Source organism: Triticum urartu, chromosome 7A (genome assembly GCF_056163025.1).
Source record: "Triticum urartu cultivar PI428250 chromosome 7A, HENAU_Tu73, whole genome shotgun sequence".
NCBI classification, from domain to species: domain Eukaryota; kingdom Viridiplantae; phylum Streptophyta; class Magnoliopsida; order Poales; family Poaceae; genus Triticum; species Triticum urartu.
This window is the reverse complement of record NC_141879.1, coordinates 86,144,193-86,266,088: the sequence shown is the minus strand read 5'-3', so window position 1 is coordinate 86,266,088 and position 121,896 is coordinate 86,144,193. Positions and strand designations below refer to the sequence as shown.

Here is a 121,896-nt window from a genome sequence, read left to right as displayed (position 1 = left end):
TCGTTGATCAATAGATGGTTATGGTTTCCTAACCATGGACATTGGATGTCGTTGATAACGGGATCACATCATTAGGAGAATGATGTGATGGACAAGACCCAATCCTAAGCATAGCACTAGATCGTGTAGTTCGTATGCTGAAGCTTTTCTAATGTCAAGTATCATTTCCTTAGACCATGAGATTGTGCAACTCCCGGATGCCGTAGGAGTGCTTTGGGTGTACCAAACGTCACAACGTAACTGGGTGACTATAAAGGTGCACTACAGGTATCTCCGAAAGTGTCTGTTGGGTTGGCACGAATCGAGACTGGGATTTGTCACTCCGTGTGACGGAGAGGTATCTCTGGGCCCACTCGGTAGGACATCATCATAATGTGCACAATGTGACCAAGGAGTTGATCACGGGATGATGTGTTACGGAACGAGTAAAAGAGACTTGCCGGTAACGAGATTGAACAAGGTATCTGGATACCGACGATCGAATCTCGGGCAAGTATCGTACCGCTAGACAAAGGGAATTGAATACGGGATTGATTAAGTCCTTGACATCGTGGTTCATCCGATGAGATCATCGTGGAACATGTGGGAGCCAACATGGGTATCCAGATCCCGCTGTTGGTTATTGACCGGAGAACGTCTCGGTCATGTCTGCATGTCTCCCGAACCCGTAGGGTCTACACACTTAAGGTTCGATGACGCTAGGGTTGTAAAGGAAGTTTGTATGTGGTTACCGAATGTTGTTCGGAGTCCCGGATGAGATCCCGGACGTCACGAGGAGTTCCGGAATGGTCCGGAGGTAAAGATTTATATATGGGAAGTCCTGTTTTGGTCACCGGAAGAGTTTCGGGGTTTATCGGTAATGTACCGGGACCACCGGGAGGGTCCCGGGGGTCCACCAAGTGGGGCCACCAGCTCCGGGGGGCCACATGGGCTGTAGGGAGTGTTCCTTGGCCTACATGGGCCAAGGTCACCAGCCCCACTAAGGCCCATGCGCCTAAGAGATGGAGAGGGGGCAAACCCTAATGGGATATGGGCCTTAGGGCCCATATTGGTGCGCCTCCCTCTCCCATCCCATCTTGGCCGCCCCCTTTGCTCCCCATCTAGGGCTGCCGCCCCCCCTAGGGGTGGGAACCCTAGAGGGGGCGCAGCCCCTCCCCTTCCCTATATATATTGAGGCATTGGGCTGCCCAGAAGACACGTGATTCGATCTCTCGTTGGTGCAGCCCTGCATCTCTTCTTCCTCCTCTTCTGTGGTGCTTGGCGAAGCCCTGCAGGATTGCCACGCTCCTCCATCACCACCACGCCGTTGTGCTGCTGTTGGATGGAGTCTTCCTCAACCTCTCCCTATCTCCTTGCTGGATCAAGGCATGGGAGACGTCTTCGGGCTGTACGTGTGTTGAACGCGGAGGTGCCGTGCGTTCGGCACTTGGTCATCGGTGATTTGAATCACGACGAGTACGACTCCATCAACCCCGTTCACTTGAACGCTTCCGCTTAGCGATCTACAAGGGTATGTAGATGCACTCTCCTTCCCCTCGTTGCTGGTCTCTCCATAGATAGATCTTGGTGACACGTAGGAAAATTTTGAATTTCTGCTACGTTCCCCAACAACTAGTACTGCTACTAGAGGTATCGTAACTAACATTCTTAATTTTTTTTATTTAGTACCAATGCATATGATCACCATTGTCGACGTTCATATTATTTCATGCAGCTCTATTTTCGAACAATAATGTGCCAGAGGTTGTGGCAGATGAGTTGACACCGGAAATAATTGATGTAGCTGTTTCATTTGTCGAGTTAGCTGCTAGCACTGAGAAGAACAAGAACAAAAAAAATTACTACAGTGAAGGGCGTGGCATAACTCTGACTTCCAAAAGGATTCTACCAGTACTAGCTCATAGATGGCTGTCGGGCGATGTAAGTAGTACTTGCATGTCCTGTTTTTTAAATGCTCAATAATCTATGTCTCAACTTTCAACATGTAATGCGCTGATATTCTATGCAGGTTATTGATGCTTATATGGGACATTTGGAGCTGCGTGTTGGTCATGATCCTTACCTCTGTCCAGCGTGGAGGTCCAAATTCCTTGTAGATCGTGCTATCGCACATGACGATCCATTGCCATCGAGCTGCAACATGGATAGTGCTCTGACCAAAGCTGGAGCAGTTAATAGAGTCACGAAAGAGTATACTGTGCGTGATAAGGTACGTAATGTTTGTGATTCATCACTACAGGATAGTTCATCAAGTATTTCTTTTGATCCATAATGGTTTTTTGCACTGTAGACGTATATCGCGTTGAATATCGACAATAGCCACTGGATGACCGTGGTCATGCACATGATCAAGAAAGAATTCCAAGTTCTCGATTCGCTCTATCCTCTGGAGCTGACTGAGAGGACTGTTAAAGCACTGGTAATGTAACCAACATTTGTACCATTGCTCTTACATATTGTTTATGATTGTTCTTTAACACTATCCTCTTTATAGCGAATGGCTATATCACACGATATGCGTGAGGCAAATCTTATTACAACAGGGAAATATTCGGACGTAAGTAAGTGACCTATCAAGGAGTATGACATACCCCAGCAAGAGGATGGGTGAGTTAATAGGACATCATGCACAATCAAACAACAACACACATGTTCGTATTGCCCACCGCTAATGTTTGCATATGTACCAGGAACTCTTGTGGCCTTTTTGTCACAGAATGTCTAGAAAATTGGGATGGGGACCGAATCACCCGCACTTTTACACAGGTATGCTGTTATTTACGTTTGTAGACTAGCTACTATGGTGGTGTAGCAACTTCGGTTCATGTAACCTTTATGTCATTTTTTGCAGCCGCCGTTGACGCAAGGAGAAGACGTTTCGTCGCAGAGTTGATTATGTCACCTTCAAACTCGATGGAGTGTGTGAAGAATAAAATTCGCGAAATCGCAAAGAAAAGGCGCGCCTGAAGAATTCATGCGGCATGCAAGATTGAAGTTTTAGTAGTTTGGATTTAGTCTGGTCGAAGGTTTCGACGACATGATTATCTTAGGGGTTCTATCATTTTTATGTAATAAACAGGGCATCTCGAATATTGTGACACATGCATGTGTATGTGTCTATCAGACAATTCGCTCGTACAAGACAATTCGGTCATAACATTCGCTCGGAGAAGACAATTTGGTCGTACCAATAAAGTTTTGGCTTCATTTATCAATTATTCTTGCTTAATATTTTTCTCGTTTCCAATTTTTTATAATTGTATTTTTCACGGCTTCACTTATCAAGTGTTCTTGCTTAATATTTTTCTCGTTCTTCATTTTTTTATAATAGTCTATTTTTCTCTTCAACTGCTCTCGTAAGTTTCATATTATAATTTTCACAATCTTAACTATTTTTAAAACTCTACCAAGCTTAGCCTTCTGCCTTAGCTATCTGCATGTCATCATCTTGCATAATCTCCTAGTAATTCCCCCTCATCACATGATTATGAAAAGTAGTCATGGTAGATAAGTAAATATATCGAGCCAAAATGTAATATTACACTGATCAAAATTAGTCATGTCAGCTCGTTGGCTCTATCGCGTGTTATCAGCCATCATGTTTTTATATTTTGTTTTACAAACCCTTCGTTTTTTAATTATATGTATAATTAACTTTTTCTGTACCCACCATAATGCCAGGCACGGCCCATCTAACCACATGAGGGGCCCCACAGGCGGGCTATCTTCTCGGCAGCGCTACACCAGCCCATTTTGCCAGGTTCACATCGATCTTTCCCCTTTTCTCGTTTCCCTTTCCAAATTCCTAGCCCTCCCTCTCTATTTGCGCCTCCAAATCTCGACGGCGAAAGCATGACAGCGAGCTGGCACTAGTAGAAAACAGGGCTATGGTCCAGGCCGGCTCAGCCCATTAGTCCCGGTTCAGTCTAGAACCGGGACTAATGTGAGCATTGGTCCCGGTTCGTGCGGCTAAGGCATTAGTCCCGGTTCACTCGGGCCCTTTAGTCCCGGTTTAAGACATGAACCGGGACTAAAGGGTGCGATGACCTTTAGTCCCAGTTCGTGCCTCAAACCGGGACTAAAGATTAGACCTTTAGTCCCGGTTTGAGGCACGAACCGGGACTAATGGGGTTGAGACCTTTAGTCCTGGTTCGTGCCACGAACCGGTACTAAAGGTCCCATTTTCAAACTCTACCCCCCCCCCCCCCCGTGGATCGCCTTTTCAGTTTTAAAAAAAATAAAAGAAAATAATGGAAATGTCAAAAAAAAGAAAATAAGTTTCTCATATGATATGTGGTCTAGTTGTTGGAAAAATTTGCAAATGTGAATTTTGACTTTATTTGCAAAATCTCTCTGAAATTTGTAAAAATGGGCATAACTTTTGCATACTAACTCGGATGAAAAAGTTTTTTATATGAAAAATCATCTACTCGAAAAGTTACATCCAAATTTAACCGGGGGAACCCCGTTAAACATTTTCAAAATCCTCAAAAACCTAATAGAAAAAAGTTACGGGGCTTTTAAGATCTAGAGTGGAAAAAATCGAAAAAAAATTCAAACAGTGGGCAAACTGTGGTCAAACAATGGTCAAACTAATTATTCTAGAATATTAGTGTTACTAAATAATTATTTTAGTTATTTCAATTTTGGTCAAATCTGGTCAAACTGTGGTCAAACAATGGTCAAACTAATTATTCAAGAAATATTAGTGTTACTAAATAATTATTGTTTTTTAAAACAATAGTTTCAAACTCAAACAGTGAAATGTGTCACTTCATGCTCAAGCAAAATTCCTGAAGGTTAATAGGATTGACATCTTACTATTGTCAGGAAAATAACAAATGCAGACTTGGAAACGAAGGAGAATAGAACCCGAAAGTTAAGCGTGCTCGGGTTGGAGTAGTGAGAGGGATGGGTGACCGTTCGGGAAGTTAGATGATTTGGAATGATGAGGGGTGATTAGAGGATAAATTGAGAAGTGATGAGGGGTGGTGATTACAGACTAGTGGTTAAAATAATTCAGAAGTTTGAAAATAAAAAAAATTCAAAAAAGAATTTCAAAAAAAAAATCATAAAATTTCCTTTAGTCCCGGTTGGTGTTACCAACCGGGACTAAAGGTGGAGCTCACGTGGCCGCGCCCTTTAGTCCCGGTTCTGGATTGAACCGGGACTAAAGGGTCAGGGCATTAGTACCGACACTTTAGTCCCGGTTCAGGAACCGGGACTAAAGGCCCTTACGAACCGGGACTATAGGCCCTTTTTCTACCAGTGTGGGCGTCGGGCGGCTGCGGCTGCGGCGAGAAGAGCGGTGGCGACCGCAAGTTAGGTCGAACCCTGGGTCCTGCAAGCAGGTGGGGCGGATTCAGTGGCACAGGAGGCAGCGACAGCGGATCTAGTGGAACAGGGGACGGGGGTTTCGTGGGCGGCGGCGGGCCGGGAGAACCCAATGCTAGGGTTTCTTCAGTGCTACACTTTGGTGGCAAAAAGGTAAGTTCTTTACCGTTGTTCTTTACATCCCAGCATTATCGCCCATAATTCATCACCTGTGGCCATGACAAGCTCCATCTATGTGGTCATCAGGAAACTCCTAGTGGTCGTGTCTGCGTAGATGCAGACAACTTTGGCAGCGCACACTCGGGGGATGTGTGTTTGAGGTTAGTCTACTGAGCATGATCTTCAAATTAGTATTGCTATTGCGGTCAAGCTGCAAAAAAGTTCAGTGTTTAACGCTTGGAGCGACAAGTTCAGTTATAAAATGACTTGAATTGCTCATGATTTAATTAGGATGATATCACTTCTGAGTATGTTGAATGGGTTGATGGGGAGTGGGATAGCAAAGCAAAGTCAGTCATTATGTATCTTGCCATGAAGAACAAGAAACTGGAGACTAAGATTACAGAATATGAAGCTGAAATTAAAAGGAATGAGAAAGAAAAGAGGGCAATGGTTAAGATGCACAAGGAGATATTGCTCTATAGGGATAGGATTTTAGCATTTGGAGGTCTTCTGTATCTTGGCCTGCTTGCCATTATGATTGTTGTCATAGTTAGCAAGTAGATTCATAAAGTTATTGACATCATTGTAATTGACATGATGAAATGCTGCTGAATTATTTGCTATTCAATTTATGGGCAAAGTGTAACAGAGATTGCAGCATAAATAACATGGGGCCATCATGATTGGTAGACAATGCACTTTTGGCATGTCCTATATTTGACAGACAATGCACTGTTGGCATGTTCTATATTTGGTATGTGATGCACATGGGCACATCACCTAGCAACACTACTGATTTATGCAGCAGCCCAGTTCATTGTCTTGTTGCAACATAGGAGCAACATCTAGCAGCTTCCATGCAACACTGAAGCAAAGCAACAGTACATATGCAATATTCAGAAATTTAACTGAACTTGGCACTTAGGGTGAGCAGTAGATATTCAGTTCTTCAGCCACAAAGAACCCAATCAAACCGTACGAATTGCATAACTTACATGCTTACATATAAAAGCATACCTAACCAACATCAAACCCAAAATAATGTTAACTTATATGCTGAAACATATAACAACATACCTAATTTAAGATAACCAGCAGCTTCCTCCTCCTTCAGCAACTGTGCCCATCTTCACTTCTTCAGAATTTTGAGGCGGCGTGAGCGGCGCACCACACACGGAGAAGCCTTCTTCTTGACCGCCGTTCTGTTCGACAGTTGCGCCACCTGGTCCTGAGCCACCTCCTCTTCTTCCACCTTCACTATGTCAGGGAGGAGGGGAAGGAGCTCGACGTCGATGGGCATTGTCTTGCCACCCTCGACGGCGACCGGTGCTACCATCTGCACAGCGTCCTCCTCGCCCTCCTCATGGTCATCAGGGATGACCAGTACCTCCTCCACGTCGTCCTCCACGACGTCACAGCCCAACGGCAGCACTGGCTTCGACACGTGGCGGACGGGCTGACGGGCGCAGGGAGAGCGAGCTCGACGTCGACGCGGTCCGCCCTCGGCGCGACGCATGCTGAATCTGGCCGCAACGTCATGGTGGTGGAGCGTCTGCACAGCGTCCTCCTCGCCCTCCTCATGGTCATCAGGGATGACCAGTACCTCCTCCACGTCGTCCTCCACGACGTCACAGCCCAACGGCAGCACTGGCTTCGACACGTGGCGGACCTTGTAGTCCGGGCTGACGGGCGCAGGGAGAGCGAGCTCGACGTCGACGCGGTCCGCCCTCGGCGCGACGCATGCTGAATCTGGCCGCAACGTCATGGTGGTGGAGCGGTACATCCACCACCTTGCGCGCTGAACGGGGGACTCGCTCAGCATGGCCTCTCGCATTGCCCACACGAGTAGGACAGCCGGTGGGACGCCGCGGCCGTAGGGGAAGGCGCGCTTCCTCTCGGCGTCGGTGAGGACTTTGACGAGGCCACGCGCATGGTTGACCAACATCTCCGTGCTGGGGAACCAGCCGCACACCTCTGTCAACTGCGCGCGCCACCCCTCGTCATCGCCTGCGAGGTCCATCATCGCGGATATGTCCCCTAGCCTCACGTTTTGTAGTGGCCTGCAGTGACCCGGTTCTTGGTGTTCTCATGCCGGAGATGGCGGAGGCTATAGCTCTTATACGAGCTGTTCATGAGGCATTGCAAAAGCAAGTACATGATGTTATCTTTGCTACAGATTGCCTATCTTTGGTGCACATAATTCATTCTTCAGGAATTGATCGTTCTGCTATTGGCACGGTGGTTTCTGACAGTAAAAATGCGGCCGCTGCCTTCAATTCGGTGATCTTCAAGCTCGCACGTCGGCATTTGAGTATTGTTGCTCATTTGTTAGCTACAACTTGTATGTATTCAGCTAGTCCATGTGTTTTCTTTTCTGTTCCGGACTACATCCGGGAAACTCTGCATAATGTTGTCGAGTAATCAATAAAATTGGTGGTCTCTCAGAAAAAAAATATGGGGATGTTTGGTTTGTGACCCGGCTACCTTAGGTTTTACACTATATGTGGGACAATATGCGGGACAATATGCTCAGAACAGTGATATCCCAAGTTCGAATCTTGGTGCTCGCATTTATCCTGAATTTATTTTAGAATTTTTAGGATACGTATTCAGTGGAAGGAGACGTTTCCGTCAATTATGTAAAAATCTCATGATGACACCCGCGTCTGTAGTCCATACTGTGTTAAATAAAATAATCCACGGAGAGTTATCGGATGTAGAGCCGTTTGAGCCGCCGGCCGTCCGCGGCGAATCCAACGGACGGCGGCGACGCCGTATCCCACCCGAGCGCCGAAACCGCCGCGTCGTCCGCACGCGCGTCAGCCCCTCGTCGGCCGCCGCATTCCCTCGATTCGCGAGCGTCGGCGGCGATAACTTCCGCTTACGCGCGCGCGGGATGGCGTCCACGCTTTGCTCTCCCCGCCACCACGACCGCTCACATCTCTGCCGCCGCCTGCGCCCCCGCCCCTCCCCTCCCGGCCACGCTCGTCCCCGGAGCGGCGCCGCCGGCCCATCAGGTACGTTCTGCTCCCAGGATCCGTTTCACCAAAGTCCCTGCCGTAGCTTCTTTACCGCTCCGTTGAAGAAAAATCTATGGCGTTGGTTCGGGATCGAACCGGGGGGGAATATGAGAGATTTTCGAAATTTGGGGTCGCGGGTGGGGTGTGCCGGATCATTTCGTAGCTGCGGTGCTAAGATTCGGTAGTTCTTCAAGTGCCCAAGCGACTGGTGGTCTGGTCTGATGGGATTCGTTTCGGTAGTTTGTTCCCCACGAGCGCAGAGATTCTTGGATCCAACCCAAGGTGCGAACTTCGTTTCAGTTTCTCTGAATGAGTGAAGCCGATGCCCGGGGCAAATTAATGGGGGGTGAAGTCTTTCGCCGAAACTCTACTGTCAAAAAAGAAAAGGTGTGCTGAAACTCTGACATTACTCTGTGTTATGCAGGATTGAACACCACGAAATACCTTTGTTCCCACCCTATGTCCACCGGCAGGGGTTCTCCCGTATCGTGTTCATCCGCGGAAGCATCCAAAAGCAAGCAAGGACCAGAACATCTCATTGTTCTGGTTCATGGTATCATGGCAAGGTAACAGCCTAGTCCTACCTTACTACCCCAGTAGTTTATAAAAATAGGATAAGCTGCATCTCTTTCTCGAGAACTTAATTTCGTTGTTACTGGCTACAAATTTCCTTTCTACCTGGCCTAGATTTTAGCCTGATTGGTATGACATTACGATTCAGGATTTTGAGATGCACCATAATTTTTCATAGTGTAAATGTGAACTTTGATGAGTAAATCACATGACATACATCTGTACTTAACTGTCAGAACTCAAAGTACACACCTGTATTTGTAAAGTCCATATAAGCAATAGTAAAAGCTTTGCAAAATGATAGAGGTATATTTACATTTGGCACAATTTACTCAATAATGTTTAAGTTGTACTTATTGGTGGTTTCTACTGATAGTTTTTCTTCATTCTCTGTTGATTATAGCCCCAGTGACTGGACATATGGGGAAGCAGTGCTGAAAAAGAGGCTTGGTGATAATTTCTTCATCTATGGTATGTGTGCATTTTAACTCTTCATCTATATAGAGAAAGGACATTGTAGTTAAGCGATGAAATTAGCATCCACTGCTTTACTGCAGCACATAAAATTGTTAGCCATAAAATAGCAAACTATTTCCTTGCAGCTAGTTCATCAAACATCTACGCCAAATCTTTTGACGGAATCAATGTAGCTGGAAGGAGGTTAGCGAAAGAAGTATGTGGTAGAGACTGTCCTCTGCTGTTGATGTATTGATTGCTTAGAAGCTTGCATAATATTGCCCTATGGAAGCAGGTCTTGGACGTGGTTCAGAAGATGGCCGGCTTGAAAAAGATTTCCTTCATAGCACATTCTTTGGGTGGTTTGTTTGCTAGATATGCTATTTCTACACTATATTCACAGCAAGCAAAAGAAACTGGAAGTGGTGCTGGTGTCATGCTGACAAGTGGAGGATCTGAAATATCACGCACTTCAGGATTAGGTGCCATTGCTGGGTTGGAGCCAACTAATTTTATTACATTGGCAACCCCACATCTTGGTGTTAGAGGAAAAAATCAGGTGGGTGTCCAACACACATTAAATTATATTTGTCAACCTTTTTTAACTTCCCATCTAATCTTGGTTGCCTTGGAAGCAAACGCTTTGTTTTGGGGCTTGAGCAATTTTTAACAATGTATTAAGGATTTTGTGAGGTAGACCCAACACATCGTGGTATACAGGTATATCATTAATTGGTGCCAAAGCCATCTAAGTAAACTTCTGGTGAAACATACAAGCAATTGCTCACTGAGAAAATAGTGATATTACTCAGGCTTTTTAATATCGAGAATGCATTGATTTCATGCGAATTTACCCCCTTTGGCGATTATCAGCTTCCATTTCTTCAAGGGCTGTCAATTCTAGAGAAACTTGCAGCACCTTTGGCACCCTTCATTGTCGGACGCACTGGTGCTCAACTCTTTCTCACTGATGGCGAACCTAGCAAGCCACCTCTCCTTCTACTAATGACATCTGACCACGAGGACAAAAAGTTCATGTAGGTGAGGAGGACAGATCCTTTAGAGGCTAACTTATTCTAGTAGAAAATAATGTTTCTTCATCTCAACAGATCTGCACTAGCAGCTTTTAAGAACCGCATTCTGTATGCTAATGTTTCATATGACCGTATCCTCCATATGAAATTATTTCTTGATTTTGATCTGTAACATATGTGCAAAGGGAATATTTCTGTTTTCTTGTTTTCCTGAGCCTCGGATGCCAGATATGGTTGGTTGGAAAACATCCTCAATAAGGAGAGAATTGGACCTTAGAAAGGTACCTTACTTCCAGTGCGATTTAGTGGCAGCTGCTAAACTGGGTTCGGGGTGTCATATTTTGAGTAACTCCTTACTTGCTTCCTGTATGCAGCCCTTGCGTCGTTCAGTTGATGGCTACAAGTACATTGTGAATGTGGAATACTGTTCGCCTGTGTCGTCCGACGGTCCCCATTTTCCTTTGCGGGCAGCCAGAGCTAAAGAAGCTGCACAAAGTACACCGAACATGGAAAATACCCAGGAATATCACCAGATGATGGAGGGTAAGGAATTTTGTGCTACCTGTATGTACTACATTTCTTCCCTTTTGTACATATGAAAATCAACTCTTTGTTCGAAAACAGAGGAGATGATTCGTGGGTTGCAGAGAGTGGGTTGGAAGAAAGTAGATGTGAACTTCCATGCATCAATGTGGCCTTACTCTGCTCACAACAACATGCATGTATGTATATGTGCACACCCAAGAGTCCCCTGAGGACATACATTTTTCTGCTCGAATACATCATCTTCAAAATACATGGTATGTATCAATGCAGGTTAAGAATGAGTGGCTTCACAATGCGGGTGCCGGTGTGATCGCCCACGTCGCAGACAGCTTGAAACAGACATGTCTGCCCTCCAGCCTGTGAGATTCACACCTGGGATGCTGACTTTCGCCACGGTTAGGTAAGTACTCTATTGGTAAACTTTTGAGCAACTTGTGCTTCCCAGCTTTTCCTAACCAACACAAAGGTTGTTTTGCCAATATTCGAAGATACCGTAAGCCATAAATTCATTGCTAAATGTTGATTGCTTGCCAGCTTGTTGCTTCGATGCCTGTATATGTTTTCATCTCACACGAAGTAATATATTTGTGTCGCAGGTCTACAAGGAATTAGTGATACATCTTGTTGTAGACGGTTCGCAAGTCAGTTGCAGAGGCAGGTGCCGGCACAAACTGGAAATGAAAAAAGAAGAACGGGATGATATTTCTCATTCGGAAGATGATTGCCACGACTCGTGCTGGAAGCAAATGGTATTTTAGATGATATTACGCCGCAGATAGGTGTGAAGTGTTCGTAGCTATGGTGGATTATGCTAATATTGAGAGAGGCCGTACTGGGAATGTAACACCGCGGTTGACCTGGAAAACCCAGGCATTTTAACACTGAGGCCTGTTTTTGCTGGTGTCCCGTCCAACAAGAATGAACATATGGAGGTGGTACTGAGAGTTGACGGATGCTGAAGCAATGTAAGCATTCTTGTTACTAGTCAGGTTGCTGCATTGACCGTTCCATACTGAACTTGAAGCATTTCTGTTAGAGCAGCACTGCAGCAGCAGTGCTCACATGCAGCAGGGGAGTGAGTGCAATCTGAATTCAGAGCTAGCTGGCTGCTGTGAGTCAATGCAATGGTCCGGAAAGAAGGGATGACCAGGGAAAGTATCTGGTGCTCCCAAACCTTGGGTACTCCCGGTACTCCAATGTCAAAAAACATATTTTGAATGTTTCAGAAAAATTCTGAGAAAAATTATGAATGTTCACAATGAATGTGACTACAAGCCATAAAATTTTCAGATCCAAACTCGAAACACATATTGAGAAACAAAAACGTGAAATCTAGCATGAATAGTGTAAAGAAGAGACAAAAGCAACATTGACACTATTTAGATCTGGATTTCTTTTTTTTGTTTCTCAATGTACATTTTGAGTTTGGATCTGAAATTTTTAGGGCTTGTAGTCACATCCATTGTGAACATTCACAATTTTTTTCAAATTTTTTAGAACATTCAAAATATGTTTTTTAAAATTGGAGTACTGGAAGTACCCGAAGGCGGGGAGCATTGGATACTTTCCCGGGATGACCACATGTTGTAATTAACAGCAAAAATAATTAGGAACCAAAGTTTAAATTATGGAAAATGTTTATTTTTGGGAAAAAGAATATGTATGTGAGAAAAATCAGGAAAATTATTAAATGGTAAAAATACAGATTTAAAGTCGACCATTCTAGAGAAGAGTAGGAACCACAGATGGCATGCATATTGTAGAACTAATAGGGGAAGCGAGGAGTTGTAAGGAAATAAACATGGGGATGGATTGTCGGCTTGAAAATGCAGTTCGGTTATTCTTTGTTGTATTCCGTACATTGTAAAACATGCGTCCTTTTCTTGGTTTTCCCTTTATTTTATTTTTCAGAACAATGCTTCTCATCTGCCCCTTCTCCAAATCTTGTGTATTATGGAGGCGTCTAGGGAGCAGCCGGGTGCTCCCTAGCGTTTCCTGGCAGCCACCCAGAAAAGGTAATTTTCTGTCCCCACTGTCCAGGATAGGAAAGTACCTGGCCCCCGCTCCCGATTCCCGCAGCCACCCATCGAGCGGTCAAAACACCTGGTCCTCCCCTTTGCCCGATCCCTCCCCCACCCCTGCGCATCTCCTTCCTCCTTTGTCCTCACCAGCCCCATCTTCTTCTCTCTCAAGCAAAGAAGGACAGCACGCCCCTTCCCCTCATCACTTCCAGATCCAAAGCAAACCTTCACAGCCCACCAATGGCGGCTTCATTGATGTTTCTTCTCTAGGAGCCTGGTTCCTGATTGCCCTGTAAAAAGGCAAAAAAAACAAGACAAAAAGGTCAGACTTGGCTCATCTTCCAGATCCCCCTCCTCTTTCCCCACGATTTGCCTCTTCTGTAAGGCTTCAGATGTGCAAAACATTGTGTAAAAAAGCTGTGATGTTAAGCATGTTTAGACTGCTGTTTGGGCAAGTTTCAGCTCCCTGATTTGGGCAAATTTAGTCTGATATTAAGCATCATATTTCTTCCCAGGCTTCAAAATCTATTTCCAAATCTGTTGCATATGAACACATTTATAAATCTGTAGGCAAGTGCTGATACTAAATGCTGACAAAAAAATTAGGAAAATATAATGGCTTGAGCAAGAAAAACAACTGAGCAAAACAGTGCTTATAAGAGGATGAGAAAAAACAGATCATGATCTTTCTGACGTGTTCCGGTTCTATTAATTGCTTAAAACAGTGAAAAAATAAACATTCTGTTTGAGCAAAAACAGTGCTATAATGAGGCAACTAAGTATATGTCTGCACAAAACTTTGAAAACTTATGCCATGGCAAAAACATGAACACTTTTGAAACTTATAAGACAATGAATACTGACATCAATGTGGCTTATTGGAGCAACTTACAAATATAGGATTAAGCAAAAAAGCATAATGATGTCGAGGCAACTCTTGAAGAAACTAGAAAAAAGATTCCTCTTGGACATTTGTTTCCATTATTCCTTGGTTACGATAGTGAAAACACACTAGAAGAAATAAATGTAACTGAAATTGCAACTAAAAAACAAGAGACAGTTGCGTAGTACAAATTACCTTTGTTGTATCATATCCTTCACCATGATCCAAAAAAAGTTGGAAAAGTTGCCAGTATACAGTTGCAAAATTATTAGTATTTCATCCTGCAAAAGAAGGAAAAAGCCAACAAAAAAATACATATACCAACAACTATCTCAGCTACGAAACATTACTTCAAAAGCATACTGAGCATATCCAAAGACACACAAACTTGCTGCTATAAAAGATGAAACCTAAAAATGTCAACTTAAGTTCTTTCTAACACACTAACATGCCCATAATTCTAGCTTAAGTTTTTCCTAACACTAAACATGCTCTGGTCTCTCTGAATTGGGAGTGAATTCCATCCTGAAGACACTTCAAAAGTAGCACTTCTATGGCGGTATGCTTGCTTCCCCAAAAATCAAATGTTGCCTGCATTTAAAGAAAAACAAAAAAAGAAAATATATTATGAAACACAAAAAACAAAAAGCCTATGTTATGTTTATATGTACAAACATGGTTCATTCAGGCAAGCTCTATGCATATCCTGCAAATAATATATTGCCTGACATATATAGTTTGACTTGCCTGATTATATGGTTTGGGTTGCCTGATAGTGCACTTTGAATTGCCTGGTTATGTTCAACTGTTATCTTGTGAATCTGGTGTGCTTGCGTTGCTGTGTTGTTTGCTTGCCTGATTTTAGTGTGGTACTAGCTTGCCTCAACAACGTAAAAATTGCTTTGGTTGGTGGTGTGAGCTATTGGCTTGCCTGTATTTACTGTGCTACTTGCTTCCATCCCTCTGCTGACTTGCTTTACTTTTTCCCATATTCTCAATGAATAAAACAGGTTGACAATGATTGATCTGAATGAAGTACCAGCTGAAAATAATGATGATCCATTGTACTGTACACAACATGGTGCTGGAAATGCAGAATTTGTGGCGGAATCACCTAATCCCCCTATCATCCAAAGAGTCGATGGTGCTGCTACAGAAGCAATGGAGGAAGATGGGCAGTCAAGTCATGGGGGTCGTGCTCCGGGCAGTACACAAGTACCTGCAGCTATAGCAACTGGGAGTGATGCTCATACCCTTGATGGCATAGGTGCTGCAGGTGATACCGGTGGCACTGTTGGTAATGGTTTGGGTGCTGAAAATGATGATGAAGCTTGGTCACAGCCCAAGGAGCCTTACGTGGGCATGAGGTTCGACACTTTGGAAGATGCCAAGGTGCATTACAATGCATATTCCTTGCAAATGGGGTTTTCAATCAAAATGAATAGTTCAAGGAAGGATCTCAAAACAGGGGAGTTGATAAAACAACAGTTTGTTTGCAACGAGTTTCGGAAGCCTGATGTTGATGACGGAGGGGCAGAAAAGATTCCCGTGCTAGATGACATTGTTGAGCAAGAAAAAAATGATAATGAAGATGAGGCTATTGTCTTTCTTGATGATGATAGTAAAGGCAAAAAGAGGAGCAAGAAACGAAAAAAAGATAAAATTGTGCAAACTGGTTGCAAAGCTAAGATGATTGTGAAGGTAATAGATGGCAGATGGGAAGTGATCTACTTTGTTAGCGAGCACAACCACCTGTTGGTTGACAAGCCATGTTTGACTAAATATTTGCGATCACACCAAGGGATCCCGCCGGAAGAAAGGGCCTTCCTTACTCATCTTCATAACTGCAATTTAACTACAGGTATTGAACCACACCCACCTCCCCCCCATCTTCTAACTTTAAGAACCTGCACATGCCTACTGGTTGTGTGTTTCTTAGCCTATCAACAAGTGCCTGTTTTTGCTTGAACCATGTCACTGATTTGCTTCAAACAAATGCCTTAGTTGCTTGATAGTGCCAATAAATTGCTTACAACAGTAGAAAAAAGAAATAAATTGCCTGATTTGTTTCTGGATAGTTTCTTGCTTGCCTAGTTTTTTTGTAGCTAATGTTTACCTGTTTGTTGCTCAATGCAAAGTTTCTTGCTTGCCTAGTTTTTTTATAAAAAAAATTTGGTGTTGAATGTGAACTTGCCTATGGTTAGCCTCTTTGTAGCTAAAATGTACAATAGTACTTGTTTCTGGATAGGGTCAACTTGCCTATGATTGAAATTTGTATTGCTCGCTAAATGCATAGTTACCCCCCTGGTTTGTTTTGTGTATTTTGCTCATGTGTTGCCTGGGGCATATGGTTGTAGTTGCTTGTATAGCTTCATGAATTGCCCAAACTTTGCATTTGAGTTGCCTTGCTGAAAACAGAAAAGAAACTATTTTTGGCACTGTTTTTGTGTAGAAGAAGGATTGACCACCATTGTGACTTCATGTCAACAGGTCGTATGATGCACATCATGTCAGATTTCTATGGGACAGAACTCATTGTACCTTATGGCACTAAACACATTACAAACCTCAAGACGCTCTTGAACAAGGATGATACAAAAGAAGGGGATATGATAGAGACAGTTGCTTACTTTAAAGATCAGCAGAGAGAGGATCCAAATTTTTTTTACAAGATAAAATATGATGAGGAAGACAGGGTTGAGAATATTTTCTGGGTCGATGGTGCAGCAAGGAAGGCGTACGTGGAATCTTATCATGATTGTATCTCCTTTGACACAACGTATATGACTAACATGTACAACATGCCCTTTGCACCATTCATTGGGATTAACAGGCATGGGCGGTCATTCATGTTGGGTTGTGGCTTTGTTAGGCAAGAGTTAGCATCGAGCTTTGATTGGCTATTCCAGACCTTCCTTGAGGCAATGCATAATGTAGCACCCACCAACATCATAACCGACCAAGACATCGCAATGGCACAGTCAATTAAAAAGATCTTTCCTACAAGTGTGCACTGCTGTTGCCGCTGGCATATTATGAAAAAAGCACAAGAAAAGCTTGGAGCATTGCTGGGGCGAAACCCTGGCTTGTCCAAAGATTTCAAAGCTGTGTTGACTTCAGCTTGACGCCGGAAGAATTTGAGGCAAGGTGGTGTGAGCTGATGATGAAGTATGAGGCTATGACTGACTCCCACTTCGAGAATCTATACAAGTACAGAGAGACATGGGTGCCCTGCTACTTCAAGCACCAATTCTTCCCTTTCTTGCAGTCAACTCAATGCAGCGAGGGGTTCAACGCTGTCCTTAAGCGATATGTGAACCCACACAAGTCCATTTTGAACTTTATGAAGCAATATCAGAAAATCCAAACACACATACTAGTCCGGGAGGGTTCAAAAGACTACAGGACAGGACATTTACAGACTGAAATGTGGTCATCTTACCCAATAGAGAAGCAGGCGTACGGTTCGTATACTAGGGACTTGTACGAGAAGTTTCGTGATGAGTTTCAGTTGACTACAAGGTACAATGTGCGACCACATGGTGAAAACTTGTATAAGGTTTACCCCAATCAAGAGTGGGTTGCCAAATATGGTTCTATGGGCTGTCACGATGGAAGCTAGTGCTGGAGACTACAGATGTGACTGCTGCAAGGTTGAGAGGGACGGCATGCTTTGCTGCCATATCTTGAAAGTTTTCAACCACCTTGGTGTTGATGAAATCCCAGCGCAGTACATACTTAAAAGGTGGACACCTATGGCAATTCCCAACGCACCCTGCTGTCGAAGAGCAACCTGATGAGATGCCACCACAATCGAAAAAGGAACTCAGGCATGCAAATTTGATGATGGATTTCGGTAGTCTTGCCCGGGTTGCTAGTGCGTCAGATGCTGCGACGGATATTGTAAAGAAACATATGCATGGTGCGCGTCATGAAATCAAAAATCTCAACATGTCAAAGAAGAAGAAACCGGCAGCACCAACAAGTGGGCCCTCTGGTGGTCCTCCACCATCAGCTGATGGTTCTGCACCACAAGCGAGTAACTCTCAGGCAACTGGTGGCCCTGCGGTGCGTCCTGGATGGCCTTCACAAGCCCCTTCTGGACCTGGGCAGCACAGACCTGCTTCTGCGCCACCACCAAGAAACACTCAGGCAACTAGTGGCCCTGCGGTGCGTCCTGATGAACATGCACAAACCTCTTCTGGACCTAGGCAGCAGCGACCTACTTCTGCAACGCGGAGAAAAAACGCACCAAACCTAACTGGCAACTCTATGAGTGAGGATAGACACCAACAGACAGCATTCGGGGGTGCAGCGATGCAAAAAAGGGCTGTACCACTACCCACACAAGGCTACTGGCCTGTACAGCAACTGTCAGGATATGTGCCACTGAACAGTGGAGCAGCGCCGCAACTTTCAAGGGGATCAACAATGACAAGGCCTGTGCAAGCGCTAAGAGGAGCTGCGCCACAACTTTTGATGGATACGGCACTAGAAAGAGGGCCTGCGCGACCTCCTATGGGTCCTAGACCAGCAATTTGGCCTGCACCACAGACTATGGTGGCTATACAACCACCGCGGGGGCCTAACGCAGCAAACACAACCTATGTGGCTGGTCCTGGACTGGCACCATTGCCTGCATCAACAACAACGCTGGATGGCTGGATTGGGCAGCATCCAGAGTCTTCAACAACACAGGAAGAAAATGCCAATGCAATTTCATCTCCTACTGCGCAAGCTCTTGGTGGATATGCGCACCAGCCGCTCAGTATGGCATCTCTACATGCAGCTGTTGCAGCCGCACAAGGTACTACGATGGTTGAACCACAGTTTGGAAGACCTGCTACCACACTTGGCCCTACAATTCCTAGAGACCCTCCAAAATCAACAACAAAAGGGAGGGCAAAGTCAAAAAGAATTCAATCAGCACTTGAGCTGCATCCGAAAAGAAAGAACAAGTGCAGCTATTGTGGTTCTTTTAACCACAATGGTGCAAGCTGCCCGACCAGATTGGTGTAATGGTCACACAGTGACCAGATGGCTGAAAAAGATGTGTCGAATGACATTGACGAGTTAAACTATTTGTTGGTCTGTATGTTTGAACATCCTAAACTATTATTTATGGTTTATGGTTTCTTGTGGCTGACTTGCCTGGTTATAAGTTTTGAGTTGCCTGGTTATAAGTTTTGAGTTGCCTGTTGTGAGATTTGAATTGCCCCGCAAACACCCTTGCCCCACCCCCCCCCATAATATTCGAAAACTTACATACATAAGATTCTGCAATTCTATAAAATGCAACAATTCCCTGGTTATGTAATGATCATACTATTTGTCTTTCATTTGTCTTTTATGGGTTCTTCTGAATAACTTGCCTCAAAATAAAGCTTAAATTGCCTGTTTATGCAATAGAATTGCCTGGTCCAAGTTGTTATACAGGCAACTCCTCCCCCGGCACTCCAAAATTCACAAAAGAGCAAAAAAGAAACAACACGTGCATTTTACATGGATGTAGCGCGCGTGGGGGGAGAAAAAACTGACCTATGCTAACTTGAGTATGGTTTTCCATGGAGCAGTGTTGTTGGCGTTGTCAACCCACATGTTAGTCAAATGTTTCCTGATGCTTGGAATGTCATCAGCTGTGAAATTTGGAACAACCCTTGCCTCCCAACCGTTTGCTATCGTCAGAGCAAAAACACCACAGTCGAACCTAAACAAAAAATTGAAAAAAGAACCGGATGCTTACTCTATGTAGTATTGTGTCGCTTGTAAAAAACTGAACAAGACCATAGTTAATATGTGAAAAAGAAGTGGATGCTTACTCATTATTTTGTTTTGGAACGTCGATGTTGGTAAGCCCAAACTCATCCAGCGAGACGCGGGAACTGGCGTAATGCTCTTCCCATAGAGACTGAAAACTTGCAACCATCTTCCTTGCGCAAACATCTAAAGACTTGTTTTTGAGCGTCCTCCAAGAATCAAGAGTTTCAAAATGTCGATCCCTTATGTTCACATTAAAAATCCAGTAATGATTGCCTGTTTTAGGTTTTGTCTTGTCGATGTTCTCTAACACTGGGAACATAATCTGTTAGAAAAAACAAAAATTGGGTTAGTAGAAAAAAATACAAATACTAGAAACTGGACTGAAGAAGCAAACAATGCACATGCCAGTTTTGTGCTAGTGTGAGTAACTTGACAAAAACAGAAAATGCATTATCTGCTTGTGTGAGCAACCAGCCAAAAATGCACAGGCAATTTGTGCAAAAAATGTAAGCAACTTGCCACATAAAAAAGCAATTAAGAAGATGCAAAAATGCACATGCCAGTTTTGTACTAGTGTGAGTAATTTGCCAAAAACAGAAGATGCATAGGCAACTTATCTACTTGTGTAAGCAAAACCAGCCAAAAATGCGCAGGCAAGTTGTGCAAAAAATGTAAGCAAACTTGGCACATAGAAGCAAATTTTCATGAGTGTAGTCAACTAGCCCACCACACAACACACCACCCACCCCCCCCCACCCCCCACCTTAAGAAATATTTACATTTGTGTGAGCAAAAGTTTTAGCATAAAAAGTCATATATAAAAAATGCATTGGTAAAAAGTAAAGGAACCATTAACTTACCATGTCTTTACGGTCCAAGCGATTCGACTTCTTGAACCGAGAAATGAGCTCCTTGTCGTTCAATTCCATGTTTAGCATCTGAACCTGATGTAAAAAAAATACAGACATGAACATGACCTTTTATGAAAAAAAGAAAAAGAAAAAACGCAAAACTACACTATTAGTTGCTTCGCGTTTTCTTACCGAGAACCTGACGGGCATCACGAGCTTCTTTGAGTCTGGTGACAAGTTCATCATTATATTCTGTATACCAACTTCCATTACATGGCTCAAGACAAAACCTTCTTTCTTCATTGAGTTTGCGAGCTCCCTCACCGTAACAAAGTATTTGCCATGTTCAATTACCCTTGCGCTGCATGGGAAGAAAAAAGAGGCATTCAGTTCACAAAATCATTCCATGAATTGCCTACCACCATATCAACTCAGGGGAAACACATAGGGGCATTGGCATATCAAAAGGATAAACTACTTCAAAAAAATAAGAATTTCACAACTAAGCCAAGTTGCCTGATTCTATAAATGGCTTGCTTGTAAAAACAGTTTGAATTGCCTGGATAACATGACAGACCTTGCCTGGGGGAAAAATGTGATATACTGTCATACCTGGTATCCACATCTGGTGACTCTTCTTCATTAATTCTTCCATGCAAAATAACCGATGCATACAATCTATTTGCTTCGGGTTTGGACATGTAGACTTTCTTCTCATTATAGTCAATGAAAGGTGACCTCTTGCAAGGAGGTCGCTTGATAATCCTTCTTTCAAATTGATGTGGATGCATCTCTCCTGAACTACTACTGCTGTAAACCTTGCTGCCTGACCTCACTTCTCCTTGGTTGCAACTTTTTTCAGGTGTTTGGTACGCATTTCCTTCTGCTTGAACACACGGTTCGTCCATGCCTTCAACCTCCAACAGATAATCATCATCGGTTATATCGATGATTGGCTGGTTATGTACTGGGAGTTCCGTGAACTCATGCTCTGTAAATGTGCTTGACCCAACATGTTGATGTGTTGTGTTGTCTGCAGATCTTGTGTGCAAATCATCTATGCCTAGATCGAAACTTGGTGCTGGGCAGTACTCTCTGAAAAATTCATTTGATCTTTCGGTGTCCCTTTGCTCAAAATGTTGTTTATCTTTATTCGCTGAGCTGTGATTTGTGGAGTTGGATTGGGCATTCTTGTTGTTTGGATCAACACACCTTGCAAACAGCTCACTCACATCTAGAACATTGATTTCTAGTGCATTGGTTGTCTTCCCACTAACACGCATGAATTCATGGTACATCTTCTCCACATGAGAGAAATGGGAAGTGTTCCCCTGGCCAGTTGCTTCTACTGCTTTTGGAACACTTGTGGCCTCAGGTTGGGCAAGTACAGTTGAGCAGACAGGCAATTTCCCTAGGGCTCTTAGCAACTTTTGTTCCGGACTTTTTTCCATGGTTACAGCTTCGGGCAGGTCTTGTATCATATTCATCTCCGTACATGACACCGGAGGGATGTTCTCTTTCTCCTTTTTGTGTCCTGCATGATTTAATGGAGCAGCCTCGGGTGATGCGTTGAAATCTTGCACCTTGGCCCTCTGGATACCATTGGCTGACTGCATCACATTCCCCCGAGACAGAGGAGGCACTTGACCATTTAAGTCACCTAGTGGTTGTGTTCTGCTGTTGTTTCCTGTGCTTACTAGCACTGTGGGTCCCTTCTTGAGTTGAACTGGCCTTACTTTTGTGGGGTCCAGTGTTTCCTCTGCAGAACTTGCCAGAAAAACAGCTGGCCTTGCTTCCTCCTTAGACTGAGTTGCCAGAATATGTGATCCACTTGCTTGACATTGGGAATGAAAATTACCCGACTGCTTTGAATCTACTCCTGTAGGTACTGCCTCATCTCCAACTTTGCTGCACGGGGGTGCTGCCGAGCTTGATGGTGTACTCTTTACCACATGTGTTTTGGCATTCCCATGGATTGCCTCTTTTGTTTTAGAAAATGCCTCTTGTTGCTGCTGGGGAGGACCGGATTTTTTCATGGCTGACTGCCTTGACTTCCCCCCTTGGCCGTAACCGGGATTTTCGGCACGATATGCCTGCAGATGAATTGCTGTTTCATTCATCACAGATGGCTCCAATACAAAACTAACAGTTTTCTTCATCTTCTTTGATGGCGGGAGTGGTGGTAGTTGGTTTCGACAAGCAGTCTTCTGTTCTGTAGCTTCATTTAGAGCACCAAGTTCTCTCATTATTTTCTGCCGAGTCGCCTTTGGGCATATTTGCTTGGGATTGAATGTGAAGACCATATCCAAATCTTCCCCCCTCAACAACTCTTTGAACACCCTCCTCGCTTCGGTTGCCATGGATATGTCATCAATATCCAACATTTCTTTCACTTCAAAAACAGGGAAGCGTGGTTTTAGGGAAACAGCAGTCTTGAATTCTGTCATCACAAGATCTCTGATAGATATCCTATCTGCCTCATCCAATCCTTTTGCCTTTCTGTCCCTCTTCTTTTCAATCAGAAATTGCAGCGTGCATTGTTCATCATCATCGCTGCTTGCATTTTCAGCTGTGGGATCCCCGTCCCGATCGGAGCCACCATTGGTACCTGAACCACCGTTGCCACCTCCGCTGTCATCCTCATCATCTTCATCCTGCTTCCCCTACCCATCATCTTCCTTGTCTTTGTCATCCCCATCACCTTCTTCATCATCATCGTCCTCCTTTCCTTCATCATCTAATTTTTCGTCGTCCTCTTCTTCTTCATCATCATCATTGTCCTCGTTCCCCTCAGTTCCGTCTTTACCTCCCATCTCAGCACTTGCCCCCTGGTGGTGATCAACCGTTTGTCGTGCTCCCTGGCTACTTGATTTCTCCTGAACTCCACTTGATCCATCATGACCGTCATCGCTGTCTGAACTGCCATCGGTGTCGCTTTCATCACTACCTTCATCCCTGCCATCTCCCTCACTTTCACTGTCGGCTGCCTCGCTGTCGTCGCTGTCAGAATTAAACGACTCCTCCTCACTTGGTAAGCTGTCTCTTCTGGCTGGTACTCGCTTGCCCCTTCTGTTAGACTGCCGCCTGCTTGTCTCCGCAGTAGTAGGATCTGCCTCCTTTGTCCCCCATTCATCATCATCTATCTTCCCAACCCCAGTTACGAGCTTCCCAACTGCATGTGAAATTACAGAACACATGTCGTGCACCAACCCTGTGAGCTTCTTTTGCTTCTGTAAAACATAAAAGTGGATGGTAGAGAACATGATAAGTACATATCTTCTATTGAAGATTCTGAAAAAATGGTTGAATGTACAAATGGCGATAAAAAGGGGAACAACAGTGAGAGGAAAAAACAAAGTGCTAGATAAACTTACTGATTTGTCATATGACTCGGGCAATCTTGCTGCAACAAATTTGGTGATGTGGTCCATACTGCCAAACAAGCTATCATCCGCACACCGAGAAAACTCCGTCTTGAGCTGGTGGTTTTATAGCCAAAAGAAGATTAAAAAAACTATGAGTGACAACAATTCTGGCACTCCCATACCAAAAAAGACCTGAGAAAAATGAAGGAAAATAGTACTACTAATAGTCTGAAAATTCCTGCAACCATTATGCCACTTCCCCCTGTTGCCTACTATTAGTTGATACTGTAATCAACAAAAAATGAGGAACTAGTATGCAAGTTGCCAGTTTCCAGAACATAAGTTGCTTGTGTTGTTGTGTAAATTTGCTACTTTTCAACATGTAAATTGCTCAGACAGAAAAAAGAGCTAAAAAATGTACTACAGAAGCTACTATTAAATACAAGAACAAAACAAATCCTTCCTGTGAACATTATCCAACTTGTGTGCATGGCAAACGATATAAAGTTCGATTAAGTCTGATAACTACTTGGGCATACTTGAAAATATATGTATGTCGCTTGCCCAAAAAGATACATTGCCTTGCTTGCTCTTTGAAAGTGAATTACCTACTCTAAAAAAATGGTAGTGTTTCCTAAAAACAATATGACAATGATATGTATACTAAAACAGAAAAATTCAGTTACCCGCAATTGGCCATATTCTCCTGGAGCCTTCCTGTCCTTCTTGATAACTCTGAAGATTAAATCTAAATTCCAAACTGAGACCCTTGGTACCAAGTTCGGGATTGGCTCATCAACATCCAGAGAGTCTAGGTACAACAGCTGCATAGAGACACGGAGAAAGATCAAAAAGTTTAAGTTAACTAATGAATGCAAAAAGAAAGGAGAAGGTAACTAAACAAAAAGGATGCTTGAAAAAACAAAACAGCTTGAAGCACTTACAACAAGGTGGAAAACACAACAACAAACAGCCTTCTTGTTGGCACGCCCCGAAGTGAACGCAAGCTTTAATTGATCAACAACAAATTGGCATATATTGGTTTCCGTTATTCCATTGACATCCATGACCGCCGGAAAGCTCTTTGGGGAAATATTCAAACTAGTTGAAGGGGCAAGGAAGCATGAAAAAACAAGAGCTAGCCAAGCGCGGACAAAATCATCATCATGAGATCCTCCCATGTCAACGATCATCTTGCACCATTCTGTGAGGGTTGGGGAGTTCTTGGATGTGATGTTGTAAATACTATACATTGCCTTTGTGATTTCAGGCCGATTCTCGAAGCACACCTTCCTGCCCCTGTTGGGCAAACCCCATATCCTACGGACACTTGCAGCATCTACAGGAATCTTCCCCCTTTCTGGAATGACTATCTGCGAAATCTCCGGGTCGTAATGCTTCATTATCCACTGGCTGAGATCTCCGGGCATGCTACTCGCTGCAAGGTCCAGAATGCCACCAAATTCTTTTCCGATGATGACACCCTTTTGGTCAGGAACCAAGTCCTTGTTCAACTTGAAGAGCCTTGCAGGGGATGCCCTGTTCCTACGACCCTATTGTGCATAAGGAAAAAACATAAACAGGGGATTAGCAAAAAAAGAAAAAAGGTTCATCACAACATAGGCAACTTAGGCAGCATTGCTGGGCAACTGCTCAGTGAAACTGAGGCAACTATGCAAAATACCTCAGTTCCTCCCGTCTTCTGGCGTTTTGCTTTTGGAGGCTGCTCGACGTCTGCACCTTCAACATTTTTATTCCCCGCATCTGCCGCTTGGCTCTCATTACTATTCTCAGTACTAATGATATCATCAGGTCGCTTCCCCCGATGGACAACTGCCTTAGTTCTCATACGCTTGTGCCCAGTTATTGGTGCACTGCTCCGTGGCTGAGAGATGGAAACCACATAAATCAATAAAAAAATGAAAAAAAAACAAACTCTGTTATGTACAGGAAGAACATAAAACTTCCTGAGCATGTGCACACCTGTGCTTGATGCTCTTCATTCCCATGAGATGCAAGGTCGTCATGACTTGATCCAGCAGGTCCATCCTGTTTAGACTTATGACTTGTCCCAGCCATCTATTTTCTGCTGCATATTTAAAAGACAAAACAGTGAGATTCATCATAAAAAGCACATTAGAAAAATGATTCTGAAAGAACTCTATATCATCCAACGAATTTCGTTTTACTAAATTCTTACTGAACTTAACAAACAGCAACTTACAAAAAATGGGCAGTGAAAAGGGTTGTAAACTATCTGATTTTCACTATATTACAACTAGGACTATCCTATAATTGGCCCTATTACCCTCCCTCTACATGTCCTACAAAATCTGAAACAAATAAAGGCGCATAGAACAGAAAATCACAAAATGAATCCTCGTGAAATGCTTAAAACTGTCCTACAAATAGCCCTATTAACCTCCCTCTACTGGATTACTTCCTACGTCACACACACACACAACAAAGTCACATGTGCATTTTCCATTGCTAAATCATTACTTTCCTGCACTGAAAATCAAAACACACCGTCAAACCCACCTTCGTAGGCAACACACGGTCCATATCAGGCAAGTCACTCACAAAAACAAGGGCAACATTAACATGAGACAGACATTGCTGTCCTACAATAAACCAAAAACACACTTTCAAAACACCTTCGTAGGCGACACATGAAACATGTCAGGCAAGTCACTCACAATACAGGGGCAACATTGACATGAGAGAAGCATTACTGTCCTACGCTAAATGAAAACACACTGTCAAAAACACCTGCGCAGGCAACATATCAACCATATCAGGCAAGTCACTCACAAAACAAAGGCAACATTGACATGAGAGAAGCATTATTCTCGTACACTAAATCAAAAACACTGTCAAAACACTCCTGCGCAGGCAACACATGAACCATATTCAGGCAAGTCAGTCGTTAATCAGGATCGACCTCCACATCTACAACACCAGAAAACTACAGCCCCAAGGCTTGCCTTCGAAACCTACGAATCCCAGTTCACCAGTAGCCTAGGAACACGAAATGCCCCGTGTCGTCGTCCATCTCCAAATTAACAAGTGCTCCAAACAATTTCTACCATCTGCTACTCGATTTCATCAACTTAGTGGAGGGGCGCGTCGACCCGCCGCGATTCGGCACCGCGGAGACCCGTCAACGCGCGCCGTTCCTCCTCTGTCCGCGGCGGAGCGGCAGAGCACATCGATTTGGTGTTCCTAAATGCGGATGACCGAAGAGATCGATAGGCATGGAGGCATACCAGGGATTCGCCGCGATTTTGCCCTTCTGCGCCAACAGAACAACGGCCGCGCACGCCGTTCCTCCTCTGCCGAGTGGACTGCCGAGTCTCCGGTGCTGCTCCTTCTGACGCGGCCTGCAGCGCGTCGTCTCTCCTCGGTCGCGTCTCCGCCGCTGCACCGCCTTCCTTCACGCCGCGCCCTCTGTCCCGCCCTAGCTCCGGTGGAAGACAAGCGCCGAATCGCCGAATCGCCGACACGCCGCCGGCTGCTCTCGCGCTGGATTTGGGGGAGGAGTTGGGGGGCGAGATCTGTCGCTGGGCTCGGGGCAGTTCCGAATGGGAGGGGGAGTGGAGAGGAACAGGAGAGGGGATGAGAGAAGCAACGCACTCGAGAACCAACGGGTCTCGACCACCACGACCAGGGGACACCTGGCGCGCGCATCGACGGTTTCCCCTGAGCCCACTGGAAAACGCGCGTGACCGCAAGATCTCGATCGGACGTCGCACGAGCCCGAGTGCTCTTTAAGACAAAGTAGCACTCGACCACTTTTTAGGATTTAGGATTTAGGATGTATATATATATATATATATATATATATATATATATATATATATATATATATATATATATATATATCTCGCACGTTCGCGGAGGCTGCTGCCGCTGACGCGCAGACACACGAGACGAGATGAGACGACCGCGAGTCGTTGATTCCAGGTCCACGAAATAGTATCCACTACTTCGTGTCTGCTTCTTTGCTTGGTCTCTCTGGCTGTCTGCTGTCTGCGGCGACTAGACTACAGTGGGTCTCCTCCCAATCTGCGACGGCGACAGCGCCGAAGGTAGTCTTCCTTCTACTCGTCTCTGGCTCCTCCCCTCCTCTCTTCGATCTAGTTAGCGCACACCTCTCTTCCTTTTCCCATTCCTTTTGGTTTTGAAGTTGCAGAGTTCTATCTGTGCAGCATTCGCTCAGCAGAGGTGGAGAGTTGCTGTTCGGTGTTCTTCAGGATGCTCTTCTTCAGCTCCTGCTCTTGATTGACCCAAGCCAGGTGATGCTTTCTTTTGTGCCGTCCGCCACAGGTTCAGCTTTTGCTCATCCTGAAACCGATTGTGTTCCTATTACAGCCGTCCGTGTGTGTGTCGATCCAGAGCAAGGGGAGGGTCAGATCTTGCTCGATCTGTTTCTCCCCTCCTGATTAATCTCTTGTTTGCTATGCTATTTTTATTTCTGTGACGCACAAACAGCAAATTCTGGTTCCTGGATATTTCTACTTTTACTCTGTAATTATATTATTGTGAAAATGTTAGTAGATATGTACATCAGGAAAAGAAAAAGGAATAGTAATAATAAGATTAAATAAAGTAAAGAGAAAAAATGGTCAGTGGTCAGAGCTTAGCATCTATCCAAGCTCGGAGGGATGCTGCATTTTTTTTCTTGCTTTTCACTCTTTCCAGCTTTTCCAAACAAACTCAGATGATGCTTTACAAAAGAAATTAATACTGGGAGCTGTTACTTTCAGGAACCAAAACATGTCCAGCGTTTGCTCATCCAGTGGTCCTCTGAAAACAACTAGTAGGATTTTTGGTCATTCTGATGTGAATTTATGATGTGCAGAACTGGATCTGTTCTTCACTAGTTCACCTTGGGTTACTGTTGCAAAGGACTCTGCAGATTGGATTTGAAGGAGCTGTTATTCAAGGTACTCTTCTACTACTTCTGCTTTGGAATGAAGCAATGCATATGCGCATAGCGTACTGTTGCTTTCACCGACCAATCAGGTTCAGGTTTTCCTCATTCTGACTTCTGAAAAACATAATGTTTTCATTCCAGAATTTCACGTCAAGGACAGTGCTATAGCCGTGCAAAGACAAAAAAAAATCGAGATATGGAGGCCGCTGCTGGGGCGTTGAGCCCTGTCCTCCGTAAGCTCGGTGAGCTGCTCGCTGGAGAATACAACCTGGCGAAGCGAGTAAAGAAAGGTGTACAATCACTTCGTACAGAACTGGAGATGATGCACGCCGTACTTCGTGAGGTTGGCAAGGTGCCGCCGGATCAGCTCCAGGAGCCGGTCCGGATTTGGGCTGGCAAGGTGAGAGACCTCTCTTGCGACATGGAAGACGCTGTTGACGACTTTCTGGTGCGTGTGGATGAGGGTCCATGCAGCAAGCCAACGAACATGAGGAATCGTGTCAATAAGTTCCTCAAGAAGACCACCAAATTGTTTGGTAATGGCAAAGCACTTCATCAAATCTCTAGTGCCATCAAAGAAGCTCAGGACCTTGCCACGGAGTTGGTGGGGCTGCGTAAAAAGTATGAGCTTGACATGCGTAGCACTAGCAATGGTGCTACCATTGACCCTCGTGTGTTGGCTCTGCACAAAGATGTAGGGGAGCTTGTTGGCGTTGACTGCACAAGGGATGAGCTTATCAAAACACTGATTTGTGAGGACGGGAGTTCCAAGGAGCAATTGAAGACCATCTCTATTGTTGGTGTTGGTGGGCTAGGCAAGACAACGCTCACCAAAGCAGTCTATGAGAAGATCAAAGCCCAATTTGATTGTGTGGCTTTTGTCCCAGTGGGTCAGAACCCAGATATCAAAAAAGTTTTCAAGGACTTACTCTATGAACTTAACAAGGCAAAGTTCACTGACATTCATAATACATCGAAGGATGAAAATCTACTCATCAAGGAAATCAGAGAATTCCTTGTAGATAAGAGGTATGCATCACATAGTGCTTGTCCTTCTGTATACATTTCAGAAATCTGTGAAGTAGTGAGATATATACTGAATTTCATATCTTCATTTCCTTGTTTGTTATACTTTTATATCTGTAGTATTCCATTTCTTTTTAAGCAAATTCGGTTTCTTTCTTTTTTGCACAGTTGCCTTATTTTTGTCAGTCCTGTATACTTTTAAGCAATTTCTGTTGCATTTCTTAATATTTTTGCATGCATATCCTTAGTGGTTATATAATCCTGTGGTTTGCTTTAGTACCTTATAGTTTATCCTTGTTACAAACTTCAGTTGTATATAGATGACTTTCCAACTAATCATATTAAAATATTTGTCATAGGTACCTCATCGTAATCGATGATATATGGGAAGAAGAAGTATGGAGATTTATAAATTGTGCTTTGTATAAAAACAACCTCCATAGTCGGGTAATCACAACAACCCGCAATGTGAGCGTGTCTGAAGCATGTCTCTCTTCTAGTGATGACATGATTCACAAAATGAAACCTCTTTCTGATGAAGACTCGCAGATACTCTTCCATAGAAGAATATTTCAAAGCGAAGAGAAATGTCCAGAAGATTTGCAAGCAGTATCAAGAGAGATATTGAAGAAATGTGGTGGTGTGCCATTAGCCATCATTACAATAGCTAGCCTTCTAGTCAGTAACCAAAGGATAAAGCAGAAAGAAGAATGGATGCACGTGCACAGTTCGATGGGCCGTGGAGTTACAGAAGGTGGTATTGTGAAGGACATGAAGAGGATATTATCACTCAGCTATTTTGATTTGCCTTCGCATCTAAAGACTTGCTTGTTATACCTAAGCATCTTTCCTGAAGACTTTGAGATTAAGAGAGATTGGCTGATATGGAGGTGGCTTGCTGAAGGGTTTATCCAATGTGACAAAGATGAAACCAGGCTGTTTGAGATCGGAAAGAGCTACTTCAACGAGCTTATGAACAGGAGCTTGATCCAGCCAGCAGAAATCAATGAGGAAGGCACGGTAGTAACTTGCCGTATACATGATATGGTGCTTGACCTTATCTGCTCATTGTCAAGTGAAGAGAATTTTATCTCCATACTGGATAATGATGAGTGGCATGCACCTAATCTGCAAAGAAAATTCCGCAGGTTATCACTTCATAATATCAAGGCAAAGGTTCAGAACCATCAGTTTGATAGCACTAGCCTGTCAAAAGTGAGGACCTTTGCTGTTTTTTCTCCTGTTACTTGTGATTGGTTGCCATCTCTCTCAAGCTTTCAATTTTTGCGTGTGCTGGATCTTGGAAATTGTGGCAGCCATAAAAGTAGCTCTGGTATCAGCCTCAAGTATGTAGGGAATTTAATTCACCTAAGGTACCTTGGGCTAAGGAATGCAGATGTTGATGAACTCCCAACGGACATAGGCAAGTTACAGCTTTTGCAGACACTGGATGTAAGAGACACTAGTATAGAAGAATTACCTGCAAGTGTTGTTCAGCTCACAAATTTGATATGCCTATGTGTCGACAGGGACTTGATGCTACCAAAAGAAATGGGGAAGTTGAAGTCCCTCGAAGTACTGAATGAAGTAGACTTATCCTCATCTCCACATATTGTGAAAGAGCTGAGCCATCTGACAGAGATTAGGATACTCAGTGTTGACTGTCGTAACATGGACGAGGATCTGATTGATATATTAATCAAGTCTCTAGGCAACCTGCACAAACTGCAAATTCTGTGTATTCATAGTGGTGGCAGATTGATAGATCGCATGCGTGAAAGCTGGGTGCCCCCTCCAAACCTCCGTTGTTTTGATTCACATGGCGTCTTTTCTCCTGCGTGGTTCTCGCGACTTCCAAAGTGGGTTAATTCGAGTTCGCTTCCCCACCTCTCCACCCTGAAAATAGTTGTGGAAGAACTGCAAGGGGATGACATTCAGATCATTGGGATGCTGCCTGCTCTTCGGTTTCTGCGGCTGCGTGCAAGACGCGTGATGGGAAGGTTGGTTGTGAGGGCCGATGCATTCCCATCTGCGAGATGCTGCATGTTCTACGGGTTTCCGACGGCGCCGTGCCTTTTCCCACCTGGAGCTATGCCAAGGGTTCAGCGGTTTGAGTTCCGGGTCTCTGCACGATCGATCGCAAGTCGTGAGGTTGACTGCGGCATGGGCCACCTCCCTTCTCTCGAGCATGTCCAGGTTTCTCTGCAGCGTGAGAATTCCAGCTATGAAGAGATGAAGACAGCCAAGGCTTGGCTGAGGCGCGCAGCAGAAGCCCATCCAAAACGTCCCACCATTCACATCCTTGACTGTTGAGTGCTGACATGCCTTTGCCGCCAGTAAGGTATGGTATTCTCATCTGAGCAACCATGAATTGTCTTTTCCTGAATATGCTCATTACCACATTGTTTAATTTATCCCTCTTACTTCCCCAATTTCAGGGCTTCAACAAGATCCTCGAGTCAGGTACTAGTAATTCCATCAGTTGATGCCGTGGATGCTGTTCCAACATTTTGATAGGCCACAAACAATTCACTGTGCCGTCGCAGTCACCAACAATTCACTGTGCCGTCCAAGTCACCAACAATTCACTGTACCGCCGCAACTCCCAATAAACCAAGGCTCATTCCCTCCAACGTATGCTCAGATTCTGCCCTTTCACATGATTGTTCATGATGAACTATTTATTTCTCCTGCATTTGCTTTCAGAAACGCAGCACCTCATTTCCTTTATTAAGTCAAGACTCTGTACAATAAAAGTTTGCATTCAGTTGGCACTATTTGTAGCAGTAATGCCTCTACGTGTATTTGATTGTTCACATACAACATTGTTATGTTTTACTGGCTTATATTAATTAAGAGTTGATTGAACTCCTGCTGGCTTGTTTTGCTTGCTTGGCACTTATTCAGTCAAGACTCGTACCCGTACAACAACGAAAGGCAATTGTAGCTCCAGATTTACCTCTTCTTGCTGCAACTCCTGTTTTCGAGCTCGTGAGATGTGAGTTACATATCAAAAAAATATCACTGTTAACTTCTAACGCATATGAACTCAATGTGACATAATACATATTTCAATCAAACTAGCGATCTAGAAATGCACAAGAGCCTTATAAACCCAGAGAATAGGGCCACAACTCCAAAATAGGGCCACAACTTCAAATATCAACCACTAAATCATGGTCAGTCCATGTTCAAACACAATAGTCCAATCACAGTCAGTCAGAGTTCATTAACCAGGACAACATTACATAATCCATAATCGACCACAATGTTCACAACAACCCGCAATGTGAGTTTGTCTGAAGCATGTCTCTCTTCCAGTGATGACACGATTCATAGAATGAAACCTCTTTCTGATGAAGACTCGCGAATACTCTTCCATAGAAGAATATTTCAAAGCGAGGACAAATGTCCAGAAGATTTGCAGGTAGTATCAAGAGACATCTTGAAGAAATGTGGTGGTGTACCATTAGCCATCATTACAATAGCTAGCCTACTTGCTAGTAATCAACGAGTAAAGCAAAAATATGAGTGGATGCATTTGCACAATTCGATTGGCCGTGGAGTTACACAAGGTGATATTGTGAAGGACATGAACATGATATTATCACTCAGCTATTATGATTTGCCATCCCATCTGAAGCCTTGTTTATTATATCTAAGCATCTTTCCTGAAGACTTTGAGATTAAGAGAGATTGGCTGATATGGAGGTGGCTTGCTGAAGGGTTTATCCAATGTGACAAAGAAGAAACCAGGCTGTTTGAGATCGGAGAGCGCTACTTCAACGAGCTCATGAATAGGAGCTTGATCCAGCCAGCGAAAATCAATGACGAAGGAACGGTAGTAACTTGCCGTATACATGATGTGGTGCTTGACCTTATATGCTCACTGTCAAGTGCGGAAAATTTTATCTTCATATTGAATAATGCTGAGTGCCATGCACCTAATCTGCAAAGGAAGTTTCGCAGATTATCACTTCATAATATCAAGGCAAAGGTTCAGAATCATCAGTTTGATAGCACCAGCCTGTCAAAAGTGAGGACCTTTGCTGTTTTTTCTCCCGTTGCTTGTGATTGGTTGCCATCTCTCTCAAGCTTCCATTTTTTACGTGTGCTGGATCTTATTGTGGCAGCCGTGAAAGTAGCTCTGGTCTCAACCTCAAGTATGTTCGGAATTTAATTCACCTAAGATACTTAGGGCTCAAGGGTGCAGATGTTCACGAACTCCCAGTGGACATAAGCAAGCTGCAGCTTTTGCAGATACTGGACATACAAGGAACTAGAATAAATGAGTTACCTGCAAGTATTGTTCAACTAAGAAATTTGATATGCCTATCTGTCGATAGTGGCTTGAGGCTGCCAAAAGGAATGGGGAACTTGATGTCCCTTGAAGTGCTGGAACGAGTAGGCTTATCCTCATCTTCTCATATTGTGGAAGAGTTGAGGCATCTGACAGAGGTTATGACACTCAGTATTAACTGTGATAACATGGACGAGGATCTGATTGATATATTAATCAAGTCTCTAGGCAACCTGCACAAATTGCAAAATCTGCATATTGATGATGGTGGCAGATTGATAGATCGCATGTGTGAAAGCTGGGTGCCCCCTCCAAACCTTCGTAGTTTTGATTCATGGGACCCCTTCTTTTTCTTTTCGTCGTTATGCAGACTTCCAAAGTGGGTCAATTCAAGGTCGCTTCCCCACCTCTCCAGCCTGGCCATAGATGTGGAAGAACTGCAAGGGGATGACGTTCAGATAATTGGGATGCTGCCTGCTCTTCGGTCTCTGCGACTTGCTGCAAGACGCGTGATGGGAAGGTTGGTTGTGAGGGCCGATGCATTCCCATCTGCGAGATGCTGCAAGTTCTACGGGTTTCTGACTTGGCCATGCCTTTTTCCACCTGGAGCTATGCCAAGGGTTCAACACCTTGATTTCTGGGCATCTTATTGGTCGATCGCGATTGGTGAGGTTGACTGTGGCATGAACCACCTCCTTTCTCTCGAGCATGTCAAGGTTACTCTGCAGCGTGATAGGTTCACTGTTAACGGGGTCGATGAAGAGGTGGATATAGCCAAGGCTTTGCTGAGGCGCGCAACAGAAGCCCATCCAAAACGTCCCACCATTGAAATCTATTCGACATAAGTGCTCACATTCCTTGCCGCCGGTAAGTCACGTTTACTCATCTGAGGAACCATGAATAAATCTCTTTCCCTGAATATGCTCGTTATCATACTTGTTTGATTTGTCCCTCTTACTTTCTCAATTTCAGGCCTTGAATAAAATCTTGGGAGCCAAATACTAGTAATCCAACCAGTCGCCTTTCGATAGGCAACAAACAATTCATTGCGCCGAGGCAGGCACCGGCATCTCGTTTGATTCGTGTACCGCTGCAGCTCCCGATAAGCAAGGATCATTCTCTCCAACGTATGTTCAGGCTCTGTCTTCCGCGTGTTGTTCTTGTTCAGGATGAACTATTTATTTTTTCTGCATATGCTTTCAGAAATGCAGCACCTCATTTCCTTCATTCAGTCAAGATTCGGTACAACGTAGGGTTCATTCAGTTGGCACTGTTTGTAACAATACTACCTCTACGTTTTAGTCTCTTCATTTGCAGCTTATTGTTTTGTTTTTATCGTCTTATTAGTGAAGAGTTAATTGAACTCGGCTTGTTGGCTTGTTTTGCTTTTCTCGTCACTTATTCAGTCCAGACTCGTACAATAAAAGGCAGTTGATTCAACTCCTGTTGTTGCTCCAGATTCGCTTCATGTTCGTCATGTTTTCTCTTCTTGCTGCAAGTCTTGTTTTTGGAGGTCGTGATAGAGAGCCACAAACGCTTGTCACTGGGGTTCCTTTGCAGTTGATTCAGTTTTGGGTTGCCACTTATCATAGCAGTAGCTCAGTCTACCTCCTTTGGAGTTGATTCAGTTCTGGAGCCACTGGTAGTGGAGACGCCTCGCCAGTTTGGATTTCTCAACCGCTGGGAGAGAAACAGACATGTCTGCCTGCCAACATGTAAGGTCTGGACTTGGATGCTGGCATTCGCCACGGTTAGTACTCTATCAGTGAACCTTTGAGCTTGCCAGTTTTCCTCCTAAGCAACACAGAGGTTTTACCAGTGTTCGAAGATACAGAAAACAATAAATTGACTGCTGAAGGTTAATTGCTTGTCAGCTTGTTGTTTCGATGCCTGAATATGTTCTTCATCTCTCACGAAGAAATGTATTTGTGCTGCAGATCTACCGGAATCAGTGATACATTTCGTTGCATACGATTCGCAAATCAGATGCAGAGGCGGGTGCCTGCAGAAACTGTAACTGAAAAAACAAAGCAAAACAGGGTGATATTTTTGTTTTCAGATGATTGCCTTGTCTTGTGTTGGAAGCAGATGGTATTAGATGATATTACGCCGTATTGTTGAGAGGTCATACTGGAAATGTACCGCTCACGTACCCTCAAGGCTACACGTGGTACTGAAAATTGAATCTGTGCGTACTCTTTATGGGTCTTCATGTGCATGAAAAAACAGAACACCGATGCCTGGAATCAGTCAACAGGTTATTGGTCTGTATGTTGCTTGCTTTGTGCTTAGCGTGTTGACAGCCTGAAGTAAGGCGCGTACAATTTACAGTTTTATAGCCCATGCGTGTGAACATGTTAGTAATCTTGAAAACTTGGGGCATTTTTAACACTGGAACATGTTCATTTTTGTCCTGCTTCTCGACCCGTTGGCTGGGCAGCTGAGGTTGCTGCCAGTCCACCCGAGTTCGAGTCCCGACACGGATGCGCGGTGCTCACGGAGTTTCTCCTATAAAGAAAAGCCAATGAGGGTTAACTCTTGGGTTGGTCTCATTTTTTTTTCTCTGGTTGACCCAATAAGAATGAATGAATGCTGAAACGTTCCAGACTGAACTTGAAGCATCGTGTGAGAAAGGAGGGAGCAGCACTCCGGTACAGTAGCGAACACGAAGGGGAGTGAATGCAATCTCAAGTCTTTAATTTTTCAAACAATTTCTTAAAATCTCATCATTTTTCAAAAAAAGAAATGTTTTGAAAATAAAAATAAAGAAATAAAAATTGATGAAACCTAGTGAGAAGAAACAGCAGAAAAAAAAAACTAGCAAAATGGACCAGAACCTTCCCAAAAATTCCTAAAACTAAAGAAGGGCCAAAAGATACCTTCTAGAAGGTTTACAACACCGATGTGCACGCTAGCTAAAATGGACAACCATGTGTGAAACCCCGCCAACTTGACGCTACGCTTGATGCGTCGAATAGGTTTTGCCAGACAGATGTTCCTTTTGCTGCGGGCGATATATAGACAGGGCGGTCTTTTTAGTGGAAAGAGAGAGAAGGAGACGAAGCTTCTTCACACGAAACTGTCCGAGACGGGACTTCCTAATCAGCGCCTTTTGCGCCAGTTCGGAGAAGTGACGCTCACACACATGCTCGGTCAAGCCGGCCCATTAAAGCTAGCTCGTGTCGGCTGACGGTTTGACCTTTTAACCTCTGATGATAGTTTGACCTGTTGACTTCTCAGAGAATTGGAAAAGGTTATCAAATTTGCAAAAAGATATCATGAATTATAAAAAACCATGAATTAGAAAAAGTCCTCCATTTTGAAAAAAAAACTCTCAAATTTGAAAAAAAAATGTCCGTGAATATAAATAAATGCTCATGAATTTGCAAAAAGTTCATAGAATTTTAAAAAGTTCACAAATTTTTAAATAATTTGCGAATTTGAAGAGTAAAATTCCATGTTTTCTTTTAAAATTAGCTAACAAAAACCGGCCAAAAAACGGACAGAAACAAAACACAAAGAACCGGCCACCAGAAAAAAAAACGCAGAAGAACCATATTACCACTACAGTCTAAGTGGGCCGGCCCGTTGGGTCGGGGTGAGTATCTATCCTTTTACAAGTCGGGCGCGCACGCACCCGGCCCAATCCCTCTACAAGCAGGCCCGCAGGCCCGCGACCAGGCCTCTCTTCATCTTCTTAGGCCGCAAGAAAAGGAAGAGAGAGAGAGAGGGGGGGAGACCGAAGAAGAGGAAAATCCCGAGAGGCCAAAGAGAAAAAAGCTCACTTCATCGCCTCAGCCCCGCCGCACCCCCACACCCGCCGACGACGCGATGATTCCCAACCTCTCCGCCCTCGAGAACCACTTCGGCGCCGCCGCCGCCGGCAGCGACGACCTCGGCGGCCTCTTCTCCGCCGACGCCGCTGGCCAGCTCGCCCTCGAGTTCCCCACCTGCAACGACGTGCGTGAGCCCCTCCCCCGATCCCCTTCTCCCTCGCCCCGATCCGCCGCCGTCTGATCCCGTTTGTTGTTTTCTCCCCGGTGGCAGTTCGATGGGTTCCAGAAGGCGACCAAGGAGATGGTGAACAACAAGAAGGGGACCACCACGCTCTCCTTCATCTTCGACAAGGGCGTCATCGTCGCCGCCGACTCCCGGGCCAGCATGGGCGGCTACATATGTGAGTCCCCCTCCTCCTTCTTTCCCCTGGGCCCGCGTCCCGGTGCTAGTGCTAGGGTTTGGTCGCGCGGGGGCTCGATTCGCGGCCTGGATGCGTGATTTAGGGTCCGGGAGTTTTAGATCTCCTCGCCGAATCTGGCCCCTTTGTCGGGCGATTTTGTTTGGGATGGCACGTTTGTGATTAGCAATGTTGGGGATGTGTTTGCTTACTCTTGTGCACTAGGGTGTGGGTCTTCGTATCTAGTAAGTAATTCAGGGCAGTGATTCATATTTTTGTAAAATCTCAAATCAACCTGAGTAGGATGTGAAGAACTTCTGCTTAGGTTTAGTGGGCAGCAGAGAAAAACAGGCACAATCTCACAACAGTTGAGCTGCAAAGTGCAGTGCCATAGCCACACAACAGTTGTGGTGACTCTGCTTGGCTATGGCGATTCATTTGGATCATGTGATGAATACAAAGACACAGATTGAGGTTGGATGCTAACGATCTGCTGTAGCTAAGAAGAGATGTACTCTGTAGACTAGTAGAATTGCTAATGATAGAGTTAGTTTTGCTAATGCTTACCAGTGAGTTCAGTCTGCTTATTTGAAGGTCCAACATTTGTGCATACTGATTTGTGTCCTTTGTGGTTTGGAGAAAGAAAATAGAAGGCTGTGGTTATTGTATAATGTCTATTTTTCTGCAAGCTCTAATCCTTCTGCAAAATTGCCCTTGCGTGTTTGTTATCATTGAGAAGACTTTCTGAAAGAACTATTTGTTGTTGTAGAAGGCTTTTGTCTGATGCAAGGATTATCACTTAAACATTCATCAGATTTTATCTCTGTTCTTTACATGACCGCTTATTTCTTTTCCTGCAGCCTCGCAAACTGTGAGGAAAATCATCGAGATTAATCCCTACATGCTGGGAACCATGGCTGGAGGTGCTGCTGATTGTCAGTTTTGGCATAGAAACTTGGGGGTCAAGGTAAAACGACACCTGCTTGTCTACTTGCATCTCATCTCTGCATAGTAAGACTAACAATAGATTCTTCTTTCAGTGCCGGCTCCATGAGCTTGCGAACAAGCGAAGGATCTCTATTGCTGGTTCTTCAAAGACGTTAGCTAATATCCTTTACTCGTACCGCGGGATGGGACTTTCAATCGGTACAATGATTGCTGGATTTGATGAAACTGTGAGTCGCCCTTTGACATATATATTAGTCTCTTTAACCTGTACGGTCTATGCTTATGTCTTAACTGTTTTGCTCTTGATGTAGGGTCCGGGCTTGTACTATGTTGATAGCGAGGGTGCAAGGCTCAAGGGAAGCCGATTCTCTGTTGGTTCTGGCTCTCTATATGCTTACGGTATCTTGGATGAGGGGTAGGTTTTTTTGTAATACCTCTAGTATGTTGCTTTGCTCGCTGCTCATATTATCTGGAAGTTGCATCCCCTTATATTTGTGCTTTACATTTCAGTTACAAATTCAACATGTCAGTTGAGGAAGCTGCTGAGTTAGCTCGGCGGGCTATTTACCATGCAACATTCCGTGACGGAGCTAGTGGTGGCTGTGTTAGTGGTATGCATTCTGTTTCTTGGAATTTGTCCTGATATTTGTTTTAGAAATTTTGTACATAACCCTGTTTTACATTACTGTCTACTTATGCCATTATGAAGCAAACAGTAATAACAGCAAACAGCCTTTACCAATGTATTCTGGACATACTGTTATCATTACAGTTTTAAACCAAGCTGCCTTTGTTGATATGTTTATGTTGCATCCATGATCTAATAAAGCATTGAACAAGTAATGCTGAAGCCCTGATCCATTCTTGAATCTTGATAGGCCTGTAGGACAGCGGGACTTGTGTGATCTTCTTGAACATCTGCTCCTGCCTGAGTTCACGTATTCTGCCTGACAATTACCTCTTTTGCTTCGATTTCAGTCTACTACGTTGGCCCTGACGGCTGGAAGAAGCTGTCCGGAGATGATGTCGGAGAGCTGCACTACCACTACTACCCAGTCCAGGCGGCTCCCGTCGAGCAAGAGATGGCCGAGGCCCCCTCTGCGTCAACCTGATTGATGTCGTACGAAATTCCGTGAACTGTGCTGAAGCACCTTGTTTTATGGACTGGGGGCTTGTTTGTCTCCTCCTCGACATTAGAGTGTTCTCTTCTGAGACCTGCTGATGTTCGACTTACACATCTGTTATGGAAGTGTGGTTGTAGACTGATGAATGTTATAGATGTTTCCATTGAAGTTTCATTTGAATTCGCTTGCTTGCCTGTTGTTATGAGTTTGTGTTGCTGCTGGATAGTCTGGGCCTAGGGTGGGCAAATGAAGATGCTTTTTAAATCAACGGCCGGTGAGGTGACTACGAACTGAGAAGTGAACTGATGGTCCGATAGATGCTGAACAATCGTGCTGTAAACATTAGGCGAAAAAGTCTCATATTCAAACCTCACTTTTTGCACGCAGAGGTAAAAAGATGGACTGGTTCGTTTCCTACAGAACCGGCGGCACTGCAGATTTCAAGCATTTCGTTCCTCTCTGAATTTTACTGCTCTGATGCTTATCGGAGTAGTAAAAATATCTTTCTTTAGGCAATGTAAGACATCTTCTCAAATGGTAAGTGTCACACAATGTGGCATGAAGTAACAACCCCCCGACGTTTTTATAACTAAAATTGTCATAAAGAAAGAAAATCTAAAAAAAGATATAACTAAAATTGTTGTAAAGAAAGAAAATCTAAAAAAAGACCGAAACTAGCCATCCAAACAAAATATTGTCATACTTCATAACTAAAGTTGCCATCCTCAGTTAACTAAAATTGTCATCAAAAAAAGTCAGGGCGGAATTGCTTCGTGCCACACTCATGGCACTTGTCAGGGTCCAATATCTTTTCGTGAGATATTCTCTTGATGATTTTTTCTTTGGTACTACAGTATTTCCGCAACCAAAATAGAAACGCATGCACCGCCGCCCCTTTCTCTTCTTCCCTTTCCCATAGCGCAACCGTCGACCCAAATCTTCCGCTCGCCAGGAGGAACCGCCGCCTGCGATGACGCGACGAAGCCGGGAACGCCGCGTGGCCGCCGACGAGGGAAACTAGGCGGCAGCGCGTGCCGCCGCCAGCCCCCTGCATCCGACGCCAACGAGGAGCGCCGCCACGCCGAGGAGGTGCTCTACCTCCACTCCCTCTGGCGCATCGGGCCGCCCGCCCCTGCCCCCGCCAGAGACTCCCGCCCCACCCGTGCCGCCTCACTGAGGAGGATGTGGCTATGAGGATGGGCGTGTGGAAGACTCAGGTCCCAGCTAGTCTGGCAACTACCAACAGCAGCAGTCCTACACCAGACGGTCACGCAACAGTCCTACACCCAGACCAGCGTGGGCGCACAGCAAGAGCAGCATTGGGCCACTGGACAAGAGCAGAAGGAGGGGAAGGAGGAGGAGGAGGAGGAGGAGGGTGAGGACGGCGAGGACGATGATATCCGGATGATACAACCGGCGATCCGAAGAATAAGGGTAGAGGGAGAAAGCTTCAACATGCGGGAAGGCGAGTTGTCGTGTGATGCATGATTAGCCACTAGCCTTGATCTGATCCATGGCATGGAGCAAAAGGGCACACCATTTTGGAAAAAAAACATTCACATTTGGTTCCACGAACACAAACATTTCAGCACTTACTCCGACGCGGCCATCCGCAACCGTGAATCAAAGTCCCTCAACCATAGATGGTACACCATCAAGAGGACGTGTCCAAGTATTGCGGGCACATGAAGCATCTCATCGCACGGTGGCCTAGCGGTGCACAAATTACCAAGCAAGTAAGCTGATCGCTAGCCGGATGTGCTTAGTTTTGTTGCTCACTAGACGGATATGCATTGTTCACAATGTGTCACTTTGTAGCCTTCTCGTGCTTGTTTGGTGTACAAGAAGTTGGAGAAGAACTTCACCGTCACGCATTGTTGGTTGAAGTTGAATGGACAACCAAAATGGAACCTTTTCATAGCCACGACCGCCGCCCAAGCCACAGAGGAGAAACCGGTGACCCTACCGACCCAACCCAAGAACCGCCAAAAAAGGTAGAAGATTTTTACGGGGAAAGAAGTTGCAGGAGGAAAGAGTGAAGCGAGAAGGTGCGGTGGCAAGCTGATGGAGAGGCTCGAGGACATCTTGTCAAAGAAGGAGGCATGCGTGAAGCGCTCAGACCTCAAGGAGGAGAAAAATGCGGAGAGGTTCAAATTGTTGATGGAGGCGACAGACAAAAAGTTCAAGCTCGAAGAGAGGAGGACCATGATCGAAGAGAGGAAAGCCGCGCTCAAGGAAAAGAAGTTGAAGATTTACAGCCAATGCGGATGATACCAATATGTTGACCTTGAATTTGGATGCTTGGATGCCACGCAAGAATGATCGTGCAATCTGTCTGCTATCAGATGTTGCAGTGGCAGAAAAATGAGTTGATAGCGGCGGATAATGAGGCGGAGGTGGACGCGGACGCGGAGGTTGCCTACGCGCCGACGACGACACCTTGATCGGTGAGCAGATGACTGGGATTGCCGGTCCGGCAGGGCATAAATTTGCACGGACTGCCGAACAGATGTTCTTTTGGATTCAGGCATGTAAAAACTAAGCATACTTGCCTCCTTTTAGTTGTGATTGGGCATGCGATCCAGCGCTGGTGTGACCCGGCACGCTGTATGGATCAGACTATATTTAAATTTTAAATTGACCTTGACTGACGGCATTGGATGGCCGGCTCCGCATCCTTATTCGGAGGAATGTCGGAGAAAATCTACGTGTTGCTGTCGAAGATGCCATAAGATATTTTTTAGCCATAGGAGTGTCGTAGTAAATATTTTTTTAATCTAGGACGCCGCTAACTGCCACACGTGTGGCAGGAAGGGAGACACACCACACGTCTCTAATGCAAACAAATTGCCACGTCATTGCATGCATGCATGTAGGAATCTTTTTGAATTTTCAGCTTTTAAAATGTTTTATCTCTTAAACGAAAAATCCGATTGAAAATCCGTTTCACCATTAAATCCCTCGCGATGAGATCTTCGAAACTAGATCCCATGTTGATATGTTTTGATAAAAAAATTGGATTAAAAGTTGCCATGTCTATTGCATATGAATTGCCATGATATTTACACTGAAGTTGCCATGATATTTTTCAGCTATTTTCTTCTACATTTAAAAGTAAATTTTGACATTTATAAAACGGGGAATTAAGAAACTAGAGTTGCCATGAACCATAAACTAAAATTACCATGATACATGCACGTAAAATTGCCATGGTTCATACAAAAAATAATTTTCATGGTCAAAGTACTGGAGTTGCCATCATCAAAATACTAAAATTGCCATGATCTACAAACTAAAATTGCCACATGGCAACTTTAGTTTAAGCCGTATGGCAACTGCAGTGTAAACATCATGGCAACTTCTGTGCAAAAAAAATAAATTCGTCGAAACATATCAACATGGGGTCTAGTTTTGAAGATCTCGTCGAGACGAATTTAATGGTGAAAGCGGATTTTTAGTTCGCCTTTTTATTTAGGAGATACAACATCTTTAAGCCGAAAACCAAAAAATTTTCTACTGATGTCATCTATTCATACATGGTAAAATGAGTGGTGATGGAGGCGTGTGGGCGATGTGCAAACGCCCACACGTGTGGCCGTTAACATTTTCGTTAATCTAAGTAATATCTTTTTGTGAGATATTCTTTTGATGATTTTTCGGCGGCCCAAGCGGCTGGGCTCCTCCCGCAACCAAAAATAGAAACTCAGCCGCCGCCGCGGCGCCGCCCCTTTCTCTTCTTCTCCCTCCCTGAGCGCAACCGCCCACCCAAATCCCCCGCTCGCCACGAGGAACCGCCGCCTGCGATGACGCGCCGAAGCCGGGAACGCCGCGCGGCCGCCGGCGACGGAGACCCCGCCGGCCCCCCGCATTACGCCCCCGACGAGGAGCGCCGCCTCGCCGAGGAGGTGCTCTACCTCCACTCCCTCTGGCGCAGCGGCCCGCCCGCCCCCGCCGGTCCTCCCGCGCGACCCGCCGGGGGCTCCCGCGCCACCCGCGCCAGCGCCGGAGGCTCCCGCCCCGCCCGCGCCCGCCCCAACCAGCGGAAGCGCCGCAGGACCGAGCGCCCCGCCGCGGATTCCGAGGAGCCCGGCGCCGACTGGCCCCTCGCGCCCTCCCCGCCCGCCTCCCCATCCCCCGCCTCCTGGCCCGACGCCGCCCCCTCCTCCCCCGCGCCCAGGCCGCAGCCGCAGCAGCAGCCTTCCCCCGCCTCGCTCGCGCAGCGGGACGCGCTCCGCGCCGCCGAGGAGTTCTTCTCCGCGCGCGGCGCCGATGGCGACGACGAGTCAGAGGGGTCCGAGTCGGAGGACGGCGGCGACGCGGCGGCCGAGTTCTTCCTGGGGCTGTTCGAGCGGGACGCCGGGCTGCGGGGGTACTACGAGCGGAGCCACGAGGAGGGGGAGTTCCGGTGCATGGGGTGCGTGGGGAGGAAGAGGAAGGGCAGGGGCCAGGCCAGGAGGTTCCGGGACTGCGTCAGCCTCGTGCACCACGCGCGCGACGCCACGCGCTGCGGCAGGCCGCTTGCGCACCGCGCGCTCGCCGCCGCCGTCTGCCGTGTGCTCGGCTGGGACGTCAAGCGGCTGCCCAGCATCGTCATCGACCCCTGCGGCACGCTCGGCCAGGCGCTGCTCGCCAGGGAGGGGGCGAGTGCCGCCGCTTCCACCGCCCAGGAGGCAAAGGTTCTCAGCCCATTCGTTGCTGCAGGTCGCTCACCGACGAGACTTTGTGCTGTAACTTAATTTGATTTAATTGTTGATCGCAGGAGAATGTTGATAGCGTGCACAATGATGGCGTGGATGCAGTGAAGGTGTGCGCCTTGTTACGTTAAAATGGTGGTTATTGGTGGTTGGTGAGATTGCTGGTCAGCTGATCTGGTTTTGTTATTGATTTCAGGAGGATGTTGGTTCGGAGAAGAAGGGCTCCTTGAATGATGACAGGAAGGTAACGCTGGCGTGCAAAGTTGATCACTGACGAGATCACGATACTACTGCTTGTTATTCTGATTTGGTTGTTGATTGCAGGAGGATGTTGATAGTAGAATGAATGAGGCCGCATTAAGTGATGGGGATGGAGCAAAGGTCTGCAACATACAACATAAATGATTACTGATCGATCATGAGATTGTTGCTTGGTTATGTTCTGATTTGGTTGTGACTTTCAGGACGGTGTTGATACAGGGAAGATTGGCCCTCCAAGTAATAACAATGATGGAGAGGTTCATGAGCAAGGGAGTGGTGCAGGAACTGCTGAAAAGGTCTGTATCGATGATAATTAGCCATATAAAGGTTAAAACTCCAATATGATGTACAATAGTATTTTCATGATTTTGGTTGTTCAGTATTTTCTTATCACATGCGGTTTACTGCTTTCTTACACTATCTGACATAACTGTTGTTTGGCATGCAGGAAGGTGCTATTGGCACTAAACAGGAGCATCCTAAGAGTGCAGATGATATGAGGGGCACTTGTAATGTCAGACTAGAAAACAATTCATCAAAGGTGCATCTCTAACCTTCACATTTGCATAATGTGATTGTTTTTTATTGCTTATTGTTATTTTGGCACGCAGGAAGAAGCTGCTACAGAGAATAAGGAGGAGCATACTGACGGTGTTGTTGACTCTCGAGATGATATTGGTAACTTGGGAAACAATTTAATGGACTCATCAAAGGTATTGTCTCTCTCTCTCTCTCTCTCTTAACTCGTCGCATATCAGCATGCTTGAAATCAATCTGTTTTAACTTGATGTGTTGTGTGCAATCACTACCTTAGGTGTACTCGTGCACTCATGACATCTGGACATCGCGATAGGAGATTCTAGATTGACAAGCCACTCACTGAACGTGTTATCCTCCACCTGCCCATCCTAGCCTCGCCAGTTTACAGCCCTCTCACCCAACCAAAAACCTTAACCCATGACTGGGCAGGGCCAACGATGAACGGGCGTAATGCCACAACAATAACGGCGGCCCATTTCTGCCTGCCAACCCAAGCCTTGCCTGCAACTGTCTTTGGCCATCCAACCTCTGCTCCCATGTCTCCTGCCTCCCTGACCAACCTTACCGGATCAGGACCTTGTCCCATCCTGATCCGGTCACATGACTCGTGCCACCGATGGGGCCATCATCATGGGTAGTTGGTACTCCCACCGACTTCACAGCTTGCACAATGTTGTCAGATCTGCTGCATCTGCATTTCAAAGATTACACGCATTACCAGACGTCATGTATATTTTTGTTATGCATTTTTGGGACACTTTTTAGGTAAATGGAAGCAAACACTGTTCCGACCTCCTTCATCAAAAGATACACATGTTTGGTGCATTATCTTATATTTTTCTGTTTTGTATTTTTGTACTGGTTGGTAATAGTATATTTTGTTGAAAAAGTAGCATGTCAAACATTATATTTGTGGGTTGCATTTGCGTACATAGATATTTTTTCTAATGCATTTTTGTGATAGGCAAACATATTTGTCATACATTTTTTTTATTCATTCAAATTATAAAATTGGATGTGAGGAAGTGAGTCTCAGCCAAATGTGTGGAGGGTTGACGTGAAGACATACTAAGTGGCATGATATTTGATGTCCACCAGTCCTGATTTGGATTCTCAACCACATGTTCTTGTCGAACTATCCAGATCTCTTTTTTGTAGCATGATATCCAGATCTCAGTAGTGCTGGAGTACACCAAAAATGGTAATTGAACAACAAGATACTCCACACATGCATTTCGAAACTCAGTTTTGACAATTAATTTGACTAACCAGAAGTGGGTTATGTTCTACAAAAATTGTTTTATCGGATTCGTGTTTGAACAAAGTTTCCAATGGTATAATTCTTTATGACATAGGATTATAAGACATAATCAAATTAGTGGTCAAAGTTAAATCATGCAAAACAAGGACGCCATGTAAAAGGGGACAGAGGGAGTATGCCTTTTCTCATGCATTTGGCCCAAAATCAGTTGAAATGTGTGCTGTGATGATAAACTATTGTGATGGTGTGGATTTTCTGGCCCAGATGAAGATTAGGTAAAATAATACTCCCTCTGTCCCAAATTACTTGTCTTAGATTTGTCAGATACAAATCTAAGGCAAGTAATTCGGGACGGAGGTAATAGAAAGGTAGACTTAAAAGGTTCTTAAGAGAATCTGCTCGGTTGACTAGCTAGCTATGTTACGAACAAACAATAGAAGTTTCTGAATAGAAATCCTGAATGTATATAATTGGATGAAGTATGTATAAATTTGAAGGAGCAAATATCATCCCACAATGTACATCCAGTAATTTATTTGACTTCTTTTAGGGAGTGTTTGTGTGTGTGGAGTTTGCAGATGTGAACCGAGATCATCCGAACATTCTCCTAGCTGGCTGTTGTGATGGCACCCACATATTTATGGATGACACCAGTATTTGGCTGTTGTGACCCACATACTTCCTGATGACATCACTATTTGGCTACTTGCTGATGCTAAGTTCATGTTTTCTGGAATGCAGAGTTGAAAGTTGAGATTGTGCTGTGTACACACGAACTGAAGGAGCACATCCTGGCATCTATCCAATTCGACCATGTGGAGAATGCGGGCGACCATTTCCTATTTTGTTTCGTGAATTCTACCTGAGCATTTCTTGATTTTGCAGTTGTGTAGTTAATCAACTGTTCTTCCGTGGCCCAACTGAGCATAGCTCGTTCTCTCACTGGAGCACTCATGTTAAAGAGAGAAGTTTCTCTTGTGGCCAGTCAGATTCAGTTGCAATTTCTTGAAATGAATGAAGCGATGTGGTCCTTCTTTCCCTCCAAATCGAAAGGTTTCTGAGCTTTGTTGTGATATTGCTTACAATTTTGACAAAATATGGTTGGAGTAAAGAATCCCTTCCTTCTCCAACAGGCGAGTCTTTGACCAATTTTTCTATCAAGGAATTCAAACACCCTACTCTGTCCGTTTTAAAATACTCGGCAGCCCTATTCAAACTTTTGTAAGTTTGGCCATGTAATATATAGAAAAATATATTAGCAGCTGCAAGACTACAACATCAAATAACTCTCTTTAAAAGACACGCCGATTGCCAAGATTAAACGGAGTCTCGAGGTAGGAAGAGCCTGGGGAGACCTTATTCCAACATACCATGGCCACCACCACATTTTCATGTTGCCACAGAAACAAAAATCTAAGGAAAAGAAAACGAGATGTGTGTGTCCCCACTCCTCTCACCATTGACAAGGCCGCCGATCGAGGAAGAGGAGGGATACCGAGGCAGTGGCATGTAGAAAAGCTTTGGTGGCAGCAGCTAGGTTGGGAACCCCAGACGGATACTTTGAGGCCTTGTGTTAGGCACGTTGATAATTGGAAGGCGGTAGATCTGTAGTTAGATTGCAACCCTTATATTGATATGTATAACTAGAGGAATTTACACTATATTATGGTGTGTTGCTCACAACCGCATGATAGGTAAAATGTGATTGGTAGTTTGATATCTGAAAACTAGTTTAATTTACACTATATCAATTCCAGTACCAAGTGTTTGTTTGGCCAGAATGAGGAAAGGGAATGGGAGTTTACACGTTGGAGTCTAATAGGGGATTAGGCACGAGAAGTTGAATTTTAGTCTCAATGCCATGTTTGATGTGTGGTGGGAATTAGTAAAGGAAATTAGAGAGAAAATAACTTTTCACGCGAATTAACAGGGGATGCCGGGAAGAGATATGTGGGAATTGACCTCCTTAATTTCCTTTCCCGTCCCACCTCAATTCTCTTACCCTACAACCAAACAATGGATTATATAGGTCATATACCCCTTAAATTCCCATTCCCTACTTCTAACAGTGCATATAAATAAATCAAACAAATAAGTAAGATCGTATTTAAGATCGAAGCTCATTTGTTGAATGTCATGCATTACCACAAAACATAAATGTGATGTTCGTTGTTGGCCGTTGTTTTCCATACAACTGATACGTTCTGCTATCCTTCTATTCTAAACCCAAAAAATTATACGACTTAATGAAGACATATTTGAACCGCTCGCTTATGCAATTTGCTGCAAAACCATCTCTAATGAAATGCAATTTGCCATATTTTCTAAAGTAGGGAAATTATTTCGCTCAGACAGTTGTAACTGAACAGGCCATCCCCCACCCCGCTCACTCTCAACCATCAATCTTATCACAAAAACCACTAACTCGTGTTAAGTGAGCCAGTGATCGATGCCACCATGGCAGACCAGTAGCAAGGGAAAAGGGCGACAACCACCTTCAGATGTTAGGCCTATAACAAATATTTCTAGATAGAAAGATGTGGCTACCTCAACATGCACTCAATAAAAATGATTTACAGAACAACAAAAATCGAAAGAGACATTGCTCAAAACATCATTGAAATTTACAACTTGTACATTGCACAACTTAAGTGTGTGTTGAAGTAAAAAAAATATTTTTACAATAAAGACAATCGAGGTGACCCACGATCAAACTCTAAGTGAACATATTTATCATCATGATTGAATATGAAAAAGGCTAACCTGACGCTAGCATGCATGCATGTCATGATAAATTCTTGCTCGGCCATGGCAAAATTGGTCACTTGCCTCAAGTTGATCATACAAAATTTAAATAACAAATTAATTTGAAATTTTAGTTATATAATTACAACTTGGGAAAAAGAAGTTCCAACTCTTTCAGGCAATATTTATATCCAGCAAAGCAAGATTTTATTGTAGAAGAAATGGAAACAATGGTACCAAATGAAGTACTCGATCTTATGACCTAATTTATTTAATTAATGGACAAACCACCCATTTAATGAAAAAGGAGCATGGTCTTATTCAAATTGAAAGTGCTTCGCATTCTTTAACCAGCTATGTGCTTCCAGAGTAAGCGCTATAGTTTGTCTCCAATACTCAGAAACTTGATCAAATCATCTTGAACCAATTATGTGCTTTAATACAATTTCCGAAGTAAGAGTTTTAGTTTTTCCAATATTCAGCAACTTGATCGAATCATGCTTTCACAATTTTTTAATCGCCCTGTCGAATGGCATGTTCTCCTCAGCAGGAATAGGCAGCTCCTTCCCTCAAAACCACCCTCGAGAGTTTTCTACCTCATACGTCTCAGAAATTTGCTATCCTAATTTTTCCTATCTTAAATGAATCCATTTTATAAATAGTCGATCCATCTTGTTTTGGGGTTGAGCAGAAGAAATTAGTTATCTAAGTTTCAAACCATAGTTATTGGCATACTTTTCATGAAGTCTCCTTACCATGAGAAAGTGGTCCCTAAAAGGAAGATGCGATGATTACCATGAGAAGTTAGTCCCTACAAAAGGTAGGGTTAAAAAAATGAACTTATATGATGAAAAGGAATGCTCATTTCTAGCAGTGAACGGGTACATTCGATCAGTGGATGCTACAAAATCAATGGAACGGCCAGATCTCATCTCCAGGCTCATTTGAGACGTAAGAGGTAATTTGTCAGCATCAAATCCATTTCTCAGCATCAAATCCAGGGCATATCCTACAAATAGCATTCAGGTCAGAAACAAATGTTCCCTGCCTTGCCTTGCCACTTGCACGGAAACATATATATGCTTGTGTGACTTCTTACTTTCTGTGATCTTCGATTTTGAGGTTCTACATCCACAAAGTGAAGAGAATAACTTGGTTTCATGTTTTTAATTGGGAGTTCATAACCATATAAAGATGTTCCGAGGATCACGCAACCAATTCATACATAATCTGGTCCTTGAATGCCATTCAGAACTCTTAACTCAATCTGCAGTAAACACATACAGATAAGCAACTGATCATTGTCAAATAGATTTTCATGGCATGATGGATTTTTCTTAATTAAGATTTGAGTTCCTAAGTAATATGGTGTGTCGCAGATTTTGCAGCGTACTAATTTTATAGCGACCATTGTTGGCTTTGCTTTCTTCTACTCAGCACATGAAGGATTTTTCTGTAGATGTTAAATACAGGTTTCACGACAATTAATAAGGCACCATACGCACATTTGTCTGTGACACAAATTAAAGGTTGTCTAAATGCAGATTTTGCAGAGTCCTGAATTGTTTTTTACATAGTACTTACATAACAGAGAAGCAAGACTGTAAGGGATTCATCCTACCTGCTCGGAGGAGGTCGAGCCACAACATACTCTAGCTATTTAGGACATTGCTGCTAGTTAACTGCGCGTGTGTTGCTACTGGTGAAGTACACGAAAATGAATCAAACTAATGATTTAAGTGACATGAGTGAAGTCATTTGAATATATATCACCTTTTATCAAATTCTTTAGTACATACCATGAGAGCAAATATGCACCAGTCGCCTGTTTTTTTCGATGGTAAAATTATGTGCTCATCGTCGTCTTCTTCCTCTTTCTGTCCCCACCTCTTCTTCCTCTTCCCGTACCCACGGACACTGGTCACGGCTAGTGCCAATGTCGTGCACCTCCCTACACAAGCTGCCTTCTCCATTGGTTCACCGTTTCCCCCAACCCACCCTCCAATAAGACGCTCTGACACTGGTCGCGGACGATTCGATGTCGCCCTGCCCGAGCCACCTTCTCTGTCGGTCCACCATTGCCCCCGAGCCATCCTTCGACAATGGGCGCGACCTGTGCCGATCCCGCGTGTTGTCCTGCCCGGGCCACCTTCTTCGTAGGTCCACCGTTGCCCTCGACCATTCCTCTACCCACCCCACCCCTTCTTCTAAAATTCCATGCTCGTTGTCGACTTCTTCCTCCTTCCGTTCCCATCACGCACCTTTCGACGGCGCTAGTGAGCATCCGCACCGCATGATTGGTAAGGCTACATTTTTGTTGCCAAATTGGATATAACTAAAAAAAGGTCTGGAAAGGTACTACCTCCGTTTCAGTTTACAAGTCCTACGCGTATACCTAGATTGCCAATTTTATCATCTTAATATAAACTATATAACACAAAAATTATACCTTCTGGAAGTAGAAACTCCGAAGTTTATGTTGATATATTTTTGTAATATATGACTTGTATTAGGTTGGTCAAATTGACGACCTAGGGGTACGCGCACGCCCTGTAAACTAAGAGAGAGGTAGTATTGATTTCACTACAGAAAGAAGGTCTGGACAGGTAGCTGCTATCATTTTTCAGTTTATACAGCGATTTTTGTAGCATGAACAACTTTCATAAAATGGATTATACTTCCCCTAATTAAAGTTGACTTATTGCTGTGTCTGCGCTGATGCATACTGTCTGTAAGCTTTTTCAATCAAGATTTTATTTCCTAATTAATATGATGTGTTGCAAATTTTGTAGCGTACTAATAATTAATAATTAATATGATGTGTTGCAGATTTTGCAATCAAGATACTGACTTACTGTTGCATGTCTACCATTCATGCAATACAATCGAACCTATGAGGGAGTTGGACGTAATGGATTTTTTTCCTAGACGGTCAATTAGTAAGCATCTAGCCTCACTTAGAGAATTGTTATTGATGATGTAGTGATCACAATCAAGCTTCAACAAGTACTACCCATTAGTAAGGACAGCTGATGCACAAACCTGTAGAAAACATTCAACTTCGATTACATCTGGATAATCAAAGTATATATGCCAACTTTCTATTTCAGTGACATGTAATTACTCACAAATGCAGGCATGACACTATCAAGGCCTCCCCGACTGTCACTATCAAGGCCTCCACTCGCATATCCGGATATATAGATCTTAATAAAGTAACCATTGCTAGAAGATGAGGTACACCTGAATCATTCGAGGATGCATGGACCCTAGCCAAGGTGTGACATCTTGCATGGTCCGTGATTTTCATGCAAATAAAAAAAAATGACAGCCAGGACTTCAGCTGCACACTAGTAGAAAAAGGGGCTTTCGTTCGGGCCTGGCCAGCCCATTAGTTTCGGTTCTGCCACGAACCGGGACCAATGAAGGCATTTGTCCCGGTTCGTGAGCCCAGGGGTCGGCCGGGGCCTCGCAGGCATTGGTCCCGATTTGTCTGGGCCCATTTGGCTCGGCTCTTGGCACGAACCGGGATCAATGGGCCTCGCTCCTGACCCACAATCATTGGTTCCGATTCGTGGCAGGAACCGGGACAGAAGGATGACCTTTAGTCCCGGTTCCAGCCACGAACCGGAACAAATGAGTTGCCTATATATACCCCATCGCCGACGAGCAGAGCACTCCACAGTGCTCTGTTTTTTGCTGGCCGGCGAGGAAGGGCATTTGGGTGCTCTAGCTCACCTCTTATGCATGTGAGGTGTTTGATGAAATGCCCGGGCCACACTAGTTAAGCTTTCTCCTCTCGAAGCTCGACCTCCGAGCTTCATTTTTTCCGAGATTTGTCTAGGTTTAGTGGTCCGTCATGCCCCGTCCTCGTCTTCACACCGTCGATCGCCCGCGCCGATCTCGTCGCCGGCACCACCGTGGTGAGCCTCTTGTTCTTATCTTCTTTCTGAAAGAAACAAAATCTTACTTTAGATAGATACTTGTCTAATTTTCTTACTTTTGACACACATAATTATATATAATGCACGCAGATGAACTGGCAATGGATGTACGGTGACAGACACACCTCTGAGTACATTAAGGGCGTGCATAATTTTCTCGAAGTGGCTGAGGCAAACAAGCAGAATGGTTTTATGTGTTGTCCATGCCCTAATTGTGGGAATACGAGGTCTTACTCTGACAAGAAAATCCTTCACACCCACCTGCTTATAAGGGTTTCATGCCAGACTATAATGTTTGGACGAAGCACGAAGAAATATGGGTTATGATGGAAGACAGCGAAGAAGAAGAGGACGATGACAACAATGTGCCCCTTGAATACGGTGATGCTGCAACGGGGGAAGCTGAAGATCAAGAGGAAGCTGAAGATCCAGAGGAACCAGACGATGTGCCCGATGATGATCTCCGCCGGGTCATTGTTGATGCAAGGGAAAAGTGCGAAAGTGAAAAGGAGAAGCTGAAGTTCGATCGCATGTTAGATGCTCACAAAAAAGGGTTGTACCCCAATTGCGAAGATGGCAACACAAAGCTCTGTACCGTACTGGAATTGCTGCAGTGAAAGGCAGAGAATGCTGTGCCTGACAAAGGATTTAAGAAGCTACTGAAAATATTGAAGAAGAAGCTTCCAAAGGATAACGAATTGCCCGACAGTACGTACGCAACAAAGAAGGTCGTATGTGATAACCCACAAGTATAGGGGATCGCAACAGTTTTCGAGGATAGAGTATTCAACCCAAATTTATTGATTCGACACAAGGGGAGCCAAAGAATATTCTCAAGTATTAGCAGTTGAGTTGTCAATTCAACCACACCTGGATAACTTAATATCTGCAGCAAAGTATTTAGTAGCAAAGTAATATGATAGTAGTGGTAACGGTAACAAAAGTAACGGTGGCAAAAGTAATATTTTTGGTGTTTTGTAGTGATTGTAACAGTAGCAACGATAAAGTAAATAAGCGAAGAACAATATATGGAAAGCTCGTAGGCATTGGATCGATGATGGAGAATTATGCCGGATGCGGTTCATCATGTAACAATCATAACATAGGGTGACACAGAACTAGCTCCAATTCATCAATGTAATGTAGGCATGCATTCCGAATATAGTCATACGTGCTTATGGAAAAGAACTTGCATGACATCTTTTGTCCTACCCTCCCGTGGCAGCGGGGTCCTAATGGAAACTAAGGGATATTAAGGCCTCCTTTTAATAGAGTACCAGAACAAAGCATTAGCACATAGTGAATACATGAACTCCTTAAACTATGGTCATCACTGGGAGTGGTCCCGATTATTGTCACTTCGGGGTTGCCGGATCATAACACATAGTAGGTGACTATAGACTTGCAAGATAGGATCAAAAACTCACATATATTCATGAAAACATAATAGGTTCAGATCTGAAATCATGGCACTCGGGCCCTAGTGACAAGCATTAAGCATAGCAAGGTCATAGCAACATCAATCTCAGAACATAGTGGATACTAGGGATCAAACCCTAACAAAACTAACTCGATTACATGATAGATCTCATCCAACCCATCACCATCCAGCAAGCCTATGATGGAATTACTGATGCACGGCGGTGAGCATCATGAAATTGGTGATGGAGGATGGTTGATGATGACGACGGCGATGAATCCCCCTCTCCGGAGCCCCGAACGGACTCCAGATCAGCCCTCCCGAGAGGTTTTAGGGCTTGGCGGCGGCTCCGTATCGTAAAACGCGATGAATCCTTCTCTCTGATTTTTTCTCCCCGAAAGCAAATATATAGAGTTGGAGTTGAGGTCGGAGGAGCTCCAGGGGGCCCACGAGGTAGGGGGCGCGCCCTAGGGGGGCAGGCGCGCCCCCACCCTCTTGCCTAGGGTGTGGGCCCCCTGGTCTTCATCTTTTGCAAGGATTTTTTATTATTTCCAAATAGACATTTCGTGGAGTTTCAGGTCATTCCGAGAACTTTTGTTTCTGTACATAAATAACACCATGGAAAGTCTGCTGAAAACAGCGTCAGTCCGGGTTAGTTCCATTCAAATCATGCAAGTTAGAGTCCAAAACAAGGGCAAAAGTGTTTGGAAAAGTAGATACGATGGAGACGTATCAACTCCCCCAAGCTTAAACCTTTGCTTGCCATCAAGCAATTCAGTTGATAAACTGAAAGTGATAAAGAAAAACTTTTACAAACTCTGTTTGCTCTTGTTGTTGTAAATATGTAAAGAGACCTTTGGTCCCGGTTGGTGGCACCAACCGGGACCATAGGCCTCAGTTTCCCGCCCTTTGGGCTGCCGAAAAGAGACCTTTGGTCCCGGTTGGTGGCACCAACCGGGACCATAGGTGGGCATTGGTACCGGTTGGTGCCACGAACCGGTATCATTGGTTTTGCTATATAGGGTAGCACTTGTGAAAATTTCGCCAACTGCTCCCATTCCCCCCGACGCCGCCAGGCCGTTCCTCGTCGTCGTCGCCCCGAGCCCCGGCCCCGACGCCGTCGCCGCGCCCCTGACCAGCCATCGACGTCGTCCTCGCCGTCGCCGTCGCCGTCGCCGCCCCCGAGCCGCTCCTCCCCGAGGCATCGCCGCACGCGCGCGTAACCCTTCCCCCCACGAGCCCCCCGTCCTTGTCGCCGTCATTGTCGCCGGCCTCGTCGTCGTCCTCATCACCGGCCTCGTCGCCACTACAAGGATTCCGGTCTATTGCAACAAAATTTATTGCTACAACTACGTTTTGTTACAATAAAACGCAATATTACCACAAATTCTCCGGTTGTGGTAATAGGCCGCACTTATTGCCATAACTTAGTTTTGTCACGATAAATACTAGATTTGTTGCAATAGAGTGCTCATATTGCAACGAATTGTGTCGGCGTTGCGATATGGTAACGGTATTGCGACAAAAAAAATCCGTTGCACGAGGGCAGCCATTTTGTTGTAATAGAGACTAGGTATTTCAACAGAATAACTATTTGTTGCATTAGTTACACATATTGTTGCAAAAAAAGTGGCTACCTATTGCAACAAACTGCATCGGCGTTGCAATATAGTAGCGATATTGCAACAAACAGATTCCGTTGCGTGAGGCAGTCATTTTCTTGTAATTGAGACTAGGTATTTCAACAGAATAACTTTGTGGTAATATTTAGTTACAAGTAAAACAGTGGGATGATATATTATTTGAACTTATAGATATTAAGTTGTGATTTTTGCAAGCTTTAATAAGTAATTAAATATTTTTAATTGCACCAATTTCAATTAACCAAACACTACAACAAAACATAGATTAACTAACACATTGATGTAGCATATGGAAAAATGTGTCACGGAGAAAAAATATCTGTAACACATGCACGGAGAGTAACACATGGTTGATAAGATTTGAAAATGTGTCAACGGCACATTACCACATTAACATATAACTTTTGTGCTGCTCCTGGTGTGTTACACGTATTGATACTGTAACTAATATCATGTGTTGATGCATACTATTACAAGCTATATAACTTTAGAAAGAAAAAGGAATAGCGTAAACTATAAAAAGGAATGGTGCCACAATGCTTACAAACATAAGTTCAAATTTTCACTCAATTGATTTTATCAACAATCATTGTCTTTGACATAAGCTTGTACATAGGTCTTGAACTTTTTTCTGTATTACTTGAACCTTAATTGAGATACATATATTACTCAAACTGGAATTACTTCCGATATGTTACGCATAAATTCATTCACTTAACCTATTGAAAATAGAGAATAAATTTAAAACATTGTTCTCAAAATTATACGGGGAACAAGTATTGTGGTACAAACGGAGTAGATATTAGCATGAGAGCATATTATATATACATATTCTTCCTAAAAAATAGAACATGCAGGCCCGTGAACAAAATAAAGTGACCAACAATTGGGGCATGCATGAAGGAAAAAATGATCCATATAAAGAATGGAACATACTACCTCGTACCTAGGGAAAGAAGTGATTACCAACGGACTAACACCATTTGTACGCTTATTGTTAATAAATAAACTTATTCTCAAACATAATAAACGGCTGGGATAAGGCCCATTAAAAAGAAAGGTGTTCAGCTGGCCGGCGAGGAGTTAAATTGGGCTGCCATTCCGTGACTTAGGCCTGGTTTTGCTTCTGGAAACTTCCGCATAGTTTTTCTTTTGTCTAAAAAAAGCCAGTTTTTCTTCTTTTTCAGCTAGGTTTATCCTCAGCAGCTTTTTGTTTGTTTTTCTTCCAGTTTACTATTTGGTTTTTATTCTCCTTTTCCTATTTCCTTTTACTTTTTAGTTTCCATTTTTCCATTTTTATTTTTAAATTTCAGTAACTTTTTCCTTGAAATTTGTGTATTTTTTAAAAAATTAGCAACAATTTTAAAATTGACCAACTTATTCAAATTCATGGATGTTTTTTGATAAATTGGGGAACTATTTAAAATTTGTGACTTTTTTGGAAACGTGATTTTTTTCCAAATTTACAAACTTTTTTTGAGTGGCTGAACATTTTCATTTTCGCCAATATTTTTTCATGCCACGATTTTTTCAAATTCGTGTTGCTTTTTCAAATACGTAAACTTATTTTGACTTTGGTAACTTCTTTCGAGATCGCAATTTTTTTAGAATGGACAACCTTTTTCTGAAATACATTAAAAATTCAAATTCGTGATTCTTTTTTGAGTCCGTGATTTTTTTTTAAATTAGTGATCTTTTTTAGAATTGAGAAATATTTCTTTCGAATTCTTTGAACATTTCGAAATTCATTAACATTTTTTGAAGCCACAAACTTTTTTCAAACTTGAAAAACTTTTCAAATTCTAAACTTTATATAGATGTGTACGGTCAACTATGCCATGGGTCAACAGTCGACCTGTCAACATGGTGAACCGGTGGAAACAGCCGAGCGAGCGAGCTGGGCAAAGCGACCTCGCTTAGCTGGGTCAGCCCAGGGCACGCGGCGGGTGATTGTCAATTAGCGTTGCTTGCGGCACTAGCGATGTATAGGTGCTCTTTATATTTTAATATGCAATAACACGAAAAATTAAACACATCCAAATCAAACAATGCACAAATTCAAATTCATACATACTCGAATACTCTCAAACAATAATTTCGCTATTAGTTTTGCATGCAAATTCAAATTGTCTAAAAATATATGTTTTTTCTCACGACGAGATATAAATATTTCTTGTATGTGATGTTTCGTTAGATATGAGATGTGAGAGTAGGTAGCTTACTGAGAAGAAGGAGCCTTTAAATAGGTAACCATGAAAGTAACGGCTATGAGGGCAACCCATAGGTTATCCCTTGTATATCCGACTAAGAGCAACTCTAACAGATCCCACATATTGGTCTGATCCACAAAAATCGGACCGATATGCGATTTATGGGCCAAAAAATGACTAGTAGATCCCGTATCTTGGCCCAGCCAGCATATTTTTTTAGTGGAAACCTAAAGTCGTCCCCCTTGGAGCGGTATTTGTACGGGATTTGGGGGCACATTTCTAGGACCCTAAAAAATCCATTTTGGTAGAAGAATGGGGAGGCACTGAAGAGCGAGAGAGAGAGATCTTACCAGCATCGACCAAGCATCCTGGTCCAAAGAAAAGGGAGGTCTGAAGGTGACTATCAGGCGTCCGAGTCGTCCTTCTTCGCTGCCCCTGGACTGGTCAGCCGAAGGGAGTTATGGTCGGCGTTGTACTAGAGTGAAGGAAAGTCGGAGTTGAACCAGGCCAGATAGCATACCAAAGATGCTAGATCTCGCAAGGTAGAGAAGCATACTGCATTTGGCTGTCGGGATAGCAGATCAAGGACGCAAATGGTTCCAGCGACTCGTCTGCAACCTTAATGCTTTTTTAATATTAACTAGTAGATCGTAATCTCAATGTATAGTAATCCCTTGCTTGCTAGTGTACTCAATTATAGTGTGCTTGGGACACCCCATTTCCCATGTCACAGATAGTAGCCAGTAGCCCCTGTCCTTATCGTTTGACGTGGGTTATAAATACTGTTCCATCAATCTACTTTGAGCTAGAGTACATGCCAAGATCCTCTAGAATGACCCCGCTTTGATGAAGCCTCGACACGATCTCTTGTATAGGTAGGCATGACTTGGTAGTTTCCTATTTCTAGGGGATACAATACGATCAGATTTACCCCCCCCCCCCCCCCCCCCAGCTCCCCGCTTTGATGACCCCATTATGGAAAAAATTAAAAAAAACAATACAAATTCAGTAAATGCAATCCTTTTGCATCGAGTCCTCTTGTGTGTACTAGTTGCGAGAAAAATATACTAAACTTGCAATATGATCATTTTGAAGAAAAGAATCTTCACAAAGCAAGCTATCATGTATGAACATTCATGACTTTCCAAGGTGATGGCCATATTCATTGCATAGTTTATGATAATGTGCCCAAATTGAGCACATAGGTGCATCTTGCCATTACAAAAAATATTGACAAACATCAAAACAAAAAACAATGTTGACAAATAGAGTTTCTAAACTTTTTTATTTTTTTTCTAGTTTTATAGTGTAAAAATGGGTATTTTTTGTGAAGCAAGTACGGAAATAGGTTTGAAATGGCACCACTTAAATTTACACAGAAAGTAGACCATATTTGAGTGACAATTCCCAAGTTTCATGGGTTCTTTCGTACATTTAATGCATTTATAGTCATTTATTGCACAGAATTCAAATTTAAATCACAAGTGCATAAAAATGTTGGTGTTAAAGAAAATCCTATTTATATCCTTTAATATGCCTTATATAAAAAAAGTAAGAAAAAGAGAAGGGAAGAAAAAAGAAAAATATTAAAATTTTACCGAGTGCAAAAATATCCCACTAAAAAATACATACACCGTGTTTTGATTAGTCAAGATGGCCCTCTCATGGATCACCCATCGGAACTGTTGGATTTGCTTAGATCGAACGGCTGCGGCCCTGCGGGTGCCCTATCCTATTATCTCCTCTCTCTCCTGATCCTTCATACGCACGCCTACCCATCGAAGCCACCGCATACCACGCCGCAGGTCGCCACCGCAAGTCACCTCATGTCGCCGCCGCTCGCCCCTTTCTCTGTAGGTCGCCAACGCAACCCTGGGCCCCAGGATCGTTCCCTCCTCCCCACCAGGCTCGAGGAGGCGGCCATGAGGAGCGCGCAGCCGCCGCAATCCTGGGCAGATCTAGCCGGGGCCGTCGGCAGCCATCCCTCCCTCCGGGCGGCCATGAAGAATTGAAGCGGCTTGCGCAGAACTAGCGCATGGACCATGCGCGCCTCCCGCGCTAGGAGCCACCGGTCCTCGTCATCTGCTAACATCCACGAGGAATCGATCCATATGTAAGCTATCTTCCACAATAATCCATCCAACAGGCTGCTTGCTTGTTTGTGTACTAGTGCCAAGGGGAGCAAGATGCAAGGACGACATCGAGGGTACATGCCCACTGCTAATTGATTCTCCTGGTAATAATAGTAATACGTACGTGTTCCTGCCCATGGTGGAGATGCATATACCCGAATACCCGTAACATATCCATACATACTCGAATACTCTCAAACTGGCACGTATACATACATACCCGAATACCTGTGCGATTTTTTAATTCAGCTGAATAGGTCTACTGATTGTCAAATTGGGTAGTAGAAATTGTGAAGAGCAACACGGACATGTACTTTACTGATAGGGAATGTAGGTGTAATACATAGTGCTTTTCATGGTAAGGGTTCTAGTACATGTATGATCATTTTAGTGTAGTATATCCCAACTTCACTATGAAAATACAGCAGAAACTTGTCTGTTTATTTCACTTCAGTTATTATATTTCTCGTATCTCAATCTCATATGCTTGTTTGATATAATCCAATGGGTGATAGCATCACTTTTTACAACTACCCATCAGGGTTACCTTTTTATTTAGGTAAATGTAAGACTTCATCACCTTTTACCAAGTATCCATCCTGGTTACATTATGCGCAAAATAGGTTCCACATTTAATTCCAGGGCGACTGCACAGGGCCCCCCAAAATTAGGGTTCTTGTCTGATGCTTTATCTCATATTCGGTTTGTCTTGATGTTTTATCTCTGGTGGTTCTTGTCTGATGCACACTGTTTTTTGCAGGGCCGTTGACGAGGATGTGCGAGGTGGGCGACTACACAGGGCCCCCCAAAATTAGGGGGCTTCAAATCCTGTATATGTGTTCTTCATCGCCATGGATCTGAGAATGCCCGAACTGCTCGTTTTTGTTGGAGAAGAGAGGACATGAAGAAGAGGGACCTGGGTTGTGGGCCCCTTTGGCGAAGGGGTAAGTGCCTACTGCAGGTCTGGTTCAACCAGCTGGACTTGTGCGACTCAGCCACTTCTTCAGGGAGCCACAAAAATCCAGTCAGTACACCTGATCGAAATACGAGAGGGGAAACCCCTAGATGGATGACGTGGTCATGACTGACGGCCGCACCGATACGAGCGCCATCCTTGGTTCCTTTGTGTGTCCTAGGGCGGCGAGGCCCATGATCGCGTCCATGGAGCACTGTAGAATCATTGTTGTGCCTCTGCTATCATCCGTCGCCAGAACAAGCAGTCATGTATGTTTCCCTTGCCTGGCGCATTCCCATAGTCAATGTGAGTATTTTGTTCATATTGACATCACCACATGGCTATTTCTATTTTCCATGTTCCTCTTTTGTATGATTGGGAATTCCTTCTGTCATGTTTATTTGTTGCCCATCTCATGGCTGGAATCGTTCCTAATTAGAGGCACTTTTCTTGAATTGGTCAGTACTAGGAGGCACTAACATGCCAATTGAGACAAGCATGGAAAATAACTTGTACAGTCAATGCTGTACTAGACCACTACAATAGAATAGATGCATTATTTTAGTTTAATTTCCAACGCAACTTGCCCCTAACAGCTACTCCTAGTTAGATTTGGAGTATATATGCAGAGTTAGATTTGAATGAAACTGGCTACTTCTGTCAATGTCAGAACTTTAAGTTTTGGGTATATATGTTATTCCTAATATGCTTGCTTCCCCTTATAATTTCAGTCATTTTGGCTACTTAGATCTTGGTTTAATTTGATTATGTGGCATGTAGTTCATTTGTTGTTAGCCACAGTCCATAGATAAATAGCGTCCAGTTACCTTAATTCAAGTCTTAAACATTTTTACTCTATTTTTTGTTCTTCCTAGTTCCAGCTTCACATTGCTGGTGTTTCATGCCATATTCATCAGATCCTGCTTACATGCCTTATGATTAACTTGATTAGTATTTCTGCCACTGTCCAACTGATTCTGAAAGGTATTGAATCCAGATTGAAGAGCAAACTCTATTTGCAGGTGCCAACAAAGAGGATTGACAAATAAGATAGTAGTCCAAACTTGCAAAATACTTTTTTCAGAGATCTAGTCCTAATAAGACTCCAGGTGCAAGGCTAACTGTTATTTCTTCAAGTGCGCTCTAACTGTTATTTCTTCAAGTGCGCTCATACAAGGTGAACAAGGAATTCTCAAATGTTTAAAGCAATGGTAGGTCACGACCTTGCTTTCTCTTAATGTTCACCTGCATTTTATATGTATGGCCTTCATAATTAGCTAGCTGCTTCTTCTCTTTCACCATGTGTTGTTGCTGCATCGAGTCACAACTTTGAAAAAACGAATATGTGCTAGCTAGGGACATGAACTTCACTGAAACTACAGATTGAGTCACAACTTAAATCAACAATGGATGCTTTTAGTACATGTACTTGTGCTTATGCTTTAGACATTTACACTTGTAAAACTGTTCTGATCCCTCAGTTACATGCTTGTTGACACAATATTACTCCAAATAGTCTCGTGATGGTTATTTTTAACAAGGGCTGGAATAATTGTATGGTGTATCTTATGTTGGACTCATTAACTAGAACTATTTTTTTTGATTTCTTGATTGCAGGATCCAAAGATCTAGCTCGACTGGACTCCAGATCACGGACAGTTAGTCTTGGCCTTAATTAGGATGGCTAAATTACATTTGATGGATATTTGCTATGATAATTATGAATTTTATGAATCTATATATTATACTTATGGTTTTGAATATTGTAATTGAATGCCTGTTTTTTTTATGGTTGCAATAGGCTATTACCACAACCCACTTTCGGTTGCCACATGTTAGCACCACGAAAAGTTTAAATTGTCGCAATAGTTTCTCGCAACAAACATTTCACCTGTTGTGTTACCTATTTATCACCACCAAAACTAGTATGTTGCAATTTCCTGTTACTACGATTGGAATATTTGTTGCCATAAGTTAATGCCATAAGTGTAGTGGTTCGTGGCAAAATGCCTAATACCACGAAATCAAGGATTGTTGCCATAGTTTATTGCCACAATGGACTATTGCCATGGAAGAGCATGCGCCACAAAACGAGCGTCGTTGGCATAGGTTGTTGCCACAAATGTCTATCGCCACGAGCTATCAGTTGCCATGATTTGTTACATGTTGCATTAAAGCTATCTCCACAAAGCAAATTGTGGCATTTGGTGAGTGTTGCCACGGGAAAATATGCGGCAACTTCTCACATGGTTGTTGCAATAGCAGACTTTATTGGCATGATTGTTTTTTTGTGGCAATAACCTATTACCATGTGTCCAGTCGCAACGGCTGCCAACGAATGTTGTTTCGTGGCAATAGGTACTTGTCGCCACAAATCGACATGTATTGTGACGACCAATTTTGTTGCAATAGACCCGGATCCTTGTAGTGCGCCGTCTTGCCTCGAGCCCCCAGTGAGCCCCTTCCCATCACGATCCGTTAGTGCATTTTTAGCATTTTTTTCATAGTTTTTTGTTCATAGCATTTTTAGGCTGTATAGTTTTTATTTGTTCATAGTTTTTGGTTCATAGCATTTTTAGGCTGTATAGTTTTATTTTAGGTTATTAGTTCTACTGTTAGTGCATTTAAAGTTAGTTTATTTTTAGTTGAACTAGTTGATTAATTAATAAAACTACTTTATTTTACTATATATAGTAGTAGTTTATTTATAGTAAGTGCTTAATTAGTAGTTGAAGTAGTTGATTTAATAAAACTACTTTATTTTACTATAGAAGTAGTTTATTTTTATCAAGGAAATTAATAGAACTAGTTTATTTTTTTAGTTAAAGCAATTATTCCCGCATCAACGTCGACGATGCCTATCCCGCATCCTCGTCATCGACTTGGCGGAGGAGGCCGGCTTGATCAGAGGGGCCATGTTCGGGACTGGGCTCTGCCGGGCTGGTTTTGGGAGGTGCTACCTTCCGGGGGCGTAGGTTGGTGAGGAGCCAGCCCGTCGTTGACCCGATCCTTGTTTGGTGGCGGTCGCGTGGGCCAGTGACGGTGCCGAGGCTTCCGGACACCGCGGAGGTGGTACGTCACCGTGTCAGCGAGGAGGACGAGCACGTCCGTCGCTACATGGTTACGTTGGAGGGCAGGTTCGACAATACCTGACAGGTTCTTCAGGGATCTCACTGGAGCGATCCTGTGATGGTTCCTTCTCTTTGGGTGTCCACCGCCCGCGCCGATACCCGTCGGGCGCTACGGTTCTAGCTGTACTGGCGATGCTATATGTATGATAGTATTCGAGGTGTATTAGTGATAATATTCGACGATGTACGGACGTATGGAGATGATGTAGTTTTGCTTATAATTGAATGCATCCTTATTTCAATACTACTTTATTTTGTGATTTGATTTTGCTTATTGAATGCTCAAATTGGAAAACTACTCCTACTTTGAATGCTAAAATTGGAGAGCACTATGCAAGGCGTGTGCATATGATTAGTTGATAGCTTATAGGGTTTTTGTTTTCGCAGAAATCTAGGAGCCCCCGGCCCCTCCATCATCCCCGCCGTCGTCCCCGTCACCGACCCCCTCCGACCTCAAGGTGAGACCAGCCAAATCCTCTTTTAGAAAGATAATTAAATGATATTTCGGGTCGACTTTAAGTCTGTCGAGTCTCCACCATATATGAGAGGACGAAGAATCCCGACTGTTGTCGTGGGGGTAGCTTCTCCTTCGTTCCCGTGTGCTAGACAATTTGGTGTAATGCACCCAGGAACGAAAGGAAGAGCTACCATCACCGACAGTCGCAAATGTCAGAGAGGAATCAGTGAGGGAGAGTTCCACCATATATATATGAGAGGACGAAGAATCCCGACTGTTGTCGTGGGGGTCGCTTCTCCTTCGTTCCCGTGTGCTAGACATTTTGGTGTAATGCACTCGGGGACAAATGGAGGAGCGACCATCATCAACGGTCGAATGTATACACCGCGTGAGCTGAGAGTTTTTAAGAAAAGACTCGACAAACCGATAGTTAACCCGTGATGAATAATAATGATCTAATTTAGTTTTTGTAGTACACATATTTAATTGCACAAGTTTAATCTTTGAATTATAAACGTATGAAATGTCGTCATCGGACAATGAAAGTCTCCCGGGGGAGTGCGGCTGGTGCCACGACGATCGAGGTTTGTGCGACAGGCCTCACCTGGACGATGATCGGTGCTTTAGCATTAAGCTCGAGGAAACCTTCGATGTTAAAACGATACGCAACGGTGACAAGTGTTTTTTTCGTAATTAAGAATGACTTCAACTATTTCAACGTGTAATTTTCATCTTTTACAATTCGAGTATAGCTTATCCCATGCCATGCAAGACGCTATGTCTTGGAGAGGATGGATTTTGAAGACCATGAAAATTTTGAAATGAAGAAAATTCACCTAAGGACCCATCATGATGTGGATCTTGAAGTAAATCTGTATAATGCTGAAGAGCGTAACCCATTTTGGTTGCAAAAATTGGGAAGCATTTTGCAAGTTGTATGGTTTTGATGAGGGTATGCTTGTCACCATGGATCTTGGTGATCCTGACATCGACCAAGACAATATGGACATTTTGGTCCTTGTTGATACACCTCCAGTTCTACCGCTATGTGAGTTTCTCAAATATAGTTAATTATTAACTAATTTATATTGTTTATTTCAAAATAGTTGACAGCTTATTTCCATTGACAGCTTATTTTGATTGTTCAAACAATGTGCGGAACATGGTAGACAAAACCCACTACACCGATGGCTCCGAGTTAACTTATCAGGAGAAAAATCATCTGGTCGGATTTTGTATTGATCTTGAGAATTACAATATCTACAATCAAACTCCTCAACATTATGGTCAATACGTGCCACTAGTGCACGTGTTGAACTACGGTAACTACCATGGAGATACCCTGGTAACATTTTTTACTATTACGACATCCGTGCATCTTTTGCATACTTCTAAAACTAGTACATCATTACTAACTATGAAGTTATTACTATGTTTTTCAACAAAGAATCCCAGAGGATTGTGTGCCTCATTTGATGTATCAGAATGGCAGCCTTTCTGTTTTGAACATATATCCAGGTCATCCTACGAATCTCAACTGTCCATACCGGATTTCTAAAAGAAGTGGAGACATGCTAATCAGAGAATGGAAAAAATGTATGGACAGTCGTAAGGAGGTTCTTGGAAGCAAAAGGAAGCACCGCGCAAGAATTGGAGACAGGACGATCTCCATTCTCCATAATGGAGAGTCAGGGTCTATATTGTTTTATGCTATTTTACCTTAAATAGGGTATTTAGGTCCTGCATAATACTGATGATCATGTGCTAAGAACAATTTAGTAGGGTTGGTTCGATGACTATCAGGATGATGATCGTATGACTTGTTATTAATAACGAGTAGAAGTTGTATGATGATGATTAGTAGGACTTGTTATTATGATGATGCATGATGCGAGCATGAATAATTATTATATATCTGTGGGTGAAATGAACATGGATTGGATTGAAGCGAAGCCAACATGCATGTGGTGCATGTCGAAAGTAGTACAATCCAAACTTGATCAAGTTAGGATTAGTATTACTTTCGACATGCACCACATGTTGCCTCACTTCAATCTAAGTCATGTTTAGAAATAGCAGTATAGCAGTAGCACGGAGATAAGAGAGGACACATATCTCTATTAGCTACCTATAACAACCTAAATTAACCCCCAAAACCCCTAAACCATCTCCTTTCAAAAAAAAACCAGCCCCTGAAATGCTGACGCGTGGAAGCTTATTGGTCCCGGTTGGTGCTACCAACCGGGACCAAAGACCCTCCTGTCTGGGCTCGTCGGAGCGGCCACGTGGAGACTCATCTGTCCCGGTTGGTATAAGAACTGAGACTAAAGGCCTAGGGCATTAGTAACGACCCTTTAGTCCCGGTTCCACAACCGGGACAGATGGGCCTTATGAACCGGGACAAATGGCCCTTTTTCTACTAGTGGCAGCATCCTAACAATGAAAATTTTATCTGATGCATCATCCTAGTTAGTGAAGACGAAATTAGGAGCACACATGTGGCATAACTTTGTAATAATCTCTGCTTGGAAATAACACAAACAACTCAACTATAGTAAATAGAAGCAATTGTTAACTAATACAGAGGATGACAAGGACCTTCTTTAGGTGTTCAACTTGCAATAAGTAGCCCGGTTTGTCGTCAGCATCTGGGGTGTGCCATGGGATCTGCAAGCTGCAGCTGCTAGGTCGGTGATATCATCGTTGAAGAGAACTATCCGATCCTCACTATTGGAGCAACCATGAAACACCTATCAACTCGATCATCAACATTATCTTACAATCATCATTGCGCTACTTCCACCTCTTGGGGATAAATGTTCACTGGGCTGGCGAAGTTGATGGACCGGGCACCCAGTGATATATATGATATGGAAATTTAGGTGTTAGCAACCAGGGGCACCTGAAACAACAAGGATAGCCACATCAGGGTTTGACAATAATCTATTCAGCCCTGCTATCATCAAGCACAAGAAAATAAACCTCGAAATTGCACAAAAACCTACTATCAACAAGCACAAGAAAACAAAGCTTGAAGCTGCATAAATATCAAGTACCATCATTTGGAACAGCGGCCAGAAAAAAATTATCTATTCAATTCATCAAGCAAGCGCACAAGGAAAATAGTACTCACTTCCAGAGTTAGGTACCTCAACAACGTCAAGCTACCCACAATAAAGAGCCTAAGCTCAACTGTCCTTGTCGTTAAAGAAAAGAGTGGATCAGAAAATTGCATCCTCGAATCATGTCCCATGAAAGTAAATCCATCCCCCAAGATTAATTCCCCAGTCTGGAGTTCATACAAAAAATCGTAGGGGCGAACATCAAACTGTACACTGTCCAAACCAGGGAATGAATGGGAAGTTGGGAACACATATGGCATCAAATGGAGAGGGAAGCTCACCTGAGGGAACCCATAGATAACTCTGTTTTGGTGCTTTACATAGAACCACAATTTGAGCCGAAACCCGACTCAGGTAATGCACTGTCTGTATACGGGCAAGGTAATGATGATGGCAGCTATGATCGCAGACACACAGGAAATATAAGTATGTTGATGAAAAGACAGAACTGAATTTAGCTAGTCACAGACACACAGTAACCTCGATTATCTTAAACCCAATGGAGTACAACTGCGTCGTAAACTCTGAAATGTCTGCCTTCTTGTTCTTTCCCAACTTCTTCACCTGTAGATAAGAAAAAAAAGGTAGTCTGAAGGCAGTAACTCCCTGGTCTAGACTCACATTCCAATTGCATACTACTACGTCACAAAAAATAGTCCCACAATTTACAGACCATGAGTCAGAAAGAATCATGCTGCTTGAACTACTTGACAAGGCATGAAACACTTCTCGCGCAACCAACAGTAACCAGTGGGATTTTGATGTGGGGAAGACACGTACCTCCTGTCGGCGTGGGGAAATGAAAACAGTACGTGAACATGCATGCTTGACAAGCTGAGGCTGTATAGGTATTTTGCTGTGTTCCCTCTTTCTACATTGCGGCCGTAGAAGAGAGGTAGTTACTGTCAACCACATCATCTGAAAGGCACAACATCATATATAGCCACACTCTTGGTGACGTGCCATAACAGTCAAACCAGTTCATTTAAAGATTACAAATTTAGATTTCTTGAGACTCCGGTTACTCACAAAATGTCAATTGGTTAAATATTTTCACAACAAACAGAACATCTATAGTTCAGTAAGCAAAAATACTATACAGACTTCACCCAAGGAAAAATATATTTCAATTTGCCACAGAAAAATATATGTCTGCACAGAATTTCGCTTCTGAACCCTTAGTTTCCTGGCTTCTAACTCCATGCAGGAGGAAGCTGTTTTGTGCCTAAATAGTATCTCACTGACGGACTCTCTTTGAATGCATCATAAGGAAAACAGAGATAAACTTCTACTAATGTAGTTTGAGAGGATGAGTTTGAGGATGGGCAAGTCAGAGTAATCTAGAGTGACTATCCCTGCTATAAATTGTTTAGTACACCACACTATATACCCTTGTCACCTAAAGTTTGACAGCCGAGAATCCCCACCAACTCGTCAAAATCCCACATCACTTCCCGTACTATGTTGTTTCATAAAAAAAATCCTAGAAGACGAAAGTTGAAACTACCATAAAGATCGGATCCGATAAAATTGAGAGTAGGATCCTTTACCCTGGTGAGAGGTTATCGATGTAGCTGATGAGCATCTTGTGCTTTTGTGTGGATGTCTCTGCGCAGGCTGCAATCCAGCTCAAGGAGCGCTCCGGAGATGTTCTGATGGCATGCCGAACGTCCCCTCCACCTCCTCAACCATCGCCGTCGCCTTCGTTAGAAGTAATGGGACCACACTTGCAGTACATGCCAAGAAGAGAGGTGTAAACCATGACGTCTTGCTCTAGCCAATACCCTTGCATCAACGCCTGTTTGAGGAAGCAAGCGTCAAGGGCGGCGGATAATCCCAAATCTGGCATGCCGCACCTCGTACATCACCCTAAAGCAGTACAGGCCATTGCCCTGAGAGCTCTACTTGTACTGAATGGTAGAGCAAACAAATTTAAGCAAGCATGCCTGAACCAAATAGAGGTGGACTCCATCAATCGACCAGACAATTATCGCAATGGTCGGATGGATTGACTGCAGAGATGGATGGATGGACGCAAAATGCACCTCGAGCATGCGCCAGATGGAGGGATCGACGGCCTTGACGACACCGTTGATCCACTCGGAGCGGCGCTCCTTGACGTCGAGGAACTTCACGCGCACTTGCACGCCGGGCGCCCAGGCGCCGACCAGCGCGTCCTCCACCTTCTGCTTGGGCACGACGAACTCCCCGGCGCCCTGGCGCGGGTAGTAGGTGACGGTGAAGGGCGCGCCCTCTGCCACGAGCCGCACGGCCTCGTCCACCTCCTCGGGCGGGACCCGCCCGCGCGTTGCGTGGCCGGCGCACGGCGCCCTCGGACACCTGCTGGGAGACGGCGGGGTACCTGGGCGCACGGCGGATCCCGGTGAGCAGCTCCCCGTCGGTGCGGCCCATGAAGAAGACGGCGTCCCTGGTGACGAGCAGCTTGGCGTTGACTAAAATGGCATGATTTGGAACGAGCCGCGCTGGGTTTTTCCTTACTTTGACGGCGGCTCGAGGGGATCGTGCGAGAGGATGAAACAAGGTACGTTTGGTGGGAGGGGGCATCGATGGGGCATCAACGAGGGGTAAGAATGCATGCATTAGGAAAATTAGGATTTAGGGCATGTACAATAGTATCTACTCAGCCGTCTGCAACTCAGGACACGTAAGATTTTTGCCTGCGTGGAGGAAAGAGATTAACCTAAAGGAGACAGCCCGTCTGTTGAATTAACGATCGTCTATTCCCATAAAAATCGCCGCTTAACGTCGTGCATTTTCCCGTTGTACAAGGGGAGTCTGTAACAAACCGTTTCTTTCTCTCTGGAGAATCTTTTTTCTGTTTTTTTATTCGCTCGCTTCGGCCGGCCGGCACGGGTCAGCCACCACCTATATCGGTTTGTTACAGACAACTAGACAAACTGTGCGTTGTAACCTGCGTCGATAGTACAACCTATATATGATGTGGCATGGTATTACAGACAGATCTTGTCTAAACAATTGTACATGCCCTTAGAATTGATTGTCACTAAACTGAATTTTATGGGCAAATAGTTCCTATGCGACGTCGTTGGTGTGAATTGTCTCTCATGCGACGTCGTTGGCTGTAATAGCTCTCATGCGACATCTGCGTTGGAAAAAATAGCTCCCATGTGACACACCATTTACGCGGCTAGTTGGCTGTTAGTTAGGCTGAGGTTTGGTTAGGACACTGGGGGTTATGTGCTCTGACTGGTGGGGTCCACCTATGGCCACGTAGTCAAGAGTCAACCGTCCACGACTTGATCGGTGACTGTGTGACCGTGCTCGACTCGCCCGTGCTGGACTGGGCGAGCGGCGCCGCCGTAAGCATCTTCTCCGGCAGCGGTTTCTTCTCCGCGGTGGTGGAGCGCATTTCTCGGCAGCGGCAGAGCTATTGCGAGGTGAGCCCGAAACCCTAGTCCCACTCCCAAGAATTTTGGGGGATCTGTGGCCTCATGCTGCCCTCTGTTTCTTGGCGATTTAGAATCAGGCTCCATTGGACCCGGGGGTTGTTTCTTCTCCGCGGCCCGGTGGTGGAGCGCCTATCTCTGCAGCGGCTATTGCGAGTGAGTATTTTCCAAACACTACTCCCATTCCACTGAATTTTGGATAAATCTGTGGCCTCATGCTACCCCTGTTTCTTGGCGTTTTAGAATCTCGATTGCATAGGAGATGGAGCGAGGGCTGGATGAGATGGAGCGAGGAGACAGTGCTTCAAATTGGTAATGCCACCCTCTTTTCTTGGTGATTTAGAATCGAACTCGATTTGGTAGTGACTGCCGCCGCTGCCTGCCATTGACAAAACAGGGGAGGTTCAGGTTCTGCCACCACATTCGCAATTATAGTGGAATTTTTCCCCTGTAAAGCCAAGCTCAGTGATGGCAGTGTCCAAGACATTGATAGAGATACCACCGTGAGGTTGGATGTCGAATTTGCAGATGTTGATCCCCAGGAATTGGAGAGCATGAAGGAGAAGGGCGTGAGCAATTTGGTGGAGAGAATTGGGGAGAGTATTGTTTGGGGTCCAGAACAAGAGGTATCTCTGCAACGAATCGATAACTATAATGGTGAATATGTGAGAATTGAAGATGGAGAATCCATGGTTGCTGAAATTGATCAGCAAGAAGGGTGGGCAAGCAAACAAGTAACATTTTATGTAGAGCTAATTGATCTGCAAACTCATTCCGGAGTTGGTTATGTGCCATCAAAGATGGCTGCACAGATGGAAGATGATGAGTGGGTTTCACAAAAGAAGATGTTGGCATTGTTGACTGAACCGACTGTAGTAGCTGAAGATACAGGGATTGATGCAGATGGAGAGGAGGGAACCCATGGTGCTAGGAAAATTGTTGTTGACTGGAATGTAGTAGAGTTGGATGAAAAAACAGATTTGGTCATTACACCAATATCTGACATTGATATGGCCGAAATGTTTGGCATTCAAGTTGATGACAAAGATAAGGAGAAGGATGATAGTTCTTTGCCTGCTGAAGGTAACACAGGCCCTAGAAATGCAAATGAGGATGAAGAACAACTGATGAGAGAGGCTGCAGATGATGTGGATGATGCAGATGATAATGAGATGGTTTGTTTGTATGACAAAGAGAACCCAGTTATTGAGGTGGGAAAGTTATGGCCAAGCATGAAGGAGTTTAGGATGTCTTTCAGGACCTATGCAGTGAAAAAAGAGTTTGATGCCAAGACTATGTGGACTGATCGAAAGAAATTTTATGCTCGGTGCAAAGGTTATGATGGTGGTGGCAATCCTTGCAAATGGTACTTGTCTGCCAGACTACAACCTGATGGAAGTACAGTAAGGGTAAATCAAATACCACACCAGCATACATGTATGACCACTTCACAAAGAGTTTCAAAGATGACATCACAGCTTTGGGTTACAGAGAAGATTACTCCTATTTTAGCCAAGACTCCAAACACTACTGCAAAGAGGCTTAAAGTTGACTTGGAGAAGCTGTACCCCATCCAGCTGCAATATACCACATTGTGGAAAGCAAAACAAAGGGCCATGAAATCATTGCATGGTGACTGGGCAAATACATTTAGGATGTTGTATAGTTTTAAAGCAGAGGTGGAGAAGAGGTCACCTGGGAGTGTGGTGGAGATAGATACAGAGGTAACAGAGGATGGCAAGGTTTTATTCAGCAAGTTTTTTTATGTGTTTGAAGCCTTGCATAGATGGATTCAAAGCAGGTTGTCGTCCATATTTGAGCATAGACTCATCTTTTTTGACTGGAAAGTGGAATGGTCAGTTGGCTGCATGCAATGCTCTAGATGGACACAACTGGATGTTCCCAATTGCAATAGAAATGTTTCAATCAGAGACAGAGGCATCATGGATATGGTTCATGATGCAACTGAAAAGATGCATAGGGCCAGTTTCTCCTTTGGCCATCCACACAGATGCATGTAAAGGGTTGGAAAATGCAGTAAAAAATGTTTTCCCCCATGCTGAGCAGAGGGAGTGCTTTGGACATATGTGGATGAATCTGATAAAAAAATTCAGAGGAGATGAATTTGGGCGCATGTGGCCAGCAGCAAGATCCTACACCAGACAGACACATTCCTATCACCTTGGTAAGATATTGGCATCATGTAGTGGTAATGAATTTGCTTCATGGTTGAACACCCACCATTCTCTGTTGTGGTATAGATCAGGTTTTAATACTGCCATAAAATGTGATCATATCAATAACAACTTGGCAGAAAGTTTTAACAACAAAGTGAAGGATTTGAAAGACTTGCCTGTGCATGACATGGTGGACCAAATAAGGATCATAATCATGCGTTTGTGCGAGTTGAGAGGAAAAATTGCTAATATTTTGGAAGGGGACAAGCTTCCAGCAGTGGTACAACAGGTGGTCAACAGGAGTAGAAATCTTTCACATCTATCTGTTGAGAAATCTTCCTTGTGGGGTGCTGAAGTTAGAGATACAAAGAGTGGCAAGAGGCATGTGGTAAATACTGAGTTGCATGAGTGCACTTGCCAAGAGTGGCAACACACTGGAAAACCATGTGAGCATTCCATACTTTTTTTGGCATCTAAACCCAGGTTAAATATGCACCCATATTTGCATGAGTATTATTCAGTACAAAAATTCAAAGCTGCATATGCAAGTCCAATTCCTGCACTGACTGACCAATCTCAGTGGCCTGAGGTGGAAATAGAATTTACCTTGTGTCCCCCTGTCACTAGAAGAAAGGCTGGGAGGCCTAAACAGAGCAGATTCAAAGCTTGGTTTGAGAAAGGTGGTTGTAGTAAGAAGGGGAAAAGGAAAAGGAAAAGAATGATAAGCCCAAAAGGGCTAAAAAAGGTAACAAAAATAGGTGCAAGTTGTGTGAGGTACTTGGGCATAGAATTGGTTCATCCAAGTGCATCTACACTCCTCAGAGGCCAAAGTATGTTTATGTTACTGTTTTTGTAAGTTTTTGATTTTGCTACTTGTTCTAGTATCTAACCAAGTCAAATGCTTTATTTTTTTAGGAGGAAGCGTGCAGAAAAAGCCCCACCTCTTGTTGTTGAACAATGCTGGCCAGTGAAAAAAGCAAGACTCAATGGCTATAGAAGGAAGAGCACTAAGCAGATAATGTTTGGTGACAAAGATATGGAGCTAACTGAAACTGTTACTGCTGAACATGAGCTAAGTGTTTCTGTTTTGGACGATGTGATGCATACTGAATCTGTTTTGCAGATGCTAGGGCAATCTGAAACTGTTGCAGATGAAGCAACTATTGTGCTGCCATGCGAATCTGCTTTGACAACTGTGTTGCCATGTTTGGAGGTTGTGCTGCCAAGTGTTGAGTTGCAAACTGAAGTAGTTGAACAATGTGTGCCATCTACTCAATCTGCAGAAGTGCAAACTGAAGAAGTGGGACATGGTCAGGTGCAAAAGTTGAGGGGGCCTAGTGGAGTTTGCAAGGGGCCAAAAAGCAAGAGCATCAGCATCAACAAACTATGCGCCGTGGAACCAAACGGTGGAAAAAAGCAGAAGAAATCGAGTGGTAGAAAGAAGCAAAAGAAATAGAGTCGTAATCATTCAAATTTGATGTGAAAACTTAAGTTTGTTGCCATTTGATGTGAAAACTTATGTTCTTTCATGTGAAAACTTATGTGCTATGATGTTGATTTGACTTGAAATAAAATTCAAATTTGAACCGACATTCAAATTTGAACCTATCTCCAATATTTTTTGAGTTCATTTGTTTGTTCTGTGATGTTGCATCGTTTTATGTACTACTATGCACTTTAGTTCATAAATCCAACCCTTTTTGTGAAGTCCAACTCATAGTCACTGAAAATGTTATCCAAACAGGCTCCAAAGTAAAGGAAAACGGCCCCATTTCTAAGCAAGTTTTTTTTCGACCTTCTCAAAATCACCCAAAAAAGATTTTCTTAGCTTATATTATACCTATATAGGGTCAATCACTAGTAGAAAACGGGCCTATTGTCCCGGTTCATAAGGGCTTTTTGTCCCGGTTCCCGAACCGGGACTAAAGGGTCGTTACTAATGCCCTGACCCTTTAGTCCCGGTTCTAACCAAAACCGGGACAGATGGGCCTCCACGTGGCCTGCGCGCTGAGCCCAGGCAGGAGGGCCTCTGGTCCCGGTTGGTGGCACCAACCGGGACCAATAGGCATCCACGCGTCAGCATTTCTGTGGCTGGGGTTTTTTTTGAAAGGGGCTTGTTTAGGGGTTTTGGGGGTTAATTTAGTTTGTTATTAGCTAGCTAATAGAGAGAAGTGTCCTCTCTTATATCTCCGTGCTTGGTTTATACCAACGCTATGCTATGCCTAAACATGGCTTAGATTGAAGTGAAGGCAAGATATGTGGTGCATGTCGAAAGTAATACTAATTAATCCTAACTTGATCAAGTTTGGATTAGTACTACTTTCGACATGCACCACATACATGTTGCCTTCACTTCAATCCAATCCATGTTCATTTCACCCACCGATATATATATATATATAATAACTCTTCATGCTCACATCATGCATCATCATAATAATAAGTCCTACTAATCATCATGATAGAACTTCTACTCGTTATTAATAACAAGTCATACGATCATCATCCTCATAGTCATCGAACCCAACCCTACTTAATTGTTCTTAGCACATGATCATCAGTATTAGGTAGGACCTAAATACCATCTTTAAGGTAAAATAGCATAAAACAGTATAGACCCTAACTCTCCATTATGGAGAATGGAGATCATCCTGTCTCTAGTTCTTGCGCCGCGCTTCCTTTTGCGTCCAAGAACCTCTTTACGAGTGTCCATACATTTTTTCCATTCTCTGATTTGCATGTCTCCACTTCTTTTAGAAATCTGGTATGGACAGTTGAGATTCGTAGGATGACCTGGATATATGTTCAAAACATCAAGGCGACCATGCTCATACATCAGATGAGGCACACAATCCTCTGGGATTATCTGTTGAAAAACATAGTAATAACTTCATAGTTAGCAATGAAGTACTAGTTTTATATAGAAGTATGCAAAAGATGCATGTATGTCGTAATAGTAAAAAATCTTACCAGGGTATCTCCATAGTAGTTACTGTAGTTCAACACGTGCACTAGTGGCACGTATTGACCATAATGTTGAGGAGTTCGATTGTAGATATTGTAATTCTCAAGATCATTATAAAATCCAACCAGATGATTTTTCTCCTTGTAAGTTAACTCAGAGCCATCGGTGCAGTAAGTTCTATCTACCATCTTCTGCACATTCTTTGATACTTCAAAATAAGCTGTCAATGGAAATAAGCTGTCAACTATTTTGAAATGAACAATATACATTAGTTAATAATTAACAATATACATTAGTTAATAATTAACTATTTTGAAATGAAGAAGAAGAAAAGAGGAGAAGAAGAAGGAATAATAGAGGAGAAGAATTCTTCTCCTCTATTCCTTCTTCTTCTCCTCTTCTTTTTTCTTCTTTTTCATCTTCTTATTTATTTCTCCTATTCTTCCTCTCCTCCTCTTCTTCTTCTTCTCCTTCTTCCTCTTCTTATTTTCCTTTTTTTTCTCCTTCTTTTTCTTCTAAATATGAACATATACATAAATGACTTTGATCATACATAATTTTCAGATTCCTACACAATATGAACATATACGTAAATTGACAAAGAAAATTCTATGAAAAAAAAAATCATAAAAATTCTATGAACAAAATTACAACAGAAAAAAATCATAAAAAATCTATGAACAAAATTACAACAGAATAAAATCATAAAAAATCTATGAACAAAATAAAAATTCTACGAACAAAATTACAACAAAAAAAATTCATAAAAATTCTATGAAAATATTGACATATTCTTTGCATATATATGAACACACAAACTTTTGCATATGCAACAATAATATGAACAGAAAAAAAATGTATGAACAGAAAAAATTCTTGCATCTAAACTATACATCTAAATTAACTACAACAACTCAATTAACTATACATCCTAAATTACGCATCTAAATTAACTACACATCTAAATTAGGAAATTACGCAACGGGGCGGCGATCGACGAGGAGGCAGGACACGGGGGCGACGGTGAGAGGCGCGGAGACGGCGACGGTGAGGGGCGCGGCGACGGGCGATGAGGAGGCAGGGGGCGGCGACGGCGATGGTGAGGGGCACGGCGTCGGGCGGCGAGGAGGCAGGGGGCACGGGGCGGCGACGGCGTCTGGGCCGCGTGGGACGGCGTCGGAGGCAGAGGCGACGGCGAGGCGCAAATCGAGGGGCAGCCTAGCGGCGTCGTCGGGCGGGGAAGACGAACTGAATGAAAAATTTCACAAGTGCTACTTATATAGACGAAGCATTGGTTCCGGTTCGTGACAGAAACCGGGACGAATGCGACCTTTAGTCCCGGTTGGTGCCACCAACCGAGACCAAAGGCCACTTTTCGGCAGCCCAAATGGCGGGAAGCGGCGGCCTTTGGTCCCGGTTGGTGGCACCAACCGGGACTAAAGGGAGGCATTGGTCCCGGTTGGTGCCACGAACCGGTACCAGAGCACCCTTTAGTCCCGGTTGGTGGTACCAACCGGGACCAAAGGCCTTGTGCCGCCCCGCGCCAAATCTTTAGTCCCACCTCGCTAGCTGAGGGAGCTTGAGAGTGATTTATAAGCGCTGCTGCGCCTTCCCTCTCGAGCTCCTTTCAAATGCAGGCTTTCGGGCCTAACTTGTGCGTTGTGCCTGTGGGCCTACTAGGCCTCCTGCGGGCCTGAATCCTGGCCCATGGTACGGTTTTTAGTCGTATTCAGGCCGTGGGGGCCAAGTAGGTGGCACCTTTTTTTTCTTTGTTGCTTTATTTATTTTATTTTATTTCTACTTACAACAAAATACTTGTTTTCTGCGTTATTTATTTTCTTTTGTTTTTTGCTTTATTTTTTAATTCTTTATGCTTTTAGTTTTAGAAAAATTATAAACTTTTTGTTAATGCCATTACTTTTCAAATTTGGAAAAACACTTTTTTGTTTTCTTTGTTACTTTATTTATTTTATTTTGTTTCTACTTATAACAAAATACTTATTGTTAATATAAGTATTATTTTAGGATCTATAAAATCAAAAACTCAAAAATACTTTGCTGCAATTTATTTATCTTTACCTTATTTTACACGTTTACTTATCTTTTATACCTATCTCTAACAGATCTCAAATTATAAACTTTTTGTTAATGTCATTAGTTTTCAAATTTGAAAACACTTTGTGTATTATATTTACTATGTACAATCTTTCTCCACAGAGATACCGAAAATTATAAACTTTCTGTTAGTGCCATTAGTTTTCAAATTAGAATAGTTAAAATTTGAATTCTTCGAAATTTGTGTGAATCTCAAGTTTATGATTAACTTTACTAAAAAATGAACATAGATGCGCCTATAGAGAAAATTCAACCTAAATTCATAATCAATTTCTATGAATTTTAGAGAAATTCTTTATGAATTTAGGTCAAATTTCCTGTATAGGGGCATCTATTTTCATTTTGAGAGGAGCTCAACAAGGCAGAGAGGGACGGGCTTATAAACCAGTGTGGGCGCCCTTCGGTTGGCGAGGTGGGACTAAACTGTGAATCGCAACGAGGACCAACCATTTAGTCCCGGTTGCAGACATGAACCGGGACTAAAGGGGACCTATTGGTCCCGGTTCATGCCTCCAACCGGGACCTATGATGGTGGGCCAGGAGCGAGGCCCATTGGTCCCGGTTCGTACCACCAACCGGGACCAATAGGTCCAGACGAACCGGGACCAATGGCCCACGTGGCCCGGGCGGCCCCTGGGCTCACGAACCGGGTCCAATGCCCCCATTGGTCCTGGTTCTAGACTGAACCGGGACTAATGGGCTTACCCGGCCTGGACCAAAGTGATGGGTTTCATAGTAATTTCAAAAAATTTCCTACGCACACGCAAGATCATGGTGATGCATAGCAACAAGAGGGGGAGTATGATCTACATACCTAGTAAATCGACAACGGAAGCGTTTGGTTGATGTAGTCGTACGTCTCCACAATCCGACCGATCAAGCACCGAAACCACGGCACCTCCGAGTTCTAGCACACATTCAGCTCGATGACGATCCCCGGACTCCGATCCAGCAAAGTGTCGGGGAAGAGTTGCGTCAGCACGACGGCGTGGTGACGATCTTGACGTACTACTGTTGCAGGGCTTCACCTAAGCACCGCTACAGTATTATCGAGGACTATGGTGGCTGGGGGCGCCGCACACGGCTAAGGAATAGATCACGTGGATCAACTTGTGTGTCTCTGGGGTGCCCCTGCCTCTGTATATAAAGGACTAAAGGGGGGAGGCTGGCCGGCCAAGGAGGGCGCGCCAGGAGAGTCCTACTCCCTCTGGGAGTAGGATCCCCCCCCCAATCCTAGTTGGAATAGGATTCGCGGAGGGGGGAAAAGAGGGAGAGGGGCCGGCCCCCTCTCCTTGTCCTATTCGGACCAAGGGAGGGGAGGGGCGCGCGGCCCATGAGGGCTGCCTCTTCTCTTTTCCACTAAGGCCCATCATGGCCCATTTAGCTCCCGGGGGGTTCCGGTAACCTCCCGGTACTCCGGTAAAATCCCGATTTCACCCGGAACACTTCCGGTATCCAAACATAGGCTTCCAATATATCAATCTTTATGTCTCGACCATTTCGAGACTCCTCGTCATGTCCGTGATCACATCCGGGACTCCGAAAAAACTTCGGTACATCAAAATGTATAAACTCATAATATAACTGTCATCGTAACCTTAAGCGTGCGGACCCTACGGGTTCGAGAACAATGTAGACATGACCGAGACATGTCTCCGGTCAATAACCAATAGCGGAACCTGGATGCTCATATTGGCTCCTACATATTCTACGAAGATCTTTATCGGTCAGACCGCATAACAACATACGTTGTTCCCTTTGTCATCGGTATGTTACTTGCCTGAGATTCGATCATCGATATTCCAAATACCTAGTTCAATCTCGTTACCGGCAAGTCTCTTTACTCGTTCTGTAATACATCATCCTGCAACTAACTCATTAATTGCAATGCTTGCAAGGCTTAAGTGATGTGCATTACCGAGAGGGCCCAGAGATACCTCTCCGATAATCGGAGTGACAAATCCTAATCTCGAAATACGCCAACCCAACATTTACCTTTAGAGACACCTGTAGAGCTCCTTTATAATCACCCATTTACGTTGTGACGTTTGGTAGCACACAAAGTGTTCCTCCGGCAAACGGGAGTTGCATAATCTCATAGTCATAGGAACATGTATAAGTCATGAAGAAAGCAATAGCAACATACTAAACGATCGGGTGCTAAGCTAATGGAATGGGTCATGTCAATCAGATCATTCACTTAATGATGTGATCTCGTTAATCAAATAACAACTACTTGTTCATGGTTAGGAAACATAACCATCTTTGATTAACAAGCTAGTCAAGTAGAGGCATACTAGTGACACTTTGTTTGTCTATGTATTCACACATGTATTATGTTTCCGGTTAATACAATTCTAGCATGAATAATAAACATTTATCATGATATAAGGAAATAAATAATAACTTTATTATTACCTCTAGGGCGTATTTCCTTCAGTCTCCCACTTGCACTAGAGTCAATAATCTAGGTCACATCACCATGTGATTAACTTCGATAGTTCACATCATCATGTGATTAACACCCATAGTTCACATCGCCATGTGACCAATACCCAAAGGGTTTACTAGATTCAGTAATCTAGTTCACATTGCTATGTGATTAACACCCAAAGAGTACTAAGGTGTGATCATGTTCTGCTTGTGAGAGAATCTTAGTCAACGGGTCTGCCACATTCAGATCCGCATGTATTTTGCAAATTTCTATGTCAACTATGCTCTGCTTGGAGCTACTCTAGCTAATTGCTCCCACTTTCAATATGTATCTAGACCGAGACTTAGAGTCTTCTAGATCAGTGTCAAAAACTTGCATCGACGTAACCCTTTACGACGAACCTTTTTTGTCACGTCCATAATCAAGAAACATATCCTTATTTCACTAAGGATAATTCTGACCGCTGTCCAGTGATCTACTCCTAGATCACTATTGTACTCCCTTGCCAAATCAGTGCAGGGTATACAATAGATCTGGTACACAGCATGACATACTTTATAGAACCTATGGCCAAGGCATAGGGAATGACTTTCATTCTCTTTCTGTCTTCTGCCGTGGTCGGGCTTTGAGTCTTACTCAACTTCACACCTTGTAATACAGGCAAGAACTCTTTCTTTGACTGCTCCATTTTGAATTACTTCAAAATCTTGTCAAGGTATGTACTCATTGGAAAAACTTATCAAGCGTCTTGATCTATCTCTATAGATCTTGAAGCTCAATATGTAAGCAGCTTCACCGAAGTCTTTCTTTGAAAAACTCCTTTATGCTTTACAGAATAATTCTACATTATTTCCGATCAACAATATGTCATTCACATATACTTATCAGAAATGCCGTAGTGCTCCCACTCACTTTCTTGCAAATACAGGCTTCACTGCAAGTCTGTATAAAACTATATGCTTTGATCAACTCATCAAAGCGTATATTCCAACTCCGAGATGCTTGCACCAGTTCACAGATGGATCGCTGGAGCTTGCACATTTTGTTAGTACCTTTCGGATTGACAAAACCTTCTAGTTGCATCGTATACAACTCTTCTTCAATAAATCCATTAAGGAATTCAGCTTTGTTTATCTATTTGCCAGATTTCATAAAATGCGGCAATTGCTAACATGATTCGGACAGACTTAAGCATAGATACGAGTGAGAATCTCTCATCGTAGTCAACACCTTGAACTTGTCGAAAAACCTTTTGCGACAATTCTAGCTTTGTAGATAATAACACTACTATCAGCGTCCGTCTTCCTCTTGAAGATCCATTTATTTTTATGGCTTGCCGATCATCGGGCAAATCCATCAAAGTCCATACTTTGTTCTCATACATGGATCATATCTCAGATTTCATGGCCTCAAACCATTTCGCGGAATCTGGGCTCATCATTGCTTCCTCATAGTTCGCAAGTTCGTCATGGTCTAGTAACATGACTTCCAGAACAGGATTACCGTACCACTCTGGTGCGGATCTTACTCTGGTTTACCTACGAGATTCGGTAGTAACTTGATCTGAAGTTACATGATCATCATCATTACCTTCCTCACTAATTGGTGTAGTAGTCACAAGAACAGATTTCTATGATGAACTACTTTCCAATAAGGGAGAAGGTACAATTACCTCATCAAGTTTTCCACTTTCCTCCCACTCACTTCTTTCGAGAGAAACTCCTTCTCTAGAAAGTTTCCGAAAAAAGTCTTGCCTTCGGATCTGTGATAGAAGGTGTATCCAATAGTTTCCTTTGGATATCCTATGAAGACACATTTCTCCGATTTGGGTTCGAGCTTATCAGGTTGAAACTTTTTCACATAAGCATTGCAACCTCAAACTTTAAGAAACAACAGCTTAGGTTTCTTGCCAAACCATAGTTCATACGGTGTCGTCTCAACGGATTTAGATGGTGCCCTATTTAACGTGAATGCAGCGGTCTCTAATGCATAACCCCAAAACGATAATGGTAGATCGGTAAGAGACATCATAGATCGCACCATATCTAATAAAGTACGGTTATGACGTTCGGACACACCATTACATTGTGGTGTTCCAGGTGGCGTGAGTAGTGAAACTATTTCACATTGTTTTTAACTGAAAGCCAAACTCGTAACTCAAATACTCTTCTCTACGATCAGATCGTAGAAACTTTATTTTCTTGTTACGATGATTTTTCACTTCACTCTAAAATTCTTTGAACTTTTCAAATGTTTCAGACTTATGTTTCATCAAGTAGATATACTCATATCTTCTCAAATCATCTGTGAAGATCAAAAAATAATGATACCTGTCGCGAGCCTCAATATTCATCGGACCACATACATCAGTATGTATGATTTCCAACAAATCTGTTGCTCGCTCCATTGTTCCGAAGAACGGAGCCTTAGTCATCTTGCCCATGAGGCATGGTTCGCAAGCATCAACTGATTCATAATCAAGTGATTCCAAAAGCCCATCAGCATGGAGTTTCTTCATGCGCTTTACACCAATATGACCTAAACGGCAGTGCCACAAATAAGTTGCACTATCATTATTAACTTTGCATCTTTTGGTTTCAATATTATGATTATGTGTATCACTACGATCGAGATCCAACGAACTATTTTCATTGGGTGTGTAACCATATAAGGTTTTATTCATGTAAACAGAACAACAATTTATTCTCTTACTTAAATGAATAACCGTATTACAATAAACATGATCAAATCATATTCATGCTGAACGCAAACACCAAATAACACTTATTTAGGTTCAACACTAATCCCGAAATTATAGGGAGTGTGCGATGATGATCATATCAATCTTGGAACCACTTCCAACACACATCGTCACTTCACCCTTAACTAGTCTCTGTTTATTCTGCAACTCCCGTTTGGTGTTACTAATCTTAGCAACTGAACTAGTATCAAATACTGAGGGGTTGCTATAAACACTAGTAAAGTACACATCAATAAGATGTATATCAAATATACTTATGTTCACTTTGCCATCCTTCTTATCCGCCAATCACTTGGGGTAGTTCCGCTTCTAGTGACCAGCCCCTTTGCAGTAGAAGCACTTAGTCTCAGGCTTAGGACCAGACTTGGGCTTCTTCACTTGAGCAGCAACTTGCTTGCCGTTCTTCTTGAAGTTCCCCTTCTTCCCTTTGCCCTTTTCTTGAAATTAGTGGTCTTGTTAACCATCAAAACTTGATGTTTTTCTTGATTTGTACCTTCGTTGATTTCAGCATCACGAAGAGCTTGGGAATTATTTTTGTCATCCCTTGCATATTATAGTTCATCACGAAGTTCTACTAACTTGGTGATGGTGACTAGAGAATTCTGTCAATCACTATCTTATCTGGAAGATTAACTCCCACTTGATTCAAGCGATTGTAGTACTCAGACAATCTGGGCACATGCTCACTAGTTGAGCGATTCTCCTCCATCTTTTAGCTATAGAACTTGTTGGAGACTTCATATCTCTCAACTCAGGTATTTGCTTGAAATATTAACTTCAACTCCTGGAACATCTCATATGCTCCATGATGTTCAAAACGTCTTTGAAGTCCTGATTCTAAGCCATTAAGCATGGTGCACTAAACTATCAAGTAGTCATCATATTGAGCTAGCCAAACGTTCATAACGTCTGCATCTGCTCCTGCAATAGGTCTGTCACCTAGCGGTGCATCAAGGACATAATTCTTCTGTGCAGCAATGAGGATAAACCTCAGATTACGGATCCAATCCGCATCATTTCTACTAACATCTTTCAACACAATTTTCTCTAGGAACATATCAAAATAAACACAGGGAAGCAACAACGCGAGCTATTGATCTACAACATAATTTGCAAAATACTACCAGGACTAAGTTCATGATAAATTTAAGTTCAATTTAATCATATTACTTAAGAACTCCCACTTAGATAGACATCCCTCTAATCCTCTAAGTGATCACGTGATCCAAATCAACTAAACCATGTCCGATCATCACGTGAGATGGAGTAGTTTCATTGGTGAACATCACTATGTTGATCATATCTACTATATGATTCACGCTCGACCTTTCGGTCTCCGTGTTCCGAGGCCATATCTGTATATGCTTGGCTCGTCAAGTATAACCTGAGTATTCAGCGTGTGCAACTGTTTTGCACCCGTTGTATTTGAACGCAGAACCTATCACACCCGATCATCACGTGGTGTCTCAGCACGAAGAACTTTCGCAACGGTGCATACTCAGGGAGAACACTTCTTGATAATTAGTGAGAGATCACCTTATAATGCTACCGTCAATCAAAGCAAGATAAGATGCACAAAAGATAAACATCACATGCAATCAATATAAGTGATATGATATGGCCATCATCATCTTGTGCTTGTGATCTCCATCTTCAAAGCATCGTCGTGATCACCATCGTCACCGGCGTGACACCTTGATCTCCATCGTAGCATCATTGTCGTCTCGCCAATATTATGCTTCCACGACTATCGCTACAGCTTAGTGATAAAGTAAAGCATTACAGCACGATTGCATTGCATACAATAAAGCGACAACCATATGGCTCCTGCCAGTTGCCGATAACTCGGTTACAAAACATGATCATCTCATACAATAAAATTTAGCATCATGTCTTGACCATATCACATCACAACATGCCCTGCAAAAACAAGTTAGACGTCCTCTACTTTGTTGTTGCAAGTTTTACATGGCTGCTACGGGCTTAAGCAAGAACCAATCTTACCTACGCATCAAAACCACAACGATAGTTTGTCAAGTTGGTGCTGTTTTAACCTTCGCAAGGACCGGGCGTAGCCACACTCGATTCAACTAAAGTTGGAGAAACTGTCACCCGCAAGCCACCTCTGTGCAAAGCACGTCGGGAGAACCGGTCTCGCGTAAGCGTACGCGTAATGTCGGTCCGGGCCGCTTCATCCAATAATACCGCCGAACCAAAGTATGACATGCTGGTAAGCAGTATGACTTATATCGCCCACAACTCACTTGTGTTCTACTCGTGCATATAACATCAACATATAAAACCTAGGCTCGGATGCCACTGATGGGTTTCGTAGTAATTTCAAAAAATTTCCTACGCACACGCAAGATCATGGTGATGCATAGCAACGAGAGGGGGAGTATGATCTACATACCTAGTAAATCGACAACGGAAGCGTTTGGTTGATGTAGTCATACGTCTCCATAATCCGACCGATCAAGCACCGAAACCACGGCACCTCCGAGTTCTAGCACAAGTTCAGCTCGATGACGATCCCCGGACTCCGATCCAGCAAAGTGTCGGGGAAGAGTTCCGTCAGCACGACGGCGTGGTGACGATCTTGACGTACTACTGCTTCAGGGCTTCACCTAAGCACCGCTACAATATTATCGAGGACTATGGTGGCTGGGGGCGCCGCACACGGCTAAGGAATAGATCACGTGGATCAACTTGTGTGTCTCTGGGGTGCCCCTGCCTCTGTATATAAAGGACTAAAGGGGGGAGGCTGGCCGGCTAAGGAGGGCGCGCCAGGAGAGTCCTACTCCCTCTGGGAGTAGGATTCCCCCCCCCCCCCCAATCCTAGTTGGAATAGTATTCGCGGAGGGGGGAAAAGAGAGAGAGGGGACGATCCCCCTCTCCTTGTCCTATTCGGACTAAGGGAGGGGAGGGGCGCGCGGCCCATGAGGGCTGCCTCTTCTCTTTTCCACTAAGGCCCATCATGGCCCATTTAGCTCCCCGGGGGTTCCGGTAACCTCCCGGTACTCCGGTAAAATCCCGATTTCACCCGGAACACTTCCGGTATCCAAACATAGGCTTCCAATATATCAATCTTTATGTCTTGACCATTTCGAGACTCCTCGTCATGTCCGTGATCACATTCGGGACTCCGAACAAACTTCAGTACATCAAAATGTATAAACTCATAATATAACTGTCATCGTAACCTTAAGCGTGCGGACCCTACGGGTTCGAGAACAATGTAGACATGACCGAGACATGTCTCCGGTCAATAACCAATAGCGGAACCTGGATGCTCATATTGGCTCCTACATATTATACGAAGATCTTTATCGGTCAGACCGCATAACAACATACGTTGTTCCCTTTGTCATCGGTATGTTACTTGCCCGAGATTCGATCGTCGGTATTCCAAATACCTAGTTCAATCTCGTTACCGGCAAGTCTCTTTACTCGTTCTGTAATACATCATCCCGCAACTAACTCATTAGTTGCAATGCTTGCAAGGCTTAAGTGATGTGCATTACCGAGAGGGCCCAGAGATACCTCTCCGACAATCGGAGTGACAAATCCTAATCTCGAAATACACCAACCCAACATTTACCTTTGGAGACACCTGTAGAGCTCCTTTATAATCACCCATTTACGTTGTGACGTTTGGTAGCACACAAAGTGTTCCTCCGGCAAACGGGAGTTGCATAATCTCATAGTCATAGGAACATGTATAAGTCATGAAGAAAGCAATAGCAACATACTAAACGATCGGGTGCTAAGCTAATGGAATGGGTCATGTCAATCAGATCATTCACTTAATGATGTGATCTCGTTAATCAAATAACAACTACTTGTTCATGGTTAGGAAACATAACCATCTTTGATTAACAAGCTAGTCAAGTAGAGGCATACTAGTGACACTTTGTTTGTCTATGTATTCACACATGTATTATGTTTCCGGTTAATACAATTCTAGCATGAATAATAAACATTTATCATGATATAAGGAAATAAATAATAACTTTATTATTGCCTCTAGGGCATATTTCCTTCACAAATCCCCCTTTTCTACTAGTGAATACGAAGTCTCACCTTTTTTTGAATAAGTATTCATATTATTTAATTTATTTTTGAAAAAACACCCTTTAATACAAAGTCAGCAATAAAACAAGTTTAAAAATTTAAAATGCAAAAATAACTTCAAATCCTCCTTAGTCACTCTAAAATGAAGCTAAGGTGATATTTTTGATTTTTTTGCATTTTCAAAACCTAAACCCTCTTCTCACTCCTTTGAACTCTATGCAACCTCAGTCGAGATAGTCCAATTTGTGAAGGTTTTTTCATGCAAAGATCATTAGATCAAGTTTATCATTTTATATCGTAACTATGTAACATAAAAAGCTATATGCGCAGGTTTTTCATTTTTTAGATTTTTTTGAATTAGTTATACACATTTGAATGTTCGGTCAAACCTTTCAAAACCACGTTGACTGGCTCCAAAACCCATGTAACCCTAGCGCCAAACGTCCACCGTCGATCTAACCCTAACGCCAAACTGCGGCCGTCGGATAGGCCTTCTAGAAGGATTCCGCGGGGGCGATCCGTGGGAGCCCTGATTCTCCAATCTGATTGGTCACCGTTTTTTCTCTCTGACGAACAGATAACGTTGAGCGGGGGAGCATCTAAGTGACCGTTGGGCCGAGCGGATCGGGCCCGGCAAAGCCTGGCGTGCGTGCGCACGGCCGTCGAGTGGGGGGATGGGCTGCATGCGAGAGGGTCAATGACATGTGGGCCATCCCTGTCCCATGCATGCCATGCAACATCGCATCCTAGCTATTCTGTGCTCGTGAACGCCTAGCCATTTGCATGCGGGCTTGCATGCACGCATCGACGCAGTAAAGCACGGCAGGGGCGCAACGTATAGGTACGTCGCATCTAAGCTATTTTAACAAATGCATGTTTGAACGAGACGGACGCGTCGGTGGTGCAGCTCCTTTTTCAGTGTCACGCGCGGATGAACGGGCCTGTTTCCCACGCGGCGTCGCCGCCGATGCAAGTGCACGAAACGATGCATCTCGCCTGTGCCGCCCGTGCCTCTTTGGATGCTCTGCCCACCGTTTTTTGAATTAATGCCCGCAATTACTTATGCCAGTGCGAACGGAGAAGAGAAAACGATCGAGAAGGCACCGTGTACACATTGACCACGGCTGCAACGCGGCTATAAAAGGGCACAATTTCCTCATCCTCTCACACTCATCTCTCAAGCCTCCTCCCCTTCTTCTTTTCGAGCCAAATCCACCACTCGAGCCACCATGCAGTTCAACGGCCCTACCTACCATCGCCCTCGCACCGTGCCGGAGAGGCAGTACCCGGCCGGAGTCGTCGTCGAGAATAGCCTGAGGGTGTGGGCCATCTCTAGGTGGAGGGGCCCTAGAGAGTTGGCTCGCTTCTTCCTCCAAGCCGGCTACCGCCACCTCCCTCCGGGCACTCCGCCCATGTTCCACCTCCACGAGCAGTACGATGGCAACGCCAACGGCTTCGTCATCGGCCTCTACGTCACCTTCACCAACCCCTACGACGCTCACCACCTCCTTGGGGAGGTGTTCTGGTGTGGATGCGAGTTTATCGCGTTCACGACCTACAACATCTTCACCAACTTCCACCACATCTTCCCTCACCCCAACGGCATGCACACCCTCCCCTACCAGATGCTGGAGAACGACGAGTGAGGGGCCCAAGGAGGAGGGGCCAAGGAGTGGCAAGGAGGAGGGGCCAAGGAGTTGTTCAAGTGCGAGTCTTCTATCTATCTAGTTTGTGTTTGTGTTGGTTCGGGCGTGTGTGCCCGTGTCTTCTATATATCTAGTTTTAATTATTTTCCTTTCATGTTTTATGAACTATATGTAGTGGGGGGATGCCCCTCTATATGTTCTATCTATCTATGCTACTAGGGTACCCGATGCCCCTCTATCTATCTATATGTTTTTTCGGTCCTAAAGTTTCTCCATTGCATTTTATTTATGTGGCCATGTGTACTAAAAAATGCACTAAAATATGATCCAATCATATAAGTTGTTGTTAGCACGTGTCTAGTTAATTATCTTCCTTTTATGTTTTATGCACTATATGTTGTAAGGGGATGCCCCTCTATGTTGTAAGGAGATGCTACTAGGGGCACACTAGATGTCTTCTTTTTTTGAGAGGGGCACAACCTTTTTCGGTTAAAACACACGAGTAAAAACTTTGAAAACACCATAGCACAAGTCAGAAAAAATATTAAAAAATGGTGCTTGGTTGAAATAAACTAGAACCAAACAATTGCAACTTTTTTGGTTCACAAAGACTGCAAGTTAGACTGCTAACTAGAACCAACCTTTTGTTTTAGCCGAAACAACACCGGACCCTACCATCGGACACGATAGCTTATGCATAAAAATAGCTCAAATAATTAACAGATGAGTTATCTCAAAAAAGGTGACTGCAGGAAACTTAAAATTTGTGAAATAACCTAAAGCCGAAAAGATATATCGATGTCAATGACCGTGTGCACTTTTTTTTGCACTAGCTACACTTCTTTTATCAATGGGCCTAGATATGTTCTATTCGGCCCTGCCTAACTTCTATATGGGCCTGGCCTTTTTGGGCAACGGGCTGTGGACGAACCTTTTTTTCCTTTTCTCCCCCTACCACTGAAACTGAAACTGATGACGAACTGAAGAACTAAAAATACGGGGCCGAAACAGAGTGGAGAGGACATGCTGAATTCGTACAATGCAACACTTTTTATTCAAATATACATATCATTACGATTACAAATGATGCCCAATCTATTCACTTACGACTAATTATCATCACATAAACAAATGCGAGAGCAATTACACAAACATAAAAAAGTCCGGCCATCAGCCCCATCAAATTGCCCTGCTTCTGCAATTCGATGAGTTTCTTCATCTGCTTGTTCAGCTTCTTCAGCTCTGCCGTCACTACTGCATCCCCCACAGTAGCCCCAATGGAATGGGCAGATCCAGGGGCCCTAGATTCAGAAGCGCCCGATCGAAACTTGCCCAACTTCTCCGCCTCCAACGGTAAATCGAGCTCCCCTGATGCACCCTCCAGTTGAATCCGCTCTATGTACTCATCTAGCCACTCAAAATGGGTGCATTGCTTCAATTTCTGAAATTGGAAAGATGAACCCTAAATCCCAAATCCGATGAAAAATGGGGAAAAATTGGGCAAATATGAAATTGGGAGACAAAAACCAAAATTGGCATATTGAGAAGTAAAATCTCACCTTTCCTTGCTCTGGTTTGCTCTCGCATTTCACGAATTCCCACCCAAGGTTGCCATTCTTGTCGGTCGTTGTGACTAGCTGCTTCAGGGGTGCGATACATGGGCATGCAGGGCACCTTGTCATGGGCACTGCGCCATAGCGCGGCCATGAGCGGCGGGAGGCTGAAGCGGAGCTCGACATTGCTAGGCCGCGGCCCGGAACGGCGTTGCTGCGCGTCGTCGCTGGAGAAGAAGAACAACAACGGTCGGGGAGGGGGGAGGGGGGAGGATGGGCTCGGGTGCTGCATGGCTCGGGCCACGTCTCGGTGTCCTCTTGTACCAATGCTGACCTGGATAAGTTAGTGGGTCCCACGCTGTGGGTCCTGCTCACCTGACCAATGCTGAGTTGGATAAGTTAGTGGGTCCCACGCTGTGGGTCCCGCTCACCTGATTCGAGTTTTAAACATGTGTCTTTGGATTAGGCAGCAGTGTCGCATGGGAGCTATTTTTTCCAACGCAGATGTCGCATGAGAGCTATTACAGCCAACGACGTCGCATGAGAGACAATTCACACCAACGACGTCGCATGGGAGCTATTTGCCCGAATTTTATTGATTGGTAAGGTGCTATCGTTTCTTTTTTTTTAAATGAAGTGCTATCGTTTCTTGCCTGTTTATAACATGTCTAGTTAGGAAATTTTGAAAAGGTTAGGAAAGTTTTTATTGTGAGGACAAAAAAACCAATGTGAGGAGATATGGTGGTGGGATGTGAGACAAAAAAAACCAGATGAAAAAAAACCCCAGACAAAAGTGGTGAGACTATTCAACCAACTCGTCCATTAAGAGTAGAGATATCCCCAACCAAACATGCTAGTGTTTTTGTGCATCGAAAAAAGTCTTATGCAATGGGTCTAATAAGAACAATATAATAAGGCCGGAGGATGGTATGGACGGGTTGGGCTGAATACTGACACACAGTAAAACAAAATGAAGACAAACAAATAAACGAGAGTGGCGCGTTTTCTTTTTTGATGATATAGTATGATGACATACTTATTTCACATCTAGATGAGACATAATCAGACCTTTTCATCATTGTTTTCGAGAGATTGGGCCATTTCTAACCGATCTCCTGAAAGTTAAGGGTTATTCGGCAGAGTAAAGTTAGTGAAATAATACTCCACTTACGGTGGCCACACCTAACTTACCCCTATAGTTAGTGGAATAAGAACCAAAATTGTGTAGGTTTTGTGTCCTAGCCGTATCAACTTCAAACACACACAATATATATCATGAGAACATTAAATTTAACATGCAAAGTTAAAATGAAAACATGTGTTCACCCAAAATTCACCACTTCAAACACAAATGTTTGATCCAAAATCACCACAAACATAGTATGTATATGTTGTGGATCGAGCCAACCAATGGCATGCAGCACCACCCCCTTGGCGAGGGGAATTGACCTCTCAAACGAGGTCCTCGGCAAAGAAATCAACTCCACCATCCTAAGAACTCGTCCATGTTCATCTTCGCACTACGACAACGAAACAAAGAAACTACATCGCCGCCGGCTACAAACAAAGAAACTACATCACTGACATTTTAGTTTGCACCTTGTAGGCATTTTGTCGAACACTTTGCGTGCGCGGCCCTTGTTGTCGGTTTTGGCCACCGCCCATGCTGGAGCAGTGGCCAAGGGGGCGACAGAGTGGTTGCATGAGGAACCGGCCTTGTACGAGGCGCTGCTGCCTCAGCAAGGGTCGTCGCCGCCGCTGTCGTCGGCTTTCCAGCTCGTTTGGCCATGGGAGGAGCGGTGGGAGGGCGGTGAGCCGTGGCCGGAGAGGTGGTCACTACCCCCAGAGGCCATTGCCGTGGTTGGAGGAGCAGCTTGGACCCGGTGATTCTTTGTCATCCCCAAAGTTTTCTTTGGCGTGGGCGGCGGCGTGTGGATGGTTTTCGGTGGTGAAAAGCCGGCGGTGGTGGCCGGCAGGGTGTGGCAAGGGACCCTACGGTGGGGTGTGGTGGGTGCGCTGCCGGGAGGGAGGGTGGGAGGAAGAGAGGCGCCAATTTTACTCTGCCGCGACGGGAGTGAGTTTATTTAGGAAAATTGGAGGGGATTTTGGGAGGTGGATGATAATTTTTCCTCCACTAATTGTTTTTGAGGATCGGCTAGGTGCGCCGCGCCGTAAGAGAGGATAACCGAATTTATCTTCCCTTGCGGTCTTATTGGGGATTGGCTAGAAATGACCTTAACGGGGCAGGAGATTCTATATTTAAGGCATCCTTTTTGTCTGGAGCCTTAACTTTTTGAGACGACATCCCTGACTTTATTTCATCCACTCTTGTAAATCACTAGTATATTGCTATCTTGTAATAATGCATAAAGTCTTTTGTGATACAAAACTATCTCTACTCCTAATGTCTCAGTTGGTAGTCGCCGCCAGTTAATTTTCGTCCCACCATTTTCGTTCGGTTTTTTTCATAGATTTTTTCATCTCATCTCCCACCGCTCCATCCACGTTAGGTTTTTCTACGTCCTTCTTTTCCAGGCACGGGCATAAAAAAAAGGAAAAAGTCCAAAATAAACCTTGAAGTTGTAGCCAAAAGCTAAATCAAACCCTAACTTTGAATCACGAAAATTGGCACTCTGAACTTGTAATCCCGGTCTATTTTAGACCATAGACCTGTTTGGCACACCGGGAATACTACAATCCCGGCCGGGATAACCAGCTACTCTCACAAACAAGAATTTGGGCCAGCCCACTATAACACAAGAAGAATTCGTGAATGTTAAAAAATGTTTGCATATTTCTAAAATTGTTCAGAACTTAAAAAATGTTCATGTTTTATATTTCTAGCACGAATTCAATTCATTTTGTGTTATTTAATAATTATTTGGAATTCTGAAATTCTGTTCGCATTTTAAAAAAACTGTACGCGATTTCAAATAAATCACATGTGTCAAAAAATGTTCAGAATTACAACAGCTATTCACATGCTATTAATATTTTCGGATTTTCAGAATTGTGTCGCATTTTTTAATAATATTTCCGGAATTTTCCTAAATTATTTCGTAAATAATATTTTTATTAAATGTTTCGGATTGTCGGCTGCGGACTTGACTGGGCCGGCCCATCAGACATAAAGCGAGTTTTTTTTCTTATCACGCGCTATAAAAATTCTTTCTTTCTTTTTCTTAACGTGTGACATAATACATCCAAGAGAGAAAAACATGCCGTGGAGTCGAACTTTGGACCTGGTAGGGTTGACCTGATTTCGCTAGCCACTACAGCAGACGACTATGACTTACATAATAAGAAGCCGAAAATATTTAATCAAAAACCAAAGCGTCAAACTGTGAAAAATACTTTAGGGGCAAACAAGTATTGAAAATGTATTTATTTCTGAATTCTTTGAACATTTTATAAAGTGCGTTTTTGAATATTTCGAATACTTTTATAAAACCAACAAATTTCAAAAAGAGAACACCTTTTGAAACATAAACATTTTCTTAAACCAGAACAAAATTTTAAAGTGCAAACACTTTTTGAAACATAATTTTTCTTCTGAAACCTGAACAAAATTTTAAAGTGTGAACACTTTTTGTACAATGTAAAAAATGTTTGCGTGTTGTAAAAGAATGTGTCATAACCTTAACAGAATATACGTGACATGTGTTTGAAAAAGTGTATGCATATTTAAAAATGTTGAACCATGTAAAAGAGTGTTCGTGTAGTTTTATAAAATGTTTATTGTCATTAAGAAAATGTAAAACATGTATTTGAAAAAATATTACCATGTATTTGAAAAAGTTTTGAAAACATTTAATTTAAAAATCTCCATAATGTATTTGAAAATATCAAAAATTTATCAAACATTTAATGTGTGTGTTAAAAATATATATTTGGTACTGAGAAAAATTAGACATGTGTGAAAATGAAAAAAGAAAAGAAAATGTAAATGAAAAAACTAAGAAAAACAAATTAGTGCGCGTGCTGGAGCGACTGTGCTACTGGGCCGGCCCAATCCAGCAAATACCGGCGAAGTCCTCTCAAGGTTTAAAATAGACTGGGATTAGAGAGTTCGAGGTTTAGTTTAGCTTTCGCCTACAAATTCAAGTTTTATTTTGGACTTTTTCCTGTGTACAGTATGTAGTAGCGTAAAGTATGTTTAAAATGAAATAGAATTAAATGAAAAACACAAAATGAAAAGGAAAAATAAACCATAAAACCCTAAAACCTTAAACCCCTAAAGGTCCCAAGCCCAAAATATTGCACATATCCTTATCTGAATATGCACTTGCTATGGATTGTATCATTTTTGCTACATGCTTCTCGTTTGTAGTATATTATTAATGGTTTCATGTCACTGTATATTACCACTGCCATAGCTCTGCTTCCAACAATATCTTTTTTGTGTAGAGCTCCTTGAATGTTTTTTTGGTATGAAAACTTGCAAGCACCTACAATGTTTGATCATATTTGGTGTTGCGAAGTTTTTGATAGTTTTGACTTTGTTTCTATTTTACTTTAATTTACTGTCCATAGAGGGTGTAGGGGCACCCGGGAGCTGAAACACCACTCTCTTTAACAATTACATTCCACATATATATCACATCTCACATATTAAAAAACACTGAAACATATCTAAACCACAATTCCTGAACATACATCACAAAGTGACAAGCACACAAGCACAAATTCATAAGGTCACATGTTCTCAAGCACACAAGCACAAGAACAAGTATAGAAAATCGACAAGCACAAAGTTCGTCAACATAACCCGCAGTTTATATGCTCTTCGAGTTCGGAGTGGGACCACTACGAGGCATTATTGTGCTTCCTTGCTGAAGTCCATATCGACCTACCGTTTCACTGATTGACAGCCAGTAGAGGGGTTGCTCAAGTTGACGATTTTGATGGCAAGTATGTGTTTAGTCCGGGTGAAAACCCATGATCTTGTCTCTCTAGTTAGAGCAGGAATTATCGACGCAGGCATGTTGTGACCTTGTTAAAGGGGTTGGTTCTAAAGCTCCATTTTGGGGATCAAAATTCTATATTCAAATCCCATGTTTGGCCTATGGTTGAACTCGTCAAAATTGGTGCAAGTGCGGCGGATCTTTTTCAAAGGCTTGTCTATTAGTATATTTTTGTTTTTCAGTCATATATCATGGAGTTTGGGGTCGGATTATGGAGATTCCTGCGGCGAGGCTGATGACCACCAGTTTTTCTTTATTGCTTTGTAAGCCGATTTGATTGACATTAATGTGTGGTTTTGCTTGACATTGTTGAATAATCAATAATAGGAAAAAAAATTCAAAATAAACCTTGAACATGTAGATGAAAGCTAATTCGAACCCTAAACTCTTCATCCCAGAAACCAGCACACCGAATTCTTCAATCCCGGTCTATTTTCAACCTTGAGCGTGTTCCCAAACAGGGATTGTCGACGTGGCATGTCGAATCCCGGGATAGTTCAGTGCGCCTGCAACTGGGCCGGCCCAACATACACGAACATATTTTTCTTTTTCTTTTTCTTTTTCTGTTTCGTAACACGGAAGTAAAAATACCCAAAAAATTATTAAGTCTGAAGTAAGCGAACTTGCGCCCATGAGCTTCAAACTCCAGCCGCTAGCCACTAGAAGCATTGGCTGTTAGTGCTATAATTAGTGCCCAAGCAATTTAACCACAGACCTATAGGCAAATTTTTTTTACCACAGACCGTAGTGTCCAGATTTGAAAATATCTTTTAGGGTCAAACGAATATTGGAAACGTGCAGGCCCGAATGACTTTTGAAATCTCTGATTTTCTAAATTGCAAACAGTTTGTGAAAATTCTTAATACTTTTTTAAACGATTTTTTTAAAACACAATAAAATTTTAAAAGCAAACACTATTTGGAACATATACATTTTTTTGCAAAAATGCAACAAATAATGAAACCTGAACACATTTTATTTTTTAAAACAATGTAAAAAAATGTTTGTATAGTTTTATGAAATGTAAAATGTATATATGGCAAAATGTTATCCTGTCACATTTTCGGAATTTTTTTTGGAATTTTGTAAATTATTTGCTTTAAAAAATATTCGTTATTTTAAAAAATCAGATTTTTTAAGAAATATTTCAAAGGTTTTAAAAAATTTGTTCATATATAAACGTTCCTGCCTATTCTTATATGTGACGCGCAATTTATAATGACTAGCAGTTGTCATAGCCATTGGCTATGTCGGGCCGCCGCGAGTTCTAGGTCCTTAGCTAGTTTGAGACCTCTCACAAGCTCACTGCTGCTTCTACTTTTGTCGCTCCTAATATATGAAAAGTGGGCTTGTGTATATTTTAAAATAATGTTTAGTTACATTATAAAAATGTAAATGAATTCTTTATCATTACGAAAATGTAAAGCAAAGGAAAAAAAACAGAGCATAACGAAGGCGCGGGCGACCGCGCTAATGGGCCAACCTGATTTGTCCTAATGTCCAGCCAGCCCAGTCAACGATCCTTCCACGGCAGTAAATACCAGCTAAACATCCTCAAGGTTTAAAATAGCTCGGGATCAAGGAGTTCAGTGTGCTTATTTCCGGGATTGTAAGTTTAGTGTTCGATTTAACTTTTGTATATACAAGTTCAAGGTTTGTTTTGAACTTTTTTCCGAAAAAAACCCCGAGTCATCCCATACCCCGCCGCTGCTGCCGCGTGCAGCCCTATCCCTAACCCGCTCTCGTCTCCCTCCCTAGGAGGCAGCCCTGGCCACGCTGAGAAAATTGACTATTTGCCACTTTCAATATGGGGCTTCGCACAAATGCCACTGTCAAGATTGATTTCATAAAAATGCCGCCCAGCTTATGTGTACTTTGATTAACATGCCATTTTTCCTTTTCCCATTGCTTTTCTTTTTCTTTTCCATTTTCTGGTACCTGAAAGGACCAAAGTGCCCTTGGACCTTTCAACCTTATCCCATGCGTTTGTGGGCTGGCTAGCTCGTCATGTCGCTGATGCTTGGCCGAGCAACCACAGGTCACCGCCGTTGCTCGCCCACGCGGCCACACCTGCGCGCCACCGCAGCTCGCCTTGACCATGCCCGTGTGCGCATCCGCAGGTCGCCGTAGGTACTCGCCCACGCTTACCGTGCCGGCGCAGCTCACCGTCGCCTTGCCCATGCCTGCGCGAGACACTGCAGCTCTCCACCGGTGCTCGTGCATGTCTGCACGTAACGGCGCAGCCTCGCGGGTGCCTGCGCGAGCCACCACAGCTCGCTGCCGGTGCTGGCCCACGCCAGCGCAGCTCGCCCTCAACTTCACGCGTTGGCGTAGCTTGTCCCGAGAGCCAGGACATACGACGCAGCGTTGAACAGCAGCTCCAGTGGCGTGATGCCAGCACCGGCTGAAGGAGATGGATAGTGTGCGTGTACATGTTCTGAAGATGGGATGCAAGCAACCTGAAAGTGACGTTTGCTCTAATCCTTACTTAAATCTTGCATTGCAATTTGACAATTACATGTATCTAATCACAGTGTATGTATACCTGCTTGTGTATCTAATCATAGTGTATGTAAAGATAGGAAAAAGGAATTGCAGTCAGAGGAGAGTGTTGCCTTCCACAAATACAATCACAGATACAATGAAAGCGTCGCCGAGGAGATCGGCGGCACGCAGCGTTGACGAAATCGGCGGCGGCGAGAAGATCAATGTCACGCGGCGTCAAGGAGATGAGGGCGGCGTCCAGAGGTTGACGCAAGACGTGGATACGGCAAGCACGTTATTTTCGGCGGGTTGCACGCTCTCATCTGTTTCAAGTGCGCTGATTAGATGCCAAGTACGTGTAGATAACAACAGGGGCAGTTTAGTCTTTTCCGGTGCCTGTAAATGGGAAAAGAAAAAAGGAAATCTGTAAAAGGGCTGAAATGGCATGTTAATCAAAGTACACATGAGCTGAGTGGCATTTTTACGAAGTCAATCTTGACAGTGGCATTTGTGCGAAGCCTCGTATTGAAAGTGGCAAATAGCCAATTTTCTCGGCCACGCTGGCGCCTCCCGCCCGTACATCGCCAGCAACGGCCTCACCATCATCCTCATGTGCGCCCGGCATTTCTGTCTCCTTGTTGTTGTTTTTTTAGAAAAGGGGTGCTCCCCGGCCTCTGCATCAGAGTGATGCATACGGCCATCTTATTAACCAAATAAACAAAATGGACCAACAAGGTTCCAAAGTCTCCAACTGAAAAAAAGGCAGCTCACACAAAGTCTAAAAGGCTAGATACACAAACTAGTCCGGAAAAGACGTCACAACCGGCTGGCTAAACATAGATAGGTAAACTAATTGCCTATCCTATTACATGACCGCCATCTAAACCGATTGAATATATCCCGAGCTACCATCTCCCAACGGATAGATCCAGTAACCAAATGCTCCCTGGCCTCCATCGGAGTGAGTAGCGACCACGAACGGATCAATGCTGTAGCTCGGAAAATAACCTGCAAAAAATGAATCTGTGATGTTCTGTTAAAAACCAAATCATTTCTGTAATTCCAGATAGTCCACAACAAAGCGTAAACTCCAACCCGAATATGTCTTACTAAGTCAGGCTCAATCCCATTAAGCCATGTCCCAAATAATGCGTTGACAGAATTCGGTGGAGTAATATTAAAAGCAATATGGACCGTCCGCCAAATAACTTTGGCCAACGGGCAATCAAAGAATAGATGCTTAATTGTCTCATCCCGATCACAGAAACTACACCTAGTAGGTCCTGTCCAATTACGCTTTATCAAGTTGTCCTTTGTTAAAATAACTTGTTTGTGGACAAACCACATAAACACTTTAATTTTTAAAGGAACTTTGACAGCCCAGACAACCTTGGAAGTTGGAATGGAGTTTGAATTAATAATATCAATATACATTGATTTAACTGTAAATACTTCAGATCTAGTCAACTTCCAGCGTAATCCATCGGGTTGGTGAGAAAGTTGAACCTCCATTAGTCTCCTAACTAGATGGAGCCATTCTTCCCCACGATTGCCCGCTAAGGACCGTCTAAACTGAATATTAAGGGGGATAGATTGAAATACCGTTGCCACGAACACCTCACGTCGTTGAGCAATCCGATATAAAGATGGATATTGAATGGCTAAAGGTGAGTTGCCAAGCCAAGTATCCTCCCAGAAATGTGTACTTGCACCGTTTCCAATAACAAACTTCGTCCTATTGAACATTGATTGTTTGACTTTCATTAGTCCTTTCCAGAAAGGCGAATCAGTCGGCCTGACTGTGACCTGGGACAATGTTTTAGTCTGGAGGTACTTGCTGCGGAGGATCTGCGCCCACATGGCCTCAGTCCCGGAAGAAAGCTTCCACAACCACTTACTAAGAAGGCATCTGTTCTTAACTTCAAGATTTTCAATACCAAGACCCCCTTGGTATTTCGGTCGACAGATGATGTCCCATTTAGCAAGCCGGTATTTTCTTTTAAGTTCATCACCCTGCCAAAAGAAACGTGACCGATAGAAGTCCAGTCTTTTCCTAACACCAATTGGGACCTCAAAGAACGATAAGAGGAACATAGGCATACTCGTGAGCACCGAATTAATCAAGATCAAACGGCCTCCGTAGGACATGAGCTTACCCTTCCAGCAGCTCAGTTTCTTCTCAAATCGATCCTCGATGCACTTCCATTCTCTGTTTGTCAGCCTATGATGGTGTATCGGAATACCAAGGTATGAGAAAGGTAAACTCCCCAACTCGCACCCAAACAATTGCCTATAAGACTCCTGTTCGTCTTTGGCTCTACCAAAGCAGAACAACTCGCTCTTATGAAAGTTAATCTTTAACCCGGTCAATTGTTCAAAAAGGCATAACACCAGCTTCATATTTCTCGCCTTGGCCAAATCATGCTCCATAAAGATGATTGTATCATCAGCGTATTGAAGGACGGATACACCTCCATCAAGAAGATGAGGTACCAAACCACCCACTTGACCATTTTCCTTAGCCCTTCCTATCAAAATTGCTAACATATCCACCACAATGTTAAACAGGATAGGGGACATCGGATATCCTTGTCTGAGGCCTTTATGTGTCTGGAAGTAATGACCTATATCGTCATTCACTTTAATTCCCACACTCCCTTTTTGCGTAAAGGATTCGACCTGTCGGCGCCAGGCTTCATCAAAACCTTTCATACGCAATGCCTGTTGGAGGAATGGCCACTTGACCTTATCGTACGCTTTTTCGAAATCCACCTTAAAAATTACTCCATCTAATTTTTTGGAGTGGATTTCATGTAGCGTTTCATGAAGAACAACCACCCCTTCAAGGATGTTTCTGTCTGGCATGAAAGCAGTTTGAGATTGTTGCACCACAGAGTGCGCAATCTGTGTGAGCCTATTGGTCCCGACCTTGGTGAAGATTTTGAAACTAACATTGAGGAGGCAGATCGGCCTGAACTGCTCAATTCTCACAGCATCCGTTTTCTTAGGGAGCAATGTCATAGTTCCAAAATTCAAGTGAAATAATTGAAGCTGTCCAGAGAATAGATCATGAAACATAGGTAGTAAATCCCCCTTAGTAATGTGCCAGCACTTTTTATAGAACTCAGCCGGGAACCCATCCGGTCCAGAAGCCTTATTGTTTTTCATTTGTGCAATAGCATCAAACACCTCCTTCTCTGAGAATGGGGCAACCAGGATATCATTATCGGCATCAGACAATTGAGGCACATCCTCAGTCATGGACTCATCGAGGGACACACAATTATCCTCCGGAGGTCCAAATAACTGTCTATAATATTCGGTAATATAGGTTTTGAGATTATCCTGACCTAGAATAGTACCCTCATCCTGTTCAAGTTGAAAGATCCGCTTCTTTCTGTGCTTACCATTAGCAATGAGGTGAAAGAATTGAGTATTCGCGTCCCCTTGGACCACTTTGCGGACCTTGGCTCGCAAAGCCCACTTCAATTCTTCTTCGCGGAGAAGTTCTTTCAACCTCTTCTCCGCCTCATTTTTAACCTGGAGCTCAGGAGGCAACAAAATCGCGGATTCAGCTTTTATGTCCATGGCCTGTACAAGAGAAAGGAGCCTATCCTTCTCGATCTTATACACCCCACTGAGGTGCTTAGCCCAACCCCGCAAGAAACTTCTCAAATGCCTAATTTTATTCTGCCAACGCTCGACCGCCGTCCTACCTCCTACACCCTTAGCCCATTCCCTGGCTATGAGGTCTAAGAACCCCTCGCGTTCGAACCAGGCCATCTCAAATGAGAAAGTGTTTTTGTTTCCCATATGGTTCGGCTCCCCTGAGTCGACGAACAATGGTGTGTGATCGGAAATTCCCCACGTGAGAGCTTGCACCGTAACAAGAGGGAACTTCTGTTCCCACTCCACGCTCGCGAGAACTCGATCAAGCTTTTCATATGTCGGGTTTGGCAGAGTACTAGCCCAGGTAAACTTTCTACCAGAAAGCTCTATCTCCCTCAGATCCAAGCTTTCAATAATGGTATTGAACATAAACGACCACCTGCCATCAAAGTTATCATTATTTTTCTCCTCTCTCCTCCTAATGATATTGAAATCACCCCCGACCAAAATCGGAAGCTGCTCGGGCCCGCATATTCAAATAAGGTCCGTCAGAAACTCTGGTTTTAGCTCAGGCTGTGCGGCACCATAAACCGCGACCAAAGCCCAGTTGAACCCATCAACTTTAGACCTAACTCGAAACTTAACCGCGTCCTCCCCTGCACCGCCACCCCATGGCCTCTACCAGCGTCGCTGCCGAGTACAGGGGAGCCGCCGCTGCCGCCGGGGACAGGGAAAGACGTGGAAGGTCCTTCGATTTCTCCCCTCCTTGCCTCTCTGCCGATCCGGTCACCCCCACCTTGCTGCTGGATCCGACCCTCTCCAGTCTCCACCCCTTCTACTAAGTTCTGATCTTTGCTACCTCCCTCCATCTATTCACAGGAGATGGAAACTTTATTGTCAAAAAGTCACAAGTTTACCCTTTTCAGTTTGTCTCAAACAATTAAGAGTTTCGTCCTTATTTTTGAGCAATTCAGAGATACTTTTTCATATTTGTTGGAGACTCAGATCCATGAATGTTGAGTTCATATCAATTAGTGTATCCCTTACAAACTAATACTTTCTGATTTGACACCTTGGTAACCTCATGATCGGATGGTGCATCCAGGGCACGCCTGCGAGCTAGCCGATGCCTACTGTATCCAGTGTTCTGGTGCATCCGGTGTGACCTCAAAGAATACCTTCTTCTAGCTGGGCGTTGAGCGCCTCAGAGACGATTCCTGGGGTGGAAGCAGTTCAACTACACCATGAAGAAGTGAGTGAAGGGGTTAAGACGGTTGCGTTGTGCGTGCACTACTTGCTTGCTGGTGAGTGTCGCCTCTGTGACTAGGTGTTCTTTGCTGTCTATGCCCTCAGTTTACAGTACTGCAAATTATCTAGATATCCCTCCCCTTGTTACTTATTAAACCTCTAATCACTAATTTCCAGCAAAGGCTTTTTTACATCAGTTTTCCAGCAAAAGTTTATGATAAATAATGTTGATTTGTTGTAACACAGTTAACATCCCCTTTCCTGTTTATCTGCACACCTTTTATTTTATTTTATTTTATTTTGTGATGTCGCGGGAGTCTATAGAACACATGTCATTAAAATGTTTATCCCAAACCAGTTCTTTGCACGTTTATTAATGATGATCTATGCATCGGTTTCTTACTTTGTGAACTGAAAGATTTTGTTTGCTCCTCCTATTGAATATTTACATTGTGACTTTATTTTTTGCGGCAAATCCTCATCGGAATTGTAGATTAAGGATTAGTATTATGGCTTAAGTATAATGATTCTACTCTTATATAGCAAGTATTCAAATATAGCATGTCGTACAAGAATGTAAGATGTCTGCACCTGCATTATAATGATTGGAGTTATTGTAATAATTCTTGCTGGTTAGTTACCTCTGCTCCTAGCTAGCCAAATTAGAACTGATACTTACATGTATAGGATTGTTGTGTGAGAGTCTCATAGATTGGCACATGGATGGAAAATAAGTTTCAGTTTTAGCTTGCTGTACTGATCATGGCTATGTTGTGGAAGAGTTCTTGCAGGCAGTGTTCACAAGTACATCCACTCACGACCTCTCCCATGCTGCAAATGCAGGTTAGTAATGACTCCGCTACATCCGTTTGGCTCCTTTTGTACATAAAGCAATGCATTTTTTGTTTGTGTAGATAACAAGTTCAGTGTGTAATTAATTATTCATACAACTTTCATCCATGTTGCGAACTTGCAAGCTCAAAGGCCATGCAATGATCGGTGCAACAACCCATCTTTCATCGCCATCAGCTTGGCATATCATCTTTCGACATGTCAATCTTTTCTTAGAGAACTTTCTCAGTAGGATGTGATGGAGTTTGCTTATTTTGTTTCAGAGATTGGTCTTCATAGTTCAAGGCATCTCTGCAGTCTGATAATGCCCTTTTCTCAAAATTTCAATGACACTTGATATTTCTCATAGTGATGTATATTATGATCTTTCTTGAAAATGAAACCGAGTTGTCGACTTGGATCAAGTGATTTTTTAGAAGGTATAATGATATTATTTCAGTAAAAAAGCAAAAGCAAAATTGTTCATCATACTTGCACGTGTGTCTGCTTGCTTGTTACAAAAGCAAAATTTGTTTATAATACATGCATGTGTGCGCTTGCTTGTGCATAACGCGATGAACCTTTTTAGTAAAGGTGATTTTCCAATAAGGGTATTTCAAATTTTGATTGGTGTATTCTCTTGTGGTTTTCCAAGAAGGGTATTTCGTGAAAAATGAGGGAACAGCTACTCTGGTGGTCCTCATCCTCATCCGGCCTTAATTCCAAGGTACTGTAATAACTCTTGTTGGTTAGTTACCTCTTCTCCTAGCTAGCCAATTAGAACTAATACTTACATGTATATATAGGACTGTTTTGTGAGAGTCTCATAGATTGGCACATGGATGGATAATAAGTTTCAGCTTTAGCTTGCTGTACTGATCAAGGCTATGTTGTGGGAGAGTTCTTGCATGCAGTGTTCGCAAGCACATCCACTCACGACCTCTCCCATGCTGCAGCTGCAGGTTAGTAACGATCCTGCTACATCCGTTTGGACCCTTTTGTACATAAAGCAGTGCATTTTTGTTTGTGTAGATAACAAGTTTAGTGTACGCTAATTTATTATTCATACAACTTTGGTGTAACTAGCATTCTGAAGATTGTCTCGCTCTCGAAATCCCGGTCAATTTGGGGACCCTTTCATGGACAAGCAGATGGAGCTGTAGATTGGGGAGTTGTTCTTAAAGAACTTTAGAATTTTATAATAAAGTTTTAGCTAAAGCTTGTGAGTTTTGAACATGAACTTTTATTTCCTTCATTGAGTTTCGTGCATTTCAATACGTCGCTTGGCAAAAGGAGAAGAAAAACAAAGAAAAAACTCTTTCAATAACGTGGATATCGCGCCAGGGGCTAACCCTGTTTGCCACCTTGCCGTACAAGGGCTCCCATTCCAGAATAAAGATGCATTTATCCGAGATAGGCAAGCCCAAGTACTTAATTGGAAAGCTCCCTAGCTTGCAATTAAGCAGGTTGGCGACTCGAGTAGCGAGCAGAGTCCATCCCAATGGCGATCACCTCGCTCTTAAGGAAATTAGTCTTAAGGCCGGAAATGATTTCGAAAGCAAGGAGCATGAGTTTGATCGAGGCTACACTATGATCGTCAGGCTCAACGAGCAGCAAGGTGTCGCCCGTATATTGAAGGTGCGTGAGTCCACCTGGAATAAGGTGAGAGACCACACCGCGGATGTGACCGGCGTCCTTAGCCTTATGAACCATGGCTGAGAGGGCGTCCGCAATAAAGTTGAAGATCAGAGGCGAGGAGGGATCCCCTTGCCTGAGGCCTCATTTGTTGCGAAAGAAGTTCCCAACCTCTCTGTTGATCGACACAGCAGTCTGGCCTCCCGAGACCAGGTGCATGATGCGATGAACAAAGCCTGACTCGAATCCCTTCCGAGTCAGCACCTCGCGAATGAACTCCCAGTTCACGCGATCGTATGCTTTCTCAAAGTCGAGCTTGAGGAGCACGGCCGGTTGCCCAGTGCGTTTAAGCTCGTGGACGGTCTCCTGCAACACTATCGTCCCTTCGAGAATGTTGCGACCTTTGAGAAAACCTGACTGGCTACGATTGATAACACGCTGCGCTACCGGGGCAAGTCTGGTCGCATAAGCCTTAGAGCAGATCTTGAAAGGCACGTTAATAAGAGTGATAGGACGGTACTGCTTGATAGTGTCGGCCCCTTTGACTTTGGGAATGAGGCTGATAACACCATAGTTTAGGCGCGAAACGTCTACCGTACCTAACGCAAACCCATTAATAATCCCGTAGAAGAGGTCTTTAAACACAGGCCAGAATCGGCGAAAGAACGCGACCGGCCAGCCGTCCGGGCCAGGCGCAGTGTCAATCTTCATTGCTCCCACCGCTTCATCGGCCAGGCTGATCCTGACTAACTCCAGCCTCTCTTCCCTTGCTCTGTTCATGATGGGCATGTTCTTGCTGGCTGATGGGGTTCGTGCCAAGCTTGATACTCCCCGATCCAAATTCTTTTGGGAAGGAACTGGGATAAAAAAGAAGTACCACCTGATCAAATGGGCCGCGCTTTGCCGCCCTAAGAAATTCGGAGGCCTTGGGATCCTTAACTCCAAACTCATGAATGTCGCACTCCTAACCAAGTGAATTTGGAAACTCTCCCAAAACGAACAGGGGCTCTGGGCGGACATTCTTCGCGCCAAATACTTCCCTGATGGGAATTTTCTCACTTCCAAAGCTAAGGGATCACCTTTTTGAATGGGATCCAGAAAGTTATGCCTGCATTCACATTAGGAGCCAAGTTTTGCGTCAACAATGGGTCCTCAACGCGATTTTGGCTGGATCATTGGTTTGGCATGGAACCCTTGTGGAAAAGCCACTCCATTGCCTACCGGTTAGCCACTAACGTTGATATTCTAGTGGCTGACGCGCTTCGCACCAACCCGCCCGCGGTATCCTTCAAAAGACCCCTCCTCGATAACGAACGAGCATGTTGGGACGGGCTCGTAGCTGCTCTGGCGGGAGTGGTCCTTCGCCCTGAGGCCGACTCGGTCTCCTGGGCTCTCTCGCGCTCGGGGAAATTTACCGTCCAATCCTTGTACAACAAACTGACCGAGGGGCCGAGCCTGGACATAGCTAGGGGGCTTTGGAAAGCGTCTATCCCCTTGAAGATCAAAATTTTCTTGTGGCAGATGTTTCGTGATCGCCTTCCCTCCTCCAATAATATCGCTCGTAGGAACGGGCCTTCCAACGGCTCTTGCGTACTATGCGGCCATCATGAAGATGCCAACCACATCTTTTTTAACTGTTACCTCGCACGCTTTGCTTGGAGTGCGGTTAGGGAGGCTTTCGATCAGAACCGGAATCCGCGCTCAGCTTCGGACCTTCGCGCTATTCTAGTCGCTCATAGGGGCGGTTTCGGTCGTGTGTTATGGAGATGTGTGGGTGCTTTGCTGTGGGCCATTTGGACTACACGTAATAAGATGACTATTGAGCACAAATTTCCTTCTCACCCGGCTGACATTATCTTCAAATGCCACTTGTTCCTTCAGACATGGACGCCGTTGGTGAAACGGCGTGATGCGGACCGGATGACGGAGGCTATGGAGCGAATACAGTTGATCCAGATTGGTGCCCACCACTAGCTTGCCGTTGGATGTGATCTTTTGGACTGGCTGCCTGCACGCTGCTGCTACTTTCTTTCATTCCCTCGCAGCTTCGGCCGGTAGCATGTAACGCACCTTGGCTGCGGCCGTTTTTCTTTATGCTGTACTGTGTTGAACTTGTTGGATTCTGCCTTATGTGGGCTTTATTAATTTAAAGCCGGACGTCTCCGGTGTCTTCGTTCTAAAAAAATAACAACGTGGATATCACAACAAAGAAAATATAAGCACGAATTATGTGCTCCTTTTGTATTTAATTTCACATATACCACACTCCCATTTCATGCTGACAAGTTGTTTAATAAGTTTGCTACAAAAAAAGTTTATCTTTCCATTCCCAGCTGCATCGTACCATTTGTTTTCGAAGAATCAGGTGATATAAAATTAGATGAACCAGATGACAAAGAAAAGGTGTATTGTCGAATGCTACAGATATTTTTCATTCGTCGGAAATATATGAACATCATCCTGAGCTAGAAAACTCCGAACTAAGACAACCTTTAAAAAAATTAATGCATTCACCTTATGCATGAAATCACTCTGTGGGCATACAGATTGTAAGTACAGATAAGTATTATCCTTGTTGCTGCTTCTGTGTCTGATTCATCAGTGCTAGGTGGTCAGAAGGAAGCAATAAGTTTGTGCCTGATCCCTCGGTGCCAGGTGGTTAGAAGGAAGCAATGGCTTTTGCCCTAATGCTTAAGTGTTTTATTTGGTTTAGTAAATTGGTCACACTCCCCGGCACCATCACCACATCGCGTTTCCTTTCCCGGCCAGCCTGGCTTGCCCTCTCCTACCAGACTCACCACTGACGTGCTCAGTGTTGTGCACCAGGTAGAGGTCCTCCACCCTTAACGCGGGTCTATGCTGGGAGTGGATCTTGAAAATCTTACTGTTAGATATATTTAAAAAGGTGACATGAAACAAACAAGAAGTATGTAGTTCAATATGTGTCACCAAGTATACTTGACAAAATATTAATGCAGTCGCCCATCACACAAAAAAGGCTTATCTGCAAAGACTGGTGTATTCAAAGGCTAATAAAAATGCAGAAAGATGGAATAAGAGGACAAGAGCCGCCAACTCACTGCTCCCTTGATATGCTTTTAACATGTTGATTCATATTTTATATTGATACGCTGAATTTGTCCATCTGCATGCTAGAAAATATAAATATGACCATGACATATGATGTTTTCAGACACTTTATTTGAATCAATTTCTCAGACCATTACATGTCACCATTACTTATAGTCTAACTTCTAGACACCCTTTCATTACTATCTTTTGGATGCAGCCAAAAAGGAACATCCGGTTGATAAGGTCAAAGAAGAAAGCTCCTATCATTAGCCCTATTATTTAATGCATGTGTCTGAACTCAAGTAGCTTATCTTAAAGAGTAACCAGTACAACAGTAGCTATATCTGTGGCAGCTGCGGAGGTGGCCGCCCAGAAGATCAACTCAACGACACGGCAAGCCTGCCGCCTCAAAGCGAAGGCAGAGGAGGGGCAACCGGCAAAAAGAAGGGTGTCTCGGGAGGCGGGGTGGATCGTGGACGCGGTGCAGGTGTCAGTTGGGGCCTCGAACGAGGGGTGCCGCCGCCGTCATCGCCTTCCATGCACACTCCCTGGCCAAAGCAATATCAGCCACGCTACTTAAACGTCACCAAGCAAAATCGGTCGGTAATCCTCGGCCATCGCTGTCGGGCACGTGCCATATTGCATTGGCATCAACATCGCACCACCTCATTTCGTTGATTGGCATCACCGCAACTCGACTGGTCGCAAACATCGGGAGTGGATCACCTCTGTGACCGCTCTTTGTTCATGGATATGTCTCAATCGGGTGAGACGACATATGACGACGTGGATAGACAACTATTGGAGATGATTCATGACAAAGGCGGGGAAGGAGGCTAAAAGGACGGGGCAGTGGATGACTCGGAGCCAGTGGTGCACGCCTAGCAGCCGGGTACGCAGCCGGGCACATACAACCAGCAACCAGATTCGTGCATTGGCCAGTAGGAGTAGGACGGTGACGGGGACCTTGATTCGACGACCTCTTTTCTTCCTAATTTTTGTAGACTCACTTTTACTTTTATTCTCTTTCCTTTTATATGATTATTTAACATTGGCAGGCAATGGAGCACGTGGGTAGATCAAAATTATAAGTTCAAAGCATGCATGATATGTGTCAATGTAGAAGTACAAGAACAAATTGACGTAATTTTAAAGATTACAAGATGGTATTCCCCCATAAGCTCGTAGCAATGCAAGGGACACCGTGGAGGGTAGAGAAGACGGCAGTGAGAGGGCAGAATGATATGGTGTCGAGGGGAGGTGACAGTGAGAAGCTGTGACGGGGACAGCAGGCCAGGAGAGTGAGACGTGAGTGTGAGCATTGTGTTGTGAAGCGTGTGCGAGAGAGTGAATTGCTTTTTTAAGGTAGGAGGAAAATGAGCGGTGTTTGCCTTTTTTAGAGGGAAAAGCGACGGTTTGCTATGAGAGAAATGTCACATGTTTTTTTCTATATAATGACAAATATCACATAGCCTAACAAGTTATTTCTAAAGAATAATTACCAAAAGTGGTTTATAAGTTAGCCTAAAATTTATTAAAATTGGAATGCGACTCAGTCCATGAAAAGAACGATGCAACTCACTTCGGCTAAAAAGTGTTGATCAATGATTACATAACGCATATGAGCTTAGTTTAATTTAAAATTTTAGTGCTCCCTCCATCCCAAAATAAGGATCGTTGATTTAATACAAAATTAGTACAAAATTGTATTAAATCTGTTTATATGTTCACCTTTGTAGATTAGAAATAAAAGCTAATTGCTTTCGATGATGCTTTGAAAATGTCAATTGACAAAGTCACTACTAACTATGATGGATGGGACTGAATACTCATCGAATTTTACATAATCAGAAGGGATACATACAAATAACTATTTTTATCTATATATATGTCACACATGATACTACAAAAAGTGTATATTTCTCTATATTTTTTTGGCATAGTATGAGAGAGATAAACATGACTAATGTTGATGTTAAAAAAGAATACAAGGGACCCAAGGTAATGTCCTTGGAAGCCAAAAATTCACGAAGTTTTATACAAGCGTTTTTCTAGTAGAAGTAAATACTCAGCAGCGTGAAAAATGATATATTATGTGATGAATTTTCGTGGTACTGCAGTATATACTAGAGGTTGGCGGCCCAACCGCCTGGGCTCCTCTCCCGCAACCAAAATAGACACGCAGTCGCGCCCGCCGCCGCCGCCGCCGCCCCTTTCTCTTCTTCTCCCTCCCCTAGCTCGAATCCCCCGCTCGCCAGGAGGAATCGCCGCCGCCTCCGATGACGCGCCAAAGCCGGGAACGGCGCGCGGTCGCCTGCGAGGGAGGCCAGGCGGCAGCGCGCGCCGCCGCCTCGCCCCCGCACTACGACGCGGACGAGGAGCGCCGCTTCGAGGAGGTGGTCTACCTCCACTCCCTCTGCCGCAGCGGCCCGTCCGCCCCCGCCGGGGATCCCGCGCCACCCGCCGGAGTCTCCCGCGCCACCCGCGCCCGCGCCGACCAGCGGAAGCGACGCAGGATCGAGCGCGCCGCCGAGGCCGAATACGGCGGCCCCGACTGGTCCCTCGCGCCCGCCCCCACGGCCCCCTCCTCCTGGCCCAACTCCACTCCTGTCTCCCCCGCGCCCAGGCCGCAGCAGCAGCCTTCCACCGCCTCTCTCGCGCAGCGGGACGCCCTCCGCGCCGCCGAGGAGTTCTTCTCCAGGCGCGGCGCCTCGGGCGAGGACTGCAACGAGGTTGAGGGGCCCGAGTCGGAAGACAGCTGGGACGAGGTGGCGGGGTTCTTCCTCGGGCTCTTCGAGCGGGACGCCGCGCTGCGGGGCTACTACGAGCGGAGCCACAGGGAGGGGGAGTTCGTGTGCATGGCGTGCGTGGGGAGGAATGTGAAGAAGGGCCGGGCCAGGCGGTTCCGGGACTGCATCAGCCTCGTGCGGCACGCACACGCCGCCACACGCGTCGGGAGGCCGCAGGCGCACCGCGCGCTCGCCGCCGCAGTCTGCCGTGTCCTCGGCTGGGACGTCAAGCGGCTGCCAGGCATCGTCATCGACCCCCGCGGCAGGCTGGGCCAGGCGCTCCTTGCCAGGGAGGGCGCAAGCGCCGCTGCGGCCGCCGCCACTCACGAGGCAAAGGTTTCTCAGCCCATTTGTTTCTGCAGGTCGCTCACTGACGATACTGTCCTCGTACTTGGTCTGATTTAATTGTTTGTCGCAGGACAATGCTGATGCTGGGCAGAATGGTCACAAGGATGCAGCGAAGGTGTGTACCTTGTTACATTAAAATGGTGGTTGTTGATGGTTGGTGACATTGCTGGTCAGTTAATCTGGTTTAGTTATTGATTTCAGGAGGATGTTGGTTTGGAGAAGATGGGCTCCTTGAATGATGACAGGAAGGTAATGATGGCGTGCAAAGTTGTCGAGTGTTTATTCATCACTGACGAGATCACGAGAATACTGTTTGTTATTCTAATTTGGTTGTTGATTGAGGAGGATGTTGATAGTATGATGAATGACCGCCCCTTGAGTGATGGGGATGCGGCAATGGTCTGGAACGTTTTAAATGATTACTGATTGATGATGAAATTGTTGCTTGGTTATGATCTAATTTGGTTGTGGCTTTCAGGAGGATGTTGATAAAGGGAAGATCTGCCCTCCAAGTAATAACAATGATGGAGAGGTTCATGAGCAAGGGAATAGTAGAGGAATTGCTGAAAAGGTCTGTATCAATGATAATTAGCCATATAAAGGCTAAAACTCCAGTATGATAAAATTGATGGTTTAGGGGTAATTCTTTTATCTGCGGTATTATATACTTGGAATTAAAGGCAGTAACTTCACTATCTTATGCACGGTGATACAAATGATATAGACCCACTGAGCTCCAAAGACATGAACGATACAGACCCACTGAACTCCAAAGACACACCTAAGGAGCTATGTAAAGCTGTCCAGGAGGTCAGTACTGATATTGGCTTCTCATACTTATAGTAAGACTGAGAACAGGAATATTTACTTAATGGCATCTTTGACAAGACTATTATTAATCTACACATGTAATTACATTTGATTGCAAAGCTAGCTAGAGACTGCAGCTGCACTAATTTTAAGCCAAGAGAAATGAGAAACCTTCTTGCAAGCTTATTCTTTTGTTCTATTAGTGTTTTAGAGGTAAGATGTGCTTATTTTGCTCATGTAAATACGAACAAAACTATCTGTATGAAACAGTCCAACTGGTGCAGAGATTTGCATGCCAGTTCCTCTTACAAACTGATCACATGTGGTTTAGTTCTTTCTTGCACAATGCAGGAAGGTGATATTGGCAATAAACAGGAGCATGGTAAGAGTGCAGATGATATGGGGGGCACTTGTAATGTCAGACTAGAAAACAATTCATCAAAGATGGTGTGTCTGTAACCTTCCCATTTTCATAACATGATTGTTTTCTTCTGCTTATTGTAACTTTGGCATGCAGGAAGAAGCTGCTACAGAGAATAAGGAGGAGCATACTGAAGGTGTTGTTGACTTCGGAGATGATATTGGTAACTCGGGAAGGAATTTAATGGACTCATCAAAGGTATTGCCTCTCTCTCTTAACTCGTCGCATATCAGTATGCTTGAAATCAATCTGTTTTAAACTTGATGTGTTGTGTGCAATCACTACCTTAGATGTACTCGTGCAATCATGACATCTGGACATCGCGAAAGGAGATTCTAGATTGACAAGCCACTCACTGAACGTGTTATCCTCCACCTGCCCATCCTACCCTCGCCAGTTTACAGCCCTCTCATCTAACCAAAAACCTTAACCCATGACTGGGCAGGGCCAACGATGAACGACTGTAATGCCACAACAATAACGATGGACCATTTCTGCCTGATCAGGCCACCCTGACCCTCTCACAGCCTGACCCGGTCACATGACTCATGCCACCGATGGGGCCATCATCATGTGTAGTTGGGTACTCCCACTGACTTCACAGCTTGCACAATGTTGTCAGATCTGCTGCATCTGCATTTCAAGGATTACACGCAATCTCACCATTCATTTTGGCATTACCAGACCTCATGTAATTTTTTGTTATGCATTTTTGGGATATTATATGGCTGAGACACTGTTTAGGTAATGGAAGCAAACACTCTTCCGGCCTCCTTCATCAAAAGATACACATGTTTGGTGCATTATCTTATATTATTCTGTTTTTGTTTTTTGTACTGGTTTGTAATACTCCCGCTGTCCCAAAATAAGTGTCCCAACTTTGTACTAACTTCAGTACAAAGTTGTACTAGAGTTGAGACACTTATTTTCGGACGGAGGGAGTAGTATATTTTGTTGAAAAAGTAGCATGTCAAGCAATATATTTGTGGGTTACATTGGCGTACATAGATATCTTTCCTAATGCATTTTTGTGCTAGGCAAACATATTTGTCATACATTTTTTTATCCATTCAAATTATAAAATTGGATGTTAGGAAGTGAGTCTCAGCCAAATTTGTGGAGAGTTGACGTGAAGACATACTAAGTGTCATGATATTTGATGTCCACCAGTCCTGATTTGGATTCTCGACCACACGTTCTTATCGAACTATCCAGATATCTTTTTTTAGCATGATATCCAGATCTCATTAGTGCTGGAGTACACCAAAAATGGTAATTGGACAACAATATACTCCTTACACTTGCATTTCAAAACTCAATTTTGACCATTAATTGACTAACCAGACATGGGTTATGTTCCACAAAAATTGTTTTATCAGATTCGTGTTTGAACAAAGTTTCCAATGGTATAATCTTTATGACATACGGAGTATAAGACATTGTTTCTGAAGCACAGTTAAATCATGCAAAACAAGGACACCATGTAAAAGGTGACAGAGGGAGTATGCCTTTTCATTACATGCATTTGGCCCAAAATCAATTGAAATGTGCGCTGTGATGATAAAATATTGTGATGGTGTGGATTTTCTGGCCCAAATGAAGATTAGGTAAAACAATACTCCCTAGATATATCCGTATCTGACAAATCTAAGACAAGTAATTCGGGACGGAGGTAATAGAAAGGTAGACTTAAAAGGTTCTGAAGAGAAACTGCTCGGCATGACCAGCTAGCTATCTTACGAACCAAAAATAGAAGTTTCTGAAGAGAAGTCCTGGATGTATATAATCGGATGAAGTATGTATGAAACTCCAGAATTTGAAGGAGCAAATATCACCCCACAACGTACATGCAGTAATCTATTTGACTTCTTTTGGAACTGGGGAGTGTGTGTGTGTGTGGAGTATGCAGATGTGAACCGAGATCATCCGAACATTCTCCTAGCTGGCTGTTGTGATGGCACCCACATATTTATGGATGACACCAGTATTTGGCTACATGCTGATGCTAAGTTCATTTTTTTTCTGGAATGCAGAGTTGAAAGTTGAGATTGTGCTGTGTACACACGAACTGAAGGAGCACATCCTGGCATCTATCCAATCCGACCATGTGGAGAAGGCGGGCGACCATTTCCTATTCTGTTTCGTGAATTCTACCCGAGCATTTCTTGATTTTGCATTTGTGTAGTTAATCAACTGTTCTTCGTCCGTGGCCCAACTGAGCATAGCTCGTTCTCCCACTGGAGCACTCTCATGTTGTGGCCAGTTAGATTCAGTAGCAATTTCTTGAAATGAATGAAGCGATGTGGTCCTTCTTTCCCTCCAAATCGAAAGGTTTCTGAGCTTTGTTGTGGTATTGCTTGCAATTTCGACAAAATATCGGTGGAGTAAAGAACCCCTTCTCCAACCGTAGAGGCTCTTGAGCAATTTTTCAATCAAGGAATTTCAAACACCCTACTTTGTCCGTTTCAAATTACTCGGAAGCCTTAGTCAAACTTCCATAAGTTTGGCCAAGTATATATAGAAATACGGAGTATATGTTAGCAGCTACCAGGCTAGAACATCAAATAGCTCTCCTGAAAAGACACACCAATTGCCAAGATTCGGAGTCAACATATGCCCTTCGTCGCTGCAGGGTCAAACGTCATCGAGGTAGAAAGAGCCCGGGAGACCTTATTCCAACATGCCATGGCCAACACCACTTTGTCATGTTGCCATAGAAAAAAACCTAAGAAAAAGAAAACAAGATGGCCATGTCCCCACTCCTCTTGCCATTGACTAGGCCGCTGATCAAGGAAGAAGAGGGGTATTGAGGCAGTGGCATGTAGAAAGCTTTGGTGTTAGCGGCTAGGATTGGGAACCCTGGACGGAGTTTACTTTGGGGCCTTGTGTTAGGCACGTTGATAATTGGAAGGCGATAGATCGTATAGTTAGATTACAGTCTTAATGTTGATCTACATAACTAGAGAAATTTACACTATATTATAATGTATTGCTCACAGGCGCGTGCTCCAGAGATTCAACAGGTACAATGTGATTGATAGTTTGATCTAGACTCTATTTGAAAACTAGTTTAATTATCTTGATATTGTTGACGATTAATCTACAATTGTCAAGCGATGCCTATAACTCATTGACCACCATGGTCAACATTTTCAGATGATGTTTCCCCATACTTATAAAGTTCACTACTAGAAAAAGGGCTGCTAGTGGCGCACCTGTTTTCGCTACTAATGGCGCACTACGGGTGCGCCACTAGCACCACGCCATTAGATTTTTTTTCTAATGGCGCACCACAACGCACTTGTGGTGCGCCATTAGTAACAATTTATTTTCAAATTTTTTTCAGAAATTTTTATTTTAAATTTTTTCAAATTTTTTTCGTTTTTTTCTTAATCTCAAGTCACTGTGGCTTAATCTCGGGTCAATATGCTTAATCTCAGATCAAATCGCACTTCATGGTCAAACTTTTCGAAAGGTCACCCATCCTCACACTACTCCAGCCCAAGCACGATTAACTTCATAGTTCTATCCAATCCCAGCAACAGCTCACTTTACCGAAAAAGGGTTTCCCCCCGCTTTGTATTCCAAAGCAACCAACATCGAGTACAGATAACGCTGTGGCGAGCAGCACAACACACCAAGAAAAAGAAGAAGAAACAAATGCCAACCACGGCAGCTTGGCAAAGCGCGGATGACCCGCCACCGCGGCGCCCACCGGACACAAAACACCACAGACCAAGGCTCCGATCCGCCGCGTACCAAGCAGCACCTCCAAGAAGGGATGCGACGCCGACGACGTTGCTGCCCGGACGAGTCCTCAGGTTTCCCCGGGCACGCGGAGGGAGGTGGGGGGTGGATACCACCGACACCCTCCAGGAAGGAATGGTGGCACCCGCAGGTGTCACCGCGTCGGGGCCAAAGCCGGCAGGGATTTCTCCCGCATTCCAACCCCAACCGCCCAACCGTACCTGCCAAACCGTCGCCCACCACCATGCGCCAACGCAGTACCGCCGCCACCCACGCCGCCTCACTACGAGCACCACCATGAGGCCAAGAGGATCGGAGAGAAGCTCACCACGAGGGGAGCAGCAACACCGACGTCGAGCGGGAGGGAACCACCTCCACCGCCGTCATGCGGGAGGCCCGTGCCTCCGGCACTGTCGCGGTAGCCATCCGGACGTGGCAGAGGGGCATGCCGGGCCACCCCTGGCCCAGCCAGGCCCGAAGCGGGCCCGTTAAGCCCCGCCGGCCGCGATGCAGCAGGCCGACGTCGTCGTCGCCGGCACCCAGCCGCTCGTCGCATCTCCTCCGCCTCCCAGAAGCCACGCCGGAGACCATCCCCGCCGCCGGCCCACCCAGGCCCAGATGGGGCCCGAAGGGCCTAGATCTGGGCCGAGCGGGCGACGCCAGATCCCGCCGCCGCGCCGCCCCGCCGCCAACGGCAGCGCCGCCGCCCAGCTGCTCGCCTGCATGCGCCGCCAACGGCAACAGCTCACTTCACAGGCACTTGTTGATATATCTAGCATATCAATCTTATTATACCTTATTGATGTCTAGGACTTTGTTCATGTTCATGATTATGATGAAATTTTGAAAAATATTTCAAACTTCCCGGTCATATTACGTATCATTTTTTGAATTTTTTTTCAAAAAAAGAATTTCAAAACCAATTTTTTTCTGTTACTAGTGGCGCACCACATCCATGGTGCGCCACTAGTAAGTTTGAAATTTTTTAAATTTTTTTGCCTCTCGATCTTGAAAGCTCCGTAACTTTTCGAGTAGATGATTTTTCATATAAAAAACTTTTTAATCCGAGTTCGTATGCAAAAGTTATGCCAATTTTACAAATTTCCAGAGAGATTTTGCAAATAAAGTCGAAATTCATATTTGTAAATTTTGCCAACAACTAGACCACATATCACATGGGAAACTTATTTTCTTTTATTTTTTTGACATTTCCATCATTTTTTTAAACTGAAAAGGCGGTCCGAGGGGGGGGGGGTGCATTCGGTGGAGGTGGTGGCCAAGTTACACGGTGCGCCATTACTAGCTAGTAATGACGCACCACTCCCACGGTGCGCCATTAGTAGTCTAAAAAATAAAAATTAAAAAAAATTGAATTTTTTTTGAAACATAATTACTAATGGCGCATCGTGGGAGTGGTGCGTCATTACTAGTTCAACTAGTAATGGCGCACCATCCCACGATGCGCCATTAGTAGTTTTGAAAAAATTAATTTTTTTTACTAATGACGCACCGTGGATATGATGCGCCATTAATATTTGCACACTAATGATGCACCAACACATGGTGCGCCATTAGTATTTAGTAATGGCGCACCACATATACAGTGCGCCATTAGTTTTTGTAGTAGTGGTTCGAACAACTCATCACCATTTAACAACTCTGCAAGGCCTTTTCTTCACCGATGAGGACTCCGCCAAAGCGACCCGTTGTCTCCGATGTTGTTTATGCTCGTCATGGAAGTTCTTAATTGTCAGGAGTTAATTAGTAGATTAATTAGCACATGTTAATTAACGAATAGTCATTAGCAAATGGGTGTGTCCAACCCCGAATAGTCATGTCTCTTCTCTCTCTCTATTGTTACCTGTTCGGAAGAGATGCTTCCGAACAGGCACCTCTTCTTCCCACCTCTTCCAGATGTATATATACTTGAGAATCAATAGAATCGGTACTGATTGTCCTTTCGTTTTCAATCTCGTTTTACTCTAACACGTTATCAGCACACTCTCTGGCAGAGCAATTGCACGGAGGGCTAGGGCGCCTTCCGGCGTGTGGCGCGAGGGCACAGCACGCGGCGGCGGCGGCGTCGACCTGGCCTCGGGCTCCATGCGCGTCGGCGTCTCTAGGCCTCTCCGCTCGGCGCACAGCGCTCCCGACGCCCTCCCGGCGTGGCGCACAGCGCTCCCGACGCGTGATGTCGCGTCTCTGGAAAAATCTGATGGTCTATGCTCGGTTGTTGGAAAGAAGGAGATTGCTGTCAAAGCTGGAATTTCCTTTTCCCCTTCTCTTCCTTTGTTTCTTAGGACATGCTGTTCTTCAGCAAGGATCTTGTTCCTTGCTCTCTCATATGTCTTTATTCAGCTCTTCTTTTTTTACATCTGTAGTTCTTCTTTCTCTTTATTCTAGCAGATGGTGTAATCTTGACTGTAAAATATTCTGTGAGCTGAATACATTGGTACCTTAGGGTGCCTTTCTCTGTTCAAAAAAATAAATAAAAATGGAACGATTGGAAACGCAGCGCTCCTCTCTCCAACCATCGCGTAGTGGAGTAGCACTTGGCCGGCTAGCCCTCGCGAGCAGCGGCGGCGGATTTTCCTTGGCTACCACTCACGCACGCACGGGATCAGGAACTGGGAAACCTTATCCAGAGAAGATATGCGTTTGGGCTCCAGGCCGTTCACGGCGATGACGAGAATGCATCAGTTTGCATGCATCCGTACAAGACATTGAATTGGAGAAACCAACTCGGTTGTCTTTTCTCATTCGTATGAGAGATCTAATAGTCCATCTTCTGTTCGATCTTATGCATATACAAATCACCTGGACCGAGCATGTGGACATGGAGACAACGATGGGTACTCCATGAAGAATTGGGACGCGCAGCATCGACAACCGGCAGCCGAGGAGACGCTGCTCTCCCCGACGAAGCTTCTGCCCCAGCGCGGCCGCACTCGAAGTCACGACAGTCTTGGAGACACGCCCGCAGCGGCGTACATCGGTTCGGTCTTTCCGTATCACATTTATTTTATATAAATGATTATTCCAGACAATTCTTTTTCGGAATTTATGACATGTTTAATGTGTTTGCTTTAAGCAATCCCAATAATATGTCTACATGGTACGATAATATTAATTTGCGATTGAGAAATATTTCTTCTTCTCGCAAAACAATCTCATTGCGGTTCAAATTAATTTTCTCTCACAATATTAATTTGCCGCGCTGAATTATTTTGCAATTTGATACAATATCTCTTTTAATTTGAGATCTATACAATTCAAGTTTCTCACTTGAGCATCAAATTTGCAACATTAGTATTATACATTACATTAGTAATCTGTAGAGTACCTTGTATTCCAGAATAAATTATGATGTAATAGATTTCCATGTTAAGCTACATGTTGACATTATTTACGTCCACCATTTGCAATTGAGATTTTAATTTCTTGTGAATAAAAAATCAATTTATCTTAATTGAGCCTTTTTTGGCTTAATACGAGCAAAAATTGATATGCAAAATTTTAAGTGATTTCTTCAAATTGATGTTTTGGGATCACATGGTAGAGTGGTGATCTACTACATTGCAGATTATCTACCTTTATTGTTTAAGCCTACATTTTGTCATTTTGACATTACGATTGCCAAAGTGCTCTCCCATACATTAAGTTATGACATGAGGCATTTGAAGTATGAGTATCTATGGATTTCATTAGATTATACTCCTTTAATGCTACTAGATGTACTCCCAAATTTTCCTTT

At 43.9% G+C, this 121,896-nt stretch overlaps 7 protein-coding genes, 1 long non-coding RNA gene and 4 pseudogenes across 22 annotated transcripts; 9 read left to right on the top strand and 3 right to left on the bottom strand.

Annotated features, from left to right (window-relative positions):
- The first annotated feature begins 8,207 nt into the window (after nt 1-8,207).
- On the top strand, nt 8,208-12,142 carry LOC125524910 (Hydrolase-like protein family). Its single transcript, XM_048689937.2, has 12 exons — nt 8,208-8,513; nt 8,941-9,082; nt 9,493-9,560; nt 9,692-9,762; nt 9,841-10,104; nt 10,419-10,582; nt 10,655-10,710; nt 10,808-10,860; nt 10,954-11,122; nt 11,204-11,301; nt 11,396-11,525; nt 11,722-12,142. Exons 1-11 carry the CDS (start codon nt 8,393-8,395, stop codon nt 11,486-11,488), a joined length of 1,299 nt encoding a protein of 432 aa, XP_048545894.2. The 5' UTR covers nt 8,208-8,392; the 3' UTR covers nt 11,489-11,525; nt 11,722-12,142.
- Nucleotides 12,143-15,045: 2,903 nt separating this feature from the next.
- Nucleotides 15,046-19,048, top strand: LOC147958082 (protein FAR1-RELATED SEQUENCE 5-like; annotated as a pseudogene).
- A 519-nt stretch (nt 19,049-19,567) lies between these two features.
- Nucleotides 19,568-23,453, bottom strand: LOC147958081 (uncharacterized; annotated as a pseudogene).
- A 4,491-nt stretch (nt 23,454-27,944) lies between these two features.
- Nucleotides 27,945-32,842, top strand: LOC125520481 (disease resistance protein RGA5). Of its 4 annotated transcripts, none has more exons than XM_087535894.1 (6): nt 27,945-28,096; nt 28,217-28,303; nt 28,870-28,954; nt 29,086-29,973; nt 30,330-32,311; nt 32,409-32,842. In XM_087535894.1, the coding sequence occupies exons 4-5, from the start codon at nt 29,141-29,143 to the stop codon at nt 32,281-32,283; spliced, it is 2,787 nt and encodes a 928-aa protein (XP_087392020.1). In that variant the 5' UTR covers nt 27,945-28,096; nt 28,217-28,303; nt 28,870-28,954; nt 29,086-29,140; the 3' UTR covers nt 32,284-32,311; nt 32,409-32,842. The 4 variants fall into 4 exon arrangements, with proteins under 4 accessions (XP_087392020.1, XP_087392021.1, XP_087392022.1 ...); XM_087535895.1 differs by having other exon boundaries at nt 28,775-28,954; XM_087535896.1 differs by lacking the exon at nt 27,945-28,096 and adding an exon at nt 28,380-28,415 and having other exon boundaries at nt 28,121-28,303; nt 28,775-28,954.
- Nucleotides 32,843-32,984: 142 nt separating this feature from the next.
- On the top strand, nt 32,985-35,633 carry LOC125525863 (disease resistance protein RGA5-like; annotated as a pseudogene). Its single transcript, XR_015611088.1, has 2 exons — nt 32,985-35,137; nt 35,243-35,633. The product of XR_015611088.1 is annotated as a disease resistance protein RGA5-like (transcript).
- Nucleotides 35,634-37,978: 2,345 nt separating this feature from the next.
- Nucleotides 37,979-40,696, top strand: LOC125525864 (proteasome subunit beta type-5-A-like). Its single transcript, XM_048690870.2, has 7 exons — nt 37,979-38,230; nt 38,318-38,447; nt 39,305-39,411; nt 39,485-39,619; nt 39,704-39,807; nt 39,903-40,003; nt 40,371-40,696. Exons 1-7 carry the CDS (start codon nt 38,102-38,104, stop codon nt 40,502-40,504), a joined length of 840 nt encoding a protein of 279 aa, XP_048546827.1. The 5' UTR covers nt 37,979-38,101; the 3' UTR covers nt 40,505-40,696.
- A 3,477-nt stretch (nt 40,697-44,173) lies between these two features.
- LOC125523994 (uncharacterized) lies at nt 44,174-48,427 on the top strand. Its single transcript, XM_048689074.2, has 8 exons — nt 44,174-45,192; nt 45,276-45,320; nt 45,407-45,454; nt 45,535-45,591; nt 45,675-45,767; nt 45,920-46,012; nt 46,083-46,184; nt 48,014-48,427. The coding sequence occupies exons 1-8, from the start codon at nt 44,320-44,322 to the stop codon at nt 48,017-48,019; spliced, it is 1,317 nt and encodes a 438-aa protein (XP_048545031.1). The 5' UTR covers nt 44,174-44,319; the 3' UTR covers nt 48,020-48,427.
- A 12,588-nt stretch (nt 48,428-61,015) lies between these two features.
- Nucleotides 61,016-64,317, top strand: LOC147958080 (uncharacterized). The gene is made up of 3 exons (XR_015612376.1): nt 61,016-61,347; nt 62,127-63,532; nt 63,939-64,317. It is a non-coding gene; the product is annotated as an uncharacterized LOC147958080 (long non-coding RNA).
- Nucleotides 64,318-68,422: 4,105 nt separating this feature from the next.
- Nucleotides 68,423-72,422, bottom strand: LOC147958079 (auxin response factor 10-like). The gene is made up of 3 exons (XM_087531944.1): nt 72,300-72,422; nt 69,043-71,484; nt 68,423-68,811 (listed from the first exon to the last, which is right to left on the bottom strand). Exons 1-2 carry the CDS (start codon nt 72,420-72,422, stop codon nt 70,933-70,935), a joined length of 675 nt encoding a protein of 224 aa, XP_087388070.1. The 3' UTR covers nt 68,423-68,811; nt 69,043-70,932.
- A 315-nt stretch (nt 72,423-72,737) lies between these two features.
- LOC147958078 (uncharacterized) lies at nt 72,738-76,092 on the top strand (annotated as a pseudogene).
- A 15,633-nt stretch (nt 76,093-91,725) lies between these two features.
- Nucleotides 91,726-92,370, bottom strand: LOC147958077 (uncharacterized). Its single transcript, XM_087534976.1, has 2 exons — nt 92,191-92,370; nt 91,726-92,072 (listed from the first exon to the last, which is right to left on the bottom strand). Exons 1-2 carry the CDS (start codon nt 92,368-92,370, stop codon nt 91,731-91,733), a joined length of 522 nt encoding a protein of 173 aa, XP_087391102.1. The 3' UTR covers nt 91,726-91,730.
- A 19,782-nt stretch (nt 92,371-112,152) lies between these two features.
- LOC125520128 (uncharacterized) lies at nt 112,153-116,650 on the top strand. 11 transcript variants are annotated; one of them, XM_087538042.1, is made up of 7 exons: nt 112,153-113,152; nt 113,235-113,279; nt 113,366-113,413; nt 113,643-113,735; nt 114,326-114,421; nt 114,492-114,593; nt 114,686-116,422. In XM_087538042.1, exons 1-7 carry the CDS (start codon nt 112,307-112,309, stop codon nt 114,737-114,739), a joined length of 1,284 nt encoding a protein of 427 aa, XP_087394168.1. In that variant the 5' UTR covers nt 112,153-112,306; the 3' UTR covers nt 114,740-116,422. The 11 variants fall into 11 exon arrangements, 5 of the variants coding, with proteins under 5 accessions (XP_087394168.1, XP_048540909.2, XP_048540910.2 ...); XR_015612374.1 differs by lacking the exon at nt 114,686-116,422 and adding an exon at nt 116,429-116,650 and having other exon boundaries at nt 112,154-113,152; nt 114,306-114,421; XR_015612375.1 differs by lacking the exon at nt 114,686-116,422 and adding an exon at nt 113,889-113,974 and having other exon boundaries at nt 112,154-113,152; nt 113,643-113,803; nt 114,306-114,421; nt 114,492-114,534.
- The last annotated feature ends 5,246 nt before the right edge of the window (nt 116,651-121,896 follow it).

What these genes read in the sequence shown, in the direction of transcription:
- LOC125524910 (XM_048689937.2), top strand. Translation starts at nt 8,393, where the DNA reads ATGGCGTCCACGCTTTGCTCTCCCCGCCACCACGACCGCTCACATCTC. An exon ending in TGATAATTTCTTCATCTATG is followed by an intron (nt 9,561 to 9,691) that starts GTATGTGTGCAT and finishes ATTTCCTTGCAG; the next exon opens with CTAGTTCATCAAACATCTAC. An exon ending in GTGTTAGAGGAAAAAATCAG is followed by an intron (nt 10,105 to 10,418) that starts GTGGGTGTCCAA and finishes GGCGATTATCAG; the next exon opens with CTTCCATTTCTTCAAGGGCT.
- LOC125520481 (XM_087535894.1), top strand. Translation starts at nt 29,141, where the DNA reads ATGGAGGCCGCTGCTGGGGCGTTGAGCCCTGTCCTCCGTAAGCTCGGT. An exon ending in GAATTCCTTGTAGATAAGAG is followed by an intron (nt 29,974 to 30,329) that starts GTATGCATCACA and finishes TATTTGTCATAG; the next exon opens with GTACCTCATCGTAATCGATG.
- LOC125525864 (XM_048690870.2), top strand. Translation starts at nt 38,102, where the DNA reads ATGATTCCCAACCTCTCCGCCCTCGAGAACCACTTCGGCGCCGCCGCC. An exon ending in AGTTCCCCACCTGCAACGAC is followed by an intron (nt 38,231 to 38,317) that starts GTGCGTGAGCCC and finishes CCCCGGTGGCAG; the next exon opens with TTCGATGGGTTCCAGAAGGC. An exon ending in ATAGAAACTTGGGGGTCAAG is followed by an intron (nt 39,412 to 39,484) that starts GTAAAACGACAC and finishes TTCTTCTTTCAG; the next exon opens with TGCCGGCTCCATGAGCTTGC.
- LOC125523994 (XM_048689074.2), top strand. Translation starts at nt 44,320, where the DNA reads ATGACGCGCCGAAGCCGGGAACGCCGCGCGGCCGCCGGCGACGGAGAC. An exon ending in CCTTGAATGATGACAGGAAG is followed by an intron (nt 45,455 to 45,534) that starts GTAACGCTGGCG and finishes TGTTGATTGCAG; the next exon opens with GAGGATGTTGATAGTAGAAT. An exon ending in GTGCAGGAACTGCTGAAAAG is followed by an intron (nt 45,768 to 45,919) that starts GTCTGTATCGAT and finishes TTTGGCATGCAG; the next exon opens with GAAGGTGCTATTGGCACTAA.
- LOC147958079 (XM_087531944.1), bottom strand. Translation starts at nt 72,422, where the DNA reads ATGCGCTCCACCACCGCGGAGAAGAAACCGCTGCCGGAGAAGATGCTT. An exon ending in CACCGATCAAGTCGTGGACG is followed by an intron (nt 71,485 to 72,299) that starts GTTGACTCTTGA and finishes ATGCCATTTTAG; the next exon opens with TCAACGCCAAGCTGCTCGTC.
- LOC147958077 (XM_087534976.1), bottom strand. Translation starts at nt 92,370, where the DNA reads ATGTCGAGCTCCGCTTCAGCCTCCCGCCGCTCATGGCCGCGCTATGGC. An exon ending in GCAAACCAGAGCAAGGAAAG is followed by an intron (nt 92,073 to 92,190) that starts GTGAGATTTTAC and finishes TTCCAATTTCAG; the next exon opens with AAATTGAAGCAATGCACCCA.
- LOC125520128 (XM_087538042.1), top strand. Translation starts at nt 112,307, where the DNA reads ATGACGCGCCAAAGCCGGGAACGGCGCGCGGTCGCCTGCGAGGGAGGC. An exon ending in AAAACAATTCATCAAAGATG is followed by an intron (nt 114,422 to 114,491) that starts GTGTGTCTGTAA and finishes TTTGGCATGCAG; the next exon opens with GAAGAAGCTGCTACAGAGAA. An exon ending in ATTTAATGGACTCATCAAAG is followed by an intron (nt 114,594 to 114,685) that starts GTATTGCCTCTC and finishes TCACTACCTTAG; the next exon opens with ATGTACTCGTGCAATCATGA.